Source organism: Arvicanthis niloticus, chromosome 7 (genome assembly GCF_011762505.2).
Source record: "Arvicanthis niloticus isolate mArvNil1 chromosome 7, mArvNil1.pat.X, whole genome shotgun sequence".
Classification (NCBI taxonomy): Eukaryota; Metazoa; Chordata; class Mammalia; order Rodentia; family Muridae; genus Arvicanthis; species Arvicanthis niloticus.
This window is the reverse complement of record NC_047664.1, coordinates 38,377,768-38,518,036: the sequence shown is the minus strand read 5'-3', so window position 1 is coordinate 38,518,036 and position 140,269 is coordinate 38,377,768. Positions and strand designations below refer to the sequence as shown.

The following is a 140,269-nucleotide window of genomic DNA, read 5'->3' as shown; positions in this document are numbered from 1 at the left end:
GGCTGGCTGGTTATGTAAAGTACTCTAGGCCCCTGTCACTATCTGGGACTGATCAGTTTGGGGAGGGGCAAGAGACAAGGGTCATGCTTATCTCTGTGTCTCCTGGGACCGCCCTCCAGTTTTGCAGCCAGTGAGGTTGGATTTCTAGTTGGCCTCTTCCCAGGCGCCGACACCTCCTTTGGGCGCGACGTGTCCATTCTGTTGCTGCCACAGATAACACCTCTAGCGCTCACCGGCTGTCCAGGGAACAAGGGCTGGCACCAGGCTTTAGTGAGGCAGAACAGAGGAATCAAGGGCCATGGCCCAAGGGAAGGACGGCTGGAAGCCAGCAGTTTATTCCTCTTCCTGTGTCCCAACAGCTTTTCTCTGGGACTCAGACTGATCCTGTCTCAGACAGGTCCCAGGCACCTAGCTCAACAGAGCCTGGTAGCCCCAGGGGACCCATGGGGCACAGGAGGAAGGGCTGATTTAAGGGTAGAGGGACCGCTTACACTCTAGAACACAAAATGCCCTTGTAGCTACTGGTTTTCATCTCTAGACAGAGTGTCCAGAAAGGAGGCTATGTAGACATACTGAGACCTATGCCACCTCTGTACTTTCATAGCCCCAGCCGTTGTTTTGTGCCCAAGAGAAGGTGACCATGGGCATCTTGTACTGACATACATTCTCATGGCCTTGATCTCATACTCTGTGAGATGGAACAAGGAGGGAAATGTACAGGCCAAAGACTAGCCTGGGGATGTTCCTTTAGTCTCAGGTTCCACGTGTCCTTTCTGAGTCCCCATGACTTCTGGGTCTTTAGGCATGTATGAGAAGCACCTACAACTCCATGAGGCCTGATACTGGCTTCTGTCAACCCCCTGCCTTTGCCTGTGCAGCTCAGGCTCTTCCAGTAAACTGGGTCATCCTGTGGCCTCCAAATCCCAGTGTACAAATTTGGTCTCCACTGCCACACACCACAGATATTTACTGAGCCCCAATGCAGCCAGAGCTAGGCTAAGACACCACTACCCCTCCCCCCTCTCCCCCCCCCCCCACCACCCTAGGCATGAGGCCTGTGCTTTCCCAGGGGCTATGTGGTCATGTGTGCCTCTAGGTCCACAGTCTTCAACATTAGCTGGGGCAGGATTCTGATAGGTGTTGCTGGCACCTAAAAGAAGAGGTCTGTGTTTTCAGCCATAACTAAGCCTGCCCAAAGGCTACCTGGTGTTCATCTGCTTACCAAGGCTCTGGTTTACTCTTTTTCAAAGTCTACAAGCCCCAAAATGGCAGTGTATAAGTGGAGGGGGCTATTGGGGTGTGTCATAGTTTAGACTTGGAGGCCCTAGAAAAACTATGAGGCTCCAGCATTGGACAGGGTAAGGACAAGGGTCTCTGGCCACAGTGCTGGTTCCTTAGCCTCTAGAATTCAGCCCAGGAAGACCATACAGGGCAACACAGCACAGCACAGCAGGCTGAGAAAGCGTGGTGAGGCAACATTCCTAGCAGTGGCAGTCCCTATCCATGCACATACAGCCCTTTTGCCAGCAACCATTAGCTGTCTAGCTTAGTCTGCTAGCACGCAATGTGGTCAGGGACCATCCCAGAGACCCTCCAGTGTCCCCTTCCCTGTATGAATCATGAATGCTAGGTCTTACCTTGGGGGCTCAAGCCTAGGTCCCTTGCTCAGACAATAGCCCCCAAGATACCAAAAAATGTTGGACCAGAAGGAAGTTTCCAAAACCCATCAAAACTCCTGCTCCAGTCTCAGACGGGCACTCCAGGTAGGTCTAAAAGCCTTTGGTAAATTCCTAGTCTTGCCCTTCTCTCTAAAACTATTATAGGGGCTCAGAGCCAGTACCCTGGACCCCAGAGTCCAGCCTTTCTCTGAGCTCTACTTCCCCTGGCTGGCCACATGGCCTTCAGGAAGCTTAGCCCCTATCCAGCTGTGGGTGCACCCTGACTCCCAAGTGTAGTTCCCAGACAGACCTTTCTCTTGGGGAGGGGCAAAAAGCTCATCTTGCTTGCCCATCCTGCCAGGTGGGCTAAGTGGGGGGTGGGGGAAAGGGTGTCTTTTGAGCTCTCCCTGGGAATGGACCCAAGTCACCCTTCCAGGGCCAGCTCCAACCCCCACCCCACCCCCGCCCTGCGCCCCCTGGCGCTGAGCCCAGCAGCCCACAGAGCTCATTAGCACAGCAGCAGCCTTGCCGAGCTCGCTTTAATTGGGGCTGGCTGGACGTGAGAACCCGGGGACCCTGTGCCCAGCCCGCAGGGGGAGGGGGCGCCTGCCTGAGCTGCCCACAGAGGAGGCCCCAGATTAGCAAGAGCTCAATGGGCCCAGCGAGGAGGGTAATTAAAACTGCCCGCCTGGGCTGAAGCAGTTGAAGGGGGGCTCTGTTGCTGGCCCATCTTGCATGGTGTGTGCCCTGGTGCCTAGGAGTCCTGTGTGGCCACATCTCCCCATCCCCCACCCCCATCCTCCATTCCAAGATGACAGGCGATCTGTGGATTGAGGTGCCTTCCTCAATGATCCTTTTGAAAGGTGGGTTCACAAGGCCCTGTTTCAGGTGCTTGGGGATAGTGGGCTAACAACGTACAGAAATAGATCTTAGTTCATAGTGGGTGAAGAGTATGGGTAGCCACTCCAGAGCCCCCAAGAGCACCTCTGTTCTCTCCTGGGTCTCCTGGGACTGCTGAGCTGACTGAGTAGGAGATAGATACCAGGCCCAAAGGGGCCCAGCTGAGACCCTAGAGCTCTAAGAGGAATGACCAATCCTTTCTTTTCCCCTCATCTGATCTGCTGCTATTCCTGGTCCTCACCTAGACCAAGTGAGAGGGGTCTAGGTCAGGGCCTACAGGTTGACCACGTCTGAGGTATGGTCTCTCTGGCCAGACATCCCATCTCAGAAGACTCACATGAGCAGTCTCGGCTGACCCAGGAGTTTTAGGAAGTTCTGTTTGGAAAACAAACTGGACTAATCACCAGGGAGGCCAGCCAGTCAGATTAAAGATGAGAATTTGAGGCGTGAAGGGGTCTAGGCAAGAAGCCTAGAAGGGCAGGGCCAGGAGGGTCCTCAGCTGCTCATCAACCCACTGTCGGTGGATGGCTCCCCTCAGCTGCCCCACACCAACCCTATCATTACTTGATCGGGTTTCCAGAAGAAACCCCAGGCTCCTGTGGTTTCCCCAGAGCCATAGGATCTGGCCAGGCCTGTTCTTGTCATAGCTAAAGTAGTGGGGGCCTGTGGGGACATAGCCTTCCTCACTCTGCCGTTCCAGAAGTTGAAGGGGTCAGAGTTAGTCACAGATTCTTGTCTGTTGGCAAAGGCAGGCTTCCTGGGTTGCCCTGGTGGGGCCCAGGACAGAAATTACCAGTAGGTTTCTGCCTTAGGCATCAGTAGGCCCTGTGAGGGGCACCACAGCCAGGCTTTTCTAAGCCCCGTAACAAGTCCTCATATGGTCCTGACCCTCTGTAGAAAAAAAGCAACACAGGTGGCAACATTTACATTAAAGAAACTGATAGACTGAGCCTGGCTTCTCTTGACAAAACTCCAGAGCAAATGAGGAGGTGGTCTTGGGACCCCCCACCAGGGCCCAGGAGAACCACTCTAGGACTAGACAAAATTCACCTTTGTGTGCACACACCGACACCAAATCCTACCCTGAATAGAGTGCCCATCTACCCAGCCCTAGTGCCAATGTGCCAGCCCATGGGTGGAAGGTGGAGAGGCCCTCAGTGTCTTACCACCAAATTTGAAAGGCCAACATAACTCTATGTTGGTACAAAAGTGGGGGCTGCCAGCTCTCTACAGGCCTGCCTGGGTCAGGTTTGGCCACATTTTTTCTCTCAGAGCCTACTGCTTCCTCAGGTAAAGATGTTTACTCTCCTGGGGCGGGGGCACTTGGAGCTGCAGGTGTGTGTGGGGTGCGTGTGGGGGCATGTGTGCCCATGTCTGTGAGTCTGGGTGGCTCAACAGGTCCCAAATAGCAGGTGGGTTTTCAGGCTGCCCCCACTCCCAGCACAAAGGGTTAAGGAGAGGAGGTCCAGCGCTGGTGGAGCCTGAGGAGGGAGCTGCAGGACCACTATAAGGGTGACCTAGGCCCCAACTCCTCAAAAGAAAAGTGGCTGCAGGGAGCTAGCTGGGCCAGGTGAGAATAGAGAGGCTCCCCTGGTGACTCCTGCTCTAGTTGTGCTGGACAGTGGTGCTGATACTCCCCCATTTGTAATAAGTGAGTGATAACGACCATAAGAACACCTCTTTTCCCTACTTTCTTAGTCCTGTGTCCAGGAAACAGACAACACTCAGAAAAAGAGAATTACCCCTGAATTCTGTCTCTGGGGAAGTGTCCTCCCATTAGAAAGGAGACACTGCCTCAGAGCCCCTGGACTGAGACAAAAGGTCCAAACCAGAGTGACATGGAACAAGTGGGGATAACATGGCCATATATCCCTGAATCCAGGCTCGGGAGGGAAAGAAGGGCAAAGGAGCCGAGCTTGGGGAAATCTAGTCGGTTGCCTGGAGAAACAGTGCTTCGCAAGGTAAGGAAGACTGGAAGCCAGAGGCCGGGTGGGCAGTACACATCTCCCTCAACCTGGAGGCCAAGGGGCTGCGACCTCCCACTAGCAGCCATGGATGATCAGTGTATGGCGTACCCCTAAGAGTTACTCGGCCGGGTGGGCGGCCAGGTCGTGGAGTTGGCTGGAGCTCCAGACCTGCCACGCCCCAGCGGCCGCGAGCGCAAAGAGTCCCAGGGGGCGAGGGCTAGGCCGCGTGGGGCGTGGCCGGGAAGGGGCGCCCCGGGCGCCGCTCAAAGGCCGCTAATGTTCGCTAATCCCGGCCTTTCAGGCGGCCGCGGCCCGAGCTGTTGGCCCAACAACAGGCGGCTGAAAGGGGAGTGCAGGGCGCGGGGGGCCCCAGGCCCCGACGGCCGCTCCGCCCACGGCCTCCCTGCCGGGGACCGGCCCCGCACAATGCGCGGGGACTCGGCGAGAAGCGGTGCGCACACGAGGCCTCGGGACTGGGACTGGGCCACCCCTCCGCGCGCTGCACTCAGGCCTGGCCCGGCGCTGGCCCCTTGCGGCACAGACGGCGGCCCCTCCGGAGCGTGACCCCAGCTTTCAGCGCCGCCCCTGGCCCGGCCCCAGCGCCTCGTTAGGGATTTAATTAAGGAGCCGCCGGGGATTTGCATAATCTCCGTGCCGGGCTGGGAAGCCCCGGGAGGGGGCGACTAACAGGAGCAGAGCGGGTTGGGCACGTCCGTGTGGGCTGTGTGCAGGCCTCCCAGCCAGGGCCCACAAGTGGTTGGGTGACGGCAGGAAGAACCCTTTTGTGTCCAGGTCTTTGGCCCTGGAATTCCCCATCCCAGCTGAGGGTCCCCCTGTCTAACCCTGGCTGACCGAGCTGTAGACCCAGCTGGGCCTCCGTGCCCTGAACACCCCCGCACCACCCCCCTCTGTCCCCGTGCGCACACCTCCCCCGCAGGACAAACATTGAGCGCAAACATTCCAATACCAGCCCCACCCCAAGAACGACAGGCCCCGCCCCTGTCCTCAGGTCTTCGGGAGCCCGCGCCCACCCTATCCCTAGAGGCAGCCAGGGTTCAAGTCCTCAATGGCCCAAAGCCAAGGCAAAAACGAGAGGTAGGACTATGGTTCCCAAGCCAGAGCATCCCCATATGCACAGCCTGGCCTGGGACACATTTCTGTACTGGCCAGCGTATACATACGGGCTGTACAGTGGATCTGTAAATAGGATGAGACTTCTAGGACCTTCTGGGCCTGTGGTTTTGGCTGAGCTTTAAGTACATGTCATTCAGGACAACAACTGAGGGGACCAACTATTGCCAGATTCCTAAGGTCTGTACCAGCCTATGAGATTTGGAGATGGAAGCCTGGGTTATGGGGTTTGCCTTTGTAGCTGAGTCAAGAAGGATGGTCTTTCTGCCCTCCCTTGCCTTCTGGCATCTCAGATGGGTCACAGCCCCAGTAGCTCCCCTCCCTGTGCCCAGCACAGTCTGCCCTGTGGGCATTCCCACAGCCTTCAAAGGGCACTGTGGGGCAGAGACTTTCATCTCCTGGGTGGTAGCTGGGGCTGGGAGAGCCCCATGGGCACAGCCACCTCCCAGGCCCTGCCCTCTTGTGACCTGCCCCCACCCCTGCAGCCCACCTGGGTTAGGAAGGGGCCTGAAGACAGAGCAGGAGACCAGGACTTGCCTGCTAAGACCTGAGATTCCTCACCTCTTAAGTGTGGGACTCCAGACAAGCTCTGCATAAGAACTTGGTCCCCTCCGGCTGGTACCCTGACCTGTGCTATAGAGGCCCTCAGTGGCAATTGTGCCCTCTTCTCCACCTCTACACCACTCTGTACCTGTCATGGGCTAGCTTCTCTTAACCGCCTCACCAGGGATAGAATATCTCAGTGCTGTGTACCTAAGATCCACCTAACCCGAGCTTCTTATCTCTGAAGACTCAACCAAGAGCCTCCTCCTCCCAGAAGCCCTCCTGGACATTTCCCATCCTCTCCTGGCTCCATACTCTTTCCACTGAGTTACAGTAGCAGCTTATGCTATAGTCTGCTCCTTAGGAGAGTGGTCCAAAGCCCAGGGACCAATTTTCCCAAGACACTTGCCAGCCTGGAAGGGGATACAGTCATCAGGGGCTATGGAGAGGTAAGTTAAGAACTCTGAGCTACGCAGTGCAGTGGTGGCGCACTCCTATAATCCCAGCACTTGGGAGGCAGAGGCAGGCAGATTTCTGAGTTCGAGGCCAGCCTGGTCTACAGAGTGAGTTCCAGGATAGCCAGGGCTACACAGAGAAACCCTGTCTTGAAAAAGAAAACAACAACAAAAAGAACTCTGAGCTACGAAAGGGCAAGCAGAAGGTCACACTTAGGGTACACAAAACCAGTAGCGTCTCTTTGACAGAGAGACCCTGGTACCCTGATCTCTCTTTGTGCCAAGCTTGTGTCAATTGCTGGTTCAGGAAAATAGGCTTAGGCTTCTGGTCCTACAGTGACACAAGCAGAAAAGATGGGGCACAAATGAATACCACCTATAATGGGATCAGCTATAGACTGGCCCCCCTGTAGCTTGTAGGACAGAGAGGCTGAGGACAGAGGGTGGTGGGCAGAAGACTGGCTTTATTCTGAAGGAACTGTTGGAGAGATAAGTGTAGGGTTGGGACATGGACCATCCCATTCTCTTACCTGGGTCTCTACTCACTTGCTCACTGGGTCTACAAGACCCTAGAGCACACACAGGAGTGAGGAGAATTTCAGCTGTCACTCATTTCCACTTAGATTGTCTAAATATTCTAAATGCCCAGCCTCACTTTCCCTCCTCAGGGCCCCCCTTGGTCCCTCCAGATGCTGCAACAGCCAAATGTTTACTCTACCCAGCAGGGCCTGAACCCACCAGGCTCCCCACCCTCATGAGACTCTTCATTTCTTTAGCATTCATTGCAGACAGAAGTGAGACACAGCAGCTCCTATGAGCGATGTGGCTGTCCTGAGACCCTATCTGTGGGCCCCAAGGTCCTGGCCAAATATAGGTTGGCTTGAAATACTGAACGACTCAAAGAAGGTCTCCCCTGTGGGGGCAAGGGTGAGGCCATGGACTTGTTGGACTGTGGTGCGATAGAGATCCCCCCCATTGGCCCTCTTTCGAAGCCTGCCACTCCTGAAGGGGCCTTTCTGTGAGGCCCCGGTGCGGCAGGAGCCCCCCGCCTGCCTGGTGCCCAGTCTTACTGTCGGCGCCTCTCGGCCTGGCGGCCACAACCCTGATGTTGCTTTAATAAAACAAAGTTTTTCTTTCGTGCGAGGCCTCCAGCGGTGAAAGGGCCGATTTACAGAGCCTGAGCCCCCTCCTGGCTGCCCCGCCCGCCCTGCGGTGGCGCTGGCTGAGGCCGTGGGTAATTTATAGCTTCAACTTAGCACACTCGCGCTGGGCCAGCCCGGCAGCATGACTGGGGCCCTTTATCCTGGCCCCCCAGCCAGCCCCAGGATGGCTCACAGGCTCCATTCACAGCAGCACGCTCGTTCCCTCCCGGGCCACGTTCCTTATTCGGGCTTTTGGAAACCCCTCGGAACCCCATGGGTGAAAACAAACCTGACTGTTTGTGCCTTGGCAGCAGTCAGCCACGCCCCTGAACCTACAGGCCACTGCTAACCCTCTCCCCCTGACATGGATGTTCCTGGCCTGTTCCTGTTCCACAGGTGAGAAGACCGAGCTTTGAAGTAGGAGCTTGAAGTATCTGACAGAGGGATATCCTGAATTAAGCTGTTTGAGTGGTTAATGCAGCCTGGGTTCCCCTGAGGGCCACATCCGATTTTAAGACCTCCCACCCCAAAGAGGAAGGGGAGAGGGCCAGGCTTCCTTTCAGAGGGAGAAACCTGGAAATGGGGTACAGTGGTATCCAGAACTAGGGGATGCTCCAGGGAAAACCAGCACTGTGACCTTTTGGTGGCAGTTGCTAACCTCCCAAGTACACAAAAGGCATAGCTGGACATTGTTACTTGCCACCAAGACCTATCCTACCTTGGTAACATAGCGCCCGGAGCCCCAGATTCATATCACTTGGACACACAACTGTGGTTTAACACAGACACATGCAGGCTCCCCCTTTGATGCAGACAAGTATGTCCATGCAGTCTGTGCACTTGGACCCAAACTAATGTACATGAGTTTTTAAGAAAACTAATCCTGGTTTTTTTTTTTTTTGTTTTGTTTTTTGTTTTTGTTTTTCGAGACAGGGTTTCTCTGTGTAGTCCTGGCTGTCCTGGAACTCACTCTGTTGACCAGGCTGGCCTCGAACTCAAAAATTTGCCTGCCTCTGCCTCCCAAGTGCTGGAATCAAATGTGTGTGCCACCACTGCCCGGTGAAAACTAGTTCTTTTTTAAAAAAAAATTTTTTTTACCCTGTGTGTCAGAGTGTCTTGCCTACATGTATGCTGTGCATTACGCGTTTGCCTAGTGCCCATGGACAGGACATTGGATCTCCTGGAACTGGAGTTAGATGGTTGTGAGCCACACCATATGGGTCCTGGGAGCTGAACCAGGATCCTCTGCAAGAGCAACAAGTGTCCCCCCACACACACACACTTTTTTTTTTTTTTTTTTTTTTTTTTTTTTTTGAGTAGACCTGGCTGTACTACCACTCACTCCAACTGAGAGATCTGCCTGTCTCTGCCTCCCAGGTGCTGAGGTTAAAGGCCATCGCCAGGCCCACAATAACTGCTCTTAACTGCCGAGCTATCTCTCTCATGCCTAATGGGCATCTTGACTAAGCCTCTGAAACTGTTCAGGCCACAAGTACTTCTACTACACCCTGTCCAGACGCAGCCATTGCTAGATCTGTGCTCCCAGCTATTCAAATCTAACCTAAGGAGTCTTCTAATCTTGCCCACCCAAATTTCTAGGCCTCCCTCCTCTGGCTGGCTTCTTCCACCATGTTGAGCCACCACAGATGGCCTCTACTTATCTTGTATATTGACTGTCCTTGGTCTGGGCTCACCCTCCCATGCTCAGCACTCTCCAAACTTGCTGGTTAAGGTCCTGAAAACAGAGGTGCCTTCTATAGTTCTGCCTTTTGCTTTCTCCTCAGGCCTCTTCATGATAGGCCATTTGGAGAGGCTGTTGACCAGAAGGACTAGGAATCAAAACTCCCCCTGTTTTCTGAGTCTAGAAGGGGCAGGCAGAAGTTAGCAGCCCTCATGAACAGGGACCTGTGACTAGAGCAAATTCAGAAGACCTAGGGACATACCACCCTGTCTGAACTTTAATCTCCTTGTCTGGTATTGATTTCAAGGCTGCTAGGGAGCCATCAGTCCTGGGAATGGGGAGACCAGCTCTGCTGAGGGCTTTTACCCACTGAACAATTTGTACTCCCTTCCCCATAAGCCCTGCCATCCTACCCACTGTCTGTGGGAAGGGATACTCCAGAGTACTGTTCATATACCACCTTGTGCCTCTGATGCAGCCTTCTGGCTGCTCCTCCCTTGCTCAGGCAGGGTTGTTGTGGTCACCAGTGCTTCTTGTACTAGGACTTCATCCTGTCTCCTGTGTCAGCAGCCCTGTACTTGAGGTGAACTGTTCTCATTCATTTCTTAAGACAACTGCCTTCTCCCTGACAGCATGCCCCTGGTAGACTTGGGGAAAGTGAAGTAGGGCCTGGGCTCCTCCTACGGGCATAGCTGGTGGCTGGCACTGGTGCTTTCTTGAATCTAGTTCACAGCTGGCTCTGAATTTCTTCTACCTTCCCAAGTCAGATCTTCCAGGGGTGGGGGATGGGGGACAGCATGCAGCGTCCCACCCAGGCAGGCTCTGCCAGGGCTTTCAGTCTGGAGGAGGGCAGGTTCCCACATACAAGAGACACCCAGGCTGGACTTGAGTTCCAAGGTCAGGAAATGGGAAAGTCACAAGTGTAGAAGGAAGTGATGGCGGATGGGCGTTCGGTGTTCTGGGCCTGGGTCCAGCCATGACCCACCCACTTCACAGCCTGCTCTGCACTGGGCAGTGGCTGTGTAACAGAGAGTGGGACCTTGGCCCTGGCAGTGAATTTGCACCTTGTTTCCTGAGTCTCATTTGGTCAGAGATGGGTACGGCAGAAGGGTTGGATGGGGGCCTGGCCAGCATCAGGTGGACCCGGTATGAGGGCCCGACAGGGTTAACAAGCTGCCTCTGCTCCCACCATTACAGCATGGTCATTAAAACTCCATCTCCTGCCTCTGTCCCAGCCCTCCCAGGGCCTCCCAGGGCCTTTGTCTCTCTTTCTAAGGCTCTGACAGGATCAGGCGGGTGGGGGCCCCAGGAAGAGAAGGGGCTGCAGTATACAAAGCCCCCCGCCCCTGGGCCTGGCGCCTTGTTTGCCAAAATGCCAGCTATAGCCACTCCCAGGATGCCCTCCTCAGGGGCTGGCACGGGCCAGCCTGGGAGGGAGTCCCTTGAGTCCAGCCCTGGATGGATCCGCCCTGGCCGCACCCCATGGCCACCCCCGCATCGTTCCCAGGCCTGATGAGAGCCCCCAGCCCTTCTGAATTTGCCCATGCTTGGCTGCAGGTTGCTAGGAGCCGGGTGGGGGTTGGGGGTGTGCGGCCTGCCGCCAGTCCAGGCGGAGGATCTGGGCAGGGGGGCTGGTGCCCAGGGACAAAGCCCGCCTGTGATTAAGTCATCTGCCGGACGGCACCATGCACACTGTGCAGCCAACTAAGGGCTAGGCCTGCCTACACCCTGTGGCCAGTGTAGCCTCCTGCTTTGGGCTGGGTCCTCAGCTCTGTCCCCTTATCTAGGTTATCTGCTTTTCCATGTAGCATCTTTGCTCCAGTGCCCATGTTGTCCTACTAAAGGACATTCTCCTGCTCTTCAGCACTTTTGCTGATCTGTAGGTGACTGGATCTATGTCCTCGGGCCCCAGTATGCATGTTGAGCTGGGAAAGTAGTCGGCCATCCCCAAAGTCTTAGGTGTCTGCAGCCCTGTTGTCTCTCAACAGCCGTCAGCCCCCAAAGCTGGAGAGCTGAACAGGGCAGCTGGTGGGTACACAGCCACTTGTTCAGGTATCTGGCCCCATCTGTCTTTCTGTAGCCCTGCCTGCCCACCTCTGGGACCTGGGGGATCTCCAGTTTCCCCAGTCCCCGTCCGGTCAAGCACATTCTTCCTTGCAGGCCCTGCCTCACTTCAGGAGTCTGGTGTGGTAGGAAATAAGCCTTGTCAGAGACATCTCACTGGCCCACAGGCTCCAGTCCTGTGTCAGCAACCATGCAGGGCTGGCCAGAGTTGAGATACATAGTATTTCTCATGTGTTTTAAAGCAAATATGGGATAGGTCAGTTCCCGCTTCATTTGGTTCACCTCTAAAGTAAGGCTGTGAGCCTCTGGAGAGGAGGTGGGCCCCAGAGGCTGGAGGGTTGTGATAGTAACTCTGACTACAGAATTATGGCAGTGAGCTGAAGAGATGGGGTTTCAGGATGGGGTGGAAACTTCCTGGGATTTGCAACTAATCAGGCCCGGGGCGTGCCACCAGTTTTTGTTTTGCCTTTTTTTCTTTCTCAGACCTTATCTCTGAGCCTGTCTTCTGGCAAGAGTCTTGGGAGTTAAGGAAGGGAGTAGGGTGGGCAGGGGTGTGGATGGGTCTCCAGGGCCTCCAGCCTCTCTGTGGGACTGAGCCAGCCTTTCTTTCTCCCCAGTAGTGAAAGCCCAGCAGCTCCTTACCAGGCCCATGGAGTCCAGTGGGAGAGCCCCCCGGGGTCACCGCTTAGCTTGACCTTATCCTCAGTGCCTGCTCTCCAGTACCTGCGAGGTAGATGAACATGACTGAGATGCCCAGAGAAGATGAGATGAGGGAGGGTCTTCTTGCCCTACCCCAGGCTCACTGAAAGAAGAGAGTACTGGATTAGGCTGGACCCTACTTGCCAACCCAGATGGGAGAGAGGCACTGGACATGACTGTGCAGAACTAAACTCATACTCTCCTATGTCAGACCTAGAGCAGAGGTCATAGGGCCAATCCATGGAGGACAGATTTACCTGACTGATGCTGATATCTTGAGTGGACCTAGCCACCGAAGGTATACATGCCCCCCTAAGGGGTAAGGGCTTTCTGAATTACTGCAAAGCTGTTCTCCATGGCCACTTCAGAAATCTACCAGTAGCAGGCTCTAAATGTAGTGAACTATTTAGAGTGGCGAGGACCTTGAAGTTTCCTGCCAAGAAAAGGTGCCAAGCTAGAGGCCAGCAGCAAGAGAAGTTGGGCTACCGTGAAGTCGTCCATGCTGTCACTGGCCCTTGAAGGCCAAGGCAAATGTAGGTGGCAGTGTGTGGATGTGACCTGCCAACCCTACCTGCATAGTCCTGAGCAAAAGGCTCCTATGTCCCTTCACTTCAGTGAAGTCTCCCAGACAGACCCAACATGGTGCAATGTCCCCTGAGTTCTGTTCAGTGTCTTCCTACAGATCCAGAAGTTTTCTTTTTTTTCTTTTTCTTTTCTTTTTTTGGTTTTTCAAGACAGGGTTTCTCTGTATAGCCTTTGGCTGTCCTGGAACTCACTCAGTAGACCAGGCTGGGCTCGAACTCAGAAATCCGCCTGCCTCTGCCTCCCAAGTGCTGGGATTAAAGGCATGCGCCACCACCGCCCAGCCAGAAGTTTTCAAATGGTTCTCACCTTCCTTCATGGCAGCCTTAAGTTAAGATACATAGTAGATACTCGGGAAGTTTTCCCTGGGACTGTCTCTCCAAGGACTTCCCTTCATGAACTCCCTCCCCTGACACCTGCTGTCCTTTCTAATTCTCCCACTGTACCCACCCATAATGATCACCAGGACACCCATCACTGCCAGCTGGTGGCCACTCTATTTGGCTTATTTATTGACAACATCACCCAGGCAGGGGGCAAGCGCCATGAGAACTTGGCTTATTCCCAACAACACAGGGACAATATACACAGTTGGTAAATGTTTGCCAGCAGATAAATGGATCGACCACCAGCAGATGGACAGAGGGATCTGGGGGTGGGGTGAGCAGCATGGACATGCACAGGGCTGGCTAGGAGTGGAGACAGGGGGAGGGAGGGCATGGTGGGTAGGCTCCAGAGTGGGCCTGGGGGATACAGGTGTGGTGGCCAGAAATCTGGTGGAGCCAGAGTCTACAGATGGCTTCATTGTCCCTAAGTTTGAGCTTTAGAATGATGGGAATGAGGTGGTGGGGTGAACTCGTGGCAGGTCAAATATGTGGGAAGGGGAGGATCTAGGAGGTAGAGTGGGCAAGCACCTGTTAGGAATGGAGATGGGGGTCACAGGAGGAAGAATAATGAAGTGTGGAGGACAGAGTAGAATGGGATCCTGGGAGTTGGCACCTGAAGTTGTGGCAGGGGTAAGAGGATGGGGGATAGGGGTGTGGGGGATGGAGAGTGGAAATGGAGTTGATATCTCCAGGGACCCTGGCACCTGTAGGCAGGGGTGGTTTCTGAGCTGCTTATCATAGGAGATAATGCATCTCTAAGGACTGGCAGGCAGGCCCGTCAGTCCAAATGTAAGCCATCTCCTTCTTGTGCTATTGGTCTTAGTAGGGAGGGGCTCCAGGAAAGCATCAAAGAGCAGAAGTGTCACTCAGAGACAGTGAGGGTCTGGCCTGGGGATACCTGGTGTAGACAGGATTGCCTCTGTCTCCCACTGCCTAGAACAGACGGCTGGGGGCCTTCAGTGGATGGAGCTGATGAGTCATTCCCTTGGAAAGCCCATGTGAACAAGCACCCACGCTTGCCTTGGTGGGCCCAGTGGGTGCCCCCACCTCTTCTGCACCCAGCAGGCATGAGGCTGGAGGAGAATGAAGTCATGTCTGTTGTGGGTGCCCCAGGCCTGGCAGTAAGAGTGAACTGGCCTGGAGCCCAGGGCACTATGTGCCTGTGCCTTGACCCTGGCAGCCTGTATTCATTCACTCAGGTCATTTGGAGGTCATAGAGAGGTGAAGAAGATAGAATAGTGTCTACCTACCCACCAAACAAGCCAACCAGTGCCCTTCAGGCTAGAACTTTCCTGTGGGCAGCTCTAGGCTCATCTGAGCACCTCACATTCAGCACCAGGCTGTTCTGCCTACCATGGCCAAATGGATCTCCCTCTAGTCTCCTGGTAGAGATTTGTAAAGAGCCAGACCAGAGACTGGGTTGCTTCTGGGTTGGTAGCTTTGGCCAAACATGGGCAGCAGAGCTCACCCCATGAGCAAGATGACCTAGATGTTATTGTTGGTGAGCCATGTGTTTGCAACCTAAGAATACCACTGGGTGACCAGTGCCTTACTCTTCTAGGTTTATTTCATAGGATCACAGTGTGAGCTGAGGCAGGACTGTCTGCAGCACTGACTCTGAACCCTGAGCTGTTCTGAGCAAGCATCATTAGGATTAGGCCTAGGCTAAGGACAGGAGTCTTCTACTACCCAAGCACACTGTAGTCAGATCCTGGAGACCAGACCAGGTCTACCTCCAAGGCCTTGTAGCTCAGATTCTCCTCTCCTCTTCAAAGCTGTCCTGTCCTCCGTAGGCTAGCTGGCCAGCTTCTGCTGGACAGTGTAAGGATGGCGCTGGGATGGGGTCTCCTGGAAGCTCTTCTGGTCCCTTACTGCCCATTTATCCCCTGTGTACAGAACTTGGTCCATGCTTTGCCTCAGACCTGTCAGACTAGAGTGGATGCAGACAGGCAGGAGAAAGTAGCTCTAGTTTGACTAGTTTGACTGTCTAGTTTGGCTGTCTCATGGAGGCAGCCCCTCCATGAGAAATGACAGGAAGAGGGAAGAGAGTGCACAAGTTTTATTAGCTGCCAGAGTCCCGAGGTCTCTATCACTGATTACCTAGTGACCTTCCTCCTTGCTGCCCAACTAAGAACTGGAGCCATCTACCCTATGTATGGAACCTTTGGGCCAGTCCTTCTAAGCAGGTTGTATCAGATGCCATCTTGGGCTCTACCCACCACTCTTGTGGGATCTGGTTTAGTTCACCCCAGCAATCTCCCAGGCTGAGGTCAAGGCATCAACTGCTATATCTTATTGTGTAACTCAAGACAGCTCAGCTCCTCCAAACCTGATTCCCTGAGCCTCAGTTTCCCTATCTGTCAAATGGAAACTATGATTGAGAGTAACAGCCACTCTTAACCAGCAGAATTCTTGGCAAACAGTGGAGCAAGCTCTGTGCCAGGGGCTATGGTCAGTGTGGGGTGGGTCTGTGGTGTATGTCCCCTCCTCTACCCTAGTTTGCTGGGAAGAATGCCCATTCAGGGTCCCCATCTGGAAACAATTGTGCTGATGGTGTTCAAAGATATAATTAAAATATATTGAGTGGTGTGCTTCATTCTCCACTAGGGCAGAATCCAGACTAGTTATGAAATCAGATCATGCTGACATCAAGCATGGGGGCACATGGACATAGAGAGCTTTCCTGGATCAGTTGGTTTCATGGCTTTCTTCTACTATAGTACCCGCTGGAAGAATAGGGCCTGGCAAACTGGTGTTCATGGGCAGGGACAAGGGCAAAGATTCATGCCCAAGATATCCACAGAAGCAGTCACCATGTTCCCCATGGGAAGCCTGTGTTCTGAGCATCAGGAGGGATGTCTACTCTGCCATTTGCTGGGCTATAACCTCTTTTCCTGGGTTCTTCTTAACCACTGGAAGCACCTGCTGGGGAGCCCAAGGAACGGGCACTTAGTAGGATTCCTGGCCTGTGTCTTACCAGGCCTTCCTCTGCTTGGAGTTGCACATCTGTCCTGAAGGTTCTTCCCATTCCCCACGCCTACAGTATCTCTATACCACCTTCACCTGAGGTTTCAATGTCCCCTGGTCCCTCATAACCTCAAGCAGTAACTTCCTCTAGCCCTCAATTCAGGGCCATGAAGGAGTAACCAGGAGGATATTACCATTCTTGATGTAGGCAGCTTTCTAATCTTTGCCAAGATGACCGTCTCCACAGCTTTGTCCCCCTTGGTCCTGTGTTCCTCAGATGGTGGCAGTTGCTCACTACACTACACTGCTCAATTCCAGAACCCCAAAGAGGCCGAGTGCCTACTGTGTACTCAGACACCTATTGTACGAATTACGTTCCTACTGTGTGCTTAAGCATCTACTGTGTAAAATGTTGTACATCCAGGTTTCTACTGTATGTGCCCTGCTAAATGCCTACTGTGTGTCCAGTTGAAGCCCACCACCAGCCATCCTCCCAAGTCCCTTGGCTCAGAAGCAAGTCCCCAGTATGACTATCATTCTTCCCCTACTGTCTTTTCAAGCCAGAGAACTGGTGACAAACCCCTCAGTGACCATGTCCCCTCCCTAAACTCTCAGCAACACAAGGGCTTCTGGGCCTGGCTTTCCCTCACAGGAAGATGTCCTTGAGTGGTAGAGTACTGGGCAGTCCTCCCAGCAGTAACTGTGACTAGGACACCCACCTCCCCATAGGGTTGGGGTGCCTGCTTTGTGTGGCCATGAGAGGGGCTCCACCTAGTGTTTGATACTCAGTTTGGTAATTATACCCCTAGATCTTGGCAGCTGCTGCTCTCAGACTCCCACTCTCAGACTCATGGCTCCTTTAAGAGGGCACTCAGGACCACCCATCCCTAGCACCAAATAGTCCAGATTTCAGAGACCACAGTGACTACCCCGATGGTTCCCAGCACATCCTTACCCCAGCCTTGAGCTCCCTGAGGCCTGCCACTTCTTTGGATTTAAGTTTCCCTGTTTGAACATCCCCATAGTCCCAGTGTCTGTGACATGGTGCCAGAAAGTTTATTACCCACTTCTACCCTCAAGTTCAAGTTCCAGTCCCAAGCCTGTCTCTGTTTCTGGTCCCCCTATGGGAAAGTGCCTGTCCATGGTGAGGAGGAGCCCATGGGTTCCTGTAGGCATATTTTTTGCAACCTACTTTTAATAGGGTTCAACCTTTTCTCTAGCCCACCATCTAGCCGAGGCAGTGAAAAAAACAAAGGATATGGGGGATGTGGACCTGATCAGCAGTAGTTCTTTGCGGGCAAGCTTGATCTTCTTAGGCAGTAGTTCAGTCCCGTAGCAAACACCAAATATGACTTCGCAGCTGCAGACCAGCCCTCTAGGCAGGCAGACAACAGGCATAAACCAGCAGCTACAGTCCAGTCCTTTCAGCAAGCAGACACGAGGCAGCTGTAGTTCAATTCTGAAGAAACCGCCAGGCTCGCCAACTGGCCTGAGGCGAGGTTGTTGAAGCAGCAAGCTGCCGCAGGAACCGCTCAAGCAGTTCTTGGGCGAGTTTCTCTCAATGGCGGTATTATCACATCTTGAGCTCAACAGTGCTATGTAAGGCAAACCAATACATGCATGTCATTAGGGAAGAGTTCCTATGCAGGAACAAGGGTACAGTATCCATCAAAGTGCAGGTACCCAACATGCAGGATAAGACAGAATGGAAGCTGAATGGTCAGGGGCTGGTCTTCATCCTCCCACTCACAGACCAGGTCTCTGTCATCAAAGTGAAGATTCATGGAGCCACTGGGATGCCTGCATAGAAACAGGAACTACAGCATGTTGGCATCTTTATCAAGGATTCCAACTCCCTGGCTTACTACAGCATAGCCAGTGATGCTGACATCCACTTGGCCCTCAAACAAGGCAGAGCAAACCAAGGAGGTCATATTTATACTCCTTCATCAAGGGTCCTTTCACTTGTCTGCTATATCCAAACATCCTCTCACCTGTGTCTGCTTTAGGAAAACATCCTTTCACATGTCTGCTTTAGCAAGACATCCTTTCACCTGTGTGCCCCAGCAAGTCATCACTTGGCATAACTAACTTTCCAAAGATCTAGAAGTTTCCACTTCAGGTTCCTGAATAGGAAGTGGTCTTAGAGTTCAGGGCCTAAAGCTATCAACTGCCAGAGAGAAGTTTCTGGATTCAGGCTCCAAGGGCCATCTCTTCCCTAGGTGATTGCATGGCTGGAAAAAAAAAAAAAGCATCTTGAGAGTCACTGTGCTCTGGAGGTAAGGGCAGGGGACTCCTTCCTCATCCCCATGGATGCTGGTGACCAGAAGTGGGCCCATCCTCACAGTGATTGTCTTTATGCTGGCTTCTCTCTCCATGTGATGCTGTTGCTCTAAAGAGGCTGCATGTTTCCTGTGTGGTTAAGGTTAGGGGTTTGGGTTTTGAGGTTCTGGTGTGGGGTCTTCAGGAAGATGGAGTGTAGAACATGGGTATACAGGAGAAACTGCTAGGAAACATAAGTAGCACCCCAGCCTAGGCCTCAGGCCTGTGACCACCTGGCCTGTTTCTTTAGCTTCCTCACTTTCCTTGAGATGAACCCCTCCACTCTCTAGCAGCAGCAGCAGCAGCAGCAGCCCAGCCCACACCTCTCCTTGGCCTGATGCTTCCTACTACAGGAAGCCTTTTCTGCTGGCTGCTCTGGCCTCACCCAGTTGTCCTCCAGCTTGAAGGAGGGGACATCGCAGTGGGGCTGGTGGGACACCTGAAACCAGACAAGCCTAGACTCAGGGCAAAGGTACATTCCTGTTTTCTGGGTGTGTGGGGAGGGGGGTTCCAGAAACACCAAGGAGGCCTGGCTGTCAGCCCACAGGGAGAGCCCCTGGCGCTTCCTGCTTGGCTAACGGGAGCAGAGGCAAAACATGTCAACAACAGCCACAACTGCTGGCTTGTGCTTGTACAGAGGCCCCTCTGCCCTTGGCCTGGAGTGGTTTTGCTGGGGCCTAGGCTCCCCCTTGTATGATATCTGATCCAAGGGGCTCAGGCATTCCATGCCTTAGATGGGACATTCTGCCTTCACATCTTTTGGTGTCTTGAGCATGTTGCTAGAGTTCAGTTTACTGAACCTATCTAGACTACAGCCCTCCCTGATGTCCCTGGCTCCCTGTCAGAGCTGACTGTTAATATCACTACACACACGTGAGGCCCCAACTTCTGTGAGAAACTAACAGGTCAGACCCCCTGGAGTGTTCCAGGAAGTGGTGGGAGTAGGCAGCTAGGGCAAGGTGGGGAGCCAAGGAGATGGCTTTGTGACCTCGGGCAAGTCACGTTGCCTGTGGGGTGGGGAAGCCTCTCCCATCCTGCCCCAGGGTCGAGGTGAGCTCATGTTCCTGGCAGGGGAGCAGCACCTGGCACATCAGGCCTCCTGAGGGAGCAAGCAGGCACGTTGGGGCAGCACAGATCTGGCCCAGCCCTCCTGCCTTGGGCAGTCCTGGGACTAGGCAGGGCCTCCCAGAGACACAGTGGATCCCTTGGAGACTCAGAGGTTGGACAAGTGAGGCCTTACCCAGCATTTTGAAGCCTCATGTAGAAGAAAGGCCCTAACCCTGCAGGCTTCATTCTGTCTGTTCTGGGAAGCCCCCTATGTGATAAAAGGGCACTGCCCCAGGCCTCAACATACTTGTTTGGGTCATAGTGTCCCCTTTACAGGGTGGGTAAGAAGCAGGCCTGGTTTCCACCATTGGTGTTTCATCTCTAGCACAGAGAGGGAAAGTTCCCTTAACAAAACTCACAGGGTGGGAAGACTTCCTGAAGACTCCAGGTCCAGCTCATCTAGGCCAGGGTAGCTAGTAAGACTAGTTCAGTAGTAGATGGCTGACGTGGCCCTGGTGGATGGGCGCTGGAAGACACAACTGTTCATTTCACTTTGGGTCCCACCCTTCTGTGACTGTGGATAACTTGTTAAGGGCTGGGTGGGAGACACTGCTGGCCATGTGTTTATGACTTCTAGTGCCTCCTAAGTGAAGATCAAGTGCAAGAGGCACTCTAACTTGGCTCTACCCAGTGCCAGGTTGCTTTGGCTGCCTGGCCTGGTACAGGATCAGGCACTTAGTGACCTCGACATGTCTAGGGTGGGGAGTAGAGGTGGGGTCCAGAGGAACCTAACCTTCACAGGTAACAGGGCCAAGTATGAAGTAGGTGAACCCTATCTAGTATAAAGTGGGCTGACCTTCCAGATGGACAGTAGCTACTCTCCCTACTCATTTGCTGGTTGGGCCCTGGCTAGTTGGGGCTGCTGTGTCCCTGCATGCTGTGAGGAGTTGGGTCTTGCCAGGTTCCCCAACTAGCCTCTTCCTGATTGGGGAAAGGTCTTTCCTATGCTCCACTGTTGTTCTGGTCTTGAATACCCAGGGACCTCAGAGTCTGTGTTTGCTGGCACAATGTGGGGAGCTATCTATGTAGCCCAAGAGTGTAGAAGTGATGAGCCTGTCTGGTGATAAGGTGTTGGGTAGGGTCAGAGGACACAATGAGAGCACTGGGGGCATTAGTAGCCACAGAGGGAGACCTAGAACCCACTCTTTTCTTTCCATCCTGGTCCTTGCAACATGTCCAGCTAACATATCCCAATGTGTCTGCTTTTCTCTTCTGCCCCATTCACACTTTCTTAGCCTAGAAGAGAGTAGGTGCTCACACATGACTTGAGAACAAAAGGCCAAATATGTCAGGACTCTTAGAGTCTTGAAGTCTAGCCCTCATTTATGATGAGAACACTGGGTTTCTGGTGGGGATCTATGCCTGGCCCTGGCTGACCCCAGCCCTGGACAGTGAGTGACATTTTCTGATCTCTAGCCAGTCTTGCTGTCTGGTCATTCACCTTGGAGTTTGAGCAAGGTGAGGAGATTTCCTGAAGATTCTAGGCCCGGTCCTCTAGGCCAGGGTAGCTAGTAAGACAAACTCAATAGTAAATTGGCTGATATGTCCCTGGTAGACAGGAGCTGGAAGACCGGAAGACCCAACAGTCCCTGACATTGGGCTCCCCCCCCAACCCCCTGACCTTTATGTGACTGTAGGTAAGTTGTTCAAGGGCTGGGTGGGAGATACTGTTGACATTGTGTGGAAGAACAGCCCCAAGGCTGGGACAGATACACCAGGCAGAAGGTCTAGCCGGACCAGGCTTCAGATCCTCTTGGCAGGGCCCTCAGTCCCCACCTGAAACAGACCTCACGGGCCCAGCTTTGGAATTGCCCTGTCAGATGGTATATGTTGTATCAGTTAGGCACAGAGAGTTTTCTCTAGGGGTTTCTCTCAGATTATCTGTAACCCTGCTCTGTCCCAGTTCATCCTACTTAACTCAGAGGATCCCAGGATGTCGGCAATCTCTCTGCCTTACTAAACACTGGATAGAAGGCCTGGGGTTCTCTGCCCATTCTGCAGTTCTTGCCAGAAAAAAACCCTCAGGCATAGCCCCCATGACTCCCCACAAAACCCCTGGTCCTCCAGGATTGATATACCTTGGAGACCTAGAGGCCAGATGACAGAGCTGTCTTCATTACAGGGCTACCACCAGCCATGCACACAAGGAGCCCACAGGTGGCTTATTAGCACACTGGGGCGGGGGGGGGTCCTTTCTTTTTAGAAGGCCCTTGGTGAATGTCATTCTTAGCTAACAGCTCTTCTTGCTCTTGTACACTTTCTGTGGGCTCACTCTCTCATGAATTTATCCTTCCTCTCAGGGCTCTGGCTGCCTCCTGCCACCCCAAGCCCAACCCAGGGGACTACTGGCACCAGGAGAGTTTGAGGAGTGGGCAGAAGGGGTGGAGGGATACAGAGGTGTGGGGGACCCTATAGGTGGTCACAGCAAGGAAGTGACCTGCAAAGAGATGAGAATGAAAACTTGGTTCAGATTGACTTCATCAACCTAGATCAGACTTTAGGAGCCTATGCCAGGCAGTTCATTGTCAGCATATGAAGTGGAAACTTAAGGGTTCTTTGAAAAGTTCTATTGGATGGTGTTTTGCTGAGGCAAACACTTGAAGGAGTGTTTTCCTGAAGCGGACACAAGTGAAAGGCTAAGGCAGACTTGTGAAGGAATGTTTGGCTGAAGAGACGCATGAGAGAGGATGTTCTGCTAAAGCAAGCACGTGAAAGAACACGTGATGACGGATTCTTTGCTAAGGACATACACATGTTAGTCCATCTTACACTGTGTAGTTGAGCTCCATTTATCAGTACTCCATAAAGAGAAATGCACCAAAAAACTTCTGGTGGTGTGCGGCAGTTTCTTGCCATTTCCGAGGTCTCAGGCTGATTGGCAGAGTGATGTTAGCTGAGACAGATGCATGTGCTGAGGCAAGACCTGTGGAGGACACACGATGTTTGGAGGGAATATAAATAGGACTTGATAGACAGCGATGGTGACTGAGCTAGGCTTGCTTATAGAGCTGGCTGTGCAATGCTTGTGGGTCTCTTGTCTTCACTGACCTTTGCTTTGCTGAGAGAGGCACAGCCACAACTTCATCTGGTGTCCCTCCTGGTCCCTACTCTTGACTTGTGACAAGGCTGTGGCCTGGCTGTCTCTGCTAGGTAATGCCACCACTGCTGATTCGTGTTTGCTATCCCAACTCTATTGAGCCGCCGCAGCTGACTCCTGTGAACTGAACTGCTGATTTCCTGACAATGCAGACAGGAGTTGCTCCAAAGAACCATCTCTAAACAGGTCCACTTCCTCCTTATCCTTTCTTTCCTACTCCCTCTGGTGAGTAGGGGGCTGAAAGGGAGGTTAAAGCGTTTAAGAGTCACCATTAAAAGGAGACTTGGGAAAAAATTAAAGTTACAAGCATATTTAAAACACTGTATAATTCAGGAAAAAGTTTCCAGGCAATGATCATTCCCTCTAGGTGTTCAGGCAATAATCATTTCAAGTTAGGTGCACAGTAAAGCTTAAGGTGTACCTACTTAGAGACTCCTTTATAAAGTACATGTGGCTATGAAGTACATGTGGGTTCTATAGCTAAAAGGTCTCTACCCAGCAGCTCAGAGGGCAGCAGTCCATGTGACATCTCCTCTAGAGTGGGTTCTGTTAACTGGACACTAGGGCAGGAAAGCCTGGAATAAACATTCTGGGGAATGTGGATGATGTCTGTGTCTATAGCCAAAGGTGGGTAAGGTCTGCCTCCACAGATAGCAAAAAAGTCACCGGGTCATTAACAAAATCCACTCTCAGCTTTCTGGACGGAATATCTTCCCCAGTAAGAGGACACTCCTGCATGTGTCCTCTTAACACTTTTGGTTCCCCTGAATATCTGTGTGTACAAGGATCTTCGTGCTCTCAACACAGAGGATATGTAAGAAACAGGAATGTTGGCCTCCTCCAGGGAGCCACTTTTAGGAGTCCGGCCCTCCTGGAGCATGTTGTTCCCATCTATCCCTTGCTGGCCTAAGTGGATGAGACAAACTTGCATGTGTCTTAGTGTGTATCATGCATTCATCCATATATACTTGTGCTCTTTCAGTCTGGAATTTGGTGTCAGGTGTTCTGGGAGTTCTGGCCTGCTTCCTCATGTGTGAAGGGGCACAGGATAGCAAACCTGCATAGTGGGTGAGTTTGGGGGAACTTGGTGATTCAGGGTATTGGGTTGTAGTATCCACATCTGCTTACCATTGAGCTCTAGGTAAGGTTTTCTTTTGCTATGGACTCCTGTCTTACAGCATGTAATGGTGCGGGCTATAGCTGACTAGTTACTACCCTTGAGGGCCTGGCACCTCTTTGCTGGCCTGGCATGTAGTTCCTTCTGACAGGAGGTGTGAGTTGGTGTGGGTATTCATGATCAGAGCCACAGTTAACTGGTCAGGGTCTGATGGGAGCGCCTGGAGGGTCCTCAGTGCCCCAAGGTATGTATGAAACTAGATGCAGCTTGGGAGTATAGGGCTGGCTTGGTGCAGACAACTCCTAAGGCCTACATGAGGGGGTCAGGCCTGTCCACTGGTGCCCCCTGCAGGCTGCCTGACCTGATGGCAGATAAATGCAAAGCTTGGAATCAATTCCTAGGGTTAGGGAATAGAGGCTACTGGAGTAGTATCAGTACAGATATGCCTGTCTCTATACACATAGGGATTTCCTGGACTCCTTGGACATAGCTCAATTCTGTGATCTATTCTTGAGCACACCCCAGAAAGGCAGAGTCCATCTCAGATGTAGAGGTGGGTCTACATTCCCAGTGTGATCTTCTTTCCTGGGTGAGTATCTTCAATGCCCTGCCTTTCTGAGGCCTTCTCCAGAGAGACAAGATTCAGCCCACCTCAGCCAGAAAAGGATTCAGAAGTGGGAGTTTGGAGTTCAGGTTTGGGTGTTAAGGTTCTACACTCGAAAACACCACTGAAAGCCTTCCAGAGGCTAGAGCTTCATTAGTCAGGCCTCTGAGGGGTCAAGGGTGGGGTTCATTTTGGGCAGGGTGCAACACCCTGGTCCAGGAGACATTTCTGGAGGGAGCCAGGGCACCCTCTCCTGGGTGATAATGGTTGGCTTAGAGATCTACTTGGAGGGCCCACTTAGCTCACCCTAAAGGGTCTTGTCTGGCCCAAGGAGGCAGTTTGGGCCACACTCGTTCTTATGTGGTCTTGGAACCTCTGAGGTGAGTGGGCTTCCTCTGGTTGGCCTCAACATCCCAGGAGCCACCAGCCTGGCAAGAACCACTGGTTAAAGGGTAGACTGTGGCTAGGTTGCTCTTCTAGTGGTGAGTTTATTTTACTAGGCCTGTGAAAATAAAGTCACCAGAACAATCCCTGAGACTGGAGGCTTGGTACAGCCCATCAGTGTCTGGGAAAGCACTTTGCCTGACATGTATTACCCACGGTCATGCAGGTCAAATGGAGAGCTCAACTCTCCTTTTTGGGGGTAGGGTCCAGTGGTTTGAGCCAAGTTCTCATTTTGTAGCCCTGAAACTCACTATGTAAACCAGATTGGCCTCAAACTCAGATCTGCCTGCTTCCCAAGTACTGGGATTAAAGGTATGTGTCACCATGCCAGGCTAACTCTCCTCTTATCAGGCTTTAGTCTTATGACGTCACATTACTAGGGTCTCACCCCCTCAGATCATCCTGTTGGACACTTGGGCTTCAGCATATAAATTTTTAGGGAGATTCATTTAATCTTCAACAGTGAAGTTTAATGCTGTGGTACTGTGGGAAAGGCTTCTGTGATGCTTTACTTCTGTACACTGTGATAACTGTCTCCTTCCAATTGCCGCAAGGCATTCCCTGTTTGCCCTGGCGGGAGTCCTACAAGCACCCACTATGCAGTGTCAAAGGACACAGGGCTACGGAAGTCTGGCCCTGCTGCCATGTGCCCAGCTAGGGTCATGTTTACTCATGGAGGACCAGTGCCAGATCCCCCTTCGGCCCCCAGGATAAATGCCCATTCAGCCATACAAGGCTCCTTTGTCCTGGAGTGGCTCTGCCCAGGCTGCTGCTGGGCGGTCGGTGTCCTCAGCATGGCCCCAGGCCAGGCTGGCTATCCTAATGCATCCAGCTGCCCTTCAGGACTTTCTCTGGACAGACTCTGGCTTGGCTGGGAGAGGCCCCAGCAGGGGATAGGGCAGTTCTAGGAGGAATTGGAGAAGCCAGGCAGAGCCAGTTACAGACCTCGATCTCTGAAGGCTTCCTTAACAGATAGATCCAAGTACCAGGAAACCTTTGCAACCATATTGCTGCCCTGCTGTGGGTAGCTCATCAGCTCCAAGGCTTTGGGTCCTGCTAGACCCTTAAACCCAGGAAAGAGAAGTGCTGCCATGTCCTGCATCTGGTTACTTTCCCATCCAGTGAGTGCTGTTTCTCTGGGCCTCAGCTCCCTTGTGAGCCTGGCTGACACGCCTAGCAATTAAACCCCTGGGTAGAAGTGTGCCTGCCCCATCTCTGTGTAGGGTAGTTGTGGCATGGTCCTATAAGACTAGTTGGGAGGTCCCATGGATCTATAAGAGAATGGTAGTGAGTCTGGTAGACTTTGGCTGAAGAGAGAGGCCTAAGGCTCAAGGATACCTGCCCCCAAAAGGCTGGTCAGGTTATCTGTCTCAGTAATGCATGATCTAGCTCTGCTGGCCTCTGCCTTAGCAAGACACTATCTTCCAAATAGGTTTAACACAGGCCTACTGGGCTTGAGTCTGTACTCCAATCCCATTTACCTCTGGTAGGCCTCATCCTACCCTGTGCAGTATCATCCTTCATGTCCTGTGGCTCATGACTGGCTTTAACTCCTGGTGGAAACTCCTGAGGACCATCCAGCCCCCAGCTGCAGACTAGAAGGTTGTCTCCACAGCAGGTCCTGATCGTGGGCCTGGTTAAGGGGTGCTTACTTCGGGAGTGGGACATCTTGGCCTGGGCCTCTCTGGGTAGGACCCATTCATTTCCTATTGAAACACTGCCTTAGGTTCAGCTGCTGGCCTGGGGAACTGTCTTCCTACACTGTGCTCTAGCCCTACAGCAACACATGAGCTGTGCCGACTTTGTCCCACCCAGACATGCAGAAATCTTCAGCCTTCTTGCTGTTTCTGGGGGCTGACTAGGTCACAGCTGAATTTAGAACCAGCTCTATGCAGCAAAGCATCCTCACCACACATTGTGTCCCCAGCTCCACTCTTGTACTACAGGATACATACAGGGTAGCATACAATGGAGTCTTTCTTCTGGTACTAGTCCTGATTGCAATTTGACTTGAGACAGTCTACTTAACCTCAGTTTTATACACTGAGCTTTTATTAAGTGTCCATGGTCCACAGCTGCCCTTCATTATCTGCAGGGTGGTGGAAAGCTGGAAACCAGTGGAAACTGCTGCTGCCATCTTGAGATACACTTCCTTCTCATTAGAAGTCCATTTGGGCTCCTTGCTACACGGAATCTCCACTCTAAACGGTTGCCTTAGCAGCCACAGATGTAGATACCTCCACATCCTTGTATATTCTAGTACCTGCAATACAGGCTGTCAGAGCAGCACCAAACTCAAGCCCTGGCAACTTAGCTTTTGATTTTAAGTGGAAACTTGGGCCTGACTTTTGATGTATACAGTTTGAAGGTTATCAGGGCTAGGGTGCCTCTCTCCCAAGCTATGTGGCCTGAAATGATCTCCTATCTGCTCATTCCCTAGTGGGTAGAGATCAGGTTCATAAGGGGCTCCCACAGCCAGGGGGACAAGATGGCTGAAAGGTCTAGTGGTAATGACTTTCTTTAGCCTCAGGCCAGTGCTGGGCTTTGTATAGCCAGTGCTTCTAGGAGATAACATTCCATCTTGGAGGAAAGCTCCTTAAGGTACAAGATGTTCTAAAGGGAGGCAAAACATTCCATTCTACAGGAAATCACCTTAAGCTCAGTAAGAAAACAACTCAATAGCTTCAGGAAGTCTCTGAAACCACCCAAATTTTCTGGACCCCGACTCCCTTCCCAAGTTTATATAATAGCAGTTCTCAACCTGACTCTTTTTTTTTTTTTTTTTTTTTTTTTGGTTTTTTGAGACAGAGTTTTTCTGTGTAGCCCTGGCTGTCCTTGAGCTTAGAAATCTGCCTGCCTCTGCCTCCCAAGTACTGGGATTAAAGGCGTGCACCACTGCCCAGCTAACCTGTGACTCTTGAATGACTCTTTCACAGGGGTCACCTAATATCAGAAAACAGATATTTATGTTATGATTCATAACAACAGCAAAACTATAATTATGAAATAGCAATGAAAATTTTGTGGCTGAAGGTTACTACAGCATGAGGAAGTGTATTAAAGGGTCCCAGCATTAGGAAGGCTGAGAACCACTGTATATAAGGATCGCAGAGAAACTCAAGTAAGCTGAATGACCTGGAAAAAGAGGCAATTGAGCCTGTTATAAACAACAGGACCTGGGCTGACTTTGAGCTTGAAATTAAACTTTAGTCTTTTCAAAGTAATGAAACTTAGAAATGAATAGAGGTTAAATAAACCACACATAAGAGAGAAATCAGACGAACAAGGAAATGGGCAGACAGAAGAGGGCTGGTGATAGTTGGCTGTGGTCAGATCTTCTCCATCTTAGAGATGAGGTCATCACAGATCCTGGTCAGCTCATCATTTTCTTTAGTCTGAAGGAGAAAAGATGAGGCTGGTTTCTGTAGGGTTTCAGAGGGAATGGCAACTGGCTGGGAAGGTCCCACCCATCTCAAGTAGAAAAGGAGACTAAGAAAGGAAAAGGCTGGCTCTGGACTTCCTGAAAGATAATGTCCAGGCAACCCATGAATGAAGGCAGCTCCTGAGCAGGCCTTGGGTCTCTGTGCCCTACCTTCTGCTCCACAGTCTTCTCCAGTGAGTGGATCTGCATTTGAGCCTTCCTCAGGCTTGCCTGGAAAGCCAGCGCCTCTGCTTGGGCTTTGCTGCGTACTTGGGCAATCTCCTCATTTGCCCTTGAGGGGTACAAATAGACACAGGCTAGGCCTGGCCTAGCAACAAGCCAGCCCTCCCTCCATTGCTCCCTCCCAGGCTAGGTATCTGGTACTTACAGCCTGATCTTTTCTTCTGCATGGGCCTTTAGCGCCTGGTACCTCTGGTCTTTTTCTCCAATCTTCACTATGTATTCCTCAACACACTTCTTCAGTGAATCTTCATTCTAGAGAATAAACAAATAGGAAACATTAAAACTACACTGCTCCATCAAAGCTAGAGCCCTGTCCACAGGCTTGGCATATGGGGACCCCTGGGGTTAGATGCAGACTGTAGATGCTTAAGGCTTTTGGAGACATTAGCGATACAGAACTTTTCTCTTTAGAAAAAGCCCTTTGAACAGCCTTGTCTGGCCTCAGTGGGAGAGGATGCCCCAGGGATGGGGAATCTGGCAGGGGTGTGGGGTGTGTGTGAGTGGTTGTGTGAGCACCCTTCTCAGAAACAAAGGGGAGGGGAGATAAGTTGAAGAACTAGGGGAGGGGAGACTGGGAAGGGAGGCAACATTTGGAATGCAAAATTTTTAAAAAGTCTCTTGAGCTAGGTATCGTTATCCATTCCTTTGATCTCAGTACTTGAAGAGGCAGGGGCAGGCAGATCTGTGAGTTGGAGGCCAGCATGGTCTATGAGGTGAGCTCTAGAACAGCCAGAGCTGTTACATAAAGAAACCGTCTTTTAAAAAAAAAAAAAAAAAAAAGTCCATCCCACCTTCAAGGTACAGAGAGAGCTTCTGGACTGTTACCTCTGGCATCTGGGCCTGATTCCCAGACCTTACTACCAGGCATCAGTTCTTACTTGAGTGCAAATCATGACTAGGACTGCCATAGACTGGCTGGTGGTAGCGGCCGTGAGGGATATATGCAGCCTTGCTCCCCATAGCATTCTCTGGGCCTCTCGTAACCATGGTGAACAGTTGACTACTGAGGGTCACAGAGCAGGATGTACTACAGCTCAGTAGCTGGTTCTTGAAATGACTTCTCCACTAGATACCATGGGGAAAGTCCCATTTCGTCCAGTTTCCCCTTTCTTGCCAAGATATTCCTGAGCACTGTCAGCTGTCCCCCAAACTCCATCTCCCAAGAATACCAATCTGTGTGTGGTGGTTTGAATATGCTTGGTCAAGGGAGTGGCACTATTAGGAGGAGTGACCTTGTTGGAGGAAGTGTGTCACTGTGGGAGTGGGCTTAGAGACCTTCTTCCTAGCCATGTAGGAGATAATCTTCTCCTGGCTGCCTTCCAATCAGGATGTAGAATTCTTGTCTCCTCCAGAACCATGACTGCCTAGATACTGCCTTGATAATGGACTGAACCTCTGAACCTGTAAGCCAGCCCCAATTAAATGTTGTCCTTTATAAGAGTTGGTCATGGTGTCTCTTCATAGCCAATGGAAACCCTAACTATGATACTTTGCCAAGGTTTCTTTCCCCCCCTCTTTTTTTCCTTTGGGGGGACAGGAGGTTTGAAAAGTTAATGGAGATTGAGCTAAGGGTCTCATGCATGCCAGACATACTACCACTGAGCAGGGAAATCCTCAGTCTTTTCTGCTGAGGCTCCTAAAGCCTCTAAAACTGTCTCACAGACCGGCTGTGCTCCTCTACCACGATCTACTGGGTGCAGCTTGCCTTGCTGATAGGATATCACACAACCTGGTGCCAAGGAAAAATACAGTCAAGAACCCAGGTACATGTAACACAGCTCATGGCGCCATATGGACTATGCCCCCTGAAGCAAAGACCAAAAGGGGATACAGCACACCTTCTGGTAGCCTTCAATCACTTCCTTCTGCTTCTCAAACCGCTTGAAAAGGTCAGAGAAGGACTTCTCCATGGAGTTCAGGTCTGCATAAAGTTGGTCTCTCTCTTTTAAAACCTTTTGGATTTTGTCTTCAGCTAGTTCCTTCTGTTTCTCAGCCTCCTCTTAAAAAAAAAAAAAAAAAAAAAAAAAAAAAAAAAAATTAAGCACCTGGGATTAGGAAGTAACCACTCCACTGGATGCCAGAGACAGCAGTAAAACAAGAAGTGAGGCAGAGCAGCAACAAAGAGATGGGCAGGTACTGGATGCCAGAAACAGCAGGTAAGGACACTACTAAGTGTCCCATAACACAAGTCCCCTGGCCCCACTTTAGGTTCTCTGGAATGTAAATGGCCCTATGTTACACAGCTGCTTTTTCCATGTCAGCCTCATAAGGAGCTTGCCTCAAGACCCAACAATGAGAAGCTTAGATTAACACCAGGATAAGTGGTTTATGGGTCTTCGGGAAAGGAGAGCAGGAAGACCTATCAGAGCCACTGCTGGATAGAGATTCCCATGTTTCCACTCTGATACTTGCAATTAATTATCTCTGGGGAGGGGAAGGCAGGACAGGGTATGGTGTGACAGTTGAACAGCATCTGTTTTGGCTATCAGCTGTTCAGTGAATGTCACATGGGTACCTCACTTCATTAAACCTTCACAGCTTCAGTGGCTTCAGAGCATGGGTTAGGAGAAGAAACAAACAATATACTGTTACCTCAAGCACAAGGTGAGAGACACAGCTGGCACTCACCCATTGATTTGTATACTATCTTCTCAAACCCATCAACGATCTTCCTATAGGAGAAGAGAGGATGAGCATCTGTGGTTCATGATATGAGCAGACCTAGGTCAGCACTGGTACCTGAACTCTTACCCCATCTCCAAATACTTCGTGGTGAGGTCTGCATTCTCGCTTTTCAGCTCCAAGTTCTTCTGCTGCAACATATTCACCTACAAAAACCACATTGCTTGGGTCAGCAGGTGGACCACAGTCAGAGGTATCTTTGGGGTATTTTTCCCACTAGGGTCTGTTTCATTAAGTCTCTGAGGATGTGTTACTGGGTTACGGTAACTCCAGTTTGAAGGCAAGTGAGGATGCTGACCATGTTCATGAGGGGGAACCTGCTATAGTAGAACCCAGCAGGGTCTTGGGAGTACCTCTTTATGTATTAACTTACATTACCCACAAGGGGGCTCCCCAACCCATTCCAGTTGGCTGTATAAAAGCAAGTACCACAGGCCCAAGTTCAGAGTGAGGGCCCTCAGAAGTGTCCAGGTGCTGTTCACTGATCTCTGAGACAGATAGAAGGATGTAGAAAATTCCTGTAGGCAGTCTGTGTGGCAAGTTTTACAAAGCAGCTACCAGGTCTCACCACTTCATCCATGTCTTTCTGGCTGTATTTCAGCATATCCACAATAGGCTCAGTAGGAAGGAGACCTCTAGGCTCAAGGACACACAGGGATGGGGCTGATACCTGTGTGGATAAAACATAGGCTCTCAAGATCACATCTCTTTGGAACACAAAAGTTGCATCAAAGACACCAAAGTACTTACAGGAACATCCAGACCTCCCAAGAAATCCAAGTCGACAAGCTTGGCTTCTACTGGGTTTCCAGAGCCAGACTCCTCTGTATCCTGTGTACTGAAACCAAACATGCAGCAAGATCACTTTATGCTCTGAGTACTGAATGGGGCATAAAAGTCAGTAGTGTTGTCTTACAAGTTTTGTGTTCAGGTCTTAGTCTAAAAACAAACACAAAACAAAACTAACAAAAGACTAGGAGTTGAGAATGGAGAACTGGGCCTGGCAGTTACTGCCTCAAGTCCCCCTTTCTCCCACCTGCCCACTCACTGTCCCTATAAGGCATGCCTGATGCTTCCCTTGCTCATAGCAAGACAGTGTGCAGACAGTGTAGATACCTTACCGTGGTGTCCTCAGTCTACAGGGTGAATTGTAGATACCTTACCGTGGTGTCCTCAGTCTACAGGGTGAATTGTAGATACCTTACCGTGGTGTCCTCAGTCTACAGGGTGAGTATCTAGTTAGAGGGGGGCAAATCTTTTCTTCCCTGGGCTCAAGGGTCTTGTGTTAGATTTAGCACATAATTCTCAGTATTATTTGATTATACTTTCTTCTAAAGTAGTCATCACCAGCCTTAGTTTTCCTAAAAATGTCAGATTTGGCTTCTGTCACAACAATTTGCATCTGCCTTTATAATACAAGTTGTTACAGATGATTCCTGAAGGAACAGACATCACTGTGGAACTAGAATTACACTCATAACAGATTGTCTGACCTGGCCCAGTTTGATACCCCTACTGTGCAATTATTGCTTGTGTGGCCTGTGTGAAGAAAGGAAAGCAGGACAGAGTTCCTTACAAACATGGACTACCTGAGAAGTGAGGCTGACTCTAGGCTCAATGTCCTGTTTCACTGTCACCATTACTCATTCTGGTAGAGATTAGCCTTTTCCCAGAAGTACATTTAGTAACAGCCACTAGATTCCTTGGCTAGTGCTAACAGCTTCAAAGGAGGGACATACCTATTTGTCAATGGGACCACCGGCATTGGACGCAAAGGGCTCTCTTTCAGAAGGGGGTCAAATTTCAAGTACAAAGACTGCTTCCTCCAGGCAGACTCCTTAAACTGAGTTGGAAAGAAGGGACAAGGAAAATTAACAGGATTCATCATTGCTTTAACAAATACATTCCCAGAAGCCAGGATGATCTTGTTAAGCAAAGTGGGCTGGGGAGACCACAACACACCCCGATGGGTCCAGGATTATCTGGGAGTGAGGGGGATCCTGGGTCAGGACTGTGCTCTAAGACAAGGGCTCTTACACTCAGACTTGTCTAGACATGATACAGCAACTATAGGATGCTCCAGGAACCAAGGATAAATGGCGTGGGCTGACTGTATTACACATTTCAGTTGAGGCTGTCATAAAAGGCTAAATACCTACCGAGGAAGTTCCAAACTGCTCCAGATAATCCACTTCAGCGCCAGTACCTAGAACTGAAACAACAGTATTAGCCATTTACCTCAAATAATGCAGGCTCTGAGGGCTGCATGCCCAAAGTAGTCAACAGAGTGAGATCACTGTTCTTTGAAATAAATTTGGAGATGTTTCCAGCACCCAAACTAGCAGCTTCCCTGCTTCTATGAAGAAAGCCCTAGGTGAGCCTCCAGTTTTATACAGAGAGAAAAACTACTTTCTTTCCCTTTGTATTCAGTAGACACTTAAAAATTCTACCCAAGGTTGACTGAATGTGAAGATGTGAAACCCATGGATAAAGACCCAACTTTTTCTTTCTAGGGACTGGCTCTCTAGTCCAGGCTGGCCTTGAACTTTTTTTTTTTTTTTTTAGATGTATGTATGTATGTATATATGTATGTATGTATATGAGTACACTGTAGCTGTCTTCAGACACACCAGAAGAGGACTCCTATTACAGATGATTATGAGCCACCATGTGGTTGCTGGGAATTGAACTTAGGACCTCTGGAAGAGCAGGCAGTGCTCTTAACCTCTGAGCCATCTCTCCAGCCCCCGCCTTGAACTCTTTAGGTAGCTCAAGAGGACCCTGAGAAAAATTTTTTCTTTTCTTTTTGTGTTTTTGTGAGACAGTTTCTCTGTGTATCCCTGGTTGTCCTGGAACTCACTCTGGGCTCAAACTCGGAGATCCACCTGCCTCTGCCTCCCAAGAGCTGGGATTAATGTGCCACAACAACCTGGCTTCTCCTTTTTCTCTGAGACAGGGTGTCTCTGTGTGGCCTTGAACTCACAGAGATCTGCCTGCCTCTGCTGGAATTAAAGCCTGTGTCACCACTGTCAGGTTGGTCATGGTGTTTCATCACAGCAATAGTAACCCTAAAACTGTACCCCATTCCCCCACTTCTAGAGACGGGGATTCTTTGTGTGATAGCCCTGGCTGTCTTGGAATTGGCTTTATAGACCAGGCTGGCCTCAAACTTACAGAGATCCTCCTGCCTCTGCCTACCCAGTGCTGGGATTAAAGGTGTATGGCTGGGAGCAAAAGTTTTGTATGTGAATTAGTCAGGGAACAGCCTGTGGAATAACAACTACCTGGAACTTGGAGGTACATAAGTGTCCACAGGGACTTTCAGAGAAATCTATGGTGAAAACTTGGGGCCACATTGTAGACATAATGTTACTGCAATCTGTAAAGATTATCTTTGTATTATTAAAATGCTGATTTCTCTGCACTCCCCCCCAATATCTAGTTGCAATCCTGACAAGGCATTGTAATGCTTATTTTAAGTATCTCCTGCCTGAATTTTGTGTCAACATTGCTCCCCACTTACTCTCAGACTTGTCAATAAAAGCTGATCAGCCAATGGATGAGCAAAAGATAGAACAGGGCTGGACTTCCTTCCAAGCCCAGGGGTGGGAGGAGAGACGAAGAGGGAGGGAGAGACAGAGGGAAAGAGGGAGAGAGACATAGAGAGGAGGAAGAAGACGACGACGACGAAGAAGAAGACAGCGACATCATGGGAACACACCTGGGTAGAGACAAACCAACGCAAGTATTTTGGCCAGCAAGTAGCCATACTAGTTTAGAGTTATAGATTAATAACTGCTCAGCTACTGTGCTGTAAAGCTTATAATATAAATCTCACAGTCTTGGTTTCATTTATTTGGGAGCTAGCTGGGACAGAGAAAAGATTATCACTTTTAAAAATGCATTTATACCACATACCTTCTGCTGGGTCTCTGAAGATCTCTTCCTTTGGGTCCAAGACAGGTTCTAGTCCCTGATGGGAAGGCTCCAGCACTGGCTCAATAGGAGGGGTCACTTGCTCACTGTTCAAGATAGGTTCTGGTCCCTGATGGGAAGGCTCCGGCACTGGCTCAATAGGAGTGGTCACTTGCTCACTGTCCAAGATAGGCTCTGGTCCCTGATGGGAAGGCTCCAGCACTGGCTCAATAGAAGGGGCCAATGACTCACTGTCCAAGATAGGTTCTGGCTCCTGATGGGAAGGCTCCAGCACTGGCTCAATAGGAGTGGTCACCAGCTCACCGTCCAAGATAGGTTCTGGCTCCTGATGGGAAGGCTCCAGCACTGGCTTGATAGGAGTGGTCACCAGCTCACCATCCAAGATAGGCTCTGGTCCCTGATGGGAAGGCTCCAGCACTGGCTCAATAGGAGTGGTCACCAGCTCACCGTCCAAGATAGGTTCTGGCTCCTGATGGGAAGGCTCCGGCACTGGCTTGATAGGAGTGGTCACCAGCTCACCGTCCAAGATAGGCTCTGGTCCCTGATGGGAAGGCTCCAGTACTGGCTCGATAGGAGTGGTCACCAGCTCACTGTCCAGAAAACTTGTGAAAGCTGAAAGGCTCGAGGAATTCAAGATTGCCTCCTAGAGAGAAAGTCAGCATCACCTTGTATAGTGAGGTTCTGGGTGAGGGAGAGCCCCACCCACTCTCTCCTTAAAATAAACCCAGATTGAGAGGCAGCTCTAGGGGATGGAAGGTAGTGTTATATCCCACCCTGTTACTAGAAGACAGCTGGTGGTCTCTTCTACCATGTTATTTTTCTGAGAAGAGGTCTTACTCTGAAGCCCTGGAACTCACTATGTAGACTGGGCTAGCCTAGAACTCAGAATCTGCATGCCTCTGTTCTCCAAGTGCTGGGAGTAAAAGTATGCACCACTGCGCCTCAATGCCCTGTTATTTTTCTATATAGTATATAATAACGTTGACAGCACCTATCCATGCACACACACATACCTGTAGCTCCACTTCTGCTCTTAGGGTCTCTGCTGCCATCTGAACCAAAGGTGCATCATCCACTGGGGCTATAGGCAGCTGGCTGGAGAGACAGAGTCATCAGAGCTGGTCTTCCCTGTGTTCCTGCTCTGGCACTGAATTATTATTTACCTCCCTCTTATGTTGATTCACTTGAAAAACTGCTCATGCTGAAAAGGTCCATGAAAATTATGAGATTGTTTCTCTGGAGGTAACAGACCATCTGGCTGCTGGAATGCTAGCACCTAGTTTCAGGTCACTGCTACCTCTAGAGTACCTAAGGACAGTGGCTTGCTGTGGTACCAACCAGTTTTCATCTGATTGGTAGCCTATGCTTTTATTTTTTTAAAAAAAAACAAAAAACAACAACAACAACTAAGAAAGAGATGCTCTTATTACATAGAGAAATCTGGCTTCAAACTCTTGATCTGACTTCCTCAGTCACAGACTTAGGATTATTGGGGACTACTTGGCCAGTGTCTTCTTGAGGACTTGGGTCTGTGGCCCCACCTGCCTAAAGAGGGCCAGTTGGGATTGAGTTCTTAAAACTAGATGAACACAAACTGAAAGGGGTCTGGGTGCCTGCTGCTGGCTCAAGGGTGCCTATAATCTTGGGACAGGCTGATGCCTTATCAATCAGGTCTGGAGTGTTCTGTTTAGCATTACTAACTAAAATAGCTTTGTGCTAAATGAACTATTTAAACTGCCCATGTCTCTCTCGATTGAATCCATTGTTTCGCAAGATAAGAACTGCAAGACTGCCATACCATCTCCTAGGTTGAAAGCCTGGCTAGACTAGAAAATAATCCCTGAAAACTCAAATACCTAGCCAATCACTCTGGTCACCCCTACCCTCTACCAAGCTCATTCCAGGAGCTATCATCTGGGCAGCTTCCTGTCCTCATATACAGGGTCAGCAGAGTGTTTTAGTGAATGGCAATATGGTACATGCATGCCTAGGCCCCCACGGGTAAGCTCACAAGTGACATAACTGGTACCACAGAGCTGCCCTCCCAGCAGTACAGGTAGAGACAACATCTTGGCTTCAAAGTAGGCTAGAGTCAAGTGCCAACCTGGCTCTGTGTTTCTGAGATTGTTATAGACCAATAGTATTTGACACCAATCTCACTGGACTGAATTTCAAAAAAAAAAAAAAAAAAAACCAAACAAACAAAATGAAGCTATAAAGTAACAAGGACACCTCAAAAAAACAAAAGATTTGGGGGTGCTTTGATAGGACAGAGCTAGCACACAGCCCAGAGAGATGCTGTGACACTAAAGAGCATAGGAGTGATGTTTTTATTTCTTATGCTTTTCTCTATATATATATTAAAAAAAAAAAAAAAAAAAAAAAAAAGGCTTCAATAGCTGAATCAGTAAAACTGGAACAAAACCAAACCAAAGTCCCTTCCTGCTCTGGATGTGTCTTTAATAATTTATTATTTAACATGCATTGGTGTTCTGCCTGCATTCATTCATATCTGTGTGAGAGTATTAGATTCCCTGGAACTGGAATTGGAGATTAGTTGTGAGCTGCCATGTAGGAGCTGGGAATTGAACCCAAGTCCTCTGGAAAGATATGTTCTTGGTGCCAGATTGGTGAAGTATTAATTTCAAGGCCCTCCTCTCTAGGCAAAAGGTTAGGATCTGCTCGTCATTTCATTTGGACTTCTACCAAGCAAATGCCCAATGTACTTATGGATGGTGCTTCTCCCATCCTTTTAGCTACACCTATTCTTAACAGTTCTTCTTTTGTATATGTTTGCATGCAGATATGCACAGTACATGCATGGTTTATGACACGCACTGTGTATGTATGCGTGTAAATGTGTAAGAAGCCAGAAGTCAACACTTACCAATCTTGCTCAACCATTCTTTACTTTTTATCTTGGAGCTCACAGAGTTAGCTAGAAAGCTGGAAAGATTCTCCTATCTCCACCTAACTAGAGCTGGAATTAGCCGTGTGTACTGCTGGCTTTTTTGATCTAGACACTAACTAAGGATTGAACTCAAGTCCTCACGTTTGTATAGCCAACAGTACCAAGGGAGCCATCTCCCAAGCCCCAATTTATCAATCATATGATAATTTCTCTCTTATGAGTCTATCTTCTCCAAGTTTTGAGCACAGGAAGCCAGATGCTAACTTTAAGCAGGAGAGAGAGATGAGCAGAACTCAATAGGAAGAAAACCATAGGTGATTTTTCCTGGAAGTAAGATCTAATTATTCCATCGAGTTATAGAAATAAAGAATAAGTGGTAGGTGTTGTGGGTTGTCCTGATGCTGTTTATTCCGATGTTAATTCTGCTTCCTCACGAGGGGCTGCCCTGATAAACAGCCCATCATGTACTAAGGGGATCTCAGGTGACCCTTCTCCCCATTCTGACTGGTCAGTAAAGGCCTGTGATTGGACAATGGAGGGGAAAGATGGGACTGGAGGTTTGAGAGTGGGGACAGGTAGAGAGAGTAGAAGAGAATGAAAGGGGAAGGAGAGAGGACAGAAGAGGAGGAGGAAGAAGCCTGAGGGACCAGGAGGAACCGCAAGTAAGAAAGGGGTGTTATAGTTGGGGAATAAGTTAGTACCATGTTAGACCTGGACAATTCAGGCTCATAGCTCATAATTATAACTGGATTGCATGTTTTTTTATATGGGCTCACTGGGGTTAGGTAGGGACACAGCAAGCAAGAGTGAAGGATGGAATTAAAAACCATCCAACCATCTCATGATTAGCTCTCAACTAATGCCAGATACCATACTTAAAGGCAGTCATCAAGAAAAAAAAAAAAAAAAAAAAGTCTACATATGATAAGACTGAAAGCTTTGGCAACAACCCTCAGTGCAGAACAGTGAAAGGCGTCAACAAGGGGGAAAAAAAGAAAAGCGGTTAGAACCAACATCCTTAATAAAATGTCAGCCCTCTTTAAAAAAAAAAAAAAAAAAAAGGCGTCAACACTTACTTCTCTTTCTGTAAGAAGACACAGTGGTCATTTTGTGATCCAATATTGTCATCCAGAGCAAAAGGAGCCTCAAGCTTGCTGGTCATATTAGGACTTAAGATCCTGTGTGTCTGTGGATCCCGAAGAGGTGTCTGAAAAGTCACCTAGTGAAAGGTGAGGAGAGTGCACATGCTCCATGATACAAGCCCTCACAAGCAGGCCCAAGTGCCACAGTGCAAGGTTGTCAGAAAGCCAATCCCAGAGACCTGATAAGTGCACACATTCTTACCTTTGTGGCTTTAGCCTGGTTCTTGGGTGGTACATTTTCTTTCTGTGACAGACGAAGAACAGAGGATCTTCCGGTAAGTTCTGGTGGCGAAAACAGGAAGTCACGGCTTTCTGAACTCTTCTCATTGGGCACATTTTCGTCGTTTAAGATACGCAGACTCATTCTGGGAAAAGAGAGTATGTTTCAGCCACTAGGAGGTCAATGATGCTGCAGAGCATGTACAGAAATGACGCACAAGTATGACAGGGAGATAGTCTACTTCCGGACAGGTAGAGCTAGTACCCTTTACAGGTACAGTTAATACTTCAAGTAGGTGTCATCTTCCAGAGAAAGCCTCAGAGTCCCTTGTGTTGCATCAGGGATACTGCTACCTCCTAAGCCAATTGCTAAAAGGGTTTAGGTAGAGAAGAAAAGAGAACCAGGTGTTTAGAATGACTCCCATTAATGCATTACACTGTAAGGCAAGAGGTAGGGGATAGAATTTTGGTTTGAAGAGAACCAAAGAAGCAGGGTGGTAATGGAGCATACTTTTAATCCCAGCACTTGGGAGGCAGAGGCAGGGGACAGTCTCATGTGTGTGTGTGTGTGAGTGAAACCTTGGGCGCTCTGGCTGAGGAGTAAGGAGAGGTACTGGGGAGGGAGGTCATCAAAAAAGAAGCTATTGCTGACTCTGCCTTAGGAGCCTTTGAGAAAAAAAATGGGAGAGACAGAACCAGAGGTTCCCTTAGTAAGAAGAGAGGTAGAATAGGTTGCTCAGCCAGGTACACAGGTCATAAGGTAAAGAGAAAAGAAATCAAGAGCAATGTTTAGGATTTTGGCCAGAAAGGATGGGGAAAGGGTACTGGGATGGATGTGGAATTTACAAGCATAGGCCTCTCTCTGGCTGTACGGAAGGCAGATGGAAGACTTCTTAGATGAAGCCTTTTAGGCAAGAAGGCAGAAGAACAGTTGGTTCAGCTTTTGCTGATGGGTAAAGGTAAGCGGCTATTTAGGATGGGGTTTTGGGGGGGTGGAGTAGGGGGATGGTATGTTGGCACCTATGAAGGGGAGGTCAAAGACTGACATGAAGTATTTTCTTTAATTGTTCTCCACCTTATTAGACTAACAGAACCTGGAACTCACTACTTCAGCAAGACTATCTGGCCAGTAAGCTCCAGGGATCCTCCAGTCTGCCTGCCCAGTGCTAGGATTACAGACAAGTGCAGCCACACCACGAAGGTTTTAGGTGGGTGCTGAGGATCTGAAGTCAAGTCCTCATGCTTGTTTGGCAAGAAGCATGTTACTGTCTGAGCCACGTCCCCAGCTCCTGGAGGGAGTCCCTGGGGACAAACCTTGACAAGCCAGGTTTGGGTTCTGAAGTCTTCTTGGTGCAGGAGTGACTATGGGGTGGGACAGGGAGCATATGGAAGTTTTGTTGTTGTTGCTGCATTTGTCCTTCTAAGATCAATTATGGGGTGAAGGCACCTATGGCAGATGATAAAGCTGAAGCTGACTGATGGTTTCCCAGGTGGAGTTTGGGGGTTGAAGGAGAAAGAATGATGAAACATCTCCCACCTGGGACAGTGAGTTGGCAGGTGTGTACAATCAAGCGATCATGAGGGGAAATACACTTTTTTTTGTTTGTTTTGTTTTTTTCGAGACAGGGTTCCTCTGTGTAGCCCTGGCTGTCCTGGAACTCACTCTGTAGACCAGGCTGGCCTCGAACTTAGAAATCCACCTCCCAAGTGCTGGAATCAAAGGCGTGCGCCACCACCGCCCTGCGAAATACACATTTCTGAGTCAAATTGTATAGGTCTAAGCATGAGGTCATCCTGGTAGCTAGAGTTGGCGAAAAAAGCTTTAGTCTTAAAGGACTCTGTTCAGAGAAGGCTGCTATAGAGAAGGGAAACTTATCAGGACCATCTGGAGCCGGGAAGAAAGCGTTTCCAAGAGAAGCCATTTATTCTGAAGTTGTGGCCAGGCTGTACAGAAAGAGGACTTAGAGGCACAGATCCAGGAACAAGAAATATCCCCTGGTGCAGTGGGTTCAGGAGGAGAGACGACAGGCAGAACAGTTTCGCAGAAAAGGTGGAGAAAAAGACTTGGGGTGAAGGATGCTCTAGCTCTGCGACACACTCGACCAGAACAGGAACCTGGAGCGGCCTCTTTGGAGGACATCAACTGGGTCAGACCGAGACCACTGGCAGGCCGGCCTGCAAAGCCCAGCCCACGAGTTTCAGTCCCGCCTAGGAGGCTAGGTGCATCCCTTAGCTCAGAAAAGAGGAGGCTGGAGAGAGAGGTGGGTCCTCAACAAAGGGAGACAGCGAAGCTGTGGAAGAAAGGAACAGCAACTTATGCTTGTAGGAATCCAGTTCCGTGGGGCCTATCCCCACCCCGCGCCCAAGGGAAAGAAGAAATAGCCGTTTACCTTACCTGCCTACGGCTGCCGAGCCCTGGGCCCGCGCGGACGCCCACTGCAAGGGAGGAAAGCCGTACCTGCTCCGCGCTAGAAAAACCAGTTGGAGAAACCAAACCAAAGAAATCCCAACAAGCCCTGCTCTCGCAGTCCGCGAACGTCGTCCGCTACGCCCGCCCCAGATTCAAACACTGGGAGTTGACGTTCCGTAGCCAATCAGCGCGCTGCAGGAGAGATCTTTGCAGAGCCGCCGCGGCCAATAGCAGGCCATACTGGTCCCGCCCTTCATGCGCAGGCAGTTCCGCTTCCGGGATTGAGAGCACAGTGGGAACGTGGGGGCGTATGGGAACTGTCGTCTAGCACCGCAGGCCTAGTGGGCTTGTTGGTAGCCAGTAACTGTGAGTTCCGCCATGGCCCAGACAATCTCAGGGTCGGCCGCGAATGCAGTTAGAGAGCAGTTCGCCCTGGCTTGGCTTTTCTCAGCTGTTAAATGGAACCAGCTGCAGTGTCTCCTCCGAACTGTTTGTAAGAGAAGCTGAACCCGTACGGGGGCGTCTGGGCGGCTCACAACTTGTGGGTCAGCCCCAGATCCTGAAAATTCCCCCACTCAATGCCGGGGGGCGGCCTCACGAGACTCAGTCTCCCAGGGTGCCCTTTGGGTCATCTGATACTAAACTTGTCTCCCGTAGTGCCCCGCGGCCAGCCTGAGGAGGAACTCCATTTCCTAGAATGCTTTGCGGGTGCCTTGACAGGCGTCTCTCAGATTACCAGAATGCCCCACGGGTATCCCGATTAGGACTCTGTTTCCCAGAGTGCCTCGCGGGCGGTCTGGCGGTGGCTGCAGCAACCTACCAACTGTCCAGAAGTGGACGCTCCTGTCTCTGCCGGGCCCGGTGAGCGGCAGCGGGATGGATAGCCCTGAGGTGACCTTCACGTTGGCCTACCTGGTCTTCGCAGTGTGCTTCGTGTTCACGCCCAATGAGTTCTACTCGGCCGGGCTCACAGTGCAGAATCTGTTGTCCGGCTGGCTGGGCAGCGAGGACGCCGCCTTCGTGCCTTACCACCTTCGCCGCACTTCCGCCACACTACTGTGTCACTCACTGCTGCCGTTGGGTGAGCCTCCTGTGTGCGGGCGGGTGGTCGGCGCTTAACTGGGCGCTTGGAGAGTTCAAGGGTGAGGAGGCTCCCAACCAGAACCGGAGCAGAAGCCGGTCAAGAGCAGGTGCAAGCAAGCGGGATCTCTGCAGCCCTGGCTGTGACCTGAGCGCTCTAGGGCACCATACGCTCTTCCCAGTTGGGAGGCGGCGGCCCAGGCGCTGTCCTGCAAGTGGTACTCGGGTGGGGCTAAGCTCCAGTTTTTGACCTCACTGCGACTGGAGTACAGAATCGTTCAGCCTGTTTGCCATGTTGGGCGATTTCTAGGAAAGGGCTCTTGATGATTCATTACAACAGGGGTTGGAGGGCTCCCAGGGAAAGGTGGGTGTAAGGAGAGCAGGCAAAGGTGAAGACGTTCAAGGTTGGGTATGTTAATGCAGACTCTTCTTTGCCTGGCTAGGTCCACAGCCCTGTCCAAGGCAATGATATGTGGTGCCTCAATTGCTAGTGGGACCTTTGAGAGGCCCATCTGTCGGCTCTTTGGAGGAAAAGTTGGGGGAACTGCTAGGGTTCAACAGTGATTGAAGTCTGGGATCCAGATGAAAGAGACCTTTGGAGGATACAGGGACAGGGAAAGATAGTGGCCTATCATACTTGCAGCTCTGGGCACAGGAGTGACTGGTGTGAGGATGCAGCAGCTTAGGCTCCAGGGAGACGGAGGCTGGTGTGGTAATGGAAACACTCAGATCTGTTTTGAGAAGATGGATGGTGGAGGAGACTCTACTGGAGAACTGGAGATGGAGCTGGCACGGCCATGTAGTTTGGTTTGGGAACCTCGTACCCTGCAAGGCAGATAAAGAAAGTGGGGCTCTGAGGCAGGACTCCTGACAAAGGGCTGTCCAGTGGGCACTCCCATGTCTGCACAAGGAACCCAAAGTTAATAAGCACAAGTCACTCAGGGAGGTCATATTGAGAGCAGACAGATAGAGCTGTCTTCTGTTGCTACATAACCATAACCAGTTATTTTAGCATGTAGTGAATTGGCTAAAAATAAACATTTACTATTGTTTTTTGCAGATTGGAGCCTGCTCAAACAATACCTTACTGTCTATAGATCATTTTGATGCTCAAGCTGTTCCCTGTTGGGTCAACAGTGCCCTAAAACTGGTTTCTTTGTTCTTGCAACATGTCCTATCATTGGGTACTTGCCTACTTTTTTTTTTTTTTTTTTTTTGCACAGCATCCCAGCTCTGAGATGGGCTATGTTGGATCTGCCTCCTCAGAGGAGGCAAAACTGAGATACCAAGACACAGCACAAAGAACTGTCTGGAGTAGGCCAGTGGTCAGTTTATGCAAAGTCATTGTTTCCTTTTGTTTTTCTAGGAATTTTTTGTTTGTTTTTCTTTGTGTAGCCATGGCTGTCCCAGAACTAGCTCAGTAGATAAGGCTGGCCTCAGATCCACCTGCCTCTGCCTCCTGAGTGCTGAGATTAAAAGCATGAGTCACCACCAACTGGCAACTTTGATTTTATTTTTTTTCTACTTGGCTATGTCTGTGAAGTTATAGCAGTAAATTGAAAACATTTACCTCTAATATGTGGTACCATTGCTCTGGCTAAGGGCTGAGGCAGGCCTGCTGTGGAGATCAGGAATAAAAGCAACGTGTCCTGGGAGCTAATCATGCCCTAGGTGACCAAGACAAGGCTTAGGGCTAGCAATAAAAAGGAAATAGCTCTTCCCTTCCCCCAGGTAACACTTCAGACGGGTCTTCAGATGGGTACCATGGGAGGAAGATAGCCCCCAGCAGCCAGGTCTTCCCCTGAGTTGTCTTTTCTTCTGCAGGCTATTACATGGGCATGTGCTTTGCAGCTTCAGAAAAGCAGCTCTACTCCCCTGGTCAGGCCCCAGAAGCCTGGCAGCTCTTCCTTCTCCTGGCTGTGATCCTTCCCCTTGTCTCCTGTACTCTGATCTACTATTGGTCCTGGGATAGGTGGACCCGACACCCACTGGCCCAAACCCTGGCCCTCTATGCCCTCCCACAGTCTGGTTGGCAGGCGGTCGCCTCTTCTATCAACACAGAGTTCCGACGGATTGACAAGTTTGCTACTGGGGCACCTGGTGCCAGAGTGATTGTAACAGACACATGGGTAATGAAAGTGACCACATACCGTGTGCATGTGGCTCAGCAACAGGATGTTCACTTGACTGTGACAGAGTCTCGGCAGCATGATCTCTCACCAGACTCAAACCTACCTGTGCAGCTTCTTACCATACGTGTGGCAAGCACCAGCCCTGGTACACAGCCCTTTGATATCCGGTAAGTACATGGTAATTATGGATCATGCACCTCTTTAAGAGGTGTTAAGGGTAGAGGAGGACTGAGGCACCTATGTGACATTGGTCAATTGACCCCTTTAGTGTTACCCTCCTTCACGGTCTTCTCTTGCCTTCTGCTTTCTTTTTGTTTCTCCTTGTGCTCTATCATTGAGCTGTTCCTATACTTTCTTGGGATGGCCTAGGAATTTAGTTTGGTGGCACTTTAGCTCCAGACTCTCCCATCCTCTCTGCTGGGGATGAGTGACCAGTGAGTATGTGGACTTTGCCTTCATGGCCATCTTTAGTGGATACTTTACTAAGGTGGCTTGTTTTTCCTGGCTATGCTTGCTTTTGATTCTGAATGGCTTTAGGTTGTGGACCCAAGGGCAGATTGTCTCAGCTCATCAAGCCATGTCTCTTGCAGACTGAACTCATCTGAATATGGCGAACTATGTGAGAAGCTCCATGCCCCAATCCGAAGTGCAGCCAACGTGGTCATCCGCCAGAGCCTGGGTGACCTCTTCCTAGAAACATTTGCTTCCCTTGTGGAGGTCAACCCAGCCTATTCAGTACCCAGCAACCAGGTGGGGGCTGGCCCAAGTGGGAGAGTGGGTGGGACTTCTCCCAGGACAATCTTGTAGGCCTTTCTGTAACCCCCTTTGTTTCAACTACTTCTCTGTAGGAGCTTGAGGCCTGTATAGGCTGCATGCAAACACGGGCCAGTGTGAAGCTGGTGAAGACCTGCCAGGAGCCAGCGGTGGGCGAGTGCCAACAGTGTTACTGCCGACCCATGTGGTGTCTCACTTGCATGGGCAAGTGGTTTGCCAGCCGCCAGGATCCCCAGCGCCCTGACACCTGGCTAGCTAGCCGTGTGCCTTGCCCCACTTGCCGTGCCCGCTTCTGCATCCTGGATGTGTGTTGTGTACGCTGAACATCACAGTGTATTCTGTGTCTCCACTAGCCACTTATGGGGAGTGACTAAAGCTCCTTGACTTCAGCAAGGGGTTCTAGTTAAAGCACACACTTAATCTACAGCCACTCTCTACCTTGAGTCTATTGTCAGTTGAAGTTTTAGAAGAAATTCTCATGAGAATGCCCTATCCCAGAACCTTCTTCCTGTTTACTCCCAGGTGGGGCTGATATGCCACATAGAATGCTCCAAAGCCCCAGGACATTGGAGTTTGGCCCAAGAGCCTTTATTTGGCCTGTTTGCCTTAATTCTATTACAGATCATACCTGTACCTCAGTTACAAATCAGACCTACATCTGTCCCAGGCCCTGTGGTGTTGGGTGGACACTGACAGTTGAGAGGGTCACTAGGATGCCACTCCAGTGTGAGGTCCTTTTCTAGGGTATCCTGGTGGCTGTAGCCAGCCAAGGGACCACTTCTCCATAGGAAGGCAAGGGCAGCAGCCTAGGGCCAGGACAGAGTACTCTCCCAAGTTACTCATGAAGGTTGCACATGCTTTAGAGGGTCCACAATGCTTTGATGTCTTGTCTTGCTTCTCTAGTCCAGGAGAAGCCAAGATCTCACACTCCTAACCCTAGGCAAGGGTTTTTGGGAGCCAAGGACCAGAGAGCCATAGCACTATCCAGAAAGAAACTCCCCAGGAATGCAGCACAGGGTTAGCCAAGGCCCTTGTGGGGTGCTTGGATCGTGAGAGGATACCTCAGTGGTTAAGGTTCTGATGGATGTACTACTCACTTATCTATGGTACAGATGGGTGGGGAAGAGGCTGCCTTTTACCCTCCATCTCTGACACAAGTGTAGCTGCTAGAGGGAGGACCTCTCCTTCAACGTGTGGTCTCGAAGCACCTACATTTAGTTGTTGAACGCAGTAGTGACGGACCAAGCTAGCCCGTTATCCAGCCAACACTGCTGCACCTAACCCCAGGGATTTGCTCCCAGAGCAAACTCAATTCTGCCTGTCCCTAAAGTATGACCAGGAGTCAGCCAGTTTCGAGGGCTGTCTGCCTAGCAGACACCAAGTGGTTTTTGAGATTTATTTTTTAACCACAGAAGAGTTAATTTTATACAGATAAATGTAAATGTAGCTAAATGACACAGTATTTAATAAAGTGTTCTTTTCAAGTGATGTACTTCATTTTGTTTAACCTAGTAGTAAAACCAAACTTTTGCAGTATTTTAGATAGTGACTGCAGCATGTTGGGAAAGTCAGATGAATATAGTCACAGACTAGAAAGCCGTATTAGGAACCAGTGTCAGTGCTTAGTGCGTTCAGGTTATCACCACTATCCCACCCCTTCGCGCTGCTCTGTATCAGATCCACTCCTAAAAAGGGAAGTCATGATTGCCTACATCATTTAGGACTAGGACAGATGGGATCTGCAGGGGCCTCAAGCACCAGAGACAGGGCAAACAGCCTTGCAGGGAAAAAGAGGCCACTAAGTTTGTTGGCTACTAATGCATGGCTAGTACTGTTTTAAAACTGGGTTTAAGCTAGAGGCGGGCGCTCCCGGAATATTGTGGGGGCGGGTAGAAGAGGCCAGTCAAGATGTTGGACTGTCTGTGTTCCGGCCCTCACCGTGGCCACGCCTCCTTACTTTGAGTGGCAATGGCGCGCACTGCCCAATCTCCCGCCAATACCCCTCGGGCCCGCGAAGGGGCAACCAATCACAGGCCCAGCAGCTACAGCGCCAGCCTCCTAGAAGGCTGTGGGGGTAGGGAGTAGGTCGCCAGTTCCTTTTCACCTTAGTCAGGCTATCCCGTTTTCCCACCCTTCTGGACGGCTGCATTAGGCGTTGGAGTTTAGCGACTGCCCGCAGTTCCGAGGCTTAGGTCGGAACCGGATCCATCAGGCGGGCGCGCAGGGCTGAGAAGGGATCCCCTACAGGTGCACGTCCGGTGGTTTCGTCCGACTCCGCGCGCGCGCGGGAGTTATCGAGGGGCGGGGCCGCTGCGCACTTAGGGCGGTTGGGCTAGGCAAGCTCAGACCTCGTCAGTGCTGTCGCCGGGTGAGGTTCTTGCCACTGAGCTGCCCTTCAGACCTCTGCCGCCATGGCCTGCAGACCTAGAAGCCCACCCCTTTACGGGAGTCTCCGCGACAGCGGTGTAAGGTAAGCGGGTCATGCGGTCTCCAAGTCTTCGGTTTCTAGCCGTCTGTGAGGTAAGGATTCTTTGAACCATCGGTGCTTTGGGGGCCCCGCCCACTGACCGCAGTCTGTGTCCTCAGCCCGCGGTCCCCTGCGAGATGGAGTCTCGGACGGAAGCGCCGAGCGGACGGAAGGGACCGGAAGCCCGAGGACTCCGAGGAAGGCGAGCTCCAGACTGCGGACCACCGACCTGAAAGGTGGGCCCCGACTCATTGGAAACGGGTTGGTCACTCGAGGGGGTCTGGAGGCGGGCCAAGGGGACCCTCCTCCCATGGCACTCGTTTTTTTTTTTTTTCGAAGTTCCTGGAATAGATTAGGTTTAAATTTTCCCGCATGTCAACAATGTCAAGGACTTATACTTTGAACATCTTGTTAGAATGTTTCGACTTCCCAACCCTCCCTGCCAGGGAGTGAGGGAGGGAGGGAGGGAGGGAGAGAGAGAGAGAGAGAGAGAGAGAGAGTGAGTGTGTGTGTGTGTGTGTGTGTGTGTGTGTGTGTGTTGGAACAAGAAATAGGTTTTATTACCTGAGTAAAAGCGAGATACAAACCAAAATTGAATCCCTAGGTCATTCATAGTTCTAGTTGTTCCTGGGTCCTTTCCATCTGATAAGCTTTTGCCACAGTATTTAGATTTTCTTTTTTCTTGAGGCATTGTGCTGAAGTCAGTGAGGTCTCTTGGTAGCCTGATGGAGGTGGGCCAGCAAGTGAAATAGTAATTCAGAGAGACCAGGAGTGTCTTAAGAGTAAGCTGGTGATGTGGACTCCTTGGGGAAGTGCTCTCTTTGGGGACCTTTGTGTAGTGATTGATGAAGAGGAAAGTGATCTCAGAAATTTTGACCGTACCTTCTTATGGGGGTATGTGGTTTGCTAGATGGCTGACTAGGAGGGAGGAAAAGAACAGGGCTGCTAAGCCCAGTGAAGGGACATGGAGACTTAACTCCATGACTTCTGAATACACAGGCAGTGTTGAGGATAGAAAAGTCAGCCTGATTCAAACCCTTGACCATTCTGTTGATGACAGTCATTCCTCATGGTAGCATTGGTAGAAGATGTGCAGATCTGTTTTGGGAGGGAATCTTGTTAAACTTCGGGAAGCTTTCAGGTGAAAATACAAAATTACCAGCACATATTTGAAGACATTAGACTAGTTGTGGGAGTATAGGGAAGGCCACAGGCCAGCCCCAAGGTAGGTAAAAGGGAAGGTGATAGTGTTTATATCAGTAATCTCAGTTGTGATCAGGAGTTAGATGCAGGAGAATCAGAAGTTCAAGTTCTTTACTTGCTACATAGTGAGTTTGAGACTAGACTATCTTGTTTCAATGAAAGCAAAACAAAACCAACCAAATAAAAACCTTACTGAGCTGAAACTTTGAACCCTGTCATGGTCTCAATTATGTGAAAATAAATGTTGGGGGTGGGGTGGGGTTGGTATGTTTTAAACAGGGTTTCTCTGTGTAACCTTGGTAATCCTGGAACTTGGTAATCCTGGAACTCACTAGGTAGACCAGGCTGGCCTTGAACTCAGAGGTCCACCTGCCTCCCAAGAGTTGGGATTAAAGTATTTTTATGTGTATGAGTGTTTTGTCTGATAGAAGTGTACCTCATGTGTGCCTGGTGCCTGTGGAGATGAGAAAAGAGCATTGGAGCTCCTGAAACTGGATTTATGAGTGATTGTGAGTTTCCATGTAGGTGCTAGGGACTGAACCCGGGTCCTCTGTAAGAACAGCAAGCATTCTTAATTACTGAGCCGTCTCTCCAGCCCCAAATTTCAGATTGGTAGGATTACAAGAATGTAGATTATCATTACTCACAAATTATCTTGTCCAAAGATTTCTTTGACAGGAAACTAAGCCCTTTGATTATATTTAACTCAAATATTGGGGATATATTTTAAAGGTAGACATTCTTTTTAGTGCAGTTTAAGTTACAACCATCAGGCTTGGTGGGGAATGTCTTTAATTCCAGCACTTGGGAGGGAGAGGCAAAAGGATCTCTTGAGTTCAAGGCTAGTCTGGTTTACATAGTAAGATTTTATCTCAAAAACAAAACTAAGCTTTAGATCACAAGACTCATATCCTCATCCATTTCACACTGAGATGCCTCTTATATAGTGAGTCTTGTGCATCTAAAAAATAAGCCTCATCTGTTTTGGATTCTTACTGTGGGTTGGTCACAGTTTACACTATGCATTTTTGTTATCTGGAGTCTTCATTAAAAAGACTATAATTTGATTTGCAGCTAAATGCTCCCATTGAAGCCAGATATAGTGGCTAACACCTATATTCCCAGCACTTAGGAAGTAGCTGAGGCATGATAGTTTTCAAGACTATATGGTGAGACTCGTCTAAGAACATGAAGCCAAGTTCTGTAGTAGGTCCTTTTCATGGTACTGACAGATCTAGCACTGATTCATAGGCAGATAGACTCGTCTAGTGGAGACAAAGTACTTAACAATTTAAATGCATTTTTATTTTATTATAGCTTTACAACTCCTGAAGGCCATAAGCCCCGTTCTAGATGTTCTGACTGGGCAAGTGCAGTTGAAGAAGATGAAATGAGGACCAGAGTTAACAAAGAGATTGCAAGGTACACACTTTGTTGTGGCTGGATTTGGCTACTTTGTGGGCGTCCCCACAACCCCCATTTCACCCCCTCACTCGATAGGAGAGAAAGAAAAATAAAGGGCAAAGAGGGAGGGTCCTTTTTGAATCTAAAATTTTTTTCTTCTTCTTCTTCTTCTTTTTTTTTTTTGGTTTTTCGAGACAGGGTTTCTCTGTGTAGCCCTGGCTGTCCTGGAACTCACTCTGTAGACCAGGCTGGCCTCGAACTCAGAAATCCACCTGCCTCTGCCTCCCAAGTGCTAGGATTAAAGGCGTGTGCCACCACCGCCCGGCCGGTTTTTTTCTTCTTTCCACACACTACTTACAACCTCAGCTAACAGTCCTGAATGGCCAACAACCACTCACCCTGCCTCTTGGTGCTCTGGCTTTTTTTTTTTTTTTTTTTTTTTTTTAACTTTTAGTTATTTATTATGTATGCAGTGTTCTGCCTGCACACCAGAAGAGGGCACCAGATCCCATTACAGATGGTTGTAAGCTACCATGTGGTTGCTGGGAATTGAACTCAGGACCTTTGGAAGAGCAGTCATTGGTCTCAACCTCTGAGCCATCTCTCCAGCCCTCTGGCATTTATATACCCTCTGAAAAATTGTCAGAGTTCCAAACATCACACAACCAGAGAAACTATCTGCAGCTGTCAAATCCTGTTTCTGCTAGAGCGTCAGGCAAACCATAGCTGCTACAAAGCAGCCCCATCCTGCATACCTGGTATTAAGACAAAAATCAATCTTCTAATATTTTTATGGTTTTTATTTGTTTGTTTTGCTTTGTTTTTGTTTTTGTTTTTTTCCAGACAGAGTTTCTGTATAGTCCTGACTGTTCTGGAACTCATCTGTAGACCAGGCTGGCCTCAACTCAGCTGCCTGCCTCTGCCTCCCAAGTGCTGGAGTTAAAGGTGTGTGCCACCACTTCCTGGCTTCGGCTTATTTCTGTGTTTTTTAAAGAAACCAAAATTCCAGAATTCTTACTAAACTTTGTAATTTTTTTTTTCAATTACTAACTATGTATTCATAGGATGTCTTAGAATAATGGTTCTCAAAAATCTGTTTCTTAGAGATTGGCATTTTTGCTCGTTGGTTTGCCTATCCCTTAGGCCAGCATCAGCATCCCTTGGAAGCTTGTTAGAAATACACATTTGCAGGCTCCTGGAACTGCTGGATAGGGCCAGGTATTTTTGTAAAAACCTCTTTGAGTGCTTCCTAGTTTGAGAACCCTGTCTTAGTGGTAATAGGACTGTGGATGGCAGTGGTGGTGTGGGGCTTTCTTTTTTCATCTTAATGTATGCATGTACACATGTGCAGCTGTACATTGTGCGCAGAGGTTGCCATCAGATGTCTCCCTCAAATTGCTCTTAACTGAACTCAGACCTTGCTAATTTGGATATTCTATTTAGCCAGCTTAGCCTAGGGATCCCATATATCTGCCTCTCAAGCACTGGAATTAAGAGTGGATTACTATGCCCACCCAGGGTTTTTGTTTTGCTTTTTAGGTTGGTGGTACAGATTCAAATTTTGGTTCTCAAATTTGTGTGAAAAAATTGTATCCATCAATTTATCTCCCCGAATTCTTGAAGGTTTTTATTTTTATGGCAGTGCTGAAGATTGAATCCAGTGTTATGCTAGTGCATGCTTGGATATGCTCTCTAACAAATGCACTTTTTACTCAGTTGGCATAAAGAAGCCAGTCCACATTGTCACCCACAGCAGCCTGCAGAGTCGCTTTATCTTTTAGGGACCACCACTCAGGTAAAGCTAGATCCTTGGCTCTGCCAGAGAAAACAATTTTAAGTTAGGCCAGTATGAATCAAAGTTGGAGATTATTAAAAGATTTCTAATATGATCTTAGGCACAGGGACTACTAGAAAGAGATGCTGGGAAAGAAAGCAGGAAACTCCAAAGTTTGAATATGGGCTTTCTAGAGTGGTCATTTGTTGTCTTTATGGTAGTCAAATACAGTATTTTGGTGCCCTGGAATGATTTTCAAAGGGTTGAAAAGATCATAGGGTAGTTGTTGAGATGCCTGACAGAATTTCAGTTAATGATGTAAAACTAAATCGGGATGGAATGCTTGCTTCACAAGAATGAGGCCTGGAGTTGGGAGGTCTAGCACCTTCATAAAAGCTGGGTGGACATGGTGCCTTGCCTATGATACCAGAACACTTAGGGAGTAGAAATGGAATTCCCAGTGGCAAGCTGGCTAGACTAACCCAAACCAAGGCCAGCAAATGGCTCTGTAGGGAAAGGCATTTGGACTAGCTGAACTGTAAACTCTGGATTCATGCAGAGACCTTGCCTCTCAGTAAACTATAAAGTACCTTTGAAAGACGGCTGATAGACTCTGGCTTAGTCTTGCTTATAAGATCCCTAGAAAATAGTTGGGTATAGTTGTGTACTTTTTCTTTTGGGGGGGTTGTTTGTTGTTGTTGTTTTGGTTTTTTTTGAGACAGGGTTTCTCTGTGTAGCCCTGGCTGGCCTGGAACTCAGAAATTCACCTGCCTCTGCCTCCCCAAGAGCTGGGATTAAAGGCACGAGCCACCACTGCCTGGCTAATTGTGTACATCCTTAATCCCTTAATTGGGAAAGTAGGAGGATCTTGAGTTCAAGGCCTGCTTGGCCTACATAGTAAGCTATGGGGTCATACCTGGAAGTTCTGTCCCAAAAAAGAAAAAAGATCTCAGGAAAATCTAGAAGAGTAAGAACCTACTGAAGATTGTAGCACATAATTCTTAATCCTAATTTATTATGTGGTGGGTGTTTTCTCCTGACAAAGGACAAGGTTTAACCTCGAATTCCTGATCTTACTGCATCCACTTTCTGAGTGATGGGATTAGAGTCATGTCACCATGCCTTATTTATATGTGGAGCTAGGGAATCACATTCAAGGCTTTTTTATACATGCTGAGCAAGCACTTTTCAACTAAACTATCGCTAGCTAGAGAAAGGAAAGATAAATATTTGAGCAATTTTTTTGAAGGTTAGGATTAAAACTTACCTGGGACATAAATTGCAAACAAGTGGACTTAAAGAAATAAGACTTAAAGAAATAAGTCTATCTCACTGTGGCCCAGTGAGATAGTTCAGTGGGTGAGATTTGTTTCTAAGCACGATGACCTGGGTTTGACCCCCCAGAACTCAGATGAAGGGGGAGGACTGGTTGTCCTCTTGACCTCTGCACATGCATGGTGTGGATGTACAGTCTATAACACCGGCATAGTGGTTCACAGCTGTTGGTAACTCAGACCTCTTGTATGTGAATGTTTTGCCTGTGTGTTTTTGTGTGCCACGTATGCCTGGTGTCCATAGAAGCCAGAGGAGGGTATCAGAGCTCCATTTTGCTGGAGTTAGCTACTATGTGGATACTGGGAATGGAACCTGGGTCCTCTGAGAGAGACGCCAAGTGATCTTAACTGCTGAGCCATATATTGTCTGCAGCCCAAAAATGTTTTTAAAGAAAGAAGTAGTGCTATTCCTGTTCTAAACCAAATCCCTAAAGTTTTTAGTCAGGGTCTAATATAATGAGCCCAGGCTTACCTCACACTCAACATCCTCCCATTGCCAAATCATGCTGTTCAGAAAAAAGGCTTCGTTTTTGAGACACTATTCTGTTTGTTTCATGTGTGTATGCTTTTAAAAACAGCAGTATTTTGTTCTGTTCTCAGGTACAAAAGAAAACTACTGATAAATGACTCTGGAAGAGAGAGAAAATCATCATCAGGAAGGTACGCGATGAGACATTGCTAACTTGGTAACTTTGAGGGGATTGTTGCTCCAGCATTTATTGGTAGTTTGTTCTTCATTATTGTGTACTTGAAATTCCTATGGTACAGAATCTGGACTTTTTTTGTTGTTTGTTTTTGTTGTTGTTGTTTGTTTTTTTCAAGACAAAAACATTTCTCTCTGTAGCCTAACAAAATCAGATTCTGGATTTTGTTAGGATTCCTATCATTTAAAATGGAGAGAAGGGACTGTTGCAGTTTTTTCTTGGCACCTAGTGATCTTCAAATTCAAAGCTTTTTTAATCTTCATTCTTTGCAGTTCTGATTCAAAGGAGTCTATGTCTTCAGTGCCTGCTGATGTGGAGACGGATGAAAGTGTCTTGATGAGAAGGCAGAAGCAGATCAACTATGGAAAGAACACTATTGCCTATGATAGATACATTAAAGAGGTTCCCAGGTAGTGTCACACAGGCCTGCCCTAACCTGTCCCGCAACATTGTACCTGTTAAGGAGCTGCTTACAGTAGACACACATGCTAGGAAGTATTTATGACTAACTCATAAGAATTTATGTGCAAACCAAGAATAGGTTGCCATCTGAAAGGCTGCATACATGAAGATTAGCAAGTAATTGTTTTTATAACTTTGAATGTTAGATAGCATTTCATCCTCAGGACTTATGAAGTGTGTAGTTTTATAAAGTATGTAGTTATTAAAATACACAATAGGAAAATGCAAGTCAAGTTAAAGAATTAAGTATCTATTTGGAGAGCTGGCCATGGTGGTGTTTAATGATTACGTGTATGAAGCCTGGCCGTGGCAGTACACGCCTTTAATTCTAGCACTCAGGAGGCAGAGGCAGGCAGATCTCTATGAGTTCAAGGCCAGCCTGATTTACAGAGTTCTGTTTCCAAACTCTGTTTGGAAGAACTGAAGAGAGATATTATATATGATTTTTTTTTCTCAATGTGTATGTACAGTAGTATACCATGTGTGTGCCTGGTACCTCTGGAAGCCAGATGTGGGTGTCAGATCCCCTGGAACTATAGTTACAGATGGTTTTGAGCCACTCTGTGGATACTACAAGTCCCTAAGTGGAGAAAAAATTGCCATTACTCTCTTTATTGTAGACGGCATCTTCTGCTGTTTATTCTCCCTCTCCCTCTTTCCCTCCATCCCTCTCTTTCCCTCTCCCCTGCCTTCCTTTCCTCCCACTTTCCTCCTTTCCTCTCTTTCTCTCTTTTCCAAGACAAGGTTTCTTTGTGCAGCCTTGGCTGTCCTAGAACTCACTTTGTAGACCAGGCTAGCCTCAAAACTCAAGAAATCTACCTTCCTCTGCCTCCAGAGTGCTGGGGTTAAAGGCGTGTGCCAGCTTTATTGTTCTCTTGAACAGACATACAGTATGGTTGTGTGTTTGCATGTCTTTTAAGCAGAATTGGGATTAAAACATTTTCTACAATGTTGGGTCTTAAAGGAAGAGTGATTTTAAGAATGGGTCTTGCAGGGTGCCCTCATTTACCATTCTCCTGCCCCAGTCTCCCAAATGTTGGGAGTACAGGTGTGTGCCTGGTTGAAATACTGCTTTTAATGGATTTCTTTGTTCACCTTCCGGAATCTGAGTTATTACTGGGTGTGGTGGTACATGCTTTTCATCTCAGCACTCGGGAGGCAGAAATGGAAGGATCTCTGAGCTTGGGACCAGCCTGATCTATATAGCAATATGAAAAACTGAAAATAATAAAAAGAAAAGAGTATGAGTTATTTGTTAAATGTTAGCCCCCAAAGTGTCCTGAAGTAATCTTGTATCCTGCAGACACCTGCGACAACCTGGAATCCATCCCAGGACCCCCAACAAATTTAAGAAGTATAGCCGGCGGTCGTGGGACCAACAGATTAAACTCTGGAAGGTGGCTTTGCATTTTTGGGATCCTCCTGCTGAAGAAGGATGTGATTTGCAAGAAATGTATGTCTTTGTTGCTTTCTTTATCTCTTGTCATAGTGACAGATTATCCTGGACATTGTTGACAACAGACACTAGCCTTCAAGTTTGATTTATTGCAGAGAGTTGTGGATGCCAGGGAGGAGTTTACCTCCTGTTCTAGATTTAGTCTCTGAGAGAGTTAGAAAACAGCCTACTCTAGGACAGTTGGCTGTGTGTGTACTTCAGAGGATAACTTTGGGTGTCAGTCCTTACTTTATACCTGTTTGAGGCAGGTTCTCATGTTCATCGTGTTTCTAACTGTGTGGGCCAAGTGGCCTGTGAGCTTTCTTTGACATGCATTCTGGGATTCCAAAATTAGGGCCTTGTGCCTATTTTCCATTGAGCACTCTCCCCAGCCCTATCTGAGTGGTTTTGGTTTAGATTTGGAGATAGGATTTCTCTGTAGTTCTGGCATCCCTGGAGCTGGAGGTACAGACCGGGTGGGCCTTGAATGCAGAGGTCCTCCTGCACTCATGAGTATTGGGATTAAAAGTGTGCACCATTATCTTCTGTCCTCTTTTACTCTCCTGTTTTAGTCTTGTTTATATGCATTTTTTACATATGAGTGTTTAGCATGTATGCCTGCACAACAGAAGGCATTAGATCCTATTATAGATGGCTATAAGCTACCATTCAGTTTCTGGGACTTGAACTCAAAACCTCTGGAAGAGCAGTTAGTATTCTTAGCCACTAAGCTGTTTCTTCAGTGTCTGTAGACCCCCATTTGATTCATGCTAGCAAACAGTCTTCAGACTGAGCCACATCCCTAGCTAAATTTTTGGTGTTTTGATCAGGGTCTTAACTCTGTAGCACAGGCTCACCTTGAAGTTCTGACTTAGAAGGTATTAAGGCCTTATCATTCCCTTCTTGCTTTTCAAGAATGTTTACAGGGCCAGGAATTAGTTCCGGGACAGCCAGAGCTGTATAGATAGATAAACAAAAAGGTGGCCTGGAGAGATGGCTCAGTGGTTAAGAGCACTGGCTGTTCTTCTAGAGAACCCAGGTTCAATTCCTCACATGGTAGCTTACACCTGTCTAACTCTGGTTCTGGAGGGTCTGTTACTCTCACACAGACATGCAGCAAAAACACCATTGCACATGAAATAACAAAAAACTACAAAAAGGATAGGATATTTATGGGTATATGTGTATAATAGCACAGATTCTCAGACTAGTCCTCCGAGCTGGGTGACCTTTCACTTGGAGTTACTGTCAGCTTTTTGTGTTGGGTTGATTGGTCAGGAATTAAATTTGGCAAACGTGAAATGCCCTTAGGAAACAACACTGTTGTGAGTGGTGTTTGGTTTTAGCAAACAAATTTTCTGAAGGCAGCAGGTGACTGACAAGCTTGTTATGTTTCATTTCTCAGACAACCTGTAGATCTTGGAGAAATGGAGACAGAATTCACAGAAAGCAGCTCTGAGTCTCAGACAAGTTCACAGGATAACTTTGTAAGTACTTTGGGTCTGTCAGCTTCAGTGTTTTAGGTTATTTGAGCGTACATACCAGTTTATATAACTGAGGTTAGAACTGGAGTTTGATTATAATGTGTATGAAAAAAGGATTTTTCACTTGGGAGGCAGAGGCAGGCGGATTTCTGAGTTCGAGGCCAGCCTGGTCTACAGAGTGAGTTCCAGGACAGCCAGGGCTACACAGAGAAACCCTGTCTCGAAAAAAAAACAGAAAGAAAGAAAGAAAGAAAGAAAGAAAGAAAGAAAGAAAGAAAGAAAGAAAGAAAGAAAGAGAAAAAAGGACTTTTTTCCATCAAGAAGTACCAAATTGATCACAAATTGGGTTCTGAGCAGTGGAACTCAATTTTAGTTTTTGGGTCATTCTCAAGTAGTGAGCTTCTAGTGTAGGGATCACCTGAAGGATTCCTAAGGGAATTGGTTAGTTTTTTTTATTTGTTTGTTTTTGTTTCAAGACAGGGTTTCTCTAACAGCAATGCCTGTACTGAAACTCACTCTGTAGACCAGGCTGGCCTTGAACTCAGAAATCCGCCTGCCTCTGCCTCCCAAGTACTGGGATTAAAGGTATGCACTACTACCACCCAGCTTGAAAAATTGTTCTTTTGTTTGTTTTATTTTTATTTGAGGGGAAAGAATCTCTCTTTATAGTTAGTCCTGGCTGTTCTGGAACTCGATATATAAACGAGTTTGGCTTTAAGCTCACTGAGGTCCTCCTGCTACCTCTTTCATGCTGACTTAGGGACTAGTTTGTTTGGTTTTTTAAGTTACAGCTAGGTATGGTGGTGCATATAACCTCAGCACTCAGTGATATGGAGGCAGGAAGATCAGAGATTCAAGGATAGCTTAAACTACACAAAATCTGTGGTGGGGTATTTTTGTACCAGCATGCAGATTGAAGGCATCCAAAGCAGAGGATGCTGATCTTTTAAGTTCCAAGCTAGCATCTCTAACTTCAAGGCCAGCATAGTGGGTGTGTAGCAACATTCAAGCCTGCCAGGTTTCTAGGGCTACATAGTAAGGGCTTCCCTCATCCCCAGTAAACTGTTTGAGCTATACAGAATAGTCTTGTTACTGGTTCAGCAATGACCTTGTACATTTGTTCAGATCTGTCCATGTTTATACAATTTACCTAAAAAGATACCTTTATATTTGTGATTAAGACTTTTCAATATATATATATAAAATACCTAGGTTCTCAAGTGGCAAAACACAAGACTTCAAACACAAGCAATTATGTAAGCTGTTCTTACAGCATATTTGGTTATGGCAATGAACAAAGGTGAATGGCCTTACTCTGCCTCCCATCTGTGTCACTCCAGGTGTACTCAGGTTTATTGATCTTTTTCATAGCATACAATGCTTGTAACAAGTCAGAAGTAACATGAATGTACACTATAGAAATGTCAAGACAATGTTGGTCTTCTTGGGTTTGTCTTGCTTCTGGGCAAGTTCACTTTTGCTCAGGGTAACTAAGAGCCTGTGTGATGGATTGATGCAGGTATGACTACCTCTATTTTCTAGGATGTGTATGCTGGCACACCCACCAAAGTCAGACATGTGGACTGCCAATTGGAGGATGAGTTTGATTTGGAAGCTTGTTTGACCGAACCTTTGAAAGACTTCTCTGCCATGAGTTAACTGCCACCTGGTGGTTACTCTGAGAAATACTTGGCTCTGCCTGGCTGCCTGGAAGGTTTGAGTTGCTGTGCATTTGTATTTGTTTTCTGTTAAAAGTTTATTTTCTCATGATATTGTTTTTCTTGCCTTATTTTTTATGTATGGTGAATGTGTTACGCATGTTTTAAATTGTAAATGAAGCTGAATCCAGTGAAGACTTAACCCTATTATCTTTCTGCCCCTCACGTTAGACTTGTGGTTTTTCACAAGAACTTGAGACTTCAGTTGCCACTTTTCAAATGGGTTGGCAGTGGATTTTAACCATGTGTTTATGGGACCAATTTAGAATCAGCTGCCTTTCAGGTAACTGATAAAGAATTTTCAGTCAGGCAGCTGCAATGACTTTGTAAAAACTTATTTTCTGGTCTTTTAGCAATGTGAATGTAGTTTTCCCTCATACAGAGCTCTGAACAAAGATGTTAAGCTATTATATTAATGGGCTATATGTAAGTTATATAATTTTAATTTGGAACTTGAAATAGCATTAGTGTGAGGTAAGTATCTTAGCACATGCTCTGGGACAGTTGAGGCAGAAGAGAGGGATTTAGAAAGAACTTTTTTTTTTAATGATCAGTTAATTTACCATGTAATATTGCTGTAAATGATAATGTGTACAGATACTCTGTTCATGTATTCAATTGTAAACTTGTCAATATTGGCATTTCTATTGCTTTTGTATGGAATGATAATTGCAAAATAAAGATGCTTTAACTGATTGTAACATTGCCCTATACTGTATGGAGGGTCAAGGCAAGCTTTTCTTTTGTACCTGAAGCACTTGTATGGCATATGGTAATGGTATTTCCCTTTGGTGAGAAAACTGTGCCCAGATCTGGTGGGTAGTGGCCAAGTACAGACACTATTGATTTGTTAAGTTCCCGTCTATCTGATCTGTGATGTTCTGACATGGGACCTGGTTCCATGTCAGTGTAAAGCTTCACCACTATGTGCCTAAGCACAAAAGGCAGGAGCCTTTGTATTTTTGTCCACCTGCAGATTCAATGTCAGCCACAGTAATGGTCTTGAAGACTTTTATAGTAGGGTTGAGATAAATGAGTAGGGTGAGTTAGAGAGTCTAGAGATGCCTGGTAGGTGACATTTGAGTCATGCCTTGAAAGGCAGCATGTACAAAGGTGCTGAGGTAGGGGTGTAGATAAGTTCACCATATGAGCCTAAATGTGGAGGCTAGGAAGACTTGAAACAGCAAAAGCTGGAGGAAAGTTGGACAATTGTATTGGGGGAAGGGCAGTATCTCCTGGCTTCTGCCCTGGATAGTGTGGTTACTGATACATTCAAGGAAGGCCTACTGAATCCAGAGTGGAATCTGAGTAACTTCCTCTCCTAATGGCAAACAGTGCTAAAATTAAATGCATTCCAGAATACAGATTTTCTGTTAAAGGTAAGAATTAAGATTTAGAAAATTGAGAACTCTAACCATAGTACTGATTATCTTACAAACCTGTTCCCCAGGAGGAGCCATCAAAAGATAACATTTCAAGATCACATGTATACACAAAGGTTAAAATTATCTTGATAGTTTGGCAGAAATATTATAGGCTAGAGTGACAGGAATGGACAGTGTAAGTGAAATCAGCCTTTTAAGTCTAGGGATCTTGCAAACAGGAAGCAGGTTCCAGAATCCAGAGGCACAGGTTATTCTGGACAAGAGGGTGTACCCAGCCACCTAGAGTGCAAAGCCAGGAGCCTAGAGTTTGGCCCTTGGGGAAGAGCTGAGCCCTGCTTAGGACTGCTTTCATGGCATGTGTTGATGGGATTTCAAGATTGCAGAGTTGCTGTGGATTGGCCACCACAGAGCATGTCTCTTCAAGTATGCAAGCTGTGAATTGTGGAGGTAGTGAGGCTTGTTACCAGGTCTTTAGCTTGCAGAGGAGCACAGGAGCTCATACCCATGACTTACTACATTCACACCTGATGACCAGCCAGCCTCAGCACTGTGGTACCTGCTTTACTCTGAGTGGGATGGGCAGCCAGGGACGCCTGGAGCCCAGGGATAATTCAAGTCTAGCACTTCCTGAAGGAAGCTTCTAGACTTGCCATGAGTTCTAGAGACATCCCCCAACCCCCTGTTATTTTTAAAGACAGGATCTCCCTAGATATCTCTGGCTGCCTTGATAGACAGTCTAGAAAGACCAGGCTGACCTCAAACTCAATCCACCGCCTTAAAGGGCATAGCTTTACACCTGCCTCTAAATTTTTTGAATGTTCTTAGACAGCAAGAAAAATCAAACCTTAGGCCCTGCCTCTCAACGCTGGTACTATAATCTAGTACTATAAATCTATTTTCTATATAAATTCCTATTTTTAATAACCAGTAAGCTAGAGACTGAGTTACCTGTGTACACTCTATAAACATGTGTCATTGTGTGCATGTGGAAGTCAGAAAAAACTTTCAGAGGTTGCTTCTCTCCTTTCACTCGGCATTCCTGAGATTGAACTGAGGTCATCAGGCCTGAGCAGCAAGTGCCTTTACCTGCTGAGCCATCTCGCTGGTCCTAGTTGCCTTGACTGTTTGACATAAGAGACAAGAGATGTCAGAACTAAATTAAGTTGGTACCAGCATGATTAATTCTTCACAATCCTAGGCTGATTGCTATCTCCTTTCCCTATGTGTCGCAGGGTAGATGGGTCAGCTTATCAGGGTTGTCATCCCTCAGCCTCTGGCTGGTGCTCTTTGTTGTGAAACTGTCCTTGTTTCTGCCTGCTGTCAGGATCCTGTCTTTTTAGCAGTTCTGCTGCTGAATTGCTAACTTGTCTCTTTGGTAGGAGGCTGTCAGCTGAGACTCGAAGCCAAGTAATCAACTCTGCCTGAACCTAAGGAGTTTCTGAGCTCTGGGCAGTTCTTCTGGTGAGCTCATGGGGCCCAGGGTCCTCCCTGTCATTGGCAGGACATATTATTGTCATTGGCATGGGCATGTCATTGGCAGGACAAATGAAATCCCTTGTAAGTTGGCATGTGAGCTTGTCTACTTTGAGTCTACACTGGTGCACTCTGCATACCTAAATATATTTAAGAAAGTTGAGGGTTTTTCCCCCCCCTTTGTTGTCGTTTTAAATTTATTGCTTCATCATGTGTACTGCATGTTTGTCTGTATACCACATGACTATAGCACACTCAGAGGCCAGAAAAAGGTATCAGGCCCCCTGGAACTGGAGTTAAAGATGGCTGTGAGATGCCTGCTATGTGAGTACTGGGAACTAAACTTGGATCCACTGCAAGAGCAGCCACTGCTTTTAACCATTGAGCCACCTTTCCAGCCCCTGCTGTTTGGTTTTTAATATTTGGACTTTAGACATAAGCCACTTTATAAAAGCTATATATACTTCAGGGGCTGGAGAGATGGCTCAGCAGTTAAAGCACTGACTGCTCTTCCAGAGGTCCTGAGTTCAATTCCCAGCAACCACATGGTGGCTCACAACCATCTGTAATGGGATCTGATGCCCTCTTCTGGTGTGTCTGAAGAGAGCAATAGTGTACTCACATACATAAAATAAATAGATAAATTTAAAAAAAAAAAAGCCGCCGGGCGGTGGTGGCGCACGCCTTTAATCCCAGCACTTGGGAGGCAGAGGCAGGCGGATTTCTGAGTTCGAGGCCAGCCTGGTCTACAGAGTGAGTTCCAGGACAGCCAGGGCTACACAGAGAAACCCTGTCTCGAAAAACCAAAAAACAAAACAAAACAACAAACAAACAAACAAAAAGCCATACTTCAAAGATGTGTAAGAAAGCTGGAAATGGTGGTTCATGTCTGTAATCCCAGCACGTGGAAGGTACAGGATCAGGAGGTCTAAGTTTCAGATTCATTAGACCCTGTCTCAGTAAAACAACAAAAATGCCTTGATGTTTTTAGAAAACAACAAAACCCTTCATCTAAGTAGAAGTGTGTGCAGGAAGCAAAGCTTCAAATATGGGTCTTAAGGACTTGATGGCCAAGGGTCTGATACAGGCTGACTGCTCTGTCATTAAGGGGCCTGTCACACAAGGGAGCTTTCAGTGTGGTGAGATCTTTCCTCCCAGTCCTGTGTCCTTATGGCTGCATAGTTTGTCTTCAGAACTACATTTACAAAATTGTCATAATAACATAATCTCCCCCTCCTGGGAGGTTCCAAGGATTAAATGAGAAAGTGAATGCCATGGGGTGATGATGCCCAGTAGGGCTACACTGGTGCCTCTGAACTCCCATGCTCCTGAACTCAGAAAACTGAATTGTGAAGTGATTTGAATAGCACTCTCCAGACCTCCTTTAATGTGCTTTGTCTTTACAGAGACCTTGGTGGTATGAGCACTCACTATCTGTTGGGAGCCGACTCCTAGCAGAAAGCAGTTATCATCTTTGCAGCCATCTCAGGCCATATACCCTGACAAGAGACTTGTTTTCAACAGCCCACAACAGTTGAGCACACTCTGATAGACATCTTGTTTTTCTCACATATCTTGTTTTGTTGTTTAGTGCCCCCAGCTGCAAGGTGCACGTGGTAAAGTGTCTTCAGCTGTGTTCCCCTGCTTGTCCGTGGCTGCAAGGCACGTGGTAAAGCATATAAATACCCAGGATTTCCTTTCAATAAAGGGGACTTGAACAAACTCTCTCTTGCTAGACCCTGTTGACTGACCCACGTGGACCAGGTCACCTGGCACCCAAATTGGGGCAGCACGGACCAGGTCACCTGGCCCTCAACGTGGGGCAGCGAGGACCAGAGCAACTATCCAATCTGAGGTAATGTGTTAACCAACCACAGGAAATAGGCTTCCACTCTATAATTTCTCATGTGCCACTACCACCTATCTGCAGGTTCTTAAAGACCAGCATCCACAGGAAGGCTCACAACCATCTTCACTCCAGTTCCAGGGGATATGTTTGCCCTCTCCTAACCATTGTGAGCACCAGGCATGCCATGTAGTTCATGTGTACATGCAGACAAATTTATAGTTAAACATTAAAAAACAACAACAACAAAAAAAGACAGTGAGACTGGGAAGCAAAGGCAGCTAGATCTCTGAGTTTGAAGCCAGCCTGGTCTGCATAGTTCCAGGCTAGCCAAGAATACACTGTAAGACTCTGTCTCAAGACAAAACATTCAATGATCATATTTAAGTTTGTCTTTTGGAGTGGGGAGTGGTAGTGAGATGGTTTCTCTGTGTAGCCCTGGCTGTCCTGGAACTCTGTAGAACAAGCAGGCCTTGAACTCACAGAGATCTGTCTGCCTCTGCCTAAAGGTATGCACCACTACCCAGTCCCAGCTATATTGTTGGCATAATGTTATTGTACACTGTAAAGATTATCCTTGTATTATTCAAATGCTGATTTCTGTGCCCCTGTATCTGGCTGAAATCTAAACAAGGCATTGTAATGCTTAATCTAAGACTCTCCAGTCTCAATGTTGTGTAAACATTGCTCCCCAACTATCTCTGGCTGTTCATTTAAAAAGCTAATCAGCCAATGACTGTGCAGAGGAGATAATAGAATGGGACTTCTGATCCCAGCCAGGGGAGGGTAGAGAGGGAGAAGAGAAGATTCACAACAAGGTGAGGGACCAGAGGCCACCTTGAGAACACACATGGAGCACAGAGAGCCAGATTAATACTAGCATGCAAGTATCTCAGAGGTTCTGGTTGGAAGTAGCTAGATTAGAGGATTAGAATAGATTACTATCTGCTTAGTTATTGTGCCTTAAAGCCTGTTGAATTTTCTGTTACAATTATTTGGAAGATAGCCTGGTTAGATGAAAAAAACTGCCACTTTTAAATTTTCACTAATGCCATATTTAAACTTTTTTTTTCATGTTAAGAACCAGACATACCGGCCGGCCGGGTGGTGGTGGTGCATGTCTTTAATCCCAGCACTTGGGAAGCAGAGGCAGGCGGATTTCTGAGTTCAAGGCCAGCCTGGTCTATAGAGTGAGTTCCAGGACAGCCAGGGCTACACAGAGAAACCCTGTCTCGAAAAACCAAAAAAAAAAAAAAAAAAAAAAAACCAGACATACCTATGATGTCTGTTATGGGAAATTCTTCTTCCTGTACTATTCTGAGTCTGTGCTACACCATTCTCCATCATCCTGAACCCCTGGATTGCAGGTCTCTTTGGTCCCTGAATGATTTAGATAACACCTGGAATGCATATCAAAGGAAGGAGGAAAGGAGGACTAGGCATGGCCTCTTGAGGTGGTGTCTCACCAGGGCCTGGTAGTTGCTTTCCCTCTAGTCCCTTTGGAGCTTGTAATAACAGGAAGCTGAGGCAGAGCCTTTTCCCTGTGGTTTCTCCTGCAGTGGAAAATGTTCTGTGAACTATCTTGACTTTAGGGCTCTATGTATCCCATGGACCTGCCTTTATAACCTCTGACCCATCTCTTGGATTTTTTTGTTTTGATATCCAGAATTTTAGTTACATGCCAAAAGGTACCCATAGTCTCTGAATCGTGTGACTGAGGTCTTATTTGGAATGTTACTTTCCTGGTGACAAAATAATTGACAGAACCAATTTAAAAGAGGAAAAATTTGGGCTAGAGAGATGGCTCAACAGTTAAGAGAACTGGCTACTCTTCCAAAGGACTGGAGTTCAATTCCCAGTACCCACCTGGCACCTCACAACTATTTATAACTGTGATATTAGGTTTTTCTAGAGAAACAACTGATAGGATGAATCACTCTATCTATCTATCTATCTATCTATCTATCTATCTATCTGGGATTTATTAGAATGGCTTACAGGCTGTAGTCCAAAAGTAGCTGTCAATGAAAGGTCCAAGAATCTAGTACATTGTTGAGTCCATGAAGCTAGATGTCTCAGCTTGTTTTCAGTATACACCAGAATCACGAAGAAGTGGTCTCTTAATACCAATGAAGGGATGGACTTGCCATCAGAGCAAGCAGGCAAAGAGAGCAAGCTTCCTTCTTTTATGTCCTTTATATAGACTACAGAAGGTGTGACCCAGATTAATGGTAGATCTTCCCACTTCAAATGATGTTATTAAGAAAAATCCTTCACAGATGTACCAGCTGCTTGGATTTTAGCTAATTCCATATGTAGTTAAATTGACCACCAAGAATAGCCATCACAACTGTAGTCCCATAAAGTACAGAAGTCTTTTTGAAAAACAAGAACAAAGCTGTATCTTGGCTCAACAAGAGGGTTTGAGCGGGTAGTCTTTCCTGACAGGATAGGGATGGTGGCTGGTTCAGCTCTGTCCTAGTCAGTTGGAGCATGCACAGCTTGTTCACATCTCTGCAGATCAAAAGCAGATATTAGGCCAGAATCTGGGCTGTATCCTTCAGATATTGCCTATGTCTGCCAGCTGGGCCACATGTTCCAAAGGTCCCATAGCCTTCCAAAATAGCAGCACTAGCTAGGGATCACTTGCCAAACAATCCTGAAGGGACTGGGTTTTTTTTTTTTTTTTTTTAGATTCATACTGTGTTTGGGGAAAGGGATTCTGCAATGTACTTAAGGAGTTTGAAAGTATTGAGTTACACAAATGACCCCTTAAATCCAATAACCTGTATCCTTAAAAAAATGCCAAAGGGGCTGGACAGTTGGCTAACAGTTAAGAGCACTTACTGCTCTTGCAGAGGACCCAGGTAAGATTCTCAGTTGCTCAAAGGTGGCTCAAAACCATCTGTAACTCCAGTCCCAGGGGATATGACACCCTCTTCTGTTCTCTGCAGGTGTGTGGTGCATATATGCAGACAAAACACCCATAAAAATTAAAAAAATATCAAAGAGGAAAAAACCAGTCCCAAAGAGGAGGAGAAGTGTCGCAGAAGAGAGGGACACAAGAAGCTGGAAGGACCCTCCCAGGACCTGTGGGAATGCAACTCTGGGAAAACTCTATCTCACAACTCCTGGCCTCAGAGCCACAGGAGAATAGGTTTCTAGAAGGTTTCATTTTATTTTATGAGATTGGGTCTTGTTTTGTAGCTAGGCTGGCCTTGAATTTACAGTCCTCTTTCCTCAGCCTCCAGAGTGCAGAGAGTCCAAGCACATTTGTTAATTGTTTCTGTTGAGCAATGATGTCTGCTTGTAGCAATTTCTTTCTTTTTTAATGGCAAAACCACAGAAAAATAAAGTTACTGTCATGTAGAATATTCAACATCTTTGGACAGAAGTTTTCATGGGGTCTTTGTATACTAGCTCAAACATATCTGACTAGTGCATGGGGTCTTTGCATATCAGCCCTGACATATCTGACTGATGCAGGTGACAGCCATTATGTGGAGGGTGGCACTGGCTAGCTGGTTTGGCACAGAGATGTCATGCATTTGGGGTACTTGTCAGCTATGTCCCCTCTGGTCTGACCAGCCTCAGATGAAAGGCAGGGCCTCTGTCCAGCAGCCTGAGGCCTTTCTTCAGACCACCCTCCTTATCTTAAGCACTGTGGCATCTAGACTCCATGCTTAGTTGGGGTATGCTAGAGTCTGTGGCAGTGATTTGGGCATATTAAGGTGTCTAGTTCCTTGGGGTTGCTGAGGTGTATTGGGGTAAGTAAGCTGTTGTGGACCAAAGTGAGCTAGGGTCTGTTGGGGGAAGTTGAGGTGGGCTGTGATAATCCAGGTGTGCTCCTCTGGCACCCATCCTTACTTGAAGCCACACCAGCAAACTCATGTACTGGAGTAGTCCAGGCTGACCCAATGTTCTAGTAGTATACCACTGAGTAGTGGAGGTTTGGAGTTAGGCCATCACTGTCCTTCCCCTTAGCATGGTCCAGTGAGGGAGACAGAGGCAAGCACTGAGGAAACAGGCTGGTAACACTGCTACCCTGTCAGGGAGGAAAAACAGCCCGTTGGTAGAGTGGCAGCTTATCTGTAAACTGAGGATGATTTTAGTACCTTCCCTCGGCTGGTCACCTTTGGGACTTGATAAACACTGTGATGGTGGCACTTGTCCTCAGCATCACCAATGTGGCCTAAATGGGACCATCACACATTGGTTGAAACCCCATGGCTGGCCTGCAAGCCATTCCCTGCAATCTGATCTGTAGGAGAGTTTGAAATGCTTTTTGGTTTTATGTGAATTCATCAACTCAATGAACATTACCCTAAAAGGGCACACACTGAAAGCCTTTAAGAATTACTCAAATACAGCTGAGCTGTGTGGTGTATGTAACTTAATCAGGCACAGGGCTTGGGAAAAACAAGGTGACCGTGGTGATTTGAGAAGGCCACCATAGGTCCAGAACTGCCCAGGGAGAGTGGGAATAAGGACTGTTCTGGGCAGAGTTCCTCTTAGGCACAGGTGCCTGCCAGATGTCTCAGTCCTTATCTGGCCCCTGCCTGCTGTGATCCAGGTCACAAGTCTCCTGTCCTCAAGAAACCTGGATGAGGATATTAAAGGTCTGTAGCAGGTCATGTAGCAGGTGAGGGCATTCATTCGAGTCGATCGATCCTGGCCTCAGTTGGCTGGGCCTCTGAGCCCGTACAGGACTGGACTTACTGGGCCTATAACCTGTGGCAGCCTGGCCCAACTCCTGGTGTGCCTAGCATCAGTCCCAGGAATACCCAGTGGCTTTCTAATGTCTTCCTTTTTAGGTGTTATTCCAGATGTTTTCAGAACTACTCCATTTTCTATGTCAAGTAGTTGTACCTAACCTTGCAGCCTTTTTTACTTTTTGTTGTTTGGGAACAAGGTTGTCTATGGATTACAGGCGTGTGGAATTACAGCCTATTCCTAGACAAGGCAACAAGCATTTTCATTTTGTTGTGCCTGGCCTCTAGCACCCTGGGAAGTGCTCCATCCCAGTCACACCAGCCTCTAGAGTGAGAACCCACCTACAAAACAGCTTTACTTCAGAGCACCAGTGCCCAAGTGCACAAAAGTGCCTTCCAATCACATTGTAGGTCCAAGAAATGAGAGCCCCCCCCCCCCCCCAAAGGGCAGGACTTGCCCAAAGACACATTACCAGAAAGAGAAGAAGCTGAGCGTTGGTGGCGCCTGCCTTTAATTTCTGAGCTCGGAAGACAGAGGCAGCAGGCAGCAGGATCTCTAGGAGTTCGAAACCATCCTGGCCTACACTCCGAGCTTAATACTAAGACCTTGTTATAAAAAGAAAGAAAAAGAGAGATGAAGGTAGTCCTATTGGGCTTTGGAATCTGGGAGCTACTGAAGCACTGCCTGTCCAGTGCCGCCCCGCGGACACCCGTAGGCTAACGTCACACCCGGCGCGCGGGGCCAGCAGTGGCGCACAGTATCCGTGGGAGGGAAGTGAAAGGAAAGAGGGCGGGCCGTCACGCAGCCACGCCCACAACAAGCTGGGCGGTGACGTCGCCCGCATAGCGGCGCTGCTGAGGGTTGATTGCTTGCGGCGGCTTTAGCGGGCCGGTGCGCGAGCGGACGGCTGACGGCTCGGGGCGGTGGTAGCGCCACTGCGGCCAATGAGGGCGTCCGGAGGGGGCGGGGCGTCGGCTGCGGTTTTGTTCCGCGGTGGCTGAGGCGCACGGTCCCCATGCGCGGAGCGCGGCCTGCGCGGCCGGCGCCTTGCTCCAGCTACGGAGTCCGGCGCTTACCCGCCGCGCGGAGAGTGCTCTGTGCCGTCGTTCGCCTGCTCATCGCTAAGAGCTCCAGCCGCCGGAACGCCGTGTCCTTGCGCTGTGAGCCCGGAGTCTCCGCATGTCGGCCGGCGCCGCGCAGCCGCACGTCGAGAGCCGGGTGCATCGCCACAGCGCGCGGAACACCCTGTAGGGCCGGCCGGCGCCTCACCACCTTAAGGTCCCCGCGCGCCCCGGGCCCAGCACTGTCCTCGTGTCCCGTGCCCCCGACATCCTAAGGTCCTCGGGGACCCAGCATCTCAAAGAACCCTGGGCCCTGCTCCCTAGAGTCCTCTGGGCCCCAGCTCCCCGAACTCGTGGCGAGTCCCGGGACCCCTCCAATTAGGCCAGGCCCCAAGCACTCCTGTTGTGCGCGCTCCTGCATGCCAGGCGGTAAGGCCTGCCCGCTGCGCCTGGGGCGCGCTGCCACTTGTTGAATCACTTTTCATGTCGACTTTGAGACCTGTTGTCGCCATGCTTAGCCCGTGGGCCTGTGAGCCCGCTGTTGTTGAGACTCAGTGATTGTTATTTTGTACTCAGGAAGCAGGAAGTTTGACGAGATATGATGGTCCCTTAAGGGAATCCCGAGAGCAGATCCTCCCCAACGACCTGTGGAAGGTGACTTGGAAGTGTATTCCGAAGCCACTTTTCTGCGTAGACTGAAGGGTGTGTAAGTCCCTTTAAGACTTCCTGTGTGGAGGATGGGATGTGCGATTTTCATAGTGTATTTTACCGATCCGAATGGCTATATTGCCTTTGTACGTTGGATTTTACTTTCCCTTAGTCTTAAGTACAGATCTACGATATATCACTCCAAATTAAAGTCACGGTTTAATATCTTGCACTTCCAAGTATTTAATCATTACATATATCTTTAAGTATATATCTTTAAGTATGAATCTTAGTTTCCATGTAACTTTCTGGTGTTGAGACTCTAACCCTGGGCCTGGCATACCTACATCTCCTTCAGTCCCACTACTTAAGTTTATAATAATGTCTCAACTCTGAGAATTTTGAAGATTGATTAGTTTGACTTCAAGAATGTACTTTAGTTTTTACATTAAGAAATTTGACTTGTGCTTACTGATGCTGCTTCTTCAAATACATACCTGGTCATCTTAGGAAAGTGGGTCTTGGAAGGGAAGTTTAAAGTCTCACTCTGAAGGTAGGACTGAGGATAGTTTTTCCAAATTTTTGAATATTACACCAAGATGGAAATTGAAATTGATTAGGAAGAGTAGATGTTTATACCAGTTTGGTTAGTGCAGGACTGTGTGTGGTAGTTCTTTCAGATGACTCCTTCTGGGACCTTGCTTCTCTCCTTAGTTCTCTGTGTATTGGGCATAAGCCCTTCACATGGCTTGATAAATGGTTCTGCTAGCTATCTCTGGAGCTTAAATCTTGGTTCTGGAACTTTTTCCTCAGGTATTTGAGCTTGTGGCTTGAACTGGAGCCATACCAACTTACATGGCCTTTCAGTTTTTCTTCCCTTAGGTTGGATTTGACAACCATAGGAGACACAGTTTTAGTTGCTACTCTGAAACAAGATACTGAACAATCTTTTTTTTTTTAAGTAGAACATTTTTTTTCATGGGTATGGATGAGTGTTTTGCCTGATTGTGTCTTCATCACATGCATGCTTGAAGTCCTTGGAGGAGAGAAGAGGGTGTCGGTCCCACAAAACTGGAGTTACAGATGTTAAGAGCCATGTGGTTGTTAGGGATCTAATGCAGGTTCTCTGCAAGAGTAGACAGTGCTCTTAACCACTGAGAGATTTCAACCTTGTAGCTTGAATAATACTTTCTTTTCTTTTTCCTTTCTTTCTTTTACCTTTTTTTTTTTTTTTTTTTTTTTTTTGGTTTTTCAAGGCATGGTTTCTCTGAGACTCTGCTGCCTCTGGGCTCTGGGATGCTGGGACTAAAAGGCGTGGACCATCACTGCCCAGCTTCCTTTTTTTAAAAAATTTTTTCTTTAAAGTAGTTGTACTTCCAACTTCTAGTTACAGAGATTTGGTGTGTGCACATGTGCATGCATGCATACACACACTCGGTTCAGGAATATCAAGAGCTCCAGTCTGAGAATGAACATGATTTTATTGGCATAGAGTGAAGAAAATCCTTAGCTATTTTCCACTGGTGCTTTGGAAACACTGAAAAAAAAAAAATGAAGGAAACCTTTACTTCCTAGGTGATGGCAGACACCTTCAGTGCCAGCACTTAGAAGGCAGAAGCAGGCAGATCTCTGAGTTCAAGGTCAGCCTTATGTACAGAGTGAGTTCCAGGACATCCAGGGCTACCCAGAGAAACCCTGTCTCAAAAACCAAACCAAACCAAAAACCTTTACTGTTTTTGAGACATGGTATCCCTATGTAGCACAGGCTGGCCTGAAAATTGTAAACCTCCTGCCTGTCTTTCAAATGCTGGAATTATAGGTGTATACTACAGTGCCTGGTAATGCTTTATTTTTGGGAGCAGTTTTAGGTTTACAAGGAATCTGAATTCTTCTCTCCTCCCCCACACCCTCACTTAGTCTATGCTGTTATCAGTAGCCCTATTAGAGTGGCATGTTTGTTACAGTTGGTACTGGACTCTTTTAATGTCTCTTTAAAAAAAGATGTTATCTATTTTATTTTTATGTTTGAGTGTTTTGCCTGTATGTATGTATGTGCCTACGGAAGTCAGAAGGGGATGTCGGGTTCTCTGGAATTGGAGTTGTGGGTGATTTGGAGCCAACATCTGGGTGCTGGAAATTGAACTCTGCTCTTCTGCAAGATCAACAGATACTCTTCTTCACTGAGCCATCTCTCTAGCCCGGATATGATTACAGAATTACTTTGCTAATTCTTCCAGATTTTCACTGTAGATGATCCTGTGGTTTTATTTCTTCTCAAGCTGTTGCCTTTTTATTTTTCTTTCTTTTTTATTAGAACTAACTAGAAATTGTATGATTTTGAAAAACAATGGTGAGGGGACATTTTTGCTTTCAGTGCTTTGAGTTTTTGTCAGTCAGGATTGTTAGCTGTTAGGTTTTGTTGTTGTTGGTTGACTTTTTGTTAAGCAGAGTCTCATTTTTATCAAGTTCTCATTGTGTAGTCTTGACTGGTCTAGAACTCACTGTGTAGATCAGGATGGCCTAGAACTTAGAGATCCATCTGTCTACCTTCTAAGTGCTAGGATTAAAGGCACCACCATGTTTTCCCCTACCCCCGACAGAATTTTGCTTTCTGTCTTGGAACTCATTCTGTAGACTAGGCTGTCATGGAACTCGCTTGCTTCTGCTCTTGAGTTCAGGGTTTAAAGGTGTATACCACCACCACCACCTGGCTGTCTTTTTGTGTTTTTTTAATGGGGATTTTGTTGCATAGGCATGATTGAAGCAAGAACAACCATGTTAAATGGGATTGGACACAAAGACAGTGATGTCATGCTGACAGTCTCCATGGTAACCACCCAGATTCTTGAACATGCATCTCTTGAGCACATGGAAGGACCAGTTCTCAAGGGGGAATCTTGCTATCTACAACTGTACAAGACATTATCTAAAGAGAAATTAATATTAGAGTTTCTAATGTTAAGTTATCTTATTTGGGGAAAAGATAGCAGGTGAGGGAGATCACAGAGACTGCTTCTAAGCCCTGTTCTAACATTATACTAATAACTTAGATAGATAATGGTTTGGGAAACCTGAATGAAAACCAAACTGTATATATAAAAAACATATTATGCTGAGTAATTATAAAGAATACAAATATATAATTTACAAATATAAAATTACTAATTATGGAATCTGGGAAGTTCAAAACAAAGAAGTTAGTCAGCAGGGTAGACCATGTCCCCAAGTGAAGCCTTGCCATTGCATCTTCTAGATGGAAAGAAGGATGCATTCTTGCCTGGTGGGAGTGAGGAAGGCTGTGTGGTCATGAGGCAGGAGGAAAGCTGCCCTTAATGTGGTAGGAGGGAGAAGGCTTTGCCTTTAATGTGAGAAAGAAGAGGCATGTTCTTCCTTTGTGCAGTGGATGGAGAAGACCATACCTTTACATAGTGTGGTAGAAGAGGCCATGTTTTCACATAGTGCAATGAAGACAGGAGGCTGTGTTCTCATGTGATAGAAAGCAAAGAGAAGGCCATGCCCTTAATGTGGTAGGAGGGAGACAGTACATGTGCTCACATGTATTGGAGGGAAGAGACCATGCTTTCACATGTGATAGAGGAGGCCATGTTTTCATGTAGTATGATAGAATGAGAAAGGCAGTGTCTGACTGATGCAAGAAAGGGAGGCATGTCCTCACATTAGAAAGGAAGGACAGAGTCATGTCATTTTGTGATAGACTGGAAGGAGAAGGCTTTGTCCTTATGTGGAAAGAGAGGGGAAGGTTGTGTTCTTAGAAGGAGAGAGGGGAAGGCCATGTCTTATGTAGTAGAAGGCAGGGGAAGACCTTGTTCTTCTGGGGTAGAAGGGAAGGTTATGTGTCTTGTGGAAGGGAGGGAAAGACTATATTCTTGTAGACTGGGAGGGAAGGGAGCCTACAGAAGGAGTTTCAGTCCTCCTGTGTTAGGAGGGAAAGAAAAGGCTGTGGTTTTATGAGTCTCAAGAGAGGAGATGTCTCCTCATGAACTGGAAAGCAAAAGGGTGAGCTGCAGAAGCCTCTTACATTTCATTAGGGAAGAGTTCCCATGATGTAATAACATTGAAATGGCCTGAGATATGGAAGGGAACATCCAAATAGTAACACCCTTTTACACCTTCTTCCATTTTTCTTTTCCTCCTGGTACTAGGGAATGGAACCCAGATCCTTGTGTGTGCAGACATCTGTTCCTGTGGGTTTTTGTTGTTTTGTTTGTTTGTTTCAATCTATTTATTTATTTTTTTAAGGTACGATTTTTTTGTGTAGCCCTGGCTGTCCTAGAACTCATTCTGCAGACCAGCCTGCCTCTGTATACTCAGAGATCCTCTTGCCTCTGTGTCTCAAGTGCTGGGATTGATGGAGTGCAACCATCACCTGACCCTGCTTTTGTGTATGTGCCTCTATCTGTCTGTCTTTCTCTTTGTGTGTTTATCACAAATAGGTTGTTTGCTGCATTTTGTCAAATGCTGTTTGGCATCTCTTGATCCCAAAATGTGATTTTTTTTTTTTTAGCTTGTCAATGTGAGAGAGTGCATGAATTGACGTCTACTCCTCTACACTTTTATGTAAACATCCTACTGTCCAAATCAACTAGTTAACGGGTTTTCATACCATTAAGATGTTGATTTGTTATGTCAGGGGAGGTTTGTCCTTTTCTTCATTTTGTTTTGAAAACACTTTCAAAAAAAAACTTTTACAGTTTATCAGTAAGACCAGCTTTGTGGCACCCAAACAAGGCTTTGTTCCAGGCTTTCCAGAATCAGCATGGCACCTAAATGTAACATTTCTTAAAAAAGGATTGAACCCTAGCTGATTACTGAGCCAGAGAAGGACAGCAATCTAAGTCAGTACTGCTTTCATTTGCACACCTTGTGTGGCGCATGAGATTCCAGCCCTCCATCCTCCCTGGTTTCCTTCAGGAATGGTGACTGGCCCCAGAGAAGAACCGGACATTTGACTCTGTTCTGTGGAGTAAGTGTCATTGTTTGGGGCTACTGTGGCAGAATAACAAATTACCTCCAAAATTGGTAGCTGGAAATACTAACAATCATTGATTTTTGTCCATGGTTTCTGGGGTGTGGAATTCTATAGCAGCTTAGTGGGGTAGCCCCATGTGTAGGGTCTCAGGCTGGTTGATCAGGTGGGTCTGGCTAGACCTCACATACATACAGGGATTCCCTAGGCCATTCATTGTCACAGGTCTCCTAGCATGCTGCTTTTGGGATTTGTCCCTAAGAGCCTGGCATATGGATACCCTTTTCACTTTAGTCTGTACTGCCTAGCTTCTGACCACTATAGACTCTGCTTTTCCTGAGAGGAGTGTAGGTGTCTCAGGCATGTTCTAATGCTCTGCTCATGACTTGACAGGTGTTACTGATGTGCAGTCAGATTGTTAGTTATTTTTTAAGTACATTAAAATCATTTTATGTGTGTGTGCGTGGTTTCTTTTAAACACAGAAATAAGTTGATGATGGTGGCACACATGCCACTGAACCTAGCATTCTGGAGACAGAGGTGTGTGGATCTCTGTGAGTTTGAGGTCAGCCTGATAGTTCCAGAACAGCCAGGACTACACACAGAGAAAACTTGTCTTGAAAAACAAAAACAAAACCCACACAGAAATACTGTTTTCATTTTAATCCCAGGTGTGGGGCCATGGTGCTGTTTTGGGCTGTCTGTAGTAGCTGACTGATTGGCCTTGTGTCTTAGCAGAGGTTTTGCCAGCTGCAGATAGTTTCTGTAATTGTGTAACATTTGGATTTCTGGGAACTTTTCAGAGAGTATATAAATGTTAGAGCCAGATGAGGAGGTGGCTGGTTGTTGGTCATTTAGGGAGAGGAGGTGGTTGGTTGGTTGGTTGGTTGGTTGGTTGGTTGTGGTTTGTTAGTAGTTATGCTCAAAGAAGAAACAAGAAGAAATAAGTTAGATTCCGAGATCTCTCTCCCCTTTATCCTTCTTTCTCTCTTACCTAGTGATAGGAGGGAAACTGGGGAAGAGGTGTGATTAAAGGTGGGAAAAAGAAGAACCCACACAGTAGCAAAGACAAGCTATAGTATAGGAGTCAGTTGTCTACCATTTCAGTTCTAGGAAGTCAGACTCAGGTTGTCAGGATTGGAAGTAAGCCTTTTACTCTCTGAGCCATCTTGCTGGCTCTCCTACACTTTAGTTTTAAATATTTATTTATATGTGTGACAACATTTTGCCTGCATGCCTGTATGTGCACCATGTCAGTTGCATGCTTGGTACCCTGAAGAAGCCAGAAGAAGTCATTGGATCTCCTGGAACTGGAGTTACAGATAGTTGTGTAAACTGCCATGCAGGTGACTGGAATAGAACCCAGGTCCTTTGGAAGATTGACAAATGCTCTTAACTGCTGAGCTGTCTCTCCAGTCCTGCACATTTCTATATCTACCTATATCTATATCTGTATCCATATTTGTATCTATCTTTATTTTAACAGATGAAAATCTCTGTTGCCCAGGCCAGTTTCTAGTCACTAGACTTGATACTTTTCCTGCCCCAGCCTCTTGAGTACCATTGTGCTTAGCTTTCAGATTTTTTTTTTTTTTTTTTAAGAGAAAACTAAAGAAAGAAACTGAAAACCTGGCATTGTCTGTGTGTTAGCTGATTATTGGTTCTTGAATTTGGGATGACTTTGGTTTAACAGAACTAACTGGTGGTCTTCTTTGTTAGAACTACCTCAGGCCGTTGTGCTTCTGTCTGTGTAGTGGGAGCAACATGATACAGATAATTCTCTGTTGGCCGGCTTTTGTGGTTTAGGCTCCAGGTTTTTTGCTCAAAGACAAACTCTTTAAGCAGGACTTGAAAGCTTTTCTTCCTATGTAGTATGATGGAGCCAGAATGGAGATGGAGTAGCCTATCAAGCTTAGATTTGAACTTGGTGTCAAGGTCTGTGTTGTCTGGGTACCTGCTTTGAGCCTGCTGCTCAAAGGTGACTTTCTCCACCTGTCCATGCTATTTCCAGACTGATCTGGAGCCTGGTTGTTCACACAGATCCTATTGTGCTGCAAATCCTTCTTAAATTCCACATCAGGTGGCCTGCCTGTGGGAGTGCCAGGATGAGTTCTCCTCATTCAAAGGGGTTGTAACCTTGCAAGCCTGAGACCTTCTGCAGTATGGTGGCAGTGGTGGCTTCCATCTCATAGTGTATACAGAGAGTAGGATGACAAACATCAGAGGAAATTCTTGCCTGAAAGCCAAGAAGTTCAGGGACCCTTAAGTCTGTAGAATAGGAGTAGTGTGGAGAAGTAGTGTAGAGGTTAGGTGATGTGTAGGCAGAGAGGAGAGAACACCAAAGCAGCAGAGAGGAGGAAGCACTATGGAGGCCAGGCATACTGGGTGCATATATGTCTTGAATCAGAAAACTTAAGAGGATAAAGCTGTGGGTGGGCTTTAGAAAGTAGAACAGTGGCAATCCAAAAGATTGGAGAGGTGGCAGGAGAGACAGATGAATTCAGGGGTCTGAATAGGACAGTCTGGGACTGTTTCCAGAGAAGCACTGAGGACACTCAGGAGCCACCAAGTATCTGAGGCCCCAAGGGACTTGGAAGATACCTGAAGTTCTTGTTCATTATTCTGACACTGGAGAGAAAAGATACTGAAGCCAGACAGGAGCCAGAAGTGTAAGCTTTCTGCGAGCAGCAGAAAAGAGAAGCTGCGTGTGAAAAGGACAGTATTCCTGGGAAGCTGTAAGATGAGGCCAGACAGAGCAGGTAAGAAAGCACTGCTTCCCAAGACAATATGGGCAACATCTCCAGTAGATGTTAGCCTAAGAGCTTTATAACCCTGCTGGAGACTTGTGGGGAGGCTTTACTGGGCAGAAGCATTGCATTTGAAAACAGAAAGGACTTGGGGGCAGACCTCCGTTGGACCCTTTTTCATAGGTAGTGTGTTGGTGAGAGTAGTTTACTGAAAATGTTCAGAGGGAGCTGGCAAGATGGTCCAGTGGGTGAAGACACCTTCCAGCTTGGTAACCCGAGTTCAAGCACCAGATCCCACATTGTAGTAAGAGAGAACCAACTCCTGCAAGTTGTTTTTGATCTCTACACGTGCTGTGCATACATACAAAATAAATACATTAAAACTTCATTTTATGTATGTTGCCTCTGTGTGTGTGTGTGTGTGTGTGTGTGTGTGTATGTATGTATGTATGTATGTATGCATGCACCACATATATTCATGATGTCTGAGGAGGCCAGGAAAAGGGTGTCAAATTCGCTAGAACTGGAGTTGCAGATGGTTGTAAGCTGCTATTGTGAGTTCTAAGAACTGAACCCAGGTCCTCTCCAAGAGTAAGAAGTGCTCTTAACTGATAAACAATCTTCCCAGTTCCCAGATAAATAAGAAAATAAATAAGTAAATAAATGTTTAATTAATTTTTAAAAATGTTCATAGCCAGGCATAGTGAGTGGCACATGCCTATAAATCCCAGCACTTGGGAGGCAGAAGCAGGTGGATCTTGCGAGTTCAACAGCCTATACTCAGTCTATAGAGTAAGTAAGGCCAGCCAGGACTACACAATGATCCTGCCTCATAAACAAACAAACAACAAAGTACACTGAGTCCTCAGGAAGAGTAGCACGGGCTAGTACAGTGGAGCTGGTGACTAGTGTAGGTACAGTTATTGATGTGGGGGCAGGGCCACTGATGTAAAGTGAGGATCCTAGGAGTCTGCAGCTTCTCACTGCTGTTGTGTATCAGTCCCAGGTCCAGAGCTGAGGGACACAGTGAATCTGGAGAACGGCTAGTGGGCAAGTTCAGACACATAGTTGCATGGGTTTTGAACCTGCACCATGTGGTATATCTTGGCCATGGTAAGATAAAATATGACTTGTTAAGATTTAATGGACTATATCCAATTTGTATGTGAAAGTCTTAACCCCAAAATTAGAGCTAAGTTTATAAATGGGGTTGTTTTACATGTGCTTAGTTACATCATGCCGGTGTGGGATGGGCTCTAATTCCAAATGACTGGAATGTTTTGTGCAAAGTGGGACGTTGGACACAGAGATGTGGGAACATGGAGTTTGTGAGCCAGAATCCTGCACATGTTCATAGAGCCTGGGGAGGGACTGTTCAACAAAGGTGGGACTTGTACTGCAACCAGAGGTGACTGATAGTGTTGCCATTGCAGTGTCCAGTCAGCTCCATGAGATAAACTGAATTAAACAAAAAATAGAGAACCTACTTTGATGCTGTTTTTGAGGGTAGTTCCCCAGGTAATTAGGTCTCTGCCATTGGTGGAGCTGAGTTGGTGGGCACTCCTGTACTGCCTTTGTGGAGTACCTGCTCAGGGTATGCCAGTCTTGATGCTGGCATGGCCATAGTTTGGGACAGAGAAGAAGAACTTGGGCTACGGTGAGGATTTTACTCTATCTCCTGGAGCCCTGAAAGGATGACTGAAGGAGACTGGAATACTGGCATCACCTGCTGAGTCCAGGTCCAGGGCTGCCACATGGGTCAAAGGACTGCCTTAGGAGTCAGTTAGGCCTGGAAGGCGTGGCTGAGTAAGGAGGAGCAGCAGGGAGCTGGGTAGAGGGTCATCCAAGCCATAGGCTTACTTGAAAACAGTGTTGGTGGATGTATTGTAGAGAGAAGGGAAGTGAGCGGACTGTAGCCTGTCCTTTGTGGCATGTTCACTCTACCTGAGGAGCTGACATTCAGGAGGAATGGGTGTGGGACTAGATGTATTTCCCTGAGTGCCCGAGTTTGCAAGTCCATGTCATCAGCTCTCATCAGAGCACCTGTCCCTCTGTCCTGGGCAGGGCTGGTCAGTTCCATTATCTGAGCCAGGTTTCTCTGATTTGGCTGTGTCTTCCCTATGTGTACCTTGGTATCAGTGTTGGCCTTTGTCCCCCTCTTCTCTTGCCTACCTGTCAGTCTTGCTTATCATCAGAGAGGCTTCTCTGATTGCCCCTCTAAATAGGCCTTTTGAGCTATGTCTCACTTTGTGCATTCAGGTTCCTGTAGTGGGAGATTCACTTGGCAATGTGGATTGTACCTCCCAAACTATATTCAAGCATTCAAGCTCTAACCTCCAGATCTGTGAAGTGACCTTACCTGGAGATTGGGTCTTTGCAAGAAAGGCTTTTTTTTTCTTTTTTCTTTCTTTTCTTTTCTTTTTTTTTTTTTAAATAGTGCCTGGCTAGTTCGTTCTACATGTGTACTGTCGTTTGTTTTGCAATGGTGGGATGGAGCTCAGAGCCTTGAGTACCTAGGGATAGGTGCTACCACTGAGCCACACCCTAGTTCCGTGAGCTGCTTTTGAGTTGCCCCATCCTTGTGACCTGTGCTGCACACATGCCTCCCTCAGCAGTTTCCAGCAGCCGCTTTGTTCCACGTTTTAAACATCTGTGATTATGACAGGGTGAAATTCTATACTTACTTATCCATTCCCCTGCTAAGCAGCATGCAGAACTTCCAAATATCCACACCTTGCCTCACACCAGGGCATGGATAAAAATAGAAAATAATGCCAGTAATATGTTGTCATCTAACAGCAATTAGTCATACTTTGGATGTTGTCTCTTTCAGACTCATTAGTGCATTTTGTGACCTTCAGGCTGGGTGGGGCCTTACTGTGCTCTTTTATGACACGGCATTTATTTTAAAATTTTCCTGGGGGGATTTTATTTTTGTTTTGTGTGTAGGGGTGTTTTGCCAGCAATACTTCTATGCACACGTGTGTGCATTGCTTGTAGAGGCCAAAAGAGAGTATCAGATCCTCTGGGACTGGAGTTTACAGAAGGTTGTGAGCTGCCCTGTGAGTTCTAGGCATTGAATCTGGGGCCTCAGGAAGAACAGTCGGTGCTCTGAACTCCTGAGACATCTTTCTAGTCAGACATACTGCTTCTAAATAATCTGTCAGTTGTTTTGTTGTTTGCCTCACTGGGTTCCCCTGACATTCTTCTGATTAAATTGAGGTTCAGAGTTTTGGTGAGGAGCCCCACTGTGGGCTGTGATCTCCTTAGTGTCCCCTCAGGAGTCTTGTGGTGTATCTCTGTATCCTGGCACTGGCTATGGTCACTTTGATCCTGTGGTTCAGGTTAGTTTTGTTATTTTTTTTCCTTTGTAATTAAGTGTCTTATAAGAAGATAGTTGGAGACTTCACAAATTCTATTGATCTTTGGAATTCACAGATGATTCTTGATAGAAATTTGTTATGTAGGATATTTGTAAAATGGCAGATTTTTAAAATTTTTCTGTTGTAATTCTGTTGGTAGTTGTCACTTACGTTGACTGATTTTTCTCAGATATTGACTCATTCAGGTATATTTCATTCAGGTATATCCAGCTATATTTGGGACTTCTGCTTCATTCTGTGGGTTGGATACAAACCTTTTTTTTTTAAAAAAGAGTTGCATTATACTTTTGTGGCCTTTCTAGTTGATGTGTGTGCTTTGTGTGATGAGGTTACAACAAGGTGTGTGAGAACTGGAGAGAAGGCTCAGGGGTTAAGAGCAGTGGTTGCAGCTGGGTGATGGTGGCAGCAGTGTGGTGATGGCTGCAGCCCACACCTTTAATCCCAGCACTCAGGTGGCAGAAACAGTTGGGTCTTTGTGAATTGGAGCCACTCTGGTTGACAGATTGAGTTCCAGGACGGCCAGGGTTACATAGAGAAACCCTGTCTTGGACCAGTGGCTCCTTGTCCAGAGGAACTGGGTTCAATTCCCAGTGCTCGCATGGCATCTAATAACTGTCTGTAACTCCAGGTCCAGGGGATCTGACACTGTCTCTGGCCTCAGTGGACACTGCATGTAGTGCACAGGCATCCATGCAGCCAAAATAATCACACATAAAATTAAAGTAATCTTAAAATAAACAATGACAAGGTGTTTGAGAGTCCCTGTGGTGGCACAGGGCCAGGAGGGAACCACTTGTCATTACTCTTCTTGACAGAAGACCCTGCAAAGCCCTTTCCCTGTTAGGGCATGGCTCAGAGGGTGGGGATGGGGGCTTTCAGTTTAGATGACCAGTGAGGCCAGGCTGCCCATGTCCTGGCTGACTCTGTCAAGCTTATGGATGACCAATACTTCTCCTATGACATAGCTAGTTCGGATTTAGGTTCCTGTATTTGAAAGAAAGAACATCATACAGGCTGGCCCTGCTCTGGCTGCTGCTCCTCTCTGGTGTAAGTTGGAGATGGTGTTCACTATGTTGGGGTAGAGTATACTAAATGCTGTTGCCTTTAGGCATGGTGGATGGGATTTCAGGTTAGATAGACTAAACAGGAATAGTATGTGAGTGGTGTGGTATACCCCTGGCCGAGAGCAGCCCCATGTGTTAGTGGTATTCTTTTATTGAACTGAGCTCACATATGTGCCTGGGCTGGGTAGTTGCTTCCTGCATCTGATGATGGAAATTCATGCCAGGCTCTAGGCTAGCCAATGTGTGCTCAGTATGCTGATGGTGACACGTGGCCCTGATCCCAGTGCTTGCTACTTGTCAACCTTGCCTTGTTCAGTCACATGCTGGCTTTTGAGCCTCATGTTTCAAAGTCACAGAGGAAGTATTTATTGTTTCTGTTGACAGAATGTGTGTGTGTGTGTGTGTGTGTGTGTGTGTATTTTTTTTTCAAGATTGAAAAGTTGGTATTTGACCTTATTGGAGATCTTTCTGATATCTGTAAAAATATCCATATGATTTTCTTCTCCTATTGACAGAGCCCTAGGCTTGGGAGCATTTTGTTTGCCAGCATGACCCCTACTAGGCTTGTCAGGTTTATGGATGATCATCAGCTTGTGTTATTTCCAGCAGGTGTGGATGTTGTGGTCATACCCAATGATCTTGGGGCACATACTCCCAGGTTTTCTCCTTTTCTTCTCTTTGGAGTACCTTACTGGTTAGAAGGAGATGACTTGTACCTCAGAATGGTTTTGTTGTTGTTTGTTTTGTTTTGTTTTGTTTTTTTCCTCATGGATATATCCTGCAGAGGCCCTGAGGTTGCTCTGTTGGGCTAACTCATAGGAGCTTCGCTCTGTTCTTCTGATCCATCTTTTGAGTAGTGTGCTTGTTCTGGTGAGTTGCATGACAGTGCCTCATCATGTTGAGGCATGGCTGCCTTCTGGGATGTTGCACATATATAGTTTTTCTTTTGCAGTGTGTGATAGAACCCAGGTCTGTTTTTGCACCCTGCAAGTGCTCACCACTGAGCTCTGCTTCCAGCTCCGTGTGTTGTTAACCCAGTTTGCCACGTTTTCCCACCCTGTGTTTTGGGTTCTTTGCTTTCTGATCTGGTAGCCCTTGGCTCACTCACCTGCAGTGAGACACTGAGAATTAGAGCTCCACACACACAGTAGGATGGCAGCTGCAAAGGGTGCAGGGCTTCTTGTGTGCTCTTAGATGCAGATGCTTACTTCCAGGAATAACAAGCTAAGAGCCCATGGCCTTCCTTTTTCCTGTTACCGTGGTGGTCCTGGTCCTTTGCCTCAGACTGGACCTGGTGGAGTAGAGCTCTGTGCTTGTCTCTGGCACCCCACCCTTCATCTTTTGTAAAGAGAATCCCAGCTCTAAGGGCTGGTGTTAGGGGGCAGTTTGTTCCACTGGCCTCTGTGGTATGGGGCCCAGGAGCTACTGCTGTTGTTCTCACTGGATGTGGCTGCTACTGTTTCTCTTTGAACATGTGTTTCTCAATGAACATGTGTTCATTGCCCTTTGGGGACAGAGCCTGCCAAGAGCTTTCTTGCTGCCTCAGGAAAGGCCTCAGAGGCTGGGTCTAATAAGCACCTTACCCTCTGATCTTCTCTAGACCAGTGCTTCTCATCTTCCTGATGCTGTGACCCATTACAGTTCCTTATGGTGTGGAGACCCCAACTATAACATTATTTTCATTGCTACTTCATAACTAATTTTGCTACTGTTATGATTAATAATGTAAATATCTGTGTTTTCTGATGGTCTTAGATAACCCCTGTGAAAGGGTTGTTCAATCCCCAAAGGGGTTGTGACCCACAGAATGAGAACCACTAGTCTAGAAGATATTACTAGAGGTTTCAGGAAAGAACATACTTGGTTATCATGGAATTAGGAAGGCATTTGTCAAAGAGGGATATTAGGAACATTTTTTTTTTTTTAACATGGGATGTTGTATATAACAGAAATACAGATTGAAGTGTATGGTCATATGGCAATTTCTCTTTACAGAGATAAAGCCCTGAAGAGTCTGGAAATGGGTCAGCATCTTTAAGTCAGAGCTATAACCCTGAGTTTTAGCTCAGACCTGATGGCTTGAGCCTGCTGATGTGCAGTGTTCTGGAAATCCAGTGCCCATAGATGTGGACTAAGGAAGAGCCCCGACCATGGTCACTCTCATCACGGAGAAGCTGCAGAACCAGAGTTTGGATGACCTTACCCGCAGGGCCTGTGAGGCTGGCCCGGTGAGTCAGCTTTGGGGTCAGAGGTGGGCACAGCCCACTGTGCAGAGCCAAAGGCATGAGGTGCACAGTGTAGAGTGGAGGCAGAGCTGAGCTGGGGGCATTGAACAGAAGCCAGTGTCTGTCATGATCATTACTATAAACCAAATCAACTTCTAATACAAAAGTGACCTGTACAAAATTAATTCTGTGGCCTGTTTACCAGATGGGGCAGAGTAAGTAAATCATCCTGTGTCCTGCTGTTACTTTCCAGGAAACTCTCAGGATTTGTCATCACAGATTCACTCACCTGCTTTAGCTTTAGGAAGTGCATTTTTTTAATTTTAATTTTAATTTTTTTACCATGAAGTCAAATATTTATTTATTTATTTATTTATTTATAATTAGTTTATTAGATGTGTTGTTGTTGTTTGAGGCAGGGTTTTACAGTATAATCGTGGCTAGCATGGAACTAGTTGTATAGACTAGGTTGGACTTGAACTCACAGAGATCTACCTGCCTCTGCCTGAGTGCTGAGATATAGGTATGTGCTATCACATCTGGTGGTTACCTATTTTTAATGTGAAATATTTATAACATTACTTCTTGCCAGATTCACTTTAATGTTTTGTCTTTGTACCATGACTTGACGCTAACACAGTACACTCTTGGTACAGCTAGGGATTCCAAAAACACAAAGCAAAGAAACTATGCAGACAACAACTCTTACACTCTTTTCTTAAGGTCTTGTGTGATGATGCTGCCCAAGTTGGGCAGTGTTAATGTGCAGACTGCAGGCAGAAGATATTCTGTATTTGGGTGTTTATTCTTCCCAATACATTTTTCATAAAATTACTCTTGGAAAAGTAGATTCACTTTTTCAAGCTATTCTAAAGATAAGTAACAGTTTTCTTGGTTTTTTGAGACAGAGTTTCTTTGAATAGCCTTGGCTGTTCTAGAACTTGCTTTGTAGACCAGACTGGCCTTGAACTTACCTGCCTCTACTTCCTGGGATTAAAGTGTGTGTTACCACCAACCAGCGACAGTTTTCTAATAACAAAACTGACTATGAATTGTCCTTTGTGCTGCCAGCTTGAGCTCCCTGTGCTGGATGGGGACAGTTGTAGTGCAACAGTTCTTGTACTTGGGCTACTGGAATGATTCAGCTTTTGAATCCCAAGGCAACTGAGCTAGAGGATTCTTTATGCAAGGGACCTCACCCAGTCTTAGAGCTCTGTTGGGGACAGTGGCTGATGTCTGACATAATGGACTGTGTCATGACCTCATGATGTGTGCCTGGCCCTGCACCTCTGGTCTAAAGCCAGTGTCCTGTAGTCCTCCCCTGAGTCAGCAGGGTTGACTCTTCCCATCTCTGCTATCTGTGTTAATTTTATGTGGTCACATGGGCTCCCCTTTTCCCAGCTTAGACACCCTGAACCTGAGGCACACCCAGTTTTTCCTAGTTTGCCTTTTTATACTCGGAGGATAGTGAATGGTCCAGCTGTTACAGAAAGACCTGGAAAATGAGTGGTTATACCTGACTCTCATTGCTAACTCAAGGGAAGTGAGGCACAGATGGTTTATGACTGTAGGTGGAGGATTGGTGAATGTAGTGGGCTCGTGTATCGCTGGACTGCCAGAGTCACAGTGAGGATCTGTGGTGTGATTTGGAGTATATGTTGAAGATGGAAGGAGTGAGTGAGGGGTTTGGGACAATAAGGAAGGAGCAGTTGACAGGTAGTAGGGCCCAGAGTATCTTCAGACAACAGGGGACACTGGGACCTGAATTTTACATATGCATCTCAGTTGTGCGTTGAGGCTTCTGATGCAGAACTGGAAAAGTGTTTACTTACTTCTAGAGAGGCAGGTGATCGGAGCCAGTGAGTGTAGCTGGAGGATGTGGGTAGTGAGGTGCGTTGGGAAGTGCTTTCCTGGCTGAGGGCTTGGCGGTATAACAGATCATATGCTATGCTGGTTGGCTGTGGTCAGCTTAACATAAGCCTGTATATATCTTGGAAGAAGTCATCTTAATTGAGAAAATAAAATTGTAAGCATTTTCTTGGCTAACGATTGATGGGAAGGGCATGTCTCAGTAGGGATAGTATTACCCTATAAGACAGCAGTCAGAACAAGCTGTGCAGAACAAACCAGTAAGCAGCATTCCTCCGTGGCTTCTGCTTTAGTCCCTGCCTCTAGGTGTCTGCCCTGATTGAATTATTGCCTTGGTTTCTCTCAATGGACTGTGACTCAAGATATGTAAGTCAAACAAACCTTTCTTTCCCAAGTTGCTTTTAGACAGGGCATTTTATCACAATAGAAACCCCAAGACATATGCCTTGGTCCTGGGATTTGACTCTTAGGTGCCAAAGGCTTGAAGCAGAAGGACTATCTGTGATTCAGATGAGGATAGCAGTCCCCTCCAGCTGTGGTAGAAGATAATGAGGCCAAGGGAAGCAGAGAGAGAAGCCATCTAAGACTACCACCATTAATGTTAGTCCAGGATAGAATAAAAGGCTGAGCTGGATGTCAGTGGAAGAGGAGAGAGGACCATGTGATGTGCCTACGCTGGGGACAAGCAGCATGGAGCATCATGCTACTGTCCAGATGGATGTAGCACAGCTGATTGCCCCATGTGTTCCCCAGCCATGTCCATCAGAAAGACTCTGCTATCTCAGCACATCCATTTTCTTATCTCCTAAGGAGGCTCAGCAGCTGCCATGTCTCAGGCCCTAGAATGTGGTATGGTATAGAGGCTGATCCTTGCAAATGGATGTACTCAGTGCTCTGCTCTCTTGCATTACACCCACTGTCCTGAGTGTCTGCAACAGTGTCCTTGGGCTGGTCACCTACTCATCTCATCTCTCACCCAACCAAAGCCCTGTAGATACCTGCTGTGAAGTGTCTGTCTATGCTGTGCCAGTCCTTGAATGTGTGCTGAGTGCATCTTGTTAGATACAGGTCTACAGCTCCTCAAATTTTCTAGGAGCCATTTCTGTTGGCTAAGAAAAGCCTGTCCTTCCTGGAGTGTGCTGTGTTTTCATGGTGTGTGTATTCTTATGCACACTAGGAATTCGGGCCTAGGGAAGGAGGACTATGAAAACAGAGCGGGTACTTAACCTGCTCTCGAAGTGGTTGGACCTCAGCAGGAGGATTGCTGGCTAGAATGGGTGGATTGGCAAAACCAATATTCTGGCCCAAAAGCTGGGTCATTTGCAGATCTTTGAAAGGTGTGGGTAGCTCACTAATTATGCATGGTGGTGTAAGAGCTTCCATCCATGTGTAGTATATATAAAGAACTTTCTCTTTCCATTTGAACCTTGAGGTTGCCCAGTGCCCACAGAGCCCAGGCTAGTCATGTGTTCACCACCCTCATTCAGCTGTGTTAGGGGAAACATAATCCACTGCAAAGGAAGACATGTCTGTCTGGAGGCGGCCTACCTGCTGTTGAAGGGGTACCCTTTTCTGAGTCTCAAACCCAGCTTTTAATGTTTGTTTGTTTGTTTGTTTGTTTGTTTGTTTAGAATGGAGTTTTACCTACCCATCTGGCTTTGAACTTGCTATGTAGCCAAACTCCTGGTCCTTTTGTTTCCATCTCTGTGGAGAGTCCCAAGTGATAGATTACAGGCATATGCCACTCTACTTGAACAGGGTATTGCTAAGTAGTTCAAGCTAGGTCTAGAACTTGGAATATTCCTCTTGCCTTGACCTCTTTGAATGTTGGGATTATAAATGTGTACCAAACACCTGGCTTTCTCTATGTGAAGCAACAATGGTTCCCCAAAACTTCAGGTGCAATTGCTATGGCATTTCCTGCTAATCTCTGAGACTGCCAGTAACTTATCTACTACCTTCCTGGAGGCAGGTTACCCTGCTGTCTGGACTCTTTTTCAGGACTGGGACTATTAGGCTGGGGCTTGGATCTTATATATGGACTGTCATGAGCAGTAAAGGGCTCTGAGGTCTTGGCTCAGCCTTTTTTCCTAAGTTGTATTTATTTTTATTTTCCATGTATGAGTATTTTGCCTGAATGTATGTGCACCATGTACCTGGTGCTCAGGGAGGCCAGAAGAGGGCATCAGATTCCCTGGATGATTGTGAGCTTTTGTGTTGGTGCTGGGAATTGAACTGGGATCCTCTGAAAGATCAGCTGATGCTTGTAACTGCTGACCTATGTCTCCAGCCCACAGGTCTTTCTGAGAAGTAACGGTGTGGTGAGGTTTGAAAGACCATTAGCACAGGTTATCCAAAGGAAAAGGTCAGAGCTTTAAGAGAGCAATATGAGGAAGCCTGAAGTGGCTTAGGATGATTTAGTTAGGTTTAAAAAACTTGTTCTGGGCCAGTAACATGGCTCAGTGGGTAAAGGCATTTGTTGTCAAGCCTGACAACCTGAGTTTGATCACTTGGTGGAAGGAAATAACCAATTCCCATAAGTTGTTTCTCATTTTAACATGTTCACTGTAATATATACACAACCTACCCCTCTATACCATCCCACACAAAATAAATGTTTTTTTTTAATGTTAATTCTTTTTAAGAAAAGGTATTTTCCAGAGATTAGTGCTTTTAATTTTAAGCCCCAATGGAGGTATTAGGGAGAAATAGCATTACTGTGGTAAACTCTTGAGTTTTCACATGAGTACTGAGACTTCTCTCTTATCACTTTTAGTATTCTGCTGAGAAACTGAACAAAAGTGGCCATTTGTTCCCTTTGGAGATTGGCGGTAAGTGTCTCAGAAGCCCAGGGAGGGTCTTTCCAAGGCTGAAGTAGCTGATGATGGAGCAAGGTGGCATTGGGCCTTTGGCCAGGAGGGGGTCTTGGAGCTGAACTGAGATAGAGAAGGTTCAGGGAGGCCTTTGTGTGACCTACCTGTGGGGCAGGAAGATCATGAGCCACCACTCTCCCTGCTCACAGGCCAGGAGCCAGAACTGGCCTCTAAGCAACAGGAGCCAGGGTCAAGGCTCAGCAAAGCCTCTGCTTCTGCTGCTGCTGGGGATGAAGGAGGAAGCTGAAGACTGTTTTACCTTTTATGTGAGACATGGGTCTACTTTGTGGCTTCCTTCAACTACCAGAGAAAGGATGATCAGGTGGTATGTGGTGCTGGTTGCCATTCTGCTATAGTACACACTAGCTGAATGAGGACTCCTGGACCTCCGTAGGCTTGTACTCACTTCCTGACACATTGCTCTTTAGCAGTTAGAGAGGATAGTGGACCCTAAGTGTGGGGATAAATCCAAGCAAAGACCCTGGGGTTGGAATGACACTGTGTTGGTCTTGACACTTGGAACACCTTACTTGGTAAGAACCATGTCAGGGTCACCTTGCTAACTACCGGATTACTAAAGTATTGCTAACCTTTTCACAAGCAGCTGGAAGTAAGAGGTGAAGTCTCCATCTGGTTCCCACCTCACCTGGCCTGTGTCTTCACTGCCACTTGACTTGGCTCCTCCAGTCTATCTTGCATATGAAACCATATTAAGTACCTCAATCCCTGGTCAGAGTTTCTGAGGGCTTCTGTGCACTCCTTTCTTCCCTTCTCCCCTCAGTCTCTTGTCTTACCTTCTTGCTGTCTCAGGTCACCAAGGCTCTTGATGTATCTTTCCCCAGAGGTGACCTTGGCTGTTTCTATTGGTCTCTGTGGCCTGTACTCCAGTGTCTCTTAGCTTGTCAGTGGTTGGAAGCAGCAGGGAGAAGCTGAGTGACTGTTGGATGCCCTCCCATTAAGAGTGTCAGAGCATCCTCTGATCAGGTCATTGGCTATTTGAGCTTTACAGCTGGGCTGACTCCATTTGAAGACACCCACATACCTGACTTTGCACTTCTGTGAGGGAGGGCTGGAGAGCTGCCTTAACAGCCAACAAGAGGAACAGGGGCTAGGGCCATGGCAGCTCTGAGAAGCTCATGCAGAGTCTGGGTGCCAAGCTGTACTGAGTGGTCAAGCTGACCAGAGCAGAGCTGGACTAGGTTTGTCTGGTATGTGAAGAGCTGTCATGTGGGCTGTGTCCTGGGGAAGTAGGTTTGTATTAGCTCCTAGGGTGTTGAGTCTTGTGAGCTATGGTCTAGGCTCAGGTGTCTTAAGGACTCCTAATCATCATTAATGGATTTGATGGAAGAGGCAGAGGAAGCTCTCCTTACGCTGCTCTTACCTGTGATGGCTTGGCACATGGTTTACAGGATGACCAGCCACCAAGGTACATTGCCAGCACCTTGCTTTAGGGCCGAAGAAGTAGAGGGTTGAGCAAGTAGAGGGTCAGGGAGGTCTCCGTCCCAGTCCACTGTCCAGCAGGCAGCTGTCCAGGCCAAGTCTGAGTAAATTCACTGTGTATCTCAGGCACAAAGTAAAACTCAAATGCTCATCAATCCTGCAGTTGCTTCACAAGTACTGGGACCACGGGGCCGAGCCACTACACCCAGGCTCAGCTGAATCCTCTATCTGTAAGAAGATTTGAGACTGGCTGTCCACTTGGGTCATTAAGGAACGAGGCTATTTCCAAGAAGTAGCCTTGTTTGGCTCTTGGTGGCAAAGATCTGTCTTTAGAGACAGGGCGGGGATAGTGGTAAAGCATTATAATGACACAGTGTATTAATGAAATGAGAGTAAGATCAGAATCAGATTATTTTCAGGAAATAGGTAGAGACAACTCCTTACGACCAGGTGAAAGCCAGGTTTGGTGGTGTATGCCTTTAATTCCAGAACTCAGGAGGCAGAAGTGAATCTATAACTTCAAGGTTAGCCTGGTCTACATAGTGAGTTCCAGGACTACCAGGACTACATGGAGAGACCCTGTCTCAGAAAAACAAAAACAAAAAAGGATCAGGTGAAGCCTGGCCGTTCAGAGTCCAGTGGCCCATGTGAGCAGTGGTATTTTTGTCCAGATATTTTGTCCAGAAGTGGTATATTTTGTCCATGAGCCTGGGAAGGGAGGCAGCAGGGTGATTCCCTATTGCTCACCTGTTTCTTCCCACACTTTTGTGTTTCCTTAGTGGATAAAAGTCCCTGGAAGGCCTTACATGGAGGATGGCCCATTGGAAGCCAGGCAGCCTCAGGCTCCTTCTCAGTGGGCCCACATGGTGTGTCTCACACCGAAGGTCTCAAGTGGCAGCTGGAATCCCCAGGGCCCATGGATGTGAGCCGCTTCCTGGACCTCCATGAGAGCACAGGGCCACCTGCAGCACCACCAACTAAGCGACACTGCCGGTCCCTGTCAGAACCAGAGGAGCTGGCGCGATGTCGTTCCCCATGGCGCCCTGGTAGCTCCAAGGTGTGGACTCCCATCTCTAAGAGGAGGTGCAACAGTGGCGGAAGTGCCACACTGCAGTGCTGCAGCAGCCTGGGCAACCCTACCTTGCAGGGCAGTCTATTCCCTGGCCTACCCAGGAGGCCTGTGTCACCTGCTGGCCCTACCTCACCGCTGACACCCAGGCCAGCTTCAGCCAGCAGTGGCTTTGTGGATGGCAGTGAGGGCAGTACAAGCTCAGGTCCACCCTGTCTTTCTACAGGACCCTGCCCATTTTCCTCCAGGCGCCGGCTCTCCCTCTCACAGGAGCACCTTGTAGATGCAGGCGCTTGTCTGCCTTCAGCCAGCAGCACCCCCACTTCCACACCTGAGCTAGGGCGGCACCATGGCCTGCTCAGGTGCCGCTCACAGCCTTGTGTATTGGATGGGAGGAGGGTCCGGCGCAAGCGGAGACGGGAGGAGGATGCCAGGTGGACGCGCCCATCCTTGGACTTTCTGAAAATGACACGGGTGAGGCCACATCTTTGTTCTTGGGTGCTTAGGAAGCCTATGTTTTACCTTATATTGGTCTTGGAGTGAGGTTGGTTGTGGCCAGCACTCCTGTAATCTTACTTGACTAGTTTCTTCTGAGTCTAGATGCTGTGTAAGGCCAACTTGTCAGGGTTGGTGAGAATGTCTTGGGTTGGTGAGGATGGCCTTTCTCAGCTGACCTCAAAAACCTTAGCTATACCCCACAGGCAGAGCCCCCACATGGGTGTCTTGGACCCTGGGCTCTGAAGACAAGGAGGGACTGAGTGTGGGTTTTCAACTAAGCTATTTCACTTGATTCAGCCTCATCTCTTGGGAGCCAATTTGGGATGGCAGTTGTTTATGGAAACCATTCCTGGAGGCTTATGCAGAGTCTGGTACCACTGAAAACACAGTCTCTTAGCTTGTGATGGCTTATAGGACCCAGAGCTGTTGGCTTGAGCTGTGCCTCCTTCAGAGATATCTGAGTGTGTGAGCTCTCACACCCTGACACTCCTGGCACATCCTGCAGGTGTTTGGTTTTGAGGGAAGGTTTTAGCTGGTATAGTAGACCATTGTGTCTGGCAATACCACTGTCTGCTCTCATGTGGATCCCAGAGAGGTGCTGACTGCTGCCAGTGGAGGGAGAGAGCAGTGAGAATGGTCTTGCTGTGGCTAGGCATGTCTCCTCGCATGCATCTGGAGCCTGGGCAGGGTTTCTCAGCCCCTCTGTGAGAGCTGGAGTAGGGCCCAGCAGCTCTATTTCCCTCTGGATTGTTAGGGAGGAACAGAAGTAATAGAACCCTCATGCTTTTTTCCCCAGCCAGGGCCTCACTATGGAGTCTTGGTTGGTTTGGAATTCATATAGACCAGACCAACCTGGCATTGAAGTCAGAAATTTGCCTGCATCTGCCTCCTGAATGTTGGGACTATGGCATGGCATACTGGTAATTTTGCGACTTGTCTCCTGTAGGCATTACTATGGATGCATGTCAGACTCAGAGTTGTGGGTGGTCAGGACAGGTCAAGACTGTCCTGAGCAGAGCTGCTTTAGTGTCTCTGTTCAGTTCATATTGGGGACGGTGCAGATAGGTCAGCCACTCCTACCAGGTTTGGGAGACGATTGTCATTTTTTCTTTTTTTGTTTTTTTTTTTTTTTTTTTTTTTTTTTTTTTTTTTTTTTTTTTTTTTTTTTTTTTTGAGACAGGGTTTCTCTGTATAGCCCTGGCTGTCCTGGAACTCACTCTGTAGACCAGGCTGGCCTCGAACTCAGAAATCCACCTGCCTCTGCCTCCCAAGTGCTGGGATTAAAGGCGTGTGCCACCACCGCCCGGCATGGCAGTCCCAGTCTTGTGGGAGGTAGCCTGGCTCTGCAGATGCCTGTTGTGCGTCCTGCTGATGTTACTGTTGACTCTGTCTGACAGGTTTTCCAGAAGCTTCTTGCTGGTGGCTGTGAGTGTTGAAAGCCCATTCTTTCTGGTATGACTGTAGAGGGCTGATAGAAAGGAAGTGGTGGTGCTTTTATTGTGATGTTGACTGTTGGAAAGTTGGCAATAAGTTCTAGATACCCAGGCTTTCCCTGCTAGCCAGTGCTATGGATGTGGTTTGTGGCATCACCATGTAGCAGGGGGACAACAGCATAGGATGAGGCTGCCAACAGAGAAGTCCTTGGCTTTTGGGGATGTGGATGGCTCATAACAAAGATGGGCTGATGTCCAAGGGTAGTCCTGTTCTGGAGATGCTGTGAACACTCGGTTCCTTTCCTTAGGAGGTAGAGGAAAGTAAATCTGGCCAGGGTGGTGCTGGTGCTAGGACATTATAGATGGACACTGTGGAGGTAGGGTGCCTGAGGGGCCCCACCTCATCTCTGTTCCATTGTTCAGTCCTCCTCCTGAGCAGCGGCTGTCACTTGGGTGTTCTCTGGTCTGTTCCTTCTCCCTCCCTTCCCCGGCTGTCTGCCTCAGGACTCAGATGTCCTCTGTTCCTGACATGGAGGCTATTCTTGTCAACCTCCACTTAGTCCCCACATCACTTTGTAACTTAAACTCAAAGGTCAGGATTACTGTATCGCTAGCTGTTACTGGCTAACAGGTGAGCCCAGTTGATCTGGAAGCATCTCAGCTGTGCTGCCTCTCTGTCCCTTCAGGTCATGGGACAGGAAGCTCCACAGGAGGGTTCTGGTCATACTTGGCTGCAGGACCTGCCTCCCAGCTCCCTCTTGTGACTCCTGATCTCCTTTGTGAGACACGTTAATGTTCTTTATCTTTCCAGCGTGGGTGATCTGAAGAGCTGGTGAGGAGACACTGCAGTGTCTTGTGGGACCTAGTTTCTGTGAGTGTCGTGTAGACCACATACACCACATTGACCTGCTTAAAGGACTGCCTTGCAGTGGCTGTGGTAAAGCCCTGTGTACTGAGCAGGCACTGGCTAAAACACCTAGGATTATGCAGACAGATGATGTTGTAGGGATAGGGTGAGTAGTATAGGAGCTGGGTGAGACTAGAATTATGGTTTTTTTTGTGTATTTGTGTATATGCTTTTATTTTTATTTCTGTTTGTATTTATGGGTGGGTGTTTATGTGAGTGATGCATGTGGAATCCTGAGGTCAACCTTAGTAATATCATCTACTTCATTTTTTTGTTTTTGATTTTGTCTGAGACAGTTTCTCTGTGTATCCCTGGCTGTCTTGGAACTCATTGTGTAGACCAGGCTGGCCTCAAACTGCCTGTCTCTGCCTCCAAAGTGCTGGGATTAAAGGCCCTTGTCTGCCACCACACCTGTCTTCCACACCATTTTTTATTTTTTAATTTATTCTTTCCTTTTTGTGATTATAATTATATCATTTCCCTTTCCTCCCTCCAAATCCTCCCATATACCCCACCTTGCTCTCATTCAAATTCATGGCCTCTTCTTTTCGTTAATTTTTGTTATGTGCATATATGTATATGCACACATGTTCCTATAGTTCTTTGTGTACTTTGAAACCTTGTGGTCTTTGCCTGGTCCCTCTGGCAGGTTGTCCTTGTTTAGCTCATGTCTAGGCAGTCCTAGAGTGAGAGACTTTATGCCTTCTGACATTAGTAGAAAACAGTCTCACAGCAGAGTCCCTGATCCTTCCTCTCTTACAGTCTTTCTGCTCCATCTTCCACAGTGTTCCCTGAGCCCTGTGAGGGACTTGTTCTGTATATGTGTCCATTGGGCTGGGCTCCACAGCTCTGTGTTTTTAATTGGTTGTGATTCTCTATCTGTTGTAGAGAAGTGTCTTGGATGAGGGGTGAGGACTACACTTATCTGTGGGTATAAGGGCAAGTATTTATGATACAGTTAGGGATTATGCTAATTTAGTAACCACTTTTTTTTCTTTTTTAATGGAAACAAGGTTTCTCAGTTTCTCTCTGGGACCTGGGCTCACCAGTTTGGCTAGGCCAAGAGACTAGAGGCTCAGGGACCCTCTGTGTCCGAGTGCTGGGATTACAAGCATGTATCATCATGCCTGGTTTTTTTTGTTGTTGTTGTTTTTTGTTTTTTTGTTTTTTGAGACAGGGTTTCTGGCTGTCCTGGAACTCACTCTGTAGACCAGACTGGCCTTGAACTCAGGCCTGTTTGTTTTATATAGGTGCTGGATGTCAAACTCAGGCCCTCATACCTGTGTGGCAAATGCTTTACTGACTGAAACATCTTCCCAGCCCCCAAGCATTCTTTCTTAAGTACCTTCCTCACAGTGACTTTACACCTTTTTCTAGATTTTGATCAATTAAGATGTCTTGGGGGTGGAGTCAGTACCCTGCTTATTAGGGCTGAAACTCTGCTTTCTGCCTGACAGGGGCATGCTGTTTCTGACATCGACACATTCTCAGTGACAGACTCTTGACAGTGTAGCCAACAGTTCAGAGGCGCAGGCCTGTGTTTTTATATTGTTGAAGCTACCATCTTCTTAATCTTTCTATCGGAGTCTTTCCAATTGAAATAGCATCTGCGACTACTAAAAGCAAAGTAATGAATGTTTATGCCTCCCTCCCCAATGATGAGTAACACTTTACAGTGCTTTCTTTGGTTGCCTTTTTAATGAACAGAGTGTCACTGGGACCTCACAGGGCCAAACCTTGTCCATAGCTTGGGTTATATAGTCTAGGCATCTTTGACAGCTATGTGGTACCATAGGGGCACAATCGTCATCCCTACCCCATTGTCTATAGCACTATTAGTGTTAGAGGCCCTCAGAGTAAACATTGAGAGCAGGGTTTCCTTTCCCTCACAAGTAGGATTGCATGCAGATGCACAGGCAAGGGATCCAGCAGGCAGGCTGTTATCTTCAGACCTGCCACCCATGGGTGACCATGCTTACCCACCTCAGTTCCCTCACCTGTCTGTGTGAAGCTGCCTCATCATAAACTGGCTTTACATTTCTCCTTGCCTCATCCTCTCTGTCTGTTCCCTCTCTGTCCCTGTCAGCTAATGGTCCCCACACCTCCTCATCCTTGCCTGCCAGTGTTGACTTCAGGATTGTCTGTTAGGTTTTTGTCTGTTTGTTTCACAGTTTAAGATTGTTTAAATGGTGTGTGTGGTGGTACACATCTTTAATCACAGCACTTGGCAGGCAGGTGAATCTGCTTGGTCTATATAGTGAGTTCCAGGCAGCCAGGGTTGGTTATGCAGGGAGAGACCCTGTCTCAAAAAAACCAAGTAAGTGGGGAGATGAGTTGTAACGTATTTCACATTTTATAGATGAGGTTTCTGTGCGACATCATGGCACCAGTGTGTTGGATTTATAAAGCAGCAGTTCGCTGCAGGACAGGCCCAGCATGTTGTTTACCATGCTCAAGGATCTGCCTCTTCCCCTGTCCGTTTTTGCTCATTGATGCTGGGCTCTTGTGGCTACATCTAAGCCATGTGTGGCTACTGGATACTATTACCTTGTTCTGAAACAGCTGTCCCACCCAGGAAAGTCCTGTCCCATCATCTTCCCTGCCATAGCCAGTTAGCTGCTTTGCGTTCTGTGGAGTATGGCTGTGGGTAGGGTACCAGGCTTGCCTTTTCCCCAGTATGTAGTGGGGTTTTATGGATCACTATGTCCAGGGTGGTCAGTTTTCCTGTGTACCTAGTGTGAATTACTACCCTTACATCCCCTCAGGCCACTCTTCCATCTTCCTGGGACCTTGGCCAACACTTGCCTGATGGCTGAGCATCTACTTCTGGGATGACCCTTTCGAATTTCCAGTTTGTTGGCTCTGTTCTGTCCTGTCTTTGTTACCAGTACACCTCACTCTTTTCTTCAGTGGTGCTGAGGCGCTGGGGCTCCTCCGAGCCCTTCATACCCATTCCTGTCTACTTGGTGCCACTCTGCTGCTCCAGTGATTCTTTTAGAGGGCTAGCGATGTCTTACCTCTATAGATACTCTGCACCTTGTTGGGAAAAAATGAACATGGGGGGGGCACTCCTATCCTTACAGCTTGCTTCCTCCCATGCTTATTCTGGCATGTCATCAGGTGAGATGTTTTCTCTGGTGTTTAGCGGTACCTGCCATTTGCTCCTGTTTGACACAAGGGTCTGAGCACACCCCATCTTTGAATTTTATGGTATAGACTGGTGTTGAGACTCCTGTGTTTCTGGCTAGTTCTTTAGTGTCTGAATCCCTGGAAGACTGTCAGTCTCTGCCTGGAGAGTGGAGTCTTCTGGAGCCTGGGCTCTGCATATGGGGTACAGGCGTTTTCACTTCCCTTATCCCCACTGTTCTTAAAACCTTGTCCATTTTTGAAATTAATTCTTTCCTGAGAGTAGACCTCTCTTCTTGGACAGAGCTGAGTGTTGACATTGCAAGGTGTCTTTGTCATCTACCAAGGCATCGATGTTCCATGTATCCCTCCGGCCTCTGTAACTTGGGACAGGGTGATCTTTCCTCTCCCTGACACCTGAGGAAGGCTCTCTTGGATGTGTGCAGATGTCTATTGATGTTTCTTGGCCTCCTAGGGTCTTGGCCTGGCACAGACACACACATGGCTAGCCAGGCTCCACCTGGTTCAGATTCTGTCTCTACCTTGAGCTGTGGAGTAGCTTTGCTGGCAGGAGGTAGAGCTTGTGAACACAGGTTTAGGCGTCTTTATTTGCCAGGTGGCTTTCTCAGCACATGGAGAGGAAAGCTCTTGGATGCCTGTGGCAGCAGTGTCAGGATAGCTGTAGGATGGTGGTGTTCTAGAACCCCACCCCCCACCCCCCTCCGCTTCATCATGGTGAGGACATTTGCAGTGGTAACTGGATACAACAGAATATGTCAGTTTCACTCAGCTCAGAAGATTCCTGGCATGGGCAGCACCCTGGCCAGCCGGCCTTTCCTTCCTTTCTTTCTTTTTGTGGCAATAGGTTCTGGGGCTTCCCTTGGGGAATGGTGTCAGTTCAAGTCATGTGGGCTGCTTGGTAGTTTTTTCAGGGATGGTAGTTTTGTGTCAGGTTCTTTGTTGAGTGGCAGTTATTTCTCTGTGAATAGAGGAGGCTGTCAGAGGCTGCTGCTTGCTGTTATCTGACCCAGAGGGCAGTGGGGTCCAGCAGTGTTTTCTCACACATGTCAGATCAGTGCAGAAGTCTTGAGGTGAAGGCAGGCTTCTGACTGCAGATCTAGGTACGTCTTCTATTGTTGGGCCTGCTGGTGCATGCCAAGGGTCTTCTGCCCTGCATTTGGATGTCTCCACTGTCCAGCAGGGCCACAGGAAGTAAGCTGCAGAGTCTTCCAGCTAGTTCAGTGACAGTCAAATTCTTCTTGATTTGAGTGAAAAAATAAATTATTCCTTTTCATTTTGGGACCAAAATCTAGCTGCTTACATCTTTAAGGATTTGCTTTATGGAATATTGCTTCTCAAATTGGATGGCTGACTTTTGTTTTTTGAGACGAGTTTCTCTGTGTACCCTCCCAGATAGCCTAGAAATTGAGATCCTACCATATTGCAACTCTCCTGAGCACTCGATGACAGCCGTGTGCATAGCCGAGTGCCATCTGCCTAGCAGAGTCACTTCCTATAGTTGAACAATAAAAACAAAACATTGCAATTTATCTTGTTGAGACAACTAATTCCCATAAAACACAGCTCTAAGGAAGAAGCTCTGTTGTCCCTTGGGCTTATATGTTTATGTTCATTTGTAATGGGCCTGTTTTTAGGGATCTTCTAGTCAAAAAGTAGATTTTTGCCAAGAGTTAGCATATGTCTGAAACTCCAGCATTCAGAACGTAAAAGGGGGAAGATAAGAAGTTCAAGGCCAGTCTCAGTTATGTAGCAAGTTTAAAGCCACCTTTGACTACTTTGTCTGTTCTTATTCCAGATGTATTTAGGATGGCTTTTTTTTTTTCTGTTGTTTTGTAGAACTGATTAGCTAATGTTCTGAAGGCCAGTGTGGCTTGCATGGTCTGTGTCTGGCATCTGTGTTGCTTTCCTGGTACCCGTGTACCTCCTAAAGTCCTCATAGTGGCGGATGGAAGAGGCCAGTTTAAAGGAGCCTGGTGGGGATTGTGGTGGGACATAGACAGGGGTGTGTGAAAGGGACTGAGCACTGCAGGTAGGGAATACAAGGTCACACCGGGGAAATGGCAGGGGGATAAGGCCTAGCCATGTCAAAGGCAGGTGCTATGTGTAGCCCTAACATATGTGCATCTCAGGACAGGGGTGTATTCCAAGAGACATGTGCAGTAGTCTAAGGTTGTGGGGCAAGTGGACTGTGCCACCAGACAGAACTGAGTTTAAGTGAGCCCAAACTCCATGAATCTTAGAATTGAGAATGGTAAGAATAGGACCAACTCCCTGCCTAACTCTGCCTGCTCTGGAACATGTAACCAGGGCACCCCACTGAAAGGACCATGACAAATAGTCAGGTATTTAAATTTAATCCCTGGCTCACCGTGACTAAGATGTATATATTCACATCCACCATCAAATAAAGCAGTTTGAACAAGCAAGAATATTCTCTTCATCAAGAATCAGAGCAATGGGTAGGCCTTTGTAAAGAACAGCACCTAAATCTCCCAGAGAAGGCCTTCTGTCTTACAGCCTCTACATACTCTCAGCACTCACTCGGAATCAAACTGGGTTCCGCTCCCCTACCTTCCACTTCCTGCCTGGCTCAGGGATGCTCTAAGGGGAAGAATGGACCAGGACCCGCCCCCACCCCACTTCCTAACTCCCAGCAGTACACCAGCAATACCTGGGTACTCAAGAGACTGGAAACCACAGCAGTTGTCCTAGACCCTGCTGTTTCCCACTTGGGGAAACATGGACTGAGCACTCCCATTACAGACTGCATTTTGCCACCCCTGAGCGGTGTGCAGGCAACACCCCAGCCACAAGACAGGATGCAGCCCAACAAAAGAGGCCTTCTGAGTAGGCAAGTCTTTTTTCAGTTGGGTGAGTTCGGTTTGGAGCAGAGACTGGTAGTTGAGTGTACAGAAGACATGCAGATAGTACAGCCCATCAGCCGGCTCTTATGGCTCTGTGCCCTGGGTATGCCTTGGGTAGTATATGCTAGAGGCAGCCCACAATGCTGCCAAGGCTCAGAGTGCATACCTGGACAAGGGTAGTTAGAGGCCCCTTCTGTGTGTTTTTGACTAGAGGGTTTAGGATGAAAGGCTCTCCACATGTTGTATTTGAGAAAATGAGAGTGGACGGTGGGAAGCAGGATCAAGGCAGCTAGTGATCGAGGAATGAACCATGTGTGTATGTGGGTCTGGCTAAGCTTGCCTGAAGCTTTTTTTGAATGACTGAGTGGTGTTGGAGATGGGGTATATGAGGATCTTCCTGGATAGTCTGTCTACCGAGAGCAAGACAGGCTCTGGGATGCAATCCTTCCTGAGGTCTCTGTCGTCTGGGGCTTCCCAGGTAGGTGTTGGGCACTCGCACACCTGGTGTCTCTGGTCTTGATGGGTCCATACTGGGCTTCCCAGAAGCTGCCTAGCAGGTACTATGGGAGCTCTTGTGGCTCTGGTTTCTGATGAGGTCAGGGATGAGATGCAGAGTCCAAGAAACAGCTCTGGTCTGTGACTGGTGCTTGGTGACTGGGATGGGCTAGACACCCTCATAGGCAGGCACAATGTTGTCTTGCACATCACCTACCAGAAATGCCTTCAGTCCATGTGTTTTCTATTTCAGACTTTAAAAAACTCCAAGAGCCTTTGCTCCCTGGACTATGAAGATGATGAGGATGACACCCAGGCGAAGACTGTTGTGTCCTCCCCGTGTAACTCACAGGGCCTTATGGGCATCATCACACCCAGCTCTAGCCCAAGGCTTCCTAGGCCTGGCCCTGCCAGCCCCAGTGTCTGGGTGTCAGGGGAGCCAGAGGCCAGCACAGGCGAAGGTGGGAGCAGTGGGGACCCCAGTGACTGGGACAGTGCAGGAGAGGAGGGCATCTTCCCGCTGGACCACGGAGACCTGGACTTGGAGCAGATTGAGAACAACTGACTTTGGCTGAGCAGCCGTTGCTGTCTGTCACCTTGGTGCCTGACCAGTGGAAATAACTTGTGTGTTATTTTGAAAATTGAGGCGTAATTTTGATTCAGTAATTTTCCTAAAGAAGTATTTTGCATTTTTATGGCTTCTACAGTTTGGGAGAGCTTCTCTATTTTGAAATGGGTTTTCAGAGGGCATTCTATTAAACATGATTCTGCCTAGCTTCTCTTTTTGTCAGTAGCCTGCTGTGAAAATCGAGTGTGATTTGCTGGACAACCTTGGGGCTGATGGTCTGCAGTCTCCCTGGGGAGGGATCACAGCCTGAGAGCTTAGGGTGTTCTGCATACTTGGCTTTCTGATGGTGAAGTGCTGGCTGGGTTGGGCTGAGTCATGAGGCCGCTTTCTGTACCCTAGTGGCTGTGGGCTTCTGGGACATGAAGTGGCCGTTACCAGTTCCCAAAAGTGATGCTTCTAGCAACATGGCTAGCACCTCTTCAGGGATTTTAATCCCTAGGATGTCCACTGAAGGAACAGCATTATAAGGAAGGGCTTTGTAATAACACAGCAATGAACATCTCTGGAGAAATTTTTTATTCTTCCAAGAAAATTTATGAAAGATTGATATTAGTCCTGCTTTTCTCTCAGATGATCTGGGGCATGCATCAAGTTATGTAGGGATTGGCTTTCATGGTCTCTTAACCTTTTTTTCTGTGACTGGGAATCAGTGTTATGCCAGATGCCAGCAGCCCCCTCCCCCTATTAGCAGACACCAGTACCCACATGAGTCTGTGCTCAGTGGTTCTTGTCTGACACATTGACTTGCACAGTTTTGAATGGCCTTCAAGGTTTCCTCTCCATTGATGTCCCTGAGGGTTTGGTTTTTGTTTTGTTTTTAGATTTTTTTTTTTTAATCTGGGCTGCATCTGAAGAGCCCTCTGAGACAAGCCTTGGCTAGCTAGTTCCTATGACCACACCAGAGCTTCTAATATTTAGTTCTAGAACAGCCTGGTCTGTTTAATGGCCATCATCACAGAGTGTGTTACTCAGAAGTCACTCAGGCCAAGGATTGAGCAGTGTGACTTGATAATTCTGTAACCAGTTGGTCAGCATAGTATATTACCCAGGGCTGATGAGTTTCCGTGCTGCCAGGTGCTCAGGCTTGTGTCTCTGGCTTCTGGTCTCAGCTGTATAATGCTTGTCCTGGCTTTCTTGCTGTGGACCACTCGAATCCTATTTGAGAGTACCCATTCCTTGGCCTGTCATCTTGAGGACATCACTGTATGGCTGTCCAGTGTCGCCCATGGCAATGAGGGCCTCTTAGCCACCTGGCCTACTGGAGGGGAAGACTATAGGGACAATAGGTTTGCTTTATGTCCCATCAGCATGCCCAAGTATGCTTAATCAAGCTCAGGTGGGGCTACCTGTCAACCTGTCAACCTTTGCCTGTTTGTCATAGACCCTGTGGCTTTTCTTTAGTTCTTTTTTTTTTTTTTTTTTTTTGGTTTTTTGAGACAGGGTTTCTCTGTATAGCCTTTGGCTGTCCTGGAACTCCACTCGGTAGACCAGGCTGGCCTCGAACTCAGAAATCCGCCTGCCTCTGCCTCCCAAGTGCTGAATTAAAGGCGTGCGCCACCACCGCCTGGCTTTTCTTTAGTTCTTAAGACAGAGAACTCAGACCTCCCAGAGGCTACTGGGCCTGCCTACCATTTCTTCTGTTTCCGAAGCCCTCTACTGTCCTTCCCTATAACCCTCTCCCAGTTACCTCTGTTTCCTGCTCTGGGCCTCTGAGTTCTTCCCTGCCCTAACTGTTCAGCCTGCTTGGCACTCTCCTGGATCTGCATAGGTGCCCTGTTTCCTGCCCTCTGACTGCAGTTAAGCAGCTGCTGGCTACAACCTAGCCAGACTCCTCCTGCATCCTCACCTCTGCCAGCACCCACGTGGGAGTACAACCTGCCTCTACCCCTGAGACCTCTCAGTGAGGCTGATTTCCCAGCATCCTCAGAGCTGCTGTCTGGTAACTGTCCTGCTGCTTTAGGTACACAGTTCAGTGACATCAAGACAGTCACATGACTTCCATCTCCAGAGCTTTCCATATCTTTCTTTCTTTTTAAATTTATCACTTACTTAGTTGATGTATTTGTGTGTTTTGCCTATGTGTATGTCTGTACAACATATGTGTGCCTGCTGTCCTTGGAGGTCAGAAGAGTTTCTCCTGGGACTGGAGTTAGAGAAAGTTGTTAGGTACCATGTGGGTGCTGGGAACTGAACTCAGGTCCTACTTCAAGAGCAGCCAGTGCTCTTAACCTCTGAGCCATCTCTCCAGCCCCTGAACCTTTTATGTCTTGAAGCTAAATCCTTTTTCCCCATTTGTCGCCCTTGCTATTTCCCTAGTCAACCTCTGTCCCCAAACGATGTCATTGTGTGGGTTTTGTCTGTGACCGATATGATGTCTCAGGCATTTGTATGTTGGAATCTGTTAGACTTATTGTTTTTCATGGACAGACTAGATAGGAAGCCTGAAGCCTGCTTATTCTTGAATCCTGTTGGGATAGATGTTGACTCTTACTGCTGTGAGGGGCAGAGGCATACCTTAGCAGCTGTTCTCTCTGCCTAGCCTGCTATGGAACCTGCTCAGGCTTCCAGCTTCTGTTGCTTGGCTGGCTCCTACATCTTGAGTGCCATCTTCACAGTATCCTCTCATGGGCCCAGACTGTCTGCCTGTCCATGTAGGGCTCAGGTAGAACAGGTCCTGCTGGTGTAGATACAGCTGTGGATCCCGGGCATAATGTGGCCCTTGCCCAGGCCTGGCAGGCACAGACACCTCTGGAGGCTCACTAGAAAACCTGGTCTTAGGCATCCTTGTGCCCTGCACTATTACCTGGTTGGGCACTGGGCACTGGTGCTTCTCTTGACTTGCAGGGGAGGCATCTGAGGAGGAACATTCTGCTTAGGGAGAACAGATGATGCAAAGGCTCTGGGCGAGGGACAAGTTTTGGGTGCTGGTTGCAAGGGGCCTGGACTTCAGAGGAGAAAACAGGATTGGGGGCACAATAGTACATTAAAAATGGGTTTAAACTCGTAAGAGACTAAAATCTCCTGCGAATAGGAAGAAACCACAGATGTAGCTGTTCTCAGAAGCTGTATGCCATGACAAAACTAGACAGACTACGGGGGGGGGGGGGGGGGAATGACCAATCTACTCTCCCAAAATGGATTCTGGTAAATTGTAAGGACAGACCGAGCTCATGTACATCCCCTGGTGATGCTCCTCACAATAGGAAGTCAAAGCATTTCAGGCATGGGGAATCTGAGTGCAACCAGGAGGATCTATCAACACATGCCGAGGAATTGGTATTTATCCAGAACTACCTGATCATAAGTCCATAACAGATACAAAAGCTTCATTGTAAAAAAAAAAAATTGATAAGAGGGCTGGAGAGATGGCTCAGCCATGAAGACCACTTGCTCCTCTTCCAGAGGATCTGAGTTCAATCCCAGCACCATATCAGGTGTCTACCAACTTCTTGTAATTCTGGCTCCTGGGCATCCAACACCCTCTTCTGGCCTCTGCAGGCACCTATACAAGTGGCATACAAATGTGTACATGCACACACATAAATTCTAAATATTCACAAGAAATGCACCTATGTAACTCATAGGTCAAAGAAGAAATAATAGGAATTAGAAAAAAATTTAGAACTAAAAGTGCAAGGCTTCATGATGGCTCCAGTCTAGACTCCTCCTGAGGGCCTAGGCAGGGCTGTGTCTAGACTCCTCCTGAGGGCCTTGGCAGGGCTGTGTCTAGACTCCTCCTGAGGGCCTAGGCAGGACTGGGCAGTAGAGTACTTGCCCAGAATCCACCAGTGAAGGACAGTGAAGTTCTGACCTGGAATCTTCGAGTAAGAGGCAAATGACATGGCTTGATAATAGAGCACTGGCTTAGAGTCTACCAGTGAGAGACTTCAAGGTGTGGCTTGGTGACTGAGTCCTGGCCTAGAATCCACCACTGAGGGGTACGGCGTGGCTGCAGAGCATTTGACTGGCATGTCCAGTGCTCTGGGTTCATCTGTAGCACCAAACAAAACCAAACAAACAAACAAAAAAACAAAACAAGAAAACTAAAAAACAAAACCCAAAATTAAAATAACCACCCACCAAACCCCCTAGAAAAATCTTTAGGACTAGGTGCTAAAAGAGAGGTTGCACACCAGAATTCATAAGATATATATGAAGTTGTATATAGAAGGGAATTTATAATGTCAGGTGATTGTACTAGGAAAAAAAAAACCCAAGAGTAGAACATGTGGTTAAGCTAAGTTTCCAGTTTGAGAAGTGAAAATAAGAATGGCAAGTGTTTTTTTTTTGTTTTGTTTTGTTTTTTTCCTTCAAGCATCAGACAGTGTTCTGGTCTTACCTTCCATAGGCGCCCTCCTGAGTAGTAGTATTCTTCCTTCTCAATCTTTCAAACATATGAAAAACTTGCAGGCAGTTGCTTGCACTTGTAATTCTAGCTCTCAGGATGAACAGGCTTGTCACCAGTTCAGCTGGGGCTACACAGTAAGATCCTATTTTAGAAAAAAATTAACAAAAAAATAACCTATTCTTAGCTCCCGATCTTTACCCAGGAGATATTTAGCTTAACAGTAATCATTTGCTTAATGAGGAAGAAAGACAAAACCTTAAAAAGAGAAAGCTCAAGAGATAGCAAGGAAAGGTTAAGAGCATTGGCTGCTCTTCTAAAGTCCTGGGTTTGGTTATCAGTGTCCACATGTCAGCTCACAACTGTCTGTAACTCCAGTTCAAAAAGGTACCAGTGTCTTCTGGCCTCTGAGGGCACTTTACACAAGTGGTGCACAGACATACCTTCTCTTCCTCCTTCTCCCCCTTCTTTTTAAAGATTTGTTTATTTGAGTGCTCTATCTGCACATATACCTGTATGCCAGAAGAGGGCACCAGATCACAGTGTACAAGGTTGTGAGCCACCATGTGGGTGCTGGGAATTGAACTGAGGACCTCTGGAAGAGCAACCAGTGTTCTTAACTGTTGAGCCATCTCACCAGTCCCCCGAAGGCCCACCCCCTGCCACCAAACAAACCCTTTTTGAGGGGAGATAAGAAATAAGATGAGAGCAGAGATGGCAGAAACTTCCCACCAAGCAGCAGTGAAACAGACCTGCAGGCTCTGCCTAGGGGATGAAAAAGACAGTCTTGCTTTCATTTCTGTTGCTGTGATAAAGTACCCCAGGGAAAAAAGGTAATTTACAGGGAAGAGAGTTTATTTTAGTTCACAGCTTCAGGTGAGAGTCCATTATAGCAAACAGCTGTTACATCATATCCACAGTCAAGAGCAAAGATGTTAATGCATTCGTAGCTACCGCTCAGCTCTCTTTCTCTACCCTTATAGTCAGGACACAAAGCGAGGGAGTAATGCCATCCATAGGGACTGGGTCTCCCAAGCCAATTAGAATCAAAACTGTCCCACACAGACATGCCCACAGGCCAGCCTGATCTAACTCCTTGAGGCTATCTTCATAGATGATTCTAGATTGTGTCATGTTGACATTAAAACTTAACCATCACACTGACCAAGGTTTCGAAAATGATAAACACTTCTAGGAATGAAAGGAAGGACTGTGTTAAAAAAGGTAGATCACAAAAAAGGGAGATAATACTAGGGGCAGCTTAGAGGAGATGGAAAAATCCTTGAGAAGTAAGGTCAAGAACTGACTCGAGAAGAAAGAGAACCCACAGATAGTCCTGTGGCCATAAGCTCATCTGAATGGTAGTTAGAAATCTTATTACAAAGAACACTTGACCTGAGCTTGATATTGGCAGAATATACCTGTTAATATCAATACTCAGACTGAAGCAGGAGAACCATGAGTTCCCAGCCAGTCTAGGCTACAGAATAAGGCCCTGTTTGATTTTGGGGGAAAAAAGATATAGGGGGATGGAGAGAGCTCTGCAGTTAGAGCACTGGTTGCTCTTACAGAGGCCCCAGGTTTGATTCCTAGCACCCACATGGTGGTTCACAATCATTCCTAACTTCAGTTCCAGGACTGGCAGCCATGCACTTGGTGCATATACACACATGCGAGTAAAACATTCACAAAGTAAAGTAAACCTTTTTAAAAAAGATAAGCATGGCTCTGGGTGGTTTTGTTTTTTACAGAACAAATTAAAAATTACATTTATGGGGCTGGGGAAGTGGTTTTGCAGTTAAGAGCATGGCTGCTCTTATAGAAGACTTGGGTTTGATTCTCATCACCTACATGGCAGCTCACAACTATCGATAACTCCAGGCCCAGGGGACCCAGTGTTCTCTCCTGCCCTCTGCAGGTCCCAGACATACATGTGGTGCATGGACATATATTCAGACAAAATACCCATATGTATATATGTGAGTGTGTGTGTATACGCACACACATGTAGCATTCATGTGTTGTGTGTGTTCATACGTGTAAATACCCAAGTGCATGTGTGTATATGAGCATTCATATGCACATGAACCATAGTGGGTGTGTGGAAGTTAGATGACAACTTGCGAGACTCAGTTCTCTCCTCCCACCATGTGGGTTTTGAAAGCCATACTTAGGTTGGCAGGCTGGTGGCTGGCACCTTTTCCTGCTCAGCCATCTCACCCATCCTGCTCTGGGTGATTTTTATAGGCCAGGTCAACAAGAAAATTCTGATTATTTACAATTTCTTTCTCCTCCTCTTCTCCTTCTTCCTCTTTTCTTCTCCTTCTCCTCCTCTTCCTTCTCCTCTCTCTTTCTCCTTTTTTTTCTTTTTTTACAAAAAAAAAAAAAAAAAAAAAAAAAGCAGGGTTTCATGTAACCCAGACTGGCCTCAACTTATAACCAAGGATGACCTTGAATTTCTAGTCTCTTCCTCCAAAGTGCTGGGATTACAGGCAGGCACTATCAAGCCCAGCAAAATGTCATGTTTCTGAGAACAGAGAAAAAGAAGACCTTCCTAAATCATAGTACAAGGCACATGTGATCTCCACATGAAACCAGACAGAATCTGTGAGCTGAGTCAGTGGGATGGTCACTTCTCATTATTGTTATCCCTGAATATCTGGATGGTTGGGGGTGGGGGGGGATTGTGGCCTCATACTCACATCCAGTGGGTGACTTAGATAGAGGTCGGAGGGTAGCTAGAGCCTCAGCTGGTCCTGGTGGTGAGTGGCTGTCACCACCAGCACACCTTGCTCTCTTCCCAACATCTGAACAAGGATTCTGATTGCACAGAGAAATTCTGCCCCTCTCATCATCTTCCAAGATCAAAGTTACAGGCAGGTGGTACCCACCATGGCCTTAGGTTCTCAGCCTCCAGCCCAGCCCTCTGCACAGCCAGGAAGAAGCCCCATTCCTCACAGTAGCCACCAATCTGCCCCATAGAGGGGAATGTTGAGCTGGTTCATCTGCCATTCACCCCACACTGCAGAGAGCTTCTCCCTAGTCCCCAGCTGGGTTTTGCCCCTTGAGGTGTACTAGGTCCTGTAGAGGTCACTCTGAGGGGTGGGTTTCTGCCCTGTGTTGTGTTGGACTGGAAGCAAGCCGACCAGCTGGAGCTTCACAACGCACTTCTATCATTCTGCATTTGTGGACTTGCGCTTTTAAAAGATGTATCTTTAAGTTAATTTTAGTAATTTATATTGTCTTGAAATTGTCAATTTTGTCAAGAGTATCAGCTGTATTAGCTTGTCACTTTCAATCTCCTCTGCTGTTCTGACTTGCCTCTCCACATCCTTGTGGGCCTGTGTGTGTGTGTGTGTGTGTGTGTGTTGTGTGGTGTCTTTCTTTGCGGATTAGACCGGCCAGAGGTTTGTTTATTTTTTTTATTTATTTATTTATTTATTTATTTATTTATTTATTTATTTAGGGGAACCAGCTCTTGGATTTACTGACAGGCACTCCCATTTTTCTTGTTTCCAATTCATTAATCCGCCTTTATCTTCACCCCCTCCTGCCTCCTGCGGGTTTACTTTATTGTTCTGTTTTTCCCTCCTTGTGTCGAATGTTTAGTTCATTTATTTTCAGTCGCTCTTGCTCAGTAATAAAAACATTTAAGGTTGTGAATTCTCCGCCAACTCCCTGAAGCTGCTCCACGAACGTGCAGTTGCTTTTCCAGTATAATTGTAAAATCGCCTGTCACCCGCCTTTTATTAACTCTCTGCCTTAGGAATAATTTAGGAGAGCGTCTCCCAATTTCCAAACCATCTGGCTTTAGCTTTTAGATCCTCTCTTGAACTTTTCAAGTTTCTTGCTTTGTTTTAAATAATGATGTCCGTAGAAAGCTCTGTGTGTGTGTGTGTGTGTGTGTGTGTGTGTGTGTGTGTGTGTGTGTGTGTGTGAAGATGGAGCCTCCCACACATATGTATATGCATACAAGTATCATGTGTATCCTTGTGCCTCTGTGCACATCCATGTTTATACACTGCACAGCTCTACATACATAGCCATGATTATGTGCCTGCCTCTGTCTGTGCAGGGCCTACAAACTCATTCATATCTACCTGTGTGTGTACATACTCTTATGTACCTGTGTGTTTGCATGTGGGTCTGTGTGTATGTGCATTTCTGTATATATAATGTACTATGTGCATCTATGTGACTATGTAGATGTGTATGTACTCAGTACAGTCTGCATCCATATCCAAGCACATGTGTGTGCATACATGCAGAATGAACTGTGGCTTTGGGTGAACATGCCATCTGTGGGGTATTAAGATCTGTGAATATACAGTTGCCCAGTCAAGGACATCTGTGAGAGGGCTCACTCCAACTTAGTTCTCTTGATTTGCGGGTTTCTGGTGAAATCCAGCATCATCCAGGGTGGTCTGAAGACTGGCCTCTGCAGGGGTTGCTGGCGTCTGCACCTATGCCCGTCCAACACACAGGTCCCAGGCTCACTGGCACTATGATGATCAGGGCTGAGGGTGGGACTACCTGAAACCCTTTAAAATCAGTGGGAGACAGACACCTTTGATGTTATCATTGGGCTCACTCTGAAGAGGCCACTGAAGAATCTTGAACAGAATGTGGTAGAGATGGGCTTGACCTGGAGCCCTGTGCCCTTCTTCCAGCTTGTCAAGGGCTCACATGGTTAAACCACAGACCTCTGTGGAAGGGCCCTGGGAGATTTTCAAATACAGTGTTTTAGTCTCTCCTGAGTTTGCTGATTAAAATCATGAGTGGAACTGGAATTTTATTCTCAGCAAAGAGATTTTATTCTCAGCTAAGAAGATCATGTAGCTTCTTGGGCTGCCATTACACAATTCCACAGACCAGGCTAGACCTTGATAACCTCTTCAAAGATATTAAAAGTAATGGCAAAATTTGCCACTTTAACATTGGTTTGGTTTGTTTGTTTTCTGTTTTTCCCCTTGAGACAGGGTTTCTCTGTATAGTCCTATTGTCCTGGAGCTGTAGACCAGGCTGGCCTCGAACTAGGAGGTCCACTTATCTCTGCCTCCCGAGTGCTGGGATTAAAGGTGTGCATTACCACTGCCCAGCCATTTTAACCAGGCTCTGTTCCTGGCTGTTGGCTCCCCACCCTCCCTCCCTATTCAGTGTCCCTTATGTATTTGTCAGGCTCAGAACTGGCCCATCTCATTCTTCATAATTTCTCAAGGTTTATACATGTTGTGGAAGTGTCTGGCTTTGATTTCTTTTTGAAGCAGAGCAATATCCTATCAAACACAGTTTTCTTACCCACTTATGATAGACACTGACGACGGGCTATTGTGAGTCTATAAGCAGTGGTGTACGTGTCACTTCTTGAGACCTTGCTCCATTTTTTTTTTTCGGTCTATAACTAGAAGTAGAGTTGCAGGGTCACATGTGATGGTTAACTACCTCATCAGCCTGAAAGCAATGTCCTCTGAGTAGAATCTCCACCTTCAAAAGATCAGCTGTGTCTGCTTGTGAACGACTGTCACAGCTGGGCTTGCTACCTGTTGGCATTTCCTCATAGAAGGAGGGAACATGGAAGGTCATCATGCCCTCATCTGACTATTTAGTCACTCATCCTAGCCAGCTGTATGCAGTTCTGCCCAGATTGTACCTGGCTGTCTTGGGTATACAGACAAGGAAGACTGGAAGGGGTCCGTCCTCACAGCCACGACAGAGTCATCACACTGGGTTCAGAACATACAGTGTGGCAGCTTTAAGGCCACCATGCTCCTGTGAGTAGCCAATCCCTCATCTGTAAGAAGCCTAAGAAATTCACTGTTTCCCAAGAGGGACCATCCACGGAATTGAACTGTGGTTTGTCACTGGGTCTGCAGAAGGGTCTGGGAGGGAGTGCTGCTCAGTCACCCCGCCCCAGGAGGAAATTGTCACAACAGATTTGGAATAACCATGGAAACACATCTGGTGTGTCTATGAAGGTGTTTCCAGAAAGGTTTAACTGAGGAAAGAAGACCTACCCTGAATGCCGGTGACATCACAGAAAGCAAGCTGAGTGTCAGAATTCATCTCTTGGTGCTTCCTGACTGTAGACACAATGTGACCGGCTGCCACATGCTCCTGGTGTTATGCTTTCTCCTTCATGATTGGCCAGGTAACTAATACTTCATCAGTAATTGTGTTTTTTTAGCTTTTGAGGGACCATTTTCCGTGGTGACGGTGTCACTGTGTGTGTCACCGTTGTTTATGAGGGCTCCGGCTTATCTTTGTCCTCACTGCACTTAGTGTGTTCTGTCTCTATCTTGTTTTGTTTGGCATCCTAACTTTCATACATGTGGCCTGGGACGATTTGCTGATATCTAATTTACTTTTATTACAGCAGCAAATATTTAAAACTTTATGCGGCAGTTTCTATGGACATTCTGCATGTGCTTGGTGTCCTGGTTTGCTTCCTGTTGTGATAAACAGCATGGCCAAAAGGAACTTGGGGGAGTAGGGGTTTATTTGGCTTACACTTCATCAGTGACAGAAGCCAAGGCAGAAGCTCAAGCAGAGACTGTGGAGGATACTGCTTTCTGCCTTGCTCCCAGGCTCACATCCAGCTAACTCTCTCACATAAGTCAGCAGCCCAGAAAATATCTCACAGACATGCCCACAGGCCATTTGTACATCTGTAATAGTTAACATTGTTCAAATCTATATCCATACTTTCTTATGGTCCTTTTTTTTTTTTTTTTGACAAGGTCTTCCCTATTATGTAGCCCTGGCTGTCCTGGAACTCAGTCTGTAGACCGAGCTGGACTCTTCTTTTTATGTGCCATTATGTCTACCTCCTGATACATTAGTTATTGATTGCTGCCTTAGGTTCTGCACTGGTTGATTTATCTATTCCTTCCCACAGTTTCATCAGTACATAGAAGTTTAGAATTATACATTTTTATGGACTGAAACTTTTAAGTTGACTTCTTTTTTATTACCAGAGACAAATAGATACTGGGGTTCATCCTGGAGCTGGAGGAGTGGAAATGGGGTTAAGGGTCAAATTCATCTCCCCTCAGCACAAATATTATCTTGAGATTGTTGAGATGGCTTCACAGAGCTCTCTTTTGCTAATATATATATGAAATTCACTGACTTGGGACATTAATTTTATACATTACTATATATGTGAACTACCTATCTTCTTAAGACTTTAAAAATTCTATAACGTAAAATTAACCACTTTAAAGTGCTCAATTTAATAGCATTTAGTACATTCATAAGACTATGAAAACACCACTTTTTTCAGCTTCAAAATATTTTGCCCTAGAATGAAGCCCACTAAAGACCCTAAAATCGGGCCCCCTGGAATACTCAGCCCTGGGGACCCGCAGCCCCCCTCCATCTGGATGCATCCTCAAAATGATTTGCTTAGCTTACGGCTTACACATGTACATCTGCACACATTTATAGTTTGGGGGTTTTGTTGTTATTGTTTTTGTTTTGTTTTACCAAGTATGTGTGCATGCATATGAAGGTCAGAGGGCAATTCTGTGGAGCCAGTTCTCTCCTCCCACCTTTGCACGGGTTCCAAGGACGGGACTCAGGCCATCAGGCTTTACGTTGGTGCTTTATTTACATTTATTTATTTGTGTGTGTGTATGTGTGTGTGTGTGTACTACATGTGTGTAGAGGTCAGAGGACAACCTGTGGAAGTTGGTTCTTCCTTCTACCACATGGGTCCCTGGTATTGAATTCAGGTCATCTGGCTTGGCAGCAAATCCCTTCACCCACTGAGCCATCTCATAGGTCCCCACATTATTGTTTTTAAAGTGAGTTCCAGGCCTGAGCTGTCCTGTATCCTTGCTGGAGGGTCTTGGGTAAGGTGGAGGTGGCTGTGTTGTGCTGTGTCAGGCACTGATCTGCCTGTTCCAGATGTAGAAGAGGCCCACTGAACACAGAGTGTACAGTCGAGGGGATTTTGCACAGTTGGGGCCTTGAGTGACAAGATTGTCCTTGAGCCAAAGGAATCTGGGGATTATCAGGGAAGGCTGGCTCTTAGTGGGAATGGTGGTACTGGTGGCAATTTGGACCTTGTGTGAGCTGCTTAATGGGACAAGGTTGAAGTATGAGTGGCCGGAGTCCTGAAGAAACCACCCTCATCAGTGGGTCTGAGGATGTAGTGAAGACAGGTGTGGCCTTCCTGAGGTGGCCCAGCCCGATGCCACTCTGAAACTAAGAGCCCTGGGCATTGCAATCTGTCCCTGTTATATGTGTGCTCTGTCTCACACAAATGTCATCCATTGTGAAGCTGAAACCATGGCAGATGAACATTAGAACACCTGATGCTGTGGGCAGAAACATCCCCAGAGAGATGGAATGATCATGCCCAGAAAACAGCCTGACCTCCACAGCTCCCTACTCCTCCTTGCCAGGTCCAGTACTGACCTTAGGTCACCTTGGGACCTAAGGCCTTGTGACTCTGCCTCCTTCGGCCAGTCTTCTACCCTCAGTAGCCACTGGGTGGCAGCAGAGATCAGCCTTGGCAGTGCCTGTGTCTTTGGTATGCTGTAGTTGGCCTAGCCTGAGGTACCCCAGAACAAGAGCTCTGACTTTCTGGATCCTTATGGTGGAGAGAAAAATATATCTATCCCACCAATCTTATGCTCCACAGGCCTGGATCCTACTTTCTATCTTGGTCTAGACCCTGAGGTCACCCTGAGGGCATCAATACTGCCCCTAGAAGAGAGAACTAGGTATCCTATAGAGCTATGGATGGGAAGGAGACCCCTACCCATCTCCATGAAAACCAAGGCATCCAGGACTGTTCATCAATTTGGGGAGGAGGAAGCCCCTGTGTGTGGTACCAAGGATAAACCCTGGACCTGTGGAATCCTCACTCCTCGTTGCTAGGTGCTCTGGACTCTGAGCACAGAGATGAGGAGACACTGCCTGGTGCTAGGGCACACAAGCTGAATGCTGCTTGTCAGAGCTATTTCATGGTGGGTAGGGAGCCTCAAGGTTCAAGTCCAGCTCCCCTGATGCACTGCATTGTCCCACCCCCCACTCTACCTACTGTACAGAAAGCTGGCTTCTCCCCAGGTAGGATGTACAATGAAATAGTTGGTGGCAGAGAGTCCTGGGCTCTGTTATCTTTTGGACCCTGGAAGTCCTGTCCCCACAGTCCTGAGTCCTATGCATTCTCCACCCAGATAAAGCCGTTCTTGTTCTGCCCCAGACTGTCTTTGCTTTGTAGCTGGCTGGCTGGCGATGGTGCTTTGTAACCAGTGGCATGAATCCCTCAGTTCCAAGTGTCTGAGTCAAATCCCTGAGTCACCTAATGTGAATAGCTAGTGCAGATTCCAGCAACTTTCCTGGCAGGTATGTCAGCTCATCTGTCCTGCAGGATGGCAAGGATGCATGGGTGGCTTACCTTTCTGTCGGCATGGAGGACTCCACCATTGCTTTTGAGTGTGCATAATATCGCAGTGTGTCTGGGTGAACCTCCCATGGAGGCTTCCTAGGTGACTTGCTCAGATCCTCTAGAGTGGTCATGTCTGGACACTAGTTATCTTTGAAGCTCTGGGTGTGTGGAAGCATCTCCTCACCAAAATCCTGATTTGCTTGGTAAAAGCAGCTGTACTCGGGAATACCATACAGCTGGGGCTCTGGCCTCCTTGCACCCCTGGATATCTATCTTCCCTCATATGTAGAAGAATGTTTACTGACCGACTCAGAGTACCTGGTAAGCCCTCTGCCAGCAGTGTCCTGACAGTGATGTGGCATCTTTTTTTTTTTTTTTAAAGATTTATTTATTTATATGAGTACACTGTAGCTGCCTTCAGACACACCAGAAAAGGGCATCAGATGGTTGAGAGCCACCATGTGGTTGCTGGGAATTGAACTCAGGACCTCTGAAAGAGCAGTCAGTGCTCTTAACCGCTGAGCCATCTCTCCAGCCCCCATGATGTGGCATCTTATTCCAGATGAAGAGACAGAGTACAGAGAACTGACCAGGCATAAGGAGGAGGGGCCAGAGGCACTGTCCAGTGCTCATGGTGCCATGCTCTCTCCAGCCTTACCAGGCACTTGGAGTTTTCTATTTTTTGGTGATGGGAGAAGCCTGGCAGGAGGCCACTGGCTATCTCTGCAGACTGCAAAACCCAGACTGCTCACTGATGGCGTGGAACCACGGAAACAGGAAATCTGGGCTCTTGAGTCCCTTCCCCAGCAGTGGTAGTACCTGGGCCCTTGGACATGCCTTGTGGGTTCCTTGGGATGGAGCATCTGTCCTGCCTGGGGACTGCTTAGCCAGTTACAGTGTGTCTCCCTACCACCGGAGACTGAGCCCAGCAGCACTGTCCTCCTCAACTTTTTTTTCTCCTCCCCAATTAATTAATTTAAATTGACCATTAAGTCAGCCGAGTTTTTGATTGATATTTTCATTAGTAGCCCTGTCCGACGCCCCAGGAATGTATGGTGATGTCCAATCTAGGGGCGGCCATGCTCCTCCTCGTACTGAGTTATGGCTGGCACCAGCGTGTAGCTCCCAGGGTAATTTGAATTCAGATGAGCTGCAGCGGCGTTCCAGAGGCTGGCGGCCGGCTGCTGACGGATGGCACTTGGGTTACTACAAGGTCACTGTGCAGCCGCCACCACACTAGAGGAGTGGGCCAGGCCTCTGGGGGAGATGGCCAGTCTCAAGGTAGGCAGCCACATAGACCCCCAAACCTGCCCAGCCCTATGCCCCTGTTCTGTTATGGCACAGTTGCAATCCTGGCTCTCAGCCTCACAGCTACTGGTCATTCAGTGCACCCCACTCTGTGGAGGGTAGGGCCAGGTCACATCGTCAGAAAGGCCCAGGGCCAAAGGGTATTTGCCAATGATAACAGCTGGGACATACTTGGAGGGTGACATTGTCTGAAGTCAGTGTCATGTCCTGAGGAAAATGCTCCAAGCCCTGTCACACTCGGTGGGCAGCTGAACTAGATTCACTCCTACTGCCCAGCATGAGGACTGATGGCAGAATATCATGTGATCCACTGTGCTCCTACCTATGTGGTTGTGGGTGTTAACTGTGGCACCCGTGCCTTGTTACTCATCTCTTTAACAGTTAGAACAGGATGCCTGCCACTTGGTTTAGGATGAGGATAATGGGTAGCTGGGCAAAGCATGGGTAGCCTCTGCCCTGTACACATTCAGCCCCTGCCCTGTGCACACTCAGCCCCTGCCCTGTGCACACTCAGCCCCTGCACTGGGCACACTCAGCCCCTGCCCTGGGCACACTCAGCCCCTGCCCTGGGCACACTCAGCCCCTGCCCTAGGCACACTCAGCCTCTGCCCTAGGCACACTCAGCCTCTGCCCTGGGCACACTCAGCCCCTGTCCTGTGCACACTCAGCCCCTGTCCTGTGTACACTCAGCCCCTGCCCTGTGCACACTCAGCCCCTGCCCTGTGCACACTCAGCCCCTGCCCTGGGCACACTCCGCCCCTGCTCTGGCTGCATGGTCACAGGAGGCACTGGCTAATGGAGGTAGATCTGTCCAGTCCAGTTCTAGATGTAGTTGCTTCCGGGGATGGAGCTCCTTTGTCCGTGTGTCTGCCCCTTCCAATGTGAACTCTGTCACATGGCTGATCTACTAACTGAGCAGGGACTGGGCAGGGAGGTAACAGTGTCCAGCAGGGATCTGTCTGCTGTCCGTCCTCTGCTCTGCACTTCTGGTCTCACTTACCTGAGCATGGTGAGTGGATGAGATCCTGAGAGAATGTGGATTGTCTAACACAGGCAGGGTCACGCCAGGAACCCCAATGTCTCAGATCTATGGTTGTAGCAAGGTTCAGAGGGATGGCAAAACCTTCCTCTTGTCTGAATTGGAACATTGATGGTGTGTGCAGGAACTACCAACCACAGCTTCCTCCTCTGGGATGACTGCAGCCTGGGACTGCTCTACTACAGAAAACCTACAGAGAGCAACCCAGCCTGCCTCCTTGTTCAGCTGTATACAACACGCCCAACTCCTCTATTCAGAGGCAGCAAACAAACTCATCGCATTTCCGAGTGTTATGCTTGTTGATGCTGTATTTCTATCAGAGAGCACACAACCCGCCTGGTCCCAGTTTTTCTGTGCATGTGTCTGTGTGCCTGCCTGTTCTTCATTCCTACATCACCTCAGTCAGGTTTCCAGGACAAATCCATGCAGGATGCAGCAGTGGAGGTTGCCTTCCATCTGAAAAATATTACACCAGAAACACCGATTCCTAATTTAAATTGGGATCGTGCAGTCTTGTGCCCTCTCACCCTCTGCCTGCTATGTCTGCCATACTTGTACTGTCCCGTAGTTGCCTAGTAAACACTTGTTATCAGAGTTAGCCATCTCAGTATCTCAGTGGCGGATACAAGGTTTGTGTATCCATGGTTAAGGCACCTGTCTGGATTTGGAGCCCATTTCCCATAGTGGGGACACAGCGAGGAGAAGTGTTGCCTCCAGTGATGTAGTTATCCCCAAGATGTCCACGATTGTGGGGCATCTGCAGGGCCTGTGGTGTGCTCACTGCTGGTGTTGTGTGTGGGTGATAGCGTTGATGATATTTTAGTTAGCATGGTTCTGTTGTTGATGGGTTGCTGCTGCTTTAGTAGTGATGTTGATGGCGATATGTTCCGATTGTTAGTGATGTAGGTGTTGATGGTGGGCGTTGATAGTCATCCTGGTGGGAACGGTGGCGTGTTGTGGTTGCTGGAGGTGTTAGTATTGCTAGTGTTATTGGTGATTATGGTGGTGTGGTGTGTTATTATCGATGGGGGTGTGTTGCTGATGTTGTTATTGGGCTACTGTTTGTTATGATATTGGTAAGGATGCTGATGTGTTGTGATGGTTTTATTAGTGGTGGTGGTGTTAACTGTTGTTGGTTGTATGTGAGCCTGTACAACACCAAGGATTCCACTCTGTGAGGAAACAGCCCTGAGATCCTCCCATATCTAGGATCATCAACGAGGTGAGAGGAGAGGCCTGAGGCGGCCCCCTGGGGAATCTCTTATAGAAAGAGAGTCATTTCACTCAATACCAGCTATTGAACACACTCAGAAAAGATTTGTTATGGAAACAAGATGGCACTCAATAACACATTAGCTCAGAACCATGGAGACAAGAGATGAGAACCAAGATGGTCAGAGGGAGTGAAGTTAATTCAGGAGCCAGCATTTGTGTGGAGGTTTCTTTCCTCTATGCCCAGTCTTCCCAGACCTATTATCTGTCTGAATTTGTCCTAATTGGGACTCTGGATTCACAATCTAGCCCACTTCCCATGGTTCCTGGCTGGAGAAGAAAGAAAAGAGGTCAGGCTATCGGTGTGGGCTGAGCCCATGGAGCTCTGGGTCCTGCCCCACCTTCCCCTGCACATCACTACAGGCTCTTCCTGCTGCCCTAACCCACAGCAGGGTGGAATGGTGACCTCTTGCTTATATTGGCAGCTGCAGCCAATGGTTAGTGTTAATGAACTACTTGTAAGAAGGTGCTGGATCTGGAAGTGATCACATGAGTGTCTAGCCTCAGGCCTGCTGCCCAGGGGACCCTGGTCTGTTTGGGTGACTCCATAGTACTCAGACCCCTTCTTACTTTCAGCCCTAGTCTGGTTGTCTGGTGTTTCACAGATGTCTTTGTCTCTTTATAGCATCTGTTAAGGGCTGTCATGCTGTTGCTCAGGGCTCACCACGGTGGGTCAAGTCCAAGGTACTCACCCAGGTCAGTGAGGAGCTACTGACCAGGAAGGTGCCGGTCTTTACATCCTACAGCTCCATAGCCAAGGTCATGCCAGGTCCACAGCATAATCACACTCCAGCCTGCTTCCACTCCTCAGAGGCAGAAAAAAAAGTCTCAGCCCATAACCCAGACAAAGCGGGGGGGGGGGGGGGGGAACCCAGGGGACCTGGAGTTATATTACCAGGGTGTCTGGTATGATTCTCCCCTCATGGCCTTCAGGGCACAGAATTTCCCTAGGCTGGTTTCCCTTGGAGCTTGACTGTTCTTTGCCCAGCAGTCCATGTCAGGATGAACATCTTCCTCCATGTCTGCTCACTTTGAGGCCCTGGCTCAGTTCTAGCTAACTCCTTACTAGGATCCCAGCTGCCCTGTTTGTCACTCAAAGGTGGTAGCTGATCCACTTCTGCCACCTACCCTCAGGACTTTGCTTGCCCTCGTCTTCTTTCCAAGGAATGCATGTGACAGTTTCCCCAAAAGTCTTGCTGCTGTGTAGCTCAGGCCTCCACCTTCTCAGTGCCCTGTCTGTCTATCCACTGCCCCACTCCATGCCAAGCAGATGCTTCTGGTGTCAGTTCCTGCTGAGGGTGTGCCCTTCCCATGGTGAGGTGACACAGGTTGTGTGCAGAGAACTTTCCAGTGTTTCCACTGATGCAGGCACCTTTGACCTGTGGATCTGCTGTTTCCAATGCTGAAGGAAGCGTACGTCTATCTATCAAGATGATCCTAGGTAACAGGAAGCTAAGGGTCGGTCACTGACAGACCATTCCAGAAGAATGGCCAAAGAAGTGAGTAAGAAGAGACGGCAGCTCTGGCTCTGGAGAGAGCAGCTGGAGATTGGTGAGAGCTCTGGCCTCTTCATCTTTGGGAACAATCTAGAGCCTGCGTGAACCTTGAGGCAAAAACCAGACATGGTTTCACAGAACTCCTGACAGAGACTGAGACAGCTGCGTTGAGTGGGGTGGGCAAAGGGACATTGATGGCACAGCATCGGCAGCAGAGAGCTGTGGTCCGTGATATGTAAGCAACTACAGACAGCAGCAGCCCACAGTGCGCCATAGATAGACTCAAGACATCCACCAAGTCAGCGAGTGGCCCAGAGCCAGGAAGAAATCTTGAGAATTTTCTAGAAGGGTCACAGTCTCAGCCTTTGGAGTGAGGTCTGAGTTCCTGTGTGGTTATTGTGGAAAGTCACTCTCTGCAGGCTGTTAACTGATTGCTGCAGCGCTGTTCTTGGGAGAGTCCTTCCTCACTCCATTAAAGAGCACTAATGTCTTGTCACATATAATTGACTGTATGTGCAGACCCCATACCTTTCTGTGTCTTCTGTTCTTACCCCTCTGATCTGTGGGCGTGTCTGTGTCCTATTGTCTTGATTACCTCTGTGACCCTGTAACCCCTGCAGTCTGCATGCACACAGAACCAGCATCGCGTGAGTGATGTCAGGGTCTGCTGTCAGCCTGACCCTTAGCTGGGCCCTCTTAGACCTCTTAGCTTTAGTGATTTCTAAGTGCCTGGATGGCTGAACCTGGGAAGACACTTCCTAGGCAGCCTTGTGTGACAGACTGTCCTGGAGATAGCTCTCTTTTCAAAGAAAAGTCTTTAAAATGACCTCATAATGTTATGTCATGGAGCCTGCAGTAGGTCTACCTGGTTCCTGAGATGTCATTTTTCCTGTTATCCTGAAACAAAATCTTTGGCTGCCCCCACCCCCATGCTGAGAATTGTACACAGAGCCTGAGAGATGCTAGATGTGTTCTCTATGCTGCACTGTGCTCCTGACCCTGGGTTCTTTCCTTTCCCTTTTCTTTTTAATTACTTTTATTTTATTCATCCTGATCACTGCCTCCTTCCCTGTCACCTCCTCCCACAATCCTTCCCCCTTTCTCCTCTGAGTAGGTGGGGTTCCCTTGGGTATCCCCCGATGCTGGCACATCAAGTCTCTGCTGGGCTAGGTGAATCCTCTCCCACTAAGGCCAGACAAGGCAGCCCAGCCAAAAGAACATATCCCAGGTACAGGCAACAGCTTTTGAGATAGCCCAGCTCTAGTTGTTCCAGACCCACATGAAGATCTGCTACATATGTGTGGGGAGACCTAGGTCCAGCCCATGTATGTTCTCTGGTTGGTGGATCTGAGAGCCCCAAGTGTCAAGGTTAGCTGACTCTATTGGTCTTCCTGTGGAGTTCCTATCCCCTTTTGGACCTACAATCCTTCCCTCTATTCTTCCATAAGAGTCCCCAAGCTCCATCCACTGTTCGACTGTGAGTGTCTATCTGTCTGAATCAGCTGCTGAGTCACCGAGCCTCTCAAAGGACAGCCATGCTAGACTTCCTTTCTTAAGGAAAAAAAAAAAAAAAAAAAAAAAAAAAAAAAAAAAGGCAACCAGGCCTTCCTTAGCTCAACTTCTACACAGACTGACCAAAGTGCAGGTTCTAAGTCTCTAATTTTTGCCCCTGATTTTTTTTTTTTTTTTTTTTTTTTTTTTTTTTTTTTTTGTGAGGCTGATGTCTAGATAAGCTCTGCACAGCTGGAGTGCCTCCCTCATGGCCTGGCCGGTTCCTCTGCAGGGAAGCCTTTGAACTTAATGTCTCAGTGTTTCAGGACATGGGTGATGTGTACATAACTTTGCCAGAGGATAACAGGAGTGGCCTTCAGCGGTTGCTGATGGTGGTGTTCCCGTCAGAAGCCTCTCGAGTGTAGTCTTCACTGGCCACATTTCTGTGAGCATTCTGCCCTGAGATCCCACCAGAATCACCCACAGAGCTCTGGTTACAACGTTCTGTGGCTTCTCCTGCCCACATTGCAAACTCTTCCACATTCCTCCCACAAGCCTGTTCCAGAGGCCTAAGAACCACGAGGTCAGGTTTATTATAAGAACAGCCCCACTTCTCGGACTCAGTGTCACCATGACCAAAAGCACCAGACCTGCATAATCTAAGGGAAGGAAGACTTATTTGGGCTCAAAGTTTTGGAGGATTTGTTTCATCGAGGTAGTGAAGGCAGGACAGGTGGCTCCCAGCATTGCAGGCAGAAAACAGAAGCATGGGAGGGGCCAGAGACAGGGCTCCTCTAACAGGTCTATCTCCTAAAGTTTCTTTCTTTTTTTTTTTTTTTTTGTTTTGTTTTTGTTTTTGTTTTGTTTTGTTTTGTTTTGTTTTGTTTTGTTTTTCGAGACAGGGTTTCTCTGTATAGCCCTGGCTGTCCTGGAGCTCACTCTGTAGACCAGGTTAGCCTCGAACTCAGAAATTCACCTGCCTCTGCCTCCCAAGTGCTGGGATTAAAGGTGTGCGCCACTACCACCCGGCTCCTAAAGTTTCAAGAACTTTCCAAAACAGCCTCAGCAGCTGGGGACCTGAGCTTTGTACCCCATGACCCTGTGGTGACATTTCACACGAAGCATAAGAGAGGGTTTTACAGTAGGAAATGTTAGGCTTTTTATTCTTTCTAACAAAAATGTTAGGTCATTCTAGACTTTCTGCATGGCTCAGCTAGTTTTACAAAGAGGCCATTGGTATTTTGATTGGTATCATGTTAGATCTATATACCAACTTAGAGGATAATTTACATCTTCGCACTATTGAGTTTTCCATGACCTTTGCCCTACTTATCTGTCTTTAGTTTCTCTCAATTATCAGCACAGCATTCCTGCACACAATTGTTCAATTTATTTCCATGTGTCTTTTTGGTGTTAATTAGGATTTTTTTTTCATTTTTCTGATTGTTTTCTACTAGCTTAATAGAATAGAGTTGAATTTTGTCTATTGAATTTATCTCTACAGTCTCACTAATTCATTTATTAATTTCAGTGATGATATTGTGGATTCCTTAACCCCAAAACTTATTTTTTTTAAACCAGTTTTACTATGCTTTATTTATCTCTGTATATGACTGTGCATGTCATGATGTTTGTGTGGACAGGAGAGGACAACCTTCAACATGGGTTCCAGGAATCTCAGGCCCTCTAGCTTGCCTTTTCCTACCGAGCTATCTTGCCACTCTCCCGAACTTGTTTGTTTTGAGCATTAACTGTTGACTATGTTTCTGTGTCCAAGGACCTATGACAGTACAGAACTTAACTGGCCTCAGTCTTATGGTCATCAGATGTGGTCCAGCTATGGGGTGGGATCCAGATCTCATCTGAGGAGTTCTCTGCAGGAACAAAACCCAAGGAAATGGCTGGAACAATGAGGGAAGGTCAGTGTCCCCAGGGATGGCAAGAGGCCAGAGAAAGAGGGAGTGTCAGAAATAAGGATCAAAAGTTGGCTTGTTGGCTGGGATAGGGCAGGGTGGAGGCCCTAGGGAGCAAAGAACAAAGTGTGATGTGTATCTTGAGGTGCCTGTCAGGAGGGAAGTGACAAGGACAGACAGGAAGGGCTCTGAGCAGCAGTGTGGGTAAGCAGGGCTTGTTCGTATGGTGTGTCCACCTGTATCTCTCCATTCTTAAATATATGTGTGTTCATGCATCTCTCAGAGCTCCAGAGCCTCCATTACAAGATCCTTACAGACCCTAAACCCACAGGTGCTCAAACCCTTCCCGTGAAAGGATGTGTTGTTTGTGTAGAGCCTGCACATGTCTCTTTTAGACTGCCTATAGTCCCCAGTAGAAGGTAGGTGCCATGCAAACAGTTGGCACACTGACCTGTTTAGGGAGTAACAAGAGTCATCTGTATTCATTTAGTATAGACAGAATTTAAAGATAGTTTTGATTTAAGGTTAACAGAATCTGCAGATACAGAACCGACAGGCACACACAGACACACAGACACACACACACACAGACACACACACACACACACACACACACACACCCCTTCCCAGGTCCATCTGTGAGACTGACTGTCACTATGAACTCTAACCCAACCCTTTACTTCCTTCTCTAACACTTGGACCCTGGGCCTCTGTCCTTATACACCTGGCCATTGGTCATCCTGTTTATCTCCTCCTTTCCACCTCAGCTGCCCCTTCAGCTGGCTCAGCTCCACTCACCTAACCCAATCTGTATTGTCCTCTGCACACACGTATCTGGGGCTTTTGGAGCAGGGACACTGAAGTCACAGTTCATTTGCTTTTGTGTCTATGGTCAAACAAATGTCTCTAGACCCCAGCTATCTGTGCCCACCTTCTCTGTTCCTCACCAGCCCCTCCTGAACCATGTTGGCATCAATGTCTTGTGTGTGACTTTTTTTTAAAAAAGGAAAATGGTGTTTTTTTTTTAAGATGTATTTATTTTATTTATATGGGTACACTATAGTTCTCTTCAGACACACCAGAAGAGGGCACCAAATCCCATTACAGATGGCTGTGAGCCACCATGTGTTTGCTGGGAATTGAACTCAGGACCTTTGGAAGAGCAGTTAGTGCTCTTAACCTCTGAGCCATCTCTCCAGCCTTGTGTGTGACTTTTAGGAAAAGTGCTCTTTGTAAGATTCTGTATTTGTAATTTTATCTTCCTGTTAGAGTATGCTGGGGACCCCAGATCAATGCCTGCTGTGCCTTGTGGTCATTTACAAACAAATGTAACCACTAGAGTCCCAGGAGAGGTGAGCAAGCCACACTTGACAGGGGTCCCATTGGAGTTTGTGGCACACTTTCCCTCTGCTCTTTTTGATTCTTTGCTGTCTAGGGCTCCAAGTCAGGCAGCTACGTGTTACTTAGTGGAAAATTTGGATGTTGCAGAAGGTTTTTTTTTATTGGATATTTTATTTATTTACATTTCAGATGTCATGCCCTTTTCCCATTTCCCCTCCCTAGAAACCTCCTATTTCATCCCCCTCCTTCTTTTTGCTTTTATACCATTTTAATTACATGCAAGTATTAAGGTCAGTTCTAGGTTGAGGAACTAGCAATACAATAGATGCAAATAGTCAAGGAACAAGCAAGACAATAAACACAAATAGTCAAAGAACAAGCAAGGCAATAAACAAAGTTCCGTGAACACTCCTGTGATCATCATTTCTAAGGGCTTATCAGGATGACCAAAATAACTGAGCCTACTTCCCTGTCCTAGCCCAAAGTCATTTTCATGTCTAAAGCCCACTTCTTTGTTCTAGCCTAAGATTTAGATTCCTGCCTGAAATTACTTCTTTGTTCTAGCCTAAGATTTAGATTCCTGCCTGAAATTACTTCTTTGTTCTACCCTAATGTCAGATTCCAGAAGTTTTGCTCAAATATATGATGTGCTCTTGGATGGCTGATGATGGTGTTAACTAACCAGCAATGTGCCAAAAGAGCCAAGCAGAACAAAGAGTTATCAGGGGATGTGACCCAGAGGTCCATGACCTTATAAGCCAAGGAGTGACACAGAATATGTTGGGTGGCATCCGCAGACACCCACAACAGAAACAGCTCCATCAGTGACCATCTACTGTGGGTTTTATGTTTCTCTGGGGCTTTGGGCTGGCCCTGGACACTTGTCCACTCTTATGAAGTCTCCTGTGTGGCTGTGTCTTATGGGGTGGTCTAGGCAGTGTGCATTTCTCCATCATTTCCGAGAGTGAGCACTTGGGTCCCTGGAAAAGGTCTCCTTAGCCACATGAACTCCACAGTAGGACTGTGGAGCCTGAGGGTCCACAGACAATGACCTGCCTCTCCAAAGTTTACTGTCTGCAGCAGGATGGCCTGGGCCTCCTGTGCCTGCCAGCCTCAGACAGGATCTAAGCAATAGTGTCTGTTCTCTTGAGGGCACAGTGTGTCAGGTTCACATCTGTGTGATACCTCTTGTTGGACTTTTCACCAGAAAGTGACCCAGTAGCTCTCTCTTGGGATTTTTTCTGACTATTTTCTTTCCTTTTTTTTTTTTTTTTTTTTTTTAAATTATTCTCTCATACATTAAATCTTGAATGCAGTTCCCCCTCCCTCCTCTTCTCCCAATCCCCCACGTCTCCACTAGGGCCATCCCTTCTCTGTTTCCCTTCAGAAAAGAGCAGGCCTCCCAGGGATATCAGCCAAACACTGTATAACAAGTTACAATTAGACCAGGTACAAACCCTCATATTAAGAAAACAAAGTAGGAGGAAAAGGGTCCCAGGAGCAGGCAAAAGAGTCACACTGTTAGAAGTCCCACAAAAACACCGAGCTATAGGGCCACAATACATATGCAGAGGACCATATAGGCTCCGTGCTTGTTGCCTCAGTCTCTGTGAGCCCCTACAAGCCCTGCTTGGTTGATTCTGTGGGCTGTGTTTTCCTGATGTCCTCAACTCCTCTGACTCCAACAATCCTTCCTCTCTGTCTTCTGAGGGGTTCCCTGAGCTCTACCTATTGTTTAGCTGTGGGTCTCATTTTTTATTTATGTATTGTTATTATTATTGATAGTTATAGTAGGAGTAGATTTTGAGTGTGAGGATGCACTTGCATGCACACTTGCATGCATGCTGGTGTGTACAAGTGTATGGCTGAGTGCTGGCATGTGGATGCCATGGTACACACGTGGAGGTCAGAGAACAATTTTCAGAATTCTTTCCTTCCATTGTGAGACACAGGGACTGAACTTTTACTCACTGGGACGGCTTGCTGGGCTGGCCTTGAAGGATGACCTTGGCCTTCCGATCTTCCTGCCTCCACCTCTGTGTGCTGAGATTACCAGTGTGTGTCACTATGCTTGGTTCTAAGCAGTGCTCAGAGGCACCCTGAGGTTTTGAATACATTAGGCAAGCATCCTGCCCACTGTGCTATGTCCCCAACCTTGAATTTCCCATCAATTTCCAAAGCTTTCTGACATGCTCTCCCTATAGATCTTTGCATTTGGCACGAGGAAGGAAGGATGCCGCTATATTTTTTTTCTCCATATAATAATCTAGTTCACTTTTATCTCTAGGAATTTTTTTTTGCTGTTGTTGTTTTGTTTTTCAACACAGAGTTCCTCTGTATAGCCCTGACTGTCTTGGAACTCACTATATAGTCCAGGATGGTCTTGAACTCATAGAGATCCACCTGCTTTGCCTCCCCAGTCTTGGGATTAAAGGCATGCATTACCACCACCTGGCTCATCCCTAGCTTTTAGTATATTTTTAAAAAGAGATGATCAAGGCCTAGAGCCACGGTTTACTGGATAAAGTGCTTGCTGAGCAACAATGGAGACCAGAGTCCAGATCACCAGAGCCCATGTGAGGGCCAGAAGGTGTGGTGGCAGCTCTCACCTGCATCTCAAAGGCAAAGGCAGGGATTCTTGGGTCCAGCTAGCTAGAGTTGGTAGAATTTGTGAGCTCTGGCTTCAGACAGAGGCTGTGTCTCAGGTAATGAAGTGGAGTGTAATCGAGAAAGACAAATGTGGTCAACTTTGACCCCAACACACAGCCACATACATATACAATACACAAAGCCAATAAACAAATCCAATATTAAACTTCATGAAGTGTGTTTTGGGACAGTTGTGCAGTTTATTTTCTCTAGACTCTTGACAACACCACATTTATGTGGCATGTTTTCTGGTGTGGAGCCTTCTGAGGGCACTCGACCCAATTTGTCATGAAGTCTCACTTAAGAAACTCCATTAGATACAGTTAGTAATATCTCGTTTAAAATATATACATCACCAGATATGGTGAACCATACCTAGGATCCCAGCAGTTCAAATGCTGAGGCACGAGGATTGAAAATTGGAAATCAGAGGATGAAGTGATGATTAAGCAGTTAAGCGCACCTGCTGCTTGCCAGGCAGTGGTGGCGCACGCCTTTAATCCCAGCACTTGGGAGGCAGAGGCAGGCAGATTTCTGAGTTCGAGGCCAGCCTGGTCTACAGAGTGAGTTCCAGGACAGCCAGGGCTACACAGAGAAACCCTGTCTCGAAAAACCAAAACCAAAACAAACAAACAAACAAAAAAAAAACAAAACAAAACCAAAAAAATTCCAGTAGTCAGGAGGCAGAAGCAAGTGGATCTCTGAGTTTGAGGCCAGTCTGGTCTATAGAGTGAGTTTTAGGGTAACCAAAGCAGCACAAAAAGAAACCTTGTCCTGAAAAAAAAGAAAAAGAAAAAAAAAAAAGAAATTGGAGACCATCTGGCTACACAGTAAGCCTCTATCTTAAGAGGAGAAAAGGCTAGCTAGCAAGGTAGTCCTGGAACCCGCATGGTAGAAGGAGAGAATTGACTTCCACATATGAACTGTGGCATGTGCACCCACACACTCACAAATTAATAAATATAAAACGTACTTAAGAAAGTCTGTGATAGATACACAGAGTCAGACACATGAGGATGTGTGCATGCATGTCCATGCACATGTGTGCATGCATGACACAGCTGTGTAATTATCTTACCTGTCATCTGCTCTGTGTGCTTTGACAGCAAGACACCTTTGGCTTGAAGACTCATGTCCCTCCAAAAGTCACATTGAAACTTAATCTACAGGAAGGAGGACTGTACAGAAGCCTTGAAGACATGCCCCCCCCCATGCCCTACTATGTGAGGGCAGCAATCAGAGGCAACGGGAACAGCGTGGTCCCAGCAGACAAGGAGCGTGCCAGTGCCGGCTTTTAGAACTCTGAGGAATGTGTAACAGTTAGCTGTAACTTGCCTAGCTGTGGTATTTAGTGGCAGCAAGAAAGATGAAGATGAGGGTCATCCTATCTCCCCAACAAGACAGCTATGGCCAACATCTGCTCCTTGGAGAACTTCCAGGCAGGGTTTTCTGAACTGACAGAAGCCTGGGACACATATGTGGGACCACTGTGTTGAGTGCTGTGACAGAGAGGGTAAAGAGGGCCTGGTCCTGGGCAACTGTGGTAGAGGAGAGAAGAATAAGAAATGCGAGCCAAGGCTGGACGTAGTGGTGTGCACCCAGCACCCAGCACCCAGCACCCAGCACCCACCACCCACCACCCACCACCCACCACCCACCACCCACCACCTACCACCTACCACCCACCACCCACCACCCAGCACTGTCCCAGTGCTCAGGAGACAGAGGCAGGTGGATCTTTCTCTGTGGATGAGTCTATAGAGTGAATTCCAGGATAGCCAGAGAAACAGAGGAACCCTGTCTCAAAAAAACCAGAGAGAGAGAGAAAAAGAGAGAAAGAGAGAAAGAGAGAGAGAAAGAGAGAGACAGAGAGACAGAGACAGGCAGAGACAGACAGAGACAGACAGAGAGAAAAAAACAGAAAAGGAAAAAAGAAAGAAATGGGTGATGAAATGTATTAGGACTCACATGGTGAATGGAGAGAACCAACTCCCAGAAGTGTCCTCTGGCCTCCACATGCACATCATGACACACACATGCACACACATGCACACAAATGTAATTTTAAAAATATAGAAAGAACAAGTGGAGAGAGAGCCCATGGAGGCCATCAAGTTCACACTCCCTGGAGCTGGTGTTACAGGTAGTGGGTAGCCCCTGTGGGTGGTGGGTGCTGGGACCTGAGCCCAGGGCTTGTGCAAGAGCAGTAAGCAGTCTTAACCACCAAGCTCTTCTTCAACCCCTATACAACCATTTTTGCCTTTATGCACTTCAGTGTTTTGGAAAGAGTTTGCTAGGTATCCCAGGTTGCTTTTGAACTCACTCCCTCAGACTCCCAAAAGTTGAGGTCACAGGCTTGGGTCACCATGCCCAGTTTGCTGGTACATTTTGTAGAGATGTACATATGCTTGCTGGGCATATGTTCTCTGTGTACATGTGGGCATTGTATGGGTTTGGTTGAACATGTGATTGTGGATGTACTTCAGTGAAAATGTGTACATGTGTGCATTTTTGGCTTTACTTTGTGTACAGTGCTGATGTGTGCCTAGTTCTTTGTAATGTGTCATGTGTAAGCATGTATGCTGTTCGTATGAGTATGCCCACATGTGCACTCATAAGGATTTGCATTCGTGTACATTTCTTTTCTTTTTTTCTTTTTTCTTTCTTTTTTTTTTTTTTTTTTTTTTTTTTTTTTTTTTTTTTTTTTGAGACAGGGTTTCTCTGTGTAGCCCTGGCTGTCCTGGAACTCACTCTGTAGACCAGGCTGGCCTCAAACTCAGAAATCCACCTGCCTCTGCCTCCTGGGATTAAAGGCGTGCGCCACCACCGCCCAGCTCGTGTACATTTCAGCATGTGCCAAGTGCATATTTGTGAATTTGGGTGCTTTGTGAGTATAGGCAGGTATGCCACATGTGAGAATGTGTGTGTGTGTGTGTCTGTGTGACTCTGAGTTCACCCTGGTAGATCCTGGCTGGGGTTACTGGTGGGAGCCTGAACTCAGTGTCTTTGCCCAACTCCTGGACTCCTCAGAAGGCTCTGTGTGCTTGGGCTCCAGTGGCCCTCTGAATTTAACCTTCACCAGCCAGGGCCATCAGAGGCCTGTGTGACCTGGTGTAAATACAGCAATCCACACTTCAGATAAATACAAGATGCATCAAAAGATTTAAGGCACCTGTTGTGTATTTAAAAGAATTATATCTTGTTTATGGTTTGGTATAAAATGCGCAGCTGATTTATATAGTGGCTGGTCCATCGCGGAGGAAATCTCATTTCAATCATAAATGGCAGGGTTTGATTTAAGAATTCATTCTTTAATGGGTCTGCAATGTTCAAATTTAAACCCATTCAATTCATCAGCCAAATATTCAATATGGGCACAGGGAACTCATTTAGGCAAACAGAGACTTTTAATATAAATTTTCCGGGAGATTTCTCCATCGATTCCGCAGTTTAGTGCAAAATGATTTGTGCGATACATTCTTGGGGATCAATGCTGCCGGTCAATGGCTCCTATAAAACCGCCTCCCCCGCATGTGGGTCAAGGAACTTTGGCTCCCAGGGAGCAGCTCCAGGGCTTCGTGTGCCACCCACCGACAGAGGTGCTGCACCCGGGCTTGCCCTGAGAATCTTGGGGAGGGGGCCCTTACCTCTCCTGTTGATTTGTTCTCCAAGGGGCCAGAGACGCTGAGACTAGGAGCTGGTCCCTACCATAGCCCTATTCTGTGGCTGATGGGCTGTGTTGCGCCCCAGAGCTCTCTTGAGCCTCAGGCCCATCTGTGTCTCAGGACTTATGGGGGGGGGGGACTTGAAAGAAAAGTACCCTGTCTTTATGTGTGCCAGGGATTGCCTAGGGGAGGTCCTATTGGCTTTCCTAGCCAAGACTAGCTGTGATCACTGTCCTGAGGTCTAGTATAGGAAGGTCCTTAGGGCTTCCAGAGGGCTGACTACCTCTGTGGCTGTCCCCATGCTCAAACAATTGTTCTAGGGTAGATGGAGGTTGAAGTGTTCTCAGCTACAAAAACCTGGGACCCTCTGGGCTGGGGGCAGACTGATTGATGAAGGCCAAAGAGATTAGGATGGATGGGTTGGGCTCTGCCATTCGGGGTCTTTAAGGGTCCAGAGCACAGGACTCCACATTCCTCAATTCCCAGTTCATGCTGTGCTCCAAGGATAAGCTGAACATGAAAAGCAAGGGCCATGCCAAGGCTGGCATGACACACCCAAGAGAGAAGAGGGCATTGCCTATGCTCCTGGTCTATGGCAGGTACAGATGTGTACATGTATGGATTTGTGGACCTACTCTGTACTTGTTCAAGTGTATATATTCTTTCTATGGCTGAGAGATCAAGACAGATTACTAGGATAGTTCAGAGACCCCATTCCATAACCACAGATGAGGCCCCAGAGATGTGCCCAAGGTCCCTGGGCAAAGGTCAAGGCCATGTGCTCAAGCGTCTTTCCCTCCCGTTGGGAGAAGCTAGGTTATTTTCGTGGGCCTCATGAAGCAATAAGGAAGAAGTTACAGGCTCTTCCTACACAGGCCTGGCTGAGGCCATTTCCTTCTCAGTACTTTGAAGCAGGGTAGAGTCTCTGAGTCTCTGAAGGGAGGGTATCTGACCTGTTTCCTCCACCTCACTGATGCTGCTTCAGGGCAAAGGAGGTGGGAAGGCATTTGGAGCCTGTGCTAGCGGCAGTGGTGGGTCACAGTGTTGGGCTGCCAGTCCAACTGACATGGGCAGGCTAGGGTGGGATTGGGATGCAGGCTGTGCTGGGAAGTGCTCCCAGTTTCAGGCCTATGGCTATGGAAGTCAGCAGGGTCACCTCTCCTGCACTTGACAGCCCTGCCCAGATGTGAACTGGTAGAAGCTCTTTGACAGGGAGGAGGAAACATGGCTAGACCTGTAGGCTGTCTCATCACCTGACTAGGGGATTTGAGGGAGCTGTGTGGGTGTTATGTCACCCTGGGATTTCAGGCCCCAGAATCATGCATGGTTAAAAATGCTGGTGGGAAGTTCAGCACCAAAGATCTGGGAGTCATGGGTGACCTTACACTCAGGGAAGCCATAGTGTGTGCGGCTTAGCTACTTGCCTTGTTGGAACAGGAGAATGAGGAGAGGCTGATGATCTGTGTGGGAGTCCAGGCCCTGGGTTCTACATCTAGGAGGGCAATGCCTGGCACAGGCACAGCATCACTTCCCTGAGGCCTGAGAGGTCTGAGTGCATAGTACCTCTGCACTAGGATACAAAGCCACGCCCATCCCGCTTCTCCAGCAGGAGGTGACTAGCATGCCCTGCTACTCCCAGGCTGAGTGACACCTGCCCCTGGTGCCTTGTCCCGGTGTCCTAAGCCTGCCACTTCCTCATCCTGCCTGGTGCACAAGGACCCTCCAGGAATGAAAAGCAGAGCCTATATTGATTTCATTTCCAAATTATTAATCAAATCCACAGCTCAATAGAAATATTGTATTGTTCAGCTTGGGCAGATCCAAATGGCTCTCCCTCGGGCAAGGAGCAGGGAGTGGTGAAGGACAGAGGGTGATGAATGGGATGAAGCCACTGGGTGCTGATGGGGAGGGCAAGCACTTCCCCCTATGCCTGCCTTCCCATGGCCTCCCTACCTGCCTAGAGTGCCAAGAGGCCTGGGAGGAGGACGTGGGTGGTGCTGCTAGCCCAGCAGAGGCTTCTGTGGCCTTCTAGGCATGGGAGTCGGGGGGGGGGGCAGGGTCAGACTCAAGGGCTTGGCTGAGTAGCTCTTTGGCCTGGCCTGAAGCTGGAACTGTCAAGTCTGTTCTCATGGGGCCCAAGTGTTTCCAGTGGCCCTCCTTACCTGTCGCCATATCTTACAAGGAACAAGGGAGGTCAAGTGCCCACCTAGGCATCACTCCTGCTATTTTTCCGAGGTACACATGTTCCCAACCTCCCTCATGCTGTGCCTGAGCCCTCTCTGTAGATCATAGTGAGACAGCACCTTGCCTGAGCTCTTTCCACCTGGTGGTTCTGGTAAGGAAATGAGTGTGTACCACTGCCTACTAAGTCCCCTGTGAGTCCTAGGGCAGGATCCCGGGACACAGAGAGAGAGAGAGAGAGCTGGAGCAGGAGGTCTGAGTCCCACAGAGCTTCTGCTCTAGGGAACAAAGTCATGCCTACTCTGCTTCTCCAGCACGAGGTGTCTGCCATACCTGTGACTCACAGGCAGATTGAGAACTGCCCCTGGTGCCTTGTCCCAGTGTCCTAAGCCTGCTACTTCCTCAGCCAGCCTGGTGCACAAGGGCCCTCAAGGAAAGACACAGTGAAGACGAGTATGAGAGAGCTAAAACCCTTACCACACTGATGCCTGGAGGGAAAGGGGCCAGATAACAGTCAATGGTTACCTGGGAAGGAAAGAAAGAGACAGGATCATTGAGAAATCCCGTAATAGTATCTGAGATTGAGCAAGGGCGTAGGGCAGGGACAGGGGCAGGTAGAGACACCAAGTAGGGGTATAAGAAGGATCTGAGAGACAACAGAGCTCTGAGTGGGTGGCTCAGAAAGCATGGGGACTAAGGTGTGCACATCTTGCCTAGACTCTGATCTGAGTACACTAATTATGTACGGATAAGACAGACACCCAGGGAAGTCATTTCCTGAGGTAGCCTGGCTGCTGAGCATGTGGGCACTCAGGTAAATGATGCTTCTTCTTGCCTCAGAACATATCCTGAAGGAGAGAACAGACAGGAATAACACAGAGAGGTCACTAGATAACATGGGGACCAAGATCCTCTTGAGTCAGTGACTGAGCAGTGTCTGGGGCTCCGAGTCCTAGGTCCCTCTGCTCTTATGTATGTATGAGCACGGTGGGTGGGCAGGGGACACAGCTCTGCTCCGAGTCCTAGGTCCCTCTGCTCTGATGTGTGTATGAGCACGGTGGGTGGGCAGGGACACAGCTCTGCTCCGAGTCCTAGGTCCCTCTGCTCTGATATATATTTATGAGCATGGTGGGTGGGCAGGGGACACAGTTCTGCTCCAAGTCCTAGGTCCCTCTGCTCTGATGTATGTATGAGCACGGTGGGTGGGCAGGGGACACAGCTCTGCTCCAAGTCCTAGGTCCCTCTGCTCTGATGTATGTATGAGCACGGTGGGTGGGCAGGGGACACAGCTCTGTGGCTCCTCAGATCTCAAAATCTGAGACCAGAACATCTGGAGAGATTCTCATGTGTCCGTTTCTATAGTGCGTATCCACAGTCCCTGACAGGAGGGCTCAGAGCAAGTGGAGGCCTAGCAAAGCCCAGCACAGTTGACCTGTCACACAGTGCACCTACTTAGAAACTCTTCTCACTCTGAGTGTGTGAATGCAGGCCATATAACCTCACAGCTTCTTCATGTTTTCCATGTTTGGTAGTTTTCAGTAAGTGACAAGAGACAACAATTTCTTGTAAAATAGACTATGTGTCAAAAGAGTTCTTCCAGCTATAGGCTCCGAGCAAGTTCAAAGCAAGCCAGTGTAGGACAGCCTGGGAGTTAGAGGCAGCCAATGTATTGTGAAATTCTCATTATGAATTTACCTGGGTATAACCCATCGCAAGCCAAGGGACTTCTGTGTACGCACAGTGCACTTTTGTTTCTTAGCTTTAAAACCAGAGGCTGTCCTGACACTCGACACAACATTGTCCTGAGGGTGACAAGCAGTCAAAAAAGGGCGAGTTTTGAAGGAGTCCACCAAGAGGAAGACCACAGAGCATTCAGATCCAATCGATAGAGACTGGTAAGTAAGAGCTTGGGCTGCAGTGAAGAGGAGTTGGTCTCCATGGTGATGGGGATTCTCAGCTTGGAATGATGGGATGTTCTGGGTAGTGGTGATGGTGTATAGCACAGAGGGTGTGTGTCTTCAGTTCTTCCAAACCCTGGGTCAGCAAGGGTAATTCCTTGAGAACAGGTACCACTTTCTTTTGCAAGACTCTGTGGCCTAGAGGAGGCGGGATAGATGTGGCTCCTGCTCTTCTTACTCTCCAGTTTCCATCCACCTTCTCCCCAAGGCCTGTCCTTCTCCCTGTGGCCACCCCATCTGGTGGCCTTCTCTCCTCCCCATATTGACTTTGGCTCCCACAACATGTAGTCACGACAGACTTTGTGGACCATGGAGATAGCTCCCAGGGCACTTGGTGAGCCCGACTTGCATCCCATAGGTTCTGCTTTTCTGGGTGGAAAGCACCCAGATTGGCACATCAGGTTTTGGCACACCGCATGGCATATGGTCTGGTGTGGGGAGTGCCCTGCGTTCTGAGTGATGGGAGAGGATGATGGGTGTGGAGAAGCTAAAGAGTGGCCTTGCTCTGTTGGGTGAGATGTCTGCCATCTTTTGCCAGCAGATATCATGAGCTCTGTTGCTTAAAGGTGCACTGAGGCTCTCTTTAGTGGTTATCAGGGCTCACAGAGCCCCATGTCATAGCAGTCCCTATAGAGCATAAGACACAAAAGAATTGGTGTTGGATGGCTTGTCATGTGGCTTCCATCCAATGATGAAATCCAGAAAGAATCAGGAGAGGGTTTCTGGCAGAATCCCTTATGCGGCTTGTAGGTGGCCAGTTTTATAACCCCGTTGCAAAGAAGGCCCCTCTGGGCTGTACTGAAATGGTTTGAGATTTTCCTGTGGAAGAGTGTGGCTGCATTTTCCACAGTTGTCAAGGTCAGAGGCCAGGAGCTTATACGTCTCCTGGAGAGGGGAGTGAATGCAATCAGAAGCCCCAACTCCCAGCTGTGGAGGGCTAAGATGGTATTTGCTGCTCCAGCATCTATCTGTGGAGCAGGGAGCAGTTGAGTGCCTTGTGTCTGTGTAGTTGATGAATGGGGAGTGGGCTGTTCCTCTTCAGTCACAGGGTCTACAAGAAGGACCTCAAGGCACCCCAGCCACAGCTAGACCTTAGTTGACAGGCCATTGACCCTGAGCCTGACATGATCACAGGTGTGGTGTGATGCCAGGGTCTCCACACTGGCTGCCTGGGAGAGGCTGAGAGCTTGCCTTTGAGCCGCTGAGCAATGAGGGTACTTGGGGTGAGGGGTGGAAGGCTCTTGGTTTCTGTCTGGGCTAGACTTTCTAGGATGTCCCTTTGTAGCTTCTAGAATGGACTTGTCTAGAGTGGAGGTCAGGCAGTGGGGAGACAGAGGTCCTGGGTGTCCCATGGAAAGGGTTCCCTGTGAAGGCAGCCCCACATAGTCCAGTGGGTATGAACTGAATGAGCTGAGCACTTGGTAAAATAAGAGAGTAGTGAGGTTAGAGATGCATGGTGAGCTGGAGACTTTTGGGGGTCTCTGGGGAAGTATTGGCCTTGGGCCCTGCTTTCTCTACAAATACATACAATGTCCCCTTAACAGGGCCTTTCACTGCCGGGCGGTGGTGGCGCACGCCTTTAATCCCAGCACTTGGGAGGCAGAGGCAGGTGAATTTCTGAGTTCGAGGCCAGCCTGGTCTACAGAGTGAGCTCCAGGACAGCCAGGGCTACACAGAGAAACCCTGTCTTGAAAAAACCAAAAAAACAAAACAAAACAAAACAAAACAAAACAAAACAAAAAAACAGGGCCTTTCACCAAGCCCCTCCCACCCACAGGCCCTTCGTGCTGTGTCATGACCTTCTTCCCTATCTCCTGGGGTCCCTGGGCTTGGCCCTTCCTCTAGCTACCCTTGACTGTCACCTCTCCAGGCCACCCTCTGAAGAGCCTGCTTAAGCATACTACCAGAGGGCATGGGACTGTGGGACAGCACACAGCTCCTAAGCTCGAATGGCAGAGCTGTCCTGGGCTCCCCTAGGTCTCAGGTACCTGCAGACTCCTACTCTGGCTTCAACGTAGTAGCACTTAGTGGTGCCTAGGTGTCTCATGGTTAGTGCAGCTCCTGGCCACTCTTGCTGATCAAGGCAGATGCCATGATAGCACCTCTGAATCACATAGTAGCTCCAGGAATCTAACTTGGCTTTGAGCATGGAAGGGGCATGGGCTATGTGCTGGTCACTAGGTGGTGGATGGGCCCTGCTGCCTGGGCCTTTTCTTATTCCATATGCAGCTGGACAGGGAGGCTGAAGCCAAAAAGAGCAATAGCCCTGCTTTGGCCTGAGGTTGGTGCCTGCAGGGATCCCAGCTATGGTTGATTTGGGGCCCCACCCTTAGCTTCCTGGGACACATATTAGGATGCTTCTTTATTTTTATTTTGATTTTAATCTCTTCTTTGAAGTTGATCTCTGGAATATCCTCACAAAACTAGAAAGTATTCCAAAAATTGCTTCAAAATGATCCCTGTATTGGGCAGAGGTGCCAGGGGCCCTCTTGCCTTCACAAGTCTAGGCTCTAAATAAGAAACTTTCTGTATGTGACTTCCCTCCTTTAAGGCCTCTGAAGACATGCATATTGACCAGTGAGTGTGGGGACTCCCTAGTGTCCCTCTAAAAGGGTGCTCTGCTCACAGGGGTGGAGTACTGTGCTTGCTAGACATCCCACGCTTCCACTTTGTTAGCATGGGGAGCAGGCAAAAGCTGTTGGCCCGTTGGCTGAGGCTACAGCCTTGGGGTGGGCTACTCTTGGGTGTCTGAACATACAGGGAGCAGGAGATGGCCCAGTGGTTTCTGTCCTGCATCCCAGTAGATGGAGGCTGCTGCTCTTCCTGGGAGTCAGGGAGAGAGGAAGATGGCTGCAGGGCTCCAGAGGCAAGAACCTGGTTCCCCTGGGCCCTGAGACTTCCTACCACATTGGATTGATTACCAGGGATGCAAATTGAAGGAGGAAGGATTTGTTTGGACTCCCTGAGAGGATACAGCCCATTATGGGGGGAGAAGTCATGGGGTTCATGGTAGTTTGTGAGAAGACCCCTCTGCAGACCAGGAAGCAGAGAGCTAGGGCTAGAATGGGAAAGGCATCCCTCCCCCAGTGACCCACTTCCTCCAGCAAGGCCCCACTTCTAAGTTCCACAACCTCCCCAATCAACACCAGGCACCAGGGACCAAGTGTTCAAACACATGAGGCTGTGGAGGATATTCCACATCTGTCCCTTGCATGCTGGGGTCTTAATAGAAAATCTCTCCCTGCGGAAGGAGAGGTGACAGAAGTAGGTGGAGTAGGGATGGAGGAGGACCCACAGGAGAGCCCCAGGAAGCAACTTCAGCATCCCAGGAAGCCTTTATAGGCCCCAGCATCTTCAGATCGTTGATGTGGTCCTGTTCAAGAGCTGAGCCAGGAGCCCCGGGAAGGGGTGAGGTCAGCTTGGGTATCTGCAGACAGCCTCAGGTATCCTGTGACCTCAGCCCTGGTATTGCTTTAAGGACTGTCCACTGGACAGTATTCCTGCCTTCTCACTCTTCCTAGGTAGAGCTAGTCCTTAACCATCAAGGGTGGGCTTGAGACCTTTGGGGTGGCCCACATCCACTGCCACAGTGCCCTACAAGAGGTCTCCTTGCTCAGCCTGGCCTCTCTGTTGCAACTACAAGGGGAGGTGCAGGCCG

The 140,269-nt window shown here is 47.7% G+C and overlaps 4 protein-coding genes across 17 annotated transcripts; 3 read left to right on the top strand and 1 right to left on the bottom strand.

Moving 5' to 3' along the window:
- Positions 1-28,052: 28,052 nt before the first annotated feature.
- Tacc3 (transforming acidic coiled-coil containing protein 3) lies at positions 28,053-41,951 on the bottom strand. 5 transcript variants are annotated; one of them, XM_076938292.1, is made up of 16 exons: positions 41,816-41,945; positions 41,084-41,160; positions 39,404-39,566; positions 39,136-39,278; positions 36,162-36,243; positions 35,131-35,791; positions 33,372-33,424; positions 32,952-33,055; positions 31,963-32,050; positions 31,781-31,882; positions 31,282-31,358; positions 31,159-31,202; positions 30,369-30,529; positions 28,676-28,782; positions 28,459-28,579; positions 28,053-28,261 (listed from the first exon to the last, which is right to left on the bottom strand). In XM_076938292.1, exons 3-16 carry the CDS (start codon positions 39,563-39,565, stop codon positions 28,196-28,198), a joined length of 1,971 nt encoding a protein of 656 aa, XP_076794407.1. In that variant the 5' UTR covers position 39,566; positions 41,084-41,160; positions 41,816-41,945; the 3' UTR covers positions 28,053-28,195. The 5 variants fall into 5 exon arrangements, with proteins under 5 accessions (XP_076794407.1, XP_034364348.1, XP_076794410.1 ...); XM_034508457.2 differs by lacking the exon at positions 41,084-41,160 and having other exon boundaries at positions 41,816-41,951; XM_076938295.1 differs by lacking the exon at positions 41,084-41,160 and having other exon boundaries at positions 39,136-39,266; positions 41,816-41,951.
- Positions 41,952-42,456: 505 nt separating this feature from the next.
- On the top strand, positions 42,457-47,304 carry Tmem129 (transmembrane protein 129, E3 ubiquitin ligase). Of its 2 annotated transcripts, none has more exons than XM_034508459.2 (4): positions 42,457-42,911; positions 44,735-45,209; positions 45,633-45,792; positions 45,891-47,304. In XM_034508459.2, the coding sequence occupies exons 1-4, from the start codon at positions 42,707-42,709 to the stop codon at positions 46,137-46,139; spliced, it is 1,089 nt and encodes a 362-aa protein (XP_034364350.1). In that variant the 5' UTR covers positions 42,457-42,706; the 3' UTR covers positions 46,140-47,304. The 2 variants fall into 2 exon arrangements, with proteins under 2 accessions (XP_034364350.1, XP_076794411.1); XM_076938296.1 differs by having other exon boundaries at positions 42,633-43,020; positions 45,891-46,236.
- Positions 47,305-48,120: 816 nt separating this feature from the next.
- Slbp (stem-loop histone mRNA binding protein) lies at positions 48,121-60,497 on the top strand. Of its 2 annotated transcripts, XM_034508460.2 has the most exons (8): positions 48,121-48,286; positions 48,403-48,519; positions 50,804-50,908; positions 54,599-54,658; positions 54,975-55,112; positions 56,468-56,617; positions 58,005-58,086; positions 59,626-60,497. In XM_034508460.2, exons 1-8 carry the CDS (start codon positions 48,228-48,230, stop codon positions 59,740-59,742), a joined length of 828 nt encoding a protein of 275 aa, XP_034364351.1. In that variant the 5' UTR covers positions 48,121-48,227; the 3' UTR covers positions 59,743-60,497. The 2 variants fall into 2 exon arrangements, with proteins under 2 accessions (XP_034364351.1, XP_034364353.1); XM_034508462.2 differs by lacking the exon at positions 50,804-50,908.
- A 9,608-nt stretch (positions 60,498-70,105) lies between these two features.
- On the top strand, positions 70,106-102,702 carry Fam53a (family with sequence similarity 53 member A). 8 transcript variants are annotated; one of them, XM_076938287.1, is made up of 7 exons: positions 70,122-70,496; positions 70,856-70,981; positions 75,860-75,911; positions 85,104-85,336; positions 89,979-90,033; positions 92,295-93,058; positions 102,182-102,702. In XM_076938287.1, exons 4-7 carry the CDS (start codon positions 85,259-85,261, stop codon positions 102,491-102,493), a joined length of 1,209 nt encoding a protein of 402 aa, XP_076794402.1. In that variant the 5' UTR covers positions 70,122-70,496; positions 70,856-70,981; positions 75,860-75,911; positions 85,104-85,258; the 3' UTR covers positions 102,494-102,702. The 8 variants fall into 8 exon arrangements, with proteins under 8 accessions (XP_034365148.1, XP_076794402.1, XP_076794404.1 ...); XM_034509257.2 differs by lacking the exon at positions 75,860-75,911 and having other exon boundaries at positions 70,106-70,496; XM_076938289.1 differs by lacking the exon at positions 75,860-75,911 and having other exon boundaries at positions 70,122-70,465.
- Positions 102,703-140,269: the final 37,567 nt, after the last annotated feature.

What these genes read in the sequence shown, in the direction of transcription:
- Tacc3 (XM_034508457.2), bottom strand. Translation starts at nt 39,565, where the DNA reads ATGAGTCTGCGTATCTTAAACGACGAAAATGTGCCCAATGAGAAGAGT. An exon ending in CTTCAGAGACCCAGCAGAAG is followed by an intron (nt 33,425 to 35,130) that starts GTATGTGGTATA and finishes CTGTTGTTTCAG; the next exon opens with TTCTAGGTACTGGCGCTGAA. An exon ending in GTGGTCCCATTGACAAATAG is followed by an intron (nt 32,051 to 32,951) that starts GTATGTCCCTCC and finishes GTTTGGTTTCAG; the next exon opens with TACACAGGATACAGAGGAGT.
- Tmem129 (XM_076938296.1), top strand. Translation starts at nt 42,777, where the DNA reads ATGAGTTCTACTCGGCCGGGCTCACAGTGCAGAATCTGTTGTCCGGCT. An exon ending in CAGAAGCCGGTCAAGAGCAG is followed by an intron (nt 43,021 to 44,734) that starts GTGCAAGCAAGC and finishes TTTCTTCTGCAG; the next exon opens with GCTATTACATGGGCATGTGC. An exon ending in ATTCAGTACCCAGCAACCAG is followed by an intron (nt 45,793 to 45,890) that starts GTGGGGGCTGGC and finishes ACTTCTCTGTAG; the next exon opens with GAGCTTGAGGCCTGTATAGG.
- Slbp (XM_034508460.2), top strand. Translation starts at nt 48,228, where the DNA reads ATGGCCTGCAGACCTAGAAGCCCACCCCTTTACGGGAGTCTCCGCGAC. An exon ending in CTCCGCGACAGCGGTGTAAG is followed by an intron (nt 48,287 to 48,402) that starts GTAAGCGGGTCA and finishes CTGTGTCCTCAG; the next exon opens with CCCGCGGTCCCCTGCGAGAT. An exon ending in GGATGTGATTTGCAAGAAAT is followed by an intron (nt 56,618 to 58,004) that starts GTATGTCTTTGT and finishes TTCATTTCTCAG; the next exon opens with ACAACCTGTAGATCTTGGAG.
- Fam53a (XM_034509257.2), top strand. Translation starts at nt 85,259, where the DNA reads ATGGTCACTCTCATCACGGAGAAGCTGCAGAACCAGAGTTTGGATGAC. An exon ending in GGGCCTGTGAGGCTGGCCCG is followed by an intron (nt 85,337 to 89,978) that starts GTGAGTCAGCTT and finishes TATCACTTTTAG; the next exon opens with TATTCTGCTGAGAAACTGAA. An exon ending in ACTTTCTGAAAATGACACGG is followed by an intron (nt 93,059 to 102,181) that starts GTGAGGCCACAT and finishes TTTCTATTTCAG; the next exon opens with ACTTTAAAAAACTCCAAGAG.